At 40.3% G+C, this 112,214-nt stretch overlaps 1 long non-coding RNA gene across 2 annotated transcripts; it reads right to left on the bottom strand.

Moving 5' to 3' along the window:
- Positions 1–23,471: 23,471 nt before the first annotated feature.
- On the bottom strand, positions 23,472–96,125 carry LOC117812910. 2 transcript variants are annotated; one of them, XR_004631285.1, is made up of 9 exons: positions 95,638–96,125; positions 94,292–94,389; positions 93,523–93,562; positions 91,066–91,129; positions 86,678–86,733; positions 83,881–83,982; positions 43,157–43,219; positions 24,682–24,719; positions 23,472–24,169 (listed from the first exon to the last, which is right to left on the bottom strand). It is a non-coding gene; the product is annotated as an uncharacterized LOC117812910 (long non-coding RNA). The 2 variants fall into 2 exon arrangements; XR_004631284.1 differs by lacking the exon at positions 91,066–91,129.
- Between the last annotated feature and the right edge of the window lie 16,089 nt (positions 96,126–112,214).

Below are 112,214 nucleotides of genomic sequence, written 5' to 3'. Positions count from 1 at the left end.
AGGAGGGAGGAGGGCTGGGTATTTATTTACAATGTGTTACATGAGAAAAAAGGGCAACAGCCACTAAATTACAGGCTACAGAGCTTGCACTGTGGGTCGGAAACAAGCAGCAACCTCCAATCTCAAAATATATAGCCCATGCAGAAGTGTTATAAACTGCAGTTCTCGAGCGTCCGCTTGAGGCTGGCTGCAGAAAAAACGTAAAACACATACACACCAATTCAAAAAAGACGATCTTTTCAGCATAAATAAACATGTTTACAGCCTGGTTCAAAAACGGCTTCGTCCTGAAGAGCTCATTTCTCTCTCGGCACACACTGTACAGGGGGTGATTTTTTTTAAAACGCAGAAGATATTAAGATAACGAGTTTTTCCCATTTAAGGACATGACTGACTTGACTGACAGGCGGAACACTGCAGCAGTTGGCTAGGAGGCTCAATGCCCGCCTCTTTACCTCACACTAGCTCGACAGAAGTTAGGTAGTGTTCAGCATTTCCAATATGGCTCCCGCCGACGATTGGCTTCAAAACAGCACTCAGGAACAGATAGGTGAAGTCATGGATACTACATCTATTATTTACACAGTCTATGGTTTGAAAGTAAGTATAAGCCCAATAGGGCTGTCAACGAATATTCTAAATTCGAATATATATTCGAATATAAAAAAAAATGGAGATTCGATTGTGAAAATTAATATTCGACTGTGGAAAAAAAGCACATCGGCGGCTGCTTTGCGAGTGGGCGCACTGCATGACGGGTCAGGGACACAAATTACTGATATTTTTATCATTATGGTAGGCCTGAAATGCAGTTAAATTTTGTGTCTAAGATGTAGCTCAGGACTGTAGCTTCAGTTAATGGTTACTGTCATATTGCAATAATGCTCTACCACCCAAATCTAAACAAGCACAGACGACAGATGGTCTTGTAGTTTGTCAGTATTTTTATCTTGAGAATAGAAATAAAGTTGTATGAAGGCTGTGTCTGGTTCAACTGACAAATAACCATAAGCTTGTTTGCAAGGTGAATATCTAACCTGATCCAGTGAGTCACATTTATCTCACATTATTTGACTTCGCTGTGTGTACTTTGGCTCTGTGCATTTGTGACGTGCGCAGCTTTGGCAGCGTTTTAATTCTCCGCTCTCAGAGAGGACCTCAGAGGAAAAAGTGATGATGTGAGAAGTGAAGGTGACATTTCTCGATCAAACTGGCTGCTGGCTCTAACACACAGATGAGTCCACTTAGAGCTTCATCTGATTACACATGAGAGGTTTTAATCAGACAAACTGATCAAACAGCACAATGAGATTAAAGATCAGCTCTCAGTCCGTCATTTAAACTGGTAAATTAATTAAAACCAATGAGGAAATTAAACTCAAAATCATTGTGAATTAATAAGAATCAAAGAAGAAAACACGTCTTACAGGTCAACAGCATTTAATCATAGAGATTAATTAGATCTGTTGTAATGAATACGGGTCTCTGGGTGGACACTGGGGTTTAATTTGAAGAGATTAGATGATTAGAAAAACAGACCGCTCTCAGAGGGACCGAAGAACTCAGAATAAAACCTCTGAATTTTGAGTTGCTGCTTTGGGCATTCCGATCATACATTTGGGAAATTACAGAAGAGCACTCATTAGCTAAGATTTAAAAAGGCACATGAATTCTTAAATAAGATCACACACACACAGAGACACAGAGGACAATAAGAAAACAGCAAGGAAAAGTTACAAGCCCACACATGTACTCTACATCACAAATACTGTTGGAGTGCCAGGCATCAGCTACAACTCTTTGCCCCAAGGGATGCCAATACCAAAGATCAACATTTATTCAAGGTAAAAAAAGACCACAACATCTTCCCAGAAATCCAGAGACCAGACTCCTCTGCATGACTCGTGACAGAAAGATGGTTGTGGCTAGCGGCCAGCAACTGATCTTTCCACCAACCTTAGAAAAGACCTAGCGTACTTCATGGAGAAAGCTAGCAGAGAGCAGCTTGTTCAAATAAAATAATAAACACTCTAGTACATAATGGCGTTAGGGCGGGTGTTTGTGAATAAAGTGTTATTTGTGAGAAAAAAACATGAAAAATACTGTTCGAATAATTAATGTACTGTTGTCTAAAACATTATTGAACCCAATAGAACATCAAAAGAAGAGAGATTCAAACAACCAACGTTACATACAGTATCTCACAAAAGTGAGTACACCCCTCACACTTCTTCTAAAGATGATGCACAAGAAACCTGCAAACAATTTGCTAAAGACAGCAGACTAAGGACATGGACTACTGGAACCATGTCTTGTGGTCTGATGAGACCAAGATAAACTTATTTGGTTCAGATGGTGTCAAATGTGTGTGGTCGCAGCAACCAAGTGAGGAGTACAAAGACAAGTGTGTCTTGGCTACAGTCAGTATTAGAAATACTTTAAAGATTAACTTATGAGTTTGGTGATTGATATGAAAACCTGCATGTAGCACATGGCAGCCATCTTATCTGCTTGTGATGAATCTGTCCATCATTCCCCTCACTTTCCTCTTTCAACAAAAGGTTTAGTGTTTTTCATCTGCACCATCTCTGTGGACAAATAAAGTTCACCCATATCTTCATGAAGATAAAACATCACCTTTAAAAAGTACATAAATAGGACCTACATGGCTATATTCAAGCTTCTGTCCTTGCTGGCTGTTTATCAAATATATGAGCCTCAGTAAAATAAATGATGGTTGACAGCAGCGTCAGGTTTTAGGACTGGCACAGACAGAATTAGTTGAACTACGCTGCTGTGTTGTTTGTCTGCTCTATTCCCCTGCTCTCCGACCTTTATTTTTATGGTCACTTTTATGCTGTGAAGATAAATCAGTAGGAGCTAAAGGAGGGATAAGCCACAAAAAAGAAATCTCAACCATAAATCCCTCAGATGTTGAATAGATCTGTGTTGTAGTGTTAAGCGTCAGCTCCCAGCTGTACTGAGGATATAATACTTTATGATAACATGTCTGCAGGGGTGCTGAGCTGCAGACTTGTCCTCCTGTGAGCTGGAGAGCAGCGCTGTCATGGTCACTTTGTACATTTCACTCCCTGATAACAAAAAGACTCAAGCCAACCTGTCTGCTTTTTCTCTACAAAATATCAGCACATTTTCCAACAATGAAAAATGATACACAAAATATGAAAGGACAAGTATTAGATTAATCGCTTTCAGGCATTATCTCTCACTAATTTACACCTGAGACAAAGTTATGCTTCCCATTGAGTCCTGCAGGGATTTATTCTCACTTTTAAAGGTTATAAGCCATGACCTCTGTCTCTGTCTGTTGGAAACAGACACCCAGTGCAGTTTATACACGCAGCATTTGGCTTCACACCCAAATAAATTAAACAAGTGATTATTCATTTTATTAATGATGACAGTGATTTATAGCTCAGAGTTCATCATGCCTGGCTCATACTCTGGTTGGTGTGCATTAATTATCTGAAAAGAAATATGACCTATGTCACGTTTTTGACATAAAGAGGGGTGATTAAATATTGTGGTCAAACACATCAGCATTGCACAGATGCACTTTGTGTCATGTTTCATTATTCTGCTTGTTGAAGGGCAGCATTTTGAGTCACAACAAGACAATGGGTTCAATGTATATTATCTAAAATGCATGGTTTGAAGAGTGAATTAAGGCATGTATGACCATATTTTGCTTGTCAAGCGGCGCTAAGTGAGGCGCAGGGTGCGAAGAGGTTGGATTCAGTCTGTTGATAATTCATAGCTATGTTTTGGGTGTAACATGAATTAAACAGATTAGAGTGTCTTCTATCATCCCTTTAGACCAGCCTCAAGCCTGTACCTTAACCTTCAACCTTCCACTAGGCCCCTCATCATGCAGAAAACACACACAGGTCACTACATAATTAACGTTGATGCATGGATTGATGCTGCATTCACTGAAACAATCACATTGAATGGCAGAGATTAAAGTGACTTTCCAAATTAATAGAGACACGTACATATAAGCACGAGGACAGCATGCCCATTTCTAATACCTCTCTTCTCTGATGGCAGCAGTGCACTTCCAATGCCTCAGAGCAGGTGGACCTTGTTGACCTAATTGGGAGGGAACACACAGTACAAGAAAACATACCGCCATAACGTGAAGAAAGCAATGGCAGAGTCTGAGGGTGTGGTTCAGAAGGTGCAGATACCAGGTGAGGGGTCAGGCATCATTACATTGACTGGATGTGACATCTCAAGGAGTCTGATTCTTAATAGACTGTCAGATTGTGTGTTCTCTGACACAGGCAGACCATGCACAAAGCTTGTTTAGGGGTTACTCCAGATACACAAGTACAGTATCTCACAAAAGTAAGTACACCCCTCACATTTCTGCACATATTTAATGATATCTTTTCATGGGACAACACTGCAGAAATGACACTTTGATATAATGTAAAGTAGTTGGTGTACAGCTTGTATAACAGTATAAATTTACTGTCCCCTCCAAGTAACTCAACACACAGCCATTAATGTCTAAACAACCGGCAACAATAGTGAGTACACCACTAAGTAAAAATCTCCAAATTTGGCCCAAAGTGTCAATATTTTTGGTGGCCAACATTATTTTCTAGCACTGCCTTAACCCTCTTGGGCGTGGAGTTCACCAGAGGTTCACAGGTTGTCACTGGAATCCTCTTCCACTTCTTCATGACGACATCATGGAGCTGATGGATGTTAGAGACCTTGCGCTCCTCCACCTTCCCTTTGAGGATGCCCCACAGATGCTCAATAGGATTTAGGTCTGGAGACATGCTTGGCCACTCCATCCTTTACCCTCAGCTTCTTTAGCAAGGCAGTGGCCGTCTTGGACGTGTGTTTGGGGTCGTTATCATGTTGGAATACTGCCCTGTGACCCATTTTTTTGAAGGGAGGGGGTCATGCTCTGCTTCAGTACGTCACAGTACATGTTGGCATTCATGGTTCCCTCAATGAACTGTAGCTTCCCAGTGCCAGCAGCACTCATGCAGACCCAGACCATGACACTCCCGACCCCATGCTTGACTGTAGGCACACTTGCCTTTGTACTTCTCACCTGGTTGCCACCACACACGCTTGACATTATCTGAACCAAATAAGTTTATCTTGGTCTCATCAGACCACAAGACATGGTTCTGGTAATCCATGTCCTTAGTCTGCTGTCTTTAGCAAATTGTTTGCAGGTTTCTTGTGCATCAGCTTTAGAAGATATGTGAGGGGTGTACTCACTTTTGTGAGATACTGTATATTTGGAAAATTACTGAAAAAGTGGGTTTTCACAAACATAAATGAGGCAAATGTCACAATGTTTAACATTATTGCTATTATCACTTCAACTTATGATTTAATAAGTTAGTTGCAATTGGCAGCATAGTGATGCTCTCACCAGCTCTGCCGCCGTCGCTGGATTGCATGACAGGATGATGCTCCACTTTTCCCTATCAGAGATGGCTGGGGTCCAGTAGCTCTCACATCTGTGCTAACTGTATATTACTTCCTGACTCTCAAGACCAGCCTTAGGCAGACACTAACGTTTTTGTTTGAGCTTTAGGTAAACACAAATAATGTCACATTCAGGTTGTATTAGCTGTGAGCTGGTTCACCGACAGTCCTGCCACTGTAGGTTTTTGAATTAAACCGTAATAAACACAGTTAATGTGGTATTTATTTTTCAGAGCAAACATTTTTCATCAAGCTGAGGATGGGCTCTACAGTAGGATGTTTGTATGAGCGACTGAACAAACTAAAGCTGTTGTGACAGAAACAAAACAGTGCAGTGTCAGGACTTTAACTGTGCATTACTGTCACCTGCTGGTCGATCTCTGTGGGACAAAAAAACGAGTCAGGATAATTCTTCCTGACAGCATGGAGGCACAGAGGAGTTTGATCTTCTTCTGATGTTGAAAAGAGTTTCTGCAAATTAACCTTGTTTACATCTTCAGAATGTTGTGGTCGCTCATGTCAGCCCACAGCCTGTCACAGCTTTAATATGTTACTTAACCCTCCCTGCCGTTTTCACTGCTGTGATGTGTTGTATATTTTGTGTATGACAGACACGACACCTCAGCAGGAGTCCCAAAATAACAAAAGGAAATATTTTGTGTATGGTAATGAAGCTCAATTTATATGTGAGAAAATGCTGTCAACCTGTCAGCCCTGCTCTGTACACTGATTTTATTTAAGGTGACACTTATTATGCAGTGACTCACATCACAGGAAAACAGATTTTCTCACTTACCTGAAGTCTCAGGAGGTATTTATCCATGCAGAGAGCCGCTTCACATCAGAGTTTGGTGGTATCAAGAACATTTTCCAGAGCTATGTGGAGCATTTGTACATAGAGACTACACCTTTTGACACTGTGGCCCTGGGTCAAACTCCTACCATCAGCCCTCCATGTCATGGCCCACTCTCTTTCCTGTTTCCAGCTCTTTGTTTGCCTCTCTCTTTGTAACTCCTATCTTCAGTGAAGTCATGAAAACACCCCTCACAATAATCTGACATAAAAAAAATGCTACCACTTCAAAACAATGGAGGTGACCAAACTTTAGTTTGTAGTTCACCCCTCTGATAGCTGTTGTAACTTCTTTTGCATAATTTTTAAGATAAGATAAGATAAGATAAGATACTCCTTTATTCGTCCCACAATGGGTAAAGTCATGGAGTTACAGCAGGAAACAAAAAGGTGTACAGTACAAGAATTTCAACAAGAATATACACTGCTAAAAAAATAAAGGGAACACTTAAATAATACAATGTAACTCCAAATCAATCACACTTCTGGGATATCAACCTGTCCAGTTAGGAAGCAACACTTATTGTGAACCAATTTCACCTGCTGTTGTGCAAATGGAACAGACAACAGGTGGAAATGACAGGCAATTAGCAAGACAACCCCTATAAAGGAATGATTCTGCAGGTGGAGGCCACAGACCATTTCCCTGTCCTCATCCTTTCTGCCTGATTTTTGGTAACTTTTACATTTTACCAGTGCCCTCACCACTAGAGGTAGTATGTGGATATGTCTGCAACCCACAGAAGTTGCTCAGGTAGTGCAGCTCATCCAGGGTGGCACATCAATGCGCGCTGTGGCAAGAAGGTTTGTTGGGTCTCCCAGCACAGTGTCAAGAGCATGGAGGAGATACCAGGGGACAGGCCAGTACACCAGGAGACATGGAGGGGGCCATAGGAGGATAACAACCCAGCAGCAGGACCGCTATCTGCTCGTTTGTGCAAGGAGGAACAGGAGGAGCACTGCCAGAGCCCTACAAAATGACCTCCAGCAGGCCACTAATGGGCATGTTTCTGCTCAAACTGTGAGAAACAGACTCCATGAGGGTGCTATGAGTGCCAGACGTCCACAAGTGGGGCCTGTGCTCACAGCCCAACACCGTGCATGCCGATTGGCATTTGTCAGAGAACACAAGGATTGGCAGGTCCGCCATTGGCACCCTGTGCTCTTCACAGGTGAGAGCAGGTTCACACTGAGCACATGTGACAGACGTGACCGAGTCTGGAGACGCCGCGGAGAACGTTCTGCTGACTGCAACATTCTCCAGCATGACCGGTTTGGCGGTGGGTCAGTGATGGTTTGGAGAGGCATATCCTTGGATGGCCGCACAGACCTCTATGTGCTAGCCAGAGGTACCCTGATGGCCATTAAGTACCGGGATGAGATCCTCAGACCCATTGTAAGACCATATGCTGGTGCAGTGGGTCCTGGGTTCCTTCTGATGCATGACAATGCCCGACCTCATGAGGCTGGAGTGTGTCAGCAGTTCCTCCATGATGAAGGCATTGATGTTATGGACTGGCCTGCCTGTTCCCCAGACCTGAATCCAATAGAACACCTCTGGGTCATCAACTCGTTCAATCCACCAACAGGAGCATGCCCAGACGTTGTAGGGAGTGTATACAGGCACGTGGAGGCCGCACACACTACTGAGCCTCATTTTGAATTGTCTTGAGGAATTTCCACAGAAGTTGGATCAGCCTGTGATCTGATTTTCCACTTTTGATTTTGATTCAACTGGAATGTTTCATTAATTGAGATCTAGGATGGGTTGTTTAAGTGTTCCCTTTATTTTTTTGAGCAGTGTATAATAGAAAAAAAATGTCCATCAGAGATGACAGCTTGGCCAGAATTCTCCTGTCAGCCACCACCTCCACAGGGTCCAGGACTGAGCTTGCCTTCTTCACCAGTTAGTTCAGTCTTGCTCTCCTGCATCCTGTCTGCCCACAGCAGGTGAAATCCTTCCAATGTGGCGTTCGTGTCCGGTGTTAGCTCTGTTAGCATGATGCTACTCTGCCAGTTAACCCTCTGGTGCTGGGTTAGCTCGTCCACCTTACCGTAGATAGATCTTACATACACCATCCTTCGTATCAGCAGATAGATAATGTCTACACTTATGTTTTGATTTATGACTACTTACATGAAAGTTGTGTTTTATGCCAAATTGAGTTACAAGTTATTGGGTCGAAAAAGAAGCCAACAGCTAAGTGCCAAAAATGGCAGTACCCCAGGGGGCCACTAGAGTCCAGCTCCTAAAGTGAGTAAACTCAAAGAGAGCCCTATGCTCTTGTAATGTCCAACTTAACAGCAGGAATTAATATCTTTACAACCCATGGTTTTGGTCTTTATAGGCAACCTCTCTGGTGATAACTACTTTAGAGCATGGATATAAATAACTTTTTTTAAATTGAAGGGCTTAAAGTTTTACAAAACTACGAGTGATTAAAACTGCTGGGTCATTCGGTTTCTGAACTGAACCCCTGGAACAGGCATGTGTATACAATGCTTTACTGACCCTCTGTTTCTTGAATCTGGAATAGATGGCTTCAATCAAGTCTGTATTCCAGGCTTTTGGTGACTGATTGTAAGTTGTTATATTTGGACTCTTACTAGCAACTGTGATTCTGGCTCATTGGCGTTTTTATTGGCTTTATAAGTATTTGTGATGGATTAAGTATTGTTTGCTTATCAGAGAAGAAGAGAATGGTTCCTTTAGGTTAAATTCAGGCTGCAGCTGGATTCACAGCCTTCCACAAGCTCTCCTAGCTCTGGCCAGCTAATGAACTAGCCTTCAGCATTATCTCTGAAGTTACAAGGTGTAGTGGCAGTAGCTCAGTCTGTAGGGACCTCAGCTTTGGAACCAGTTTAAGTCCCGGTAAAGACCAAAGCAGTTGGGACTGGTAGCTGTAGACAGGCCAGCTTATTGGGCAGTTTCAAGGTACCTTTGAACCAGACACCAAGTTTACAAATGCTCTTTCAAGTGCAGCCCCTCTCTCTCATATCTCTCCATTAGTACACGCCCATAGGATCCTGTTTGTGCATGCTTGTAATGCTAGCCTATGTGGGTGTAGTATGTTCAATAACAGAGTGAAAATGTCCCTCTCAGAGGTTGATTAAGTATGTCACTTTCTTCCTCTTCTACTTCTTCTATGATGATGACTTAATGTCTACAAAGTGCCATACTTACTCTGACTTCTGCTGAACTGAAGCTACGTCCACATGCAAACAGACATTTTCAGTTTTTTTTCCCTCTCCTTTCCAAAAATAAATATCCACCTTGTGAATAGTTCCCTGTTCACATGTCAATGCATAAATGGTTGGAAGTGCCGACATAAGCATCCCATACCAGTAGGTGGTGATAATGTGTAACCAGCAGTCCGTGAAACAGCATAGAATAACGTGTGTGCATGTGTGTTGAGCGTCTTCTTGAGCAAGTAGCAATACTAAACAGTGCTCTTCAAACATTGAGAGGAACATGTTTGTGGTATTTACAAAAGGATACCTCGGATTTGGCTTTCTTTTTAAATAAAAATAAAGTTTTAAATGTTGTTGAATGATGTATATCAGGTTTCATGTGATCCGCTTTCCTTTACAAGAGACTCTTAAAGTAATAACTTTTATTATGGAAAGCTGGTGAACTATGGTTTTATTGAGGGCGGATGCTGGTCCAGCTCCCATGATATTGGTGTTATCATATCTACCACAAGATGGCGCCAGAGCTCTCTGTGGTGAAGAGGCAGCACTGCAGGTATTTCATCCAATCAGCTGAGAGTGAGGTCAGACCACGAGTACCAGACCTGAAGAAACCAAACCACAAAGATGGATATTACTGACTCATGATTATTGAGGTGTTTATAATTATTTCAAAATGAGGTTCCTTTGTAAACAGAGTGAAGTATTAGAAATATTTTCAGAGTTTTAAACTGTTTTGTGTTTCATATACAGGCCTATGTAGAGCTGTCAGTCACTGCAATGACTCCCTCTCTCTGTGTTTGATCCTAACACAGATGATAAAACGTCTCTAACACGCTGAGAACACAGCAGCTCTGTCTGCTCTGCTACAGCAGCTCTGACACAAACCTGTCCTCTCCTCATTTCCATCAGCGAGACAGAGCCGCAGTGCAACGGCTAGATCCTCCGTCTGCACTGATGGATGTGTCTGACAGGCTGCAAGGCTGTGTGTTCTGCTTGTCTCGTGTGCAGGCACCAGTGAGCGTGTGAGGGACGGAGACATCTGTATATTCAAGTTCTCTGCTCCTGCAATGTGCTGCTCAGTGTGCATGGCGAGACACGAGGAGGTGCACGCTCGCCTGGCTGCGTGGCGAGCCGTGGCCGCCATCATTGTTGTGTGAGACTGTGAAATAAAGATGAATCAATAAACAAAAGATGTATACATGTGTGTTTGCTCTGTGAACAGAGGCCTATAGGTTGTTTAGGCTACATGAGGGTTAAAGTTTATGCAACCAGCATCTCTTCATTATTTCATTTTAATGTCAGAAGCAGGATTACACAAGAGCTTATTGAAACACGCTTTCATTTCGCCTATATTTAGGACAACAGAATTGATCTCTGTGTAGAAATTCAAAGAAGAGCAGTAGCAACATTTTGGTTTCCTTCCACGCTTGACTCTCTGGGATTTAAGGCAACAAGGGATCTAGGTCCAAAAATAAGACATAAGATGCTTTCTAGGAATGGGTTCATTTTTCTCCTACAAAAAATATGAAACACTGGCTGGGTGGGAACTTTAGAAGAAAAGCCTCATGTGATCCTTAGGCAGAGTAAAGACATACTGCACATATAAATATGAACGACTTACTTTCATCTCCCCTTGTTGTAAAACAAATGAAGCCAAAATTCCAACATGGTGGCTGACATCTTGCACTGGTGACATATTTTGCAGCCAAGTCAGAGAAATTATCTCATTGGTGGAGCCATTGTATAAATGTCCCGCCCTTTCTGCTAACCAAAGCACACATTTAACTCACCAATAAAAAATTAAACATCCCCTTTCTGAACAGATTCTTGCGTTGGTTGAGGCAGTAACACCAGGTTTGTGCAATGACTTTTGTCTCACACCATCTCTACTCTGATAAAACAGCAGTTTGACTCATGTCACATTTGTTCACATGGAGGAGGCGGGCTATAGTGTTGCCAATCAGCAGGGAAAGCTCAAAAAGTTATGGCTTCATTCTTTGGGAGGAGCTTTGTGCCATGATTTTAAAACAGCTTTTGGTTAAAGACAAAAAAGAAAGCAGACATTACTACAACCTGAAATAAGCCTCTGTATAATACAAAAAATACTTGAGTGAAGATATTTAAATTATTCTTATTCATATGCGCATAATAAGCATATTTGTTTGGGTATGATGCTAGTCATGCTCACTGACATGGCCAAGAAACTGGCAAACCAAATGAAAAGACAACATTGTACATACACATGCATGCTAACGAAATACCTGTATACTAACCAGTGATTGTATAGAAATGTAGATCAGTTAAAATGTAACATCAAAACCAAGCGGCAACCTCCGGTCTAAAAATATGAGTCCAATGCGGAAGTGCTAAAAACTGCAGTTCATTGAGGATCTGCTTGAGGCTGGCTCTGGAAGTACCAGGAGTCACATACACATAATTGGGAAAAAGACGATCTTTATAGCAGAAATAAACATGTTTACAGCCTGGTACAAAAGACGAGTGCTGTCTGGATAGCTCATTTCTCGATCGGCACACACTGTACGAGGGGGGGGATTTTTTCTAATGCTGCAATTTCAAAGATATTGAGATTACGAGTCTTCAAATGAGAGGCACAGCTGACTGCGGGAACACTGTACGTAGCTGTTGGCTAGGAGGCTCAAACCCCGCCTCTTTACGTCACACTAGCTCCACAGCAGCAATAAGGCTGCCACCGATGATTGGCCTCAACAGCTGGGTGACATCACGGATCCTACGTCCATATTTTATATAGTCTATGATCAAAACATTCACAGAACTACTCTGATGGATAGTGGAGCTGTGAAAATCAACAGCACGCCCCTTACACAAATAAAAGCAAAGTGTTAGGTGCGTATAGTCCAGAGCAGAACACATTCCTCATGTTGATTTGATACAGACACTCATTGTAATGCAAAGTTCAATGCCTCTTGTGTTAGTGTGTGCTATAGTCTCTCTCCAATTCCTTCTCTATACTTAATAATTTTTAGGCTCCTGCAGCATTAAATTATTATTTGTCAACAAAGCTGTCAATCATGACATCACATCCCCACTTAATAAAAACTTAACTTGAATAAAAATGAACAGCAATGTTTTGACTTCACTTTTGTAAATTAAAATGCATCGTCAGCATGTTAGCATGCTAATACATTGGCTCACCATCATTGTAACTTTGCACTGTACATCGTTCATACTTTTTAAACAGTCTCTGTAGCAAACAAAAGAAATACTATACCTGAAAACATGCACTAATAAGCTCACAATGACACTGCTAAGAGGCTAGTGTTTCTCAGGTTGTTATCATGTTTATTATCATCCTTTAGCTCACTATCCCAATTCATCTCATTATCTAAGTAACTCATAAGCTCATTGTGATGATTAACATGGTGAAACTGATTACAACGACGAAGCTAAAATGCAGTGGATTTTTTTGTTGTTGTGTTTGCAATGTTTACCATCAGCTCACAAACTTAGTAAAGCGCTAAACATGAACTCAAATTAGCTAGTTAGCACGGAAATGGTAATTACTGCCTAAGCTATGGGTTAGGATCACAAAAGTTTCATATTTTATTTCAGCCCAGTTAATCTCTATTTTTGCCTGCATGTGATAATCATAGACTGTAAAAAAAATGGACGTCATCTTGCTCAGCTCGAAGTGAGGCCGCCGCAAAGAGTTGTTCCCCCTTGTGGCTGGCTGCAGTATAGGTCAAAAAATCTGTCTCCCCCATTCATTGGAATGGGGCTGCGGTCAAACTTTCAAAAATAAATACACGTCGCACAAATGTTTCTCACATCCGTATGCTGTGGCGATATGTAGTTATTATTTGACTGTTTTATGTTCAAGGCCTCTTTTTTTTAATAGTTTCTTTTTCGTTAGTTATTAGAGTTTAAAAAACAGGGTTTTTCTTCCAGGTTTGCTTTAATTGAGAGCTGCCGTAGACAGAAACTCCGTAGGACCTCGTGAAGGTACGCTATAGGGCAGAGCTCGCTACCGTGGAAACACACAAATGCCTGCAGACACTGGCTGCAGAAAATGTACAAGATGTCTGCGTTCTGGAACGGGATATTTTGGCTTCGAAACCATTCAATGGGAAAAGGCAGAGCAATGCTGTCCATTATATATACAGTCTATGGTGATCATGTACTGACTGCACTTATTCTAACCTATCATTGCCCTTTGATCAAATTATTACAGCAAAGTAGTTTGTTCAGGCATTTATTTTAATTTCATTTCATGTAACCATTGTTAATTTATTCTGTCTTTAATGATTTTGTATTTTTTCATCTATCATTTGAAAATGTCCGATAGCTTTTCTCTGCTTTGAATTGCCCGTGTTTCAAATGTGCTGTAATAATAAAGTAGACTTGCCTTTGTTTACATGCGATAGTCATGTGCCATGTAATCCCATGAGGTAACAATCATTCGTTTATATATTGCACAAACAGTTTTATATTAGTTTAAATAAACTCAGCCTTTTCCGTGCATGTTGTATATTTTTCTTTGCATCTGTAAGTTGATAAATAAGTGCATATGGTTCACTCAGCTAACATACACACACACAGCCCTCGTGGATTTGTAGGCTGTAAACACACACACACATACACTCTCAGCTGTACTCTGTGGCTAAGTTTATGTGTTTTCAAGCCTCATTTGCAACATTTGAGATGCTTGTGTATGTTTTTTTTCCTCAGAGTGAAATTCCCCAAGGCCCTGCACTCTCAGAGATGCAGTCAGCAGACTGTGGTAACGTGTACAAGTATGATGTTTATTTTACTCATCAGGAATCAAAGTCGTCTTTGTGCCCGACCAGGGTTGGATTCCCAGGCTTTGGAGGGGTCTCTCTTTGAGCTGCAGCGAAACGTTTACAAGCTGTGGTCAATTTGAAAACAGCTGAAAAGCTCCATCCGAAAAACAAACCGACATGATGCAAAACGCTGCAGGGAGACACCTCTGCAGATTTGAGGGAAGGGGCATTAAGTGGAAACTGTTAATCAAGAGGAAGCAGTTTAGTTTTGACTGCGGGTCATGTTTTAAAAGCTTTCTGCAAACGATACTTTTGTAAGGAGAAGATCTCAACCTCTTGTACAACAATATTCCTGTGAGTAACACAACAAAAGGCTCATGTTGTGTTCAGGTCATGTGGGAGTAACTGAGGAAATGACTTCTTGTTAAAAAGCAAAGAAGTTGAAGCGTTCACATTTGGAGCACTTTGAAGCTGTAGAGACACCGTGGCTGAACTTGTCTGTAGATTTCTCCTTCTCCTGGTAGCTTTTCCCATGTGCACTATGTTACAGAGTTCAGGTTTTACTGACAGCCAAACATAGAAATATAAACCACAAATGACAAATCCAGGGAGCTCTATACCGCTGTGCTACTTTTTTTCATGTCAGCAAAAAAGTGACTGAGGACTTGAAGATTTGTGAGTTCATGAAGGGTGAATGTATCATTTGTACTTTTTGGTTAGTGACTCCAGGATGTGGGAATGAAAATGTCAAAGTGCAATGCTCAACCTCAGTTCTCATGACCTAAAGCTCAGCTGAAAGGTGTTTTCACGTTTGGAACTCTACTGTTATTTATGCTCTTTCCCATAAGACATAAACAAAGCTTTGTTGCTGAGGAAGATTCCTCAGAAATACACGGTTTAAGTTTTTTTATAACCTGTTGTGACCCCCTCAAAAGACTAAGTTTTGGTTATATTCACCTGCTTGTTTAAAAATCATGAGCAGCATACATACAAAGAATTTATAGTTAATAATATTTTTAAGCAGATATCAGTACACTTGAATTAAGGGAGAAACAATCAATATGAATTGTGGCTGTCAAACTGTATTTTTTTAATCACGATAAATCGCTGAATTTCAGCAGTTATTCGTGATCAATCATATGTTTAATATTTCATTATTCTGCACTTCAAAACAGTTTTTAAGTCCATGTTAACATTGTAAAGCAATTCTTACCCCTTACTTGACTTGAGATTTAATTTAATGCAATGAAATTTACTTTATGATCCTGACTTTTAGATTTAGTGTTCAAATAAATGCTCTGTTACATCAGTGTGGTCTGAAACTATAGGCTTGGAGGAGACAGATTCAGAGTGATTATTCTGTGAAAGACAGGGTTTTCAAATGTATTCAGATTTAAAGACTTATGAAATTGTGTCTTCATACATTTCTGATCAATAAGAAACATTATGGTTATGTTAGCCGCTATGCTGGGCTCTACTTCTGCATAAACCAGTCCCATGTGACCAATGCTAAGATAACTAAGATAACTTGTACCACATTAAGAAATATAGTGCATGTACAAAATGTCCACTTAATGTCAATATGGTGTGCAGTTATTCCAAGATAATATTGATTACTCACAGCTGTCCAGTGATCCCCAGGTAATTCGCCAGCATTTTCACTCTTCAGGAGTTCCACTTCGGTTGCTGTCTCTGTTTCATGCAGGTCCTTATGCATGAAACTAATGTTACCCCCAATGGTTTAGGCATATGACTGGTCACAACTCGTCAACCTAAGGGCGTCTGTGACGGAGTGGCACCGTCACTAACAGCGGGCAGCGCACGCACACGCACGCACGCACTCACACACGCTTGCGCGCACACACACACACACACACACACACACACACACACACACGCACACGCACACACACACACACACACACGCACCAAACTTTTCCCGTTCCTTACAGCACTTTATTCATTCCGGTTCACGAGCCAACATCCTTCTTTCCCTTTCTTCAGAGTTTCTCAGGGTGCACACTTTGAAGCTCTAACATTGTTTAAGCATACATCGTCTTTGTGTTTGGGTTGCTGCACTTACCGGCTCAAGCTCATCAAGGTCGTGTCCGGATTGCGCAAAACCGAGCGCATGGTGCGCACCATATATGAAGGTATGGCGGCCAAAAGCTGCCACGTGACCGTGTTTAATTATTCTTTTTGTTTGTTTAAAATGTTCTGTGTTTAAATTGGGTAAGGAAAATCCCTTTGGATATCTTTATGTTATTCTTTGGATTGTATGTAAGGTTAATCGCCTTAAAATGACCTTAATGTAGGAATATAATTATTTGGAAAAAAATGTGTGATTTCCAACGCCCAGTGGGAGGGACTACACACTTTAAAAGAGGGCCAGTTTTGGTGAGTAACTTTAGTACTCAGACGAGACTGACGTATTGACAAGAACATTTGTAAATTATCTTAGTTTTTTTCACTTTTTGTAAATTTTCATTTTATTATTTTATGAGTCCCATTGAGATCAAGACCTCATTTAGCAGGGCGACCTGGCCAAGAGGTCAGCAGCACACGTCAAAATAAATAGCACAACTCAACAGCATGAGCATATGTACAGACATGTAGAAGCAATCAATAATTTAAAAGTGCAACTTATTTTCAAATAAAGTGCAATATGGGATTACAAAACAGCATTTAAAAACACTGGCACTGTTCTCGGGTCTGTCTTTCATTTAAGATGGACCCAAAGGCGTCAAATATTTTCTTCTGTTGGACTGGGGAGGCCGGCAGCCAATTAAACTATCAAACTTAATTCTTACGACTCGCCTGGGTTTTTCACACATTATTTTGAGTCTGGAAAGAGAACCCAGCGACAACGTCCCTCAAACCTGAGTCTTCTGCAGTGTTGACTGTCCTACAGTAAGTTGCCACCAATTAGGCAAGCGCGGTCGTTAACTTCTTCTCATCAGTTTCATCCACAAGTCTGTGCTGATTCCCTCGCTCTGAACAGTGCTCTACTGGCATTGTGACACAGTTGCACGCTGACATCAATCTGATTAGCTGCACCTGTTGCTCGTAGGTGGTAGCTCAAAGTTGGAGCACTTCTATGATATTTTAATTCTGTTTGACACAAAGTGCACATTACTTTTTTAAAGCAAAATGAACCATTCAACAGCACAGTGGTGTTGTCATTTTCCATCATGCAGCTGAAAGCAGGTGGACGCAGTTGTGACTTAACTATGGTGTGCAAAAGGGGAAATAAACCAGCACACAATAAAAAAGTTAAGATGTTAAATTTGGACCTTAACGGCAAACAAAGCTTTAAATCTGCGAACCCCTCGTCAGGACCGGTCCATTGATTGGTTGCACAATGACCCAATCAATTTGATGCAGAGTCTCAGCATCGTAATCTTGAAAATGCAATTTATTTTAAAACTCCTACCACTCACATCTTTCACAGTTTTCACCCCTCCTGAACTTTCAAACAATGCTAGCAGCAAGCAGGAAATATCAAATAACTGAGATAGAGTAGGAGGATCTTCTCTCCCCTCTCCAGAGTAAATCAGGTGTACAAAAATATTCTGGATTTTGGAGAAAAAACGAGTTAACAGACAGAACACATGATAAGAAAACAGTGTCATTTTGAGATGAAATAAACAGGAAACCTAATCAAAACTGGCCGCGCACCTGGAGAAGAAACATGGTATTGACCCTCATACTAATGTGAGCATTACTGTATATGTCACTGCCTGTTCAACACTTCTGCTATGAAGCAGAAGGATGTGCTCTTTTTATACGTAACAACATAGGTCAAACAGTTACCTTGGTTATGTCTCAGTTCTAACAGGACAAAAATGATTCAATGTAAAAAATGTATTGTCCATAAGACACTAAAAATGAGTGGCTCCTTGGAGGAACTCTTGTTTGTTGTTGTTGTTTTGTTCTTTTATACCTTTAACTTTAAACCATGACAAACTTTGTGATATCACTAAATATTTTATTGTGGACAAAATATTTCAACCCCCTAATTTTGCTCTACATACCTGGGATATAACATTTTAGTTATAGATCAAAGAGCTCATAAAACAGCAGTTCCAGAATTGTCCACTAGAGGCTGGCTGCAAAAGTAAGGAAACCCCTTTAACACTCATGTTTGGAACAATCATTTTTACAGCAGAAATAAACATGATTACAGCCTGGTACAAAAAACGGTTTGGTTTAATTTCTTTATTTTCAAACAGTGTATGGAGGTGAATATTTTATGACTAATCTATTCCGATGATATTTGGATTGAGAGTAATGCATAATTTAACATGATTGGCTCGTGGCTGGTTTGACCTACGACTTATACTCCTCCTTGCTGGTTCTAGATGAATGGAAAGTTAGTTTGAATTAGCATTAAACTAATGAGAACTAGTATGAAAACATGCTCACAATATGAGTGCAAACAGGCTTATGTGTTGTCATGTGTAATGTTTACAATGTTCACTGTCATCCTGTAGCTTGCTAGTAAGGCTGTTCTGTTAGTCTCAGTCCATCTTTTTGGCTAAACCTTTTAAATTAAAGCTTAACTTTGATGGAGTCCACAGTACATCTTAATATTACTGACTGTTCTACAACGCTGTATTTTGGGATAATGACCATTAGTGTAGCCAACCCAAGCTGTAAAGTGGCTGTGGCTCAGTGGTAGTCGGTTGTTTTTTGATTATACGGTTGACAGTTTGATCCCAGCTCCCATAATCCATCTGTTGAAGAGTTCTTGGGACAGACACTGTGTTCATGCTGACATAGTCAGCAGAGTGTTACTGTATGTGAATAAGATTAGCTTCCACAGCATCCTTTGCCATCAGTATGTGAAAGTGGTTTGAATGTGTGTATGTAACATGTAGTCTTAAAGCCCTTTGGTTCACTTACAACTTACCATATCAATGCACAAGCAGCCCACAGCAAAGACTGGTGTGAAACTAGTTTTAAAGGTATTTGGGATTTAAATTTGAACATCTAAGATTCAATCTGATGACAGAACTTCACTTCAAAAACTCAAAAATCAAAATCAAAATTTAGACTTCACATAGTCCGCATTCATCCAGCAAGCTTCTTGAAATAAGAATTATATTTCTTGAAATAAGAATAGTGTTTAATTCAATAAACTTAACAAGTATATTTATCTTACCCTGTTGTCAGATTTTTTTTTAAACTCTTAAGCAATTCAGGTCTTATTTTTAGCTCATACTGTCTGTGAAGGTTCTCAGTCATCCAGGTCATGGTAATCCAAAGCTCGATCCGTGAGGCAATTGGAATGGACTTTAGCTCATACTATCTTAACGTACAACCTTCATCTGGACACGTCAGGATGGGACCTGTACTGCGTCAAATAAGACATTTTAATACAAATAAGACACTTGCTTAGTTTTGAGTTTCTGCAGTGTGCATGAAAAGAAAAGGGATCAGCAAATCTTTCAAAGACACCCTCAGGAGAACAAAACTTCCAAACTTCCTTTCAGTCCCTTCACCTGTGGTTCTCCTTAGCCTGAGACTGTTTGTCCATTGCATTTTCATTTACTTTGGTGTAGTTGAGTCAACCTGCACAACTCATTACTGGGTTTAAGTCTGTATTATTATAGTGTACATCAAAAAGCTATTCCTATAGGAGATTGGTGAAAGCCTACAAAACGTTTTGAAACAGTATTTCGCATGTCAACTGTCCATCAGTTTACACTGTTATCTGGCCAATCCAGATAAACTAGTCTCTGTTAACATGTGTTCAGATACACGCCAATATGGAAACTATTACAAAAGAATATGAAATGTAGAAAATGTAATCAAAGTTGAAAAATATCACCACATTGTCTGCCTTATATCTGCCAGTTCTCTCTCGTGTCCACATCAGTTCTAAAAATCTGTAGATACATTTTTAAACAATAATCATTCTCAATGCTATGATAACAAGATGAACTATATTCTGTTATTGGACATTTATTAACTGTTTATCTTTATCAACAAATCCTAAACATTCAGGTATAATAGACATTAAGCTTTGGAGTTCATCCTTCACCCTGTGGATAGATAACATTCTTAACTCAAAGTCCACTTACCCCAGATTTAGACGCTCCTGATTTACGTCAGCAGATGAAGTTAGAGGTACCACAATGTATAAAGTATGATGCATTCCATATTTGTATTATTTATTTCAGATAGCTAACATTCTTCTGACCAATCTGTAGCTGCATTTGAAAGTCTTGAAAATAACACAGCAACATGTTGATATCATGTTGTTTTTACAATTCCACAAAATGTTAATTTTCTTTTCAAACACATAAATCAAAAACATAAATGATGGCACTGTTTTGTTTTATTTACAAATATTTAGATGCAAGAAATGAAAAAGGAATTGTCAAAAATTTAAACAAATCATCAGTTTTCACTTTACTGAACATGAAAGGTCAAAAGTGTGTTGGCTGAGCAGTAAAGTTGCTTTTAATAATAATAATAATAATAATAATAATAATAATAATAATATTTGCAGCATGCTTCCCCAACATAAAAATGTCTGTATATCTTTAAACAGATACAGTACAGTGATTTTAGCTGATCTGTGAATGCTAAATCCAATCTGGAGTGTTTTTAAAGGTGATACTGATGATAAAATGTTAATTTCTCACACTAGTCTGTGCTGACGAGTGATAATGGGTGGTGTTATAATTGGTTTGTATTTCAGAGTTAAAGCTTTTACTATCACAACTTTTCTTAACATGTATTTTAAGCAGGTGACACATAAACATGGGCTGCACAGGAAGCTTCATAATTTATAAAGAGGCGTAATAATCCTCTGTCTGAGGCACATGACTAACAGAAACATCACACTGACAAACATGTAGATCATCTCATCCAAACGCATGTCTGTCTGAAATGTTAACTCACCTCAGAGATAAAGAACAGGCCGTGTTGTCTGAGCTGAGATCATAAATTCATGGGTTTAAATCTTTGACAGCGCTCACTCTCATGAAGAGAATGAAAAATGTTGCTCCCTCTGTCATCTGAGAAGTGTGGAGTAGTTTCAGATCGTATTGCTCATCATCATCCATTGTCTCATTTTCTCTAAAAGATAGAATTCTTCAGGAAAAGCAGATCAACATTCATCATGACAGAGCAGAAAACTGTTATCACTCTAATCTAATTTTTATCTGCTAATGATCAAATGATGCACTCTGATTTATCTTGTTAGGATGAAAGGGACCAACCCTCAACTCATACTAGCTGTACAAAACACAACACCGACAAGAAAATCCACTTCCTTTAATAACTATTTTTTAAAACAGACATTTTCTGTGTGAAAAATCAATCAGCTTTTTCAGTTGTGATATTTTCAACAAAGAACAAAATTAAAGCCTGAAACTTCCTCCTGAAAAATCACTATCACAGCAGAATTAAGCTTTACCCATAAACAAATCTATAAACAGCTATGTTTTACACAAGTGTGTCTTTGTCAGTCATATGTCAATACCTTTGTGTTAAAAAATAGATTCATATAAAAATTAAAAGTAAATCAAATCCAAATTATACACTTTCATTTTCTTCTCTGAACTTTTCCTATGATCATAAAATGTTTTGGATTCAGAAAAGAGCTCACAAAAACCAGAACATTCATCATTTAGATTTGAAGATTTGACCTGATATGTGTGCAATTTTTTATTCACATCTGCATGACAATTTTGCATAAGACACTTGATACTCATAAGTCATGTTTGAAACATTTTTTACTCGTATTTCAATTTTGTTGATGTATTAATTGACACATTCGTTAAAGGAAGGGTTACTTTAGCTTCCTTAGATTTCCTCATTGTAATTGAGTAGCATTGTACTTTTTCTGAAAACTGTTAATATGACATAAAAACACTTCTTCTGCATGGCTCAAAGTTTTTTGTCAAGTGTTTAATGCCTTTACTTTTGTGAAAGTCCAAATCTAAAATAACTTAACAAGCTCAGGGCAAAAAAACTCCATTACACAGCAGATCAACAAATCCTGATTTCATCCACGCTCTGGTGTCGATGTGATGCCTCTGACCACAGAGAGACAAATAGAAACATTTAAAGAGATGAGAGATAGTTCTGGCAGATACAACAAAAGCTATAGAATATCAGACAACAGCTTTATAACACAATTAGTCACAGATAAGCACAAGGCATGTAATCCAGTTAGAACAGCTATTGTTGGCAGGACTCTGATTTTAACAACATTTATGGAATAAAATCACTGCTGTGTGTGGCACTCTGTGTGCTCACATGGAGGCTTGAATAGCGTTTTATAAGGCTGAGTCTTTATTTTGTATAAATAGATGAATCTATTAGGTGATGTCATCAAGCACCAGACGGTAACACATTAGAAATAAACTTTATGACTCCCTGTCTCGGTGTCTGCAGGTCTAATGCGGTAAGTCTGACATTTTCTGAATGTTTTATAAAGTGGACTTTATGCTACGTGTTTCTGCTGGATGATGGGAGGTGTTCAGTGTCCCGGGCTGAGCTAGGGTGCTTTGTTCCCGGTCCACGGGGTTAATGGAGCTCCGGTCTGGGTGGTGCGGGAGCAGCAGCAGCAGGTTTTTCAAGCTTTCTGTGCTGGAAAAATTAGGATGCAGCCTCTGTTGTCAGAGCCGGGGAGCTGTCTGCCACTTTCCCAGCAGCCCCTGGGCCGGTGACAGGGAGATGGATGATATCTGCAGCCTGGCCGCACTGCTCCCCCATCGCACACACAAACACAAGGAAACACACACACACACACACACACACACACACACACACACACACACACACACACACACACACACACACACACACACACACACACACACACACACACACAGCCTCTAGTTCTCTCTCACATACAAACAGAGCAAACAAAAACACACCTACACAGCCTCTTTCCTCCCTTTCTTACCCTCTCCTCATCGTATCTTCTCCTCACACATACACAAACACACACACACACACACTTAGAGAATGTATGAGTATTTGTCTAATACCTCTCGCTCTTTGTTGCCTTTGGCATCAAAACTAATATCCCACATATCGAGGGGAATGAAAACCTCACAAGTGAAAACAATGAAATGTTTTGAGGGGAAGCTGCAGGATTTCTTCTTTGTTTGCTTACATGGAATAAAACATCAGATTTCTAAATAACCAAACGCACAACACACTCAGCTTTTATTGTCTTTATTGAAAATGCAAGAGAAAAGCAGAAATAGTCTCGTCTACATCAAACATTTTTAATTACAATCAAACTTTCTGTTGATTTAAAAACAAGAAATAAAAATTAATGTTTTTTTCAAACGCTGCACAAATTGCAAAAATGTTCTTTCATGTACAAACTGTATGATCCCACAGACTCATTCCTGACGGACCTTCACTAGTTTAACTCAGCAGATAGAGATAGTTGCTTTTTGTATTGAAGTAAAAACACGTTTAACATTTTTAATGCAGATTAGAGTTTGAGCTTGAACCCTGAGAATATGTGTGCAGGATTACAGCAGTACAAAGTGCACAAGTGTTCGTATGTGTGGGGGTGTTAGGTTCTTAAAAATAGTCCCTCCCCTGTCTCTCCTCCTCCCTCCCTCCCTCCCTCTCTCCCTGTCTCTCCTCATTTTCTCCCGCCTGTTCTCATTGTCCTTACCTGCGATCCCGCGCTCCACCACGCTGCTGATGTTCCTGCAGTCGGGACCGAATCCAGCGGCTGTGTCACCTGAGCGACCGACACTGCATACTGATGAGGAGCAGAGGCGAGGGAGAGGAGGGGGTATGAGGGAAGGTTGCTTGACTCTGCTTGCAGGAAACGCCTCCTCCACTTCACTTCAATCCCCTCCCCACCTTTCTTTCTTCTTCCTCTTCCTCATCATCGCTTTGGAGGAACAGAGAGAAAAATAAGAAGGGGGGAGACTGTAAAAGGCGAAAGGATGGAGGAAAAACAAGGAGGAGAGAGGGGACAAATAAGGCGAGAAGAGGGGGGGAGGAGGGGAGAGATGTTGAGATGAGAGGGAGGGAGGGTGGTGAGGAAAGGAGAAACGAGGCCCGGGTAGGGAGCGTGGTGTTAAGGGAAACATCCATCACTGTTTTAAGTGACTGCAGTGGGACGGAGCTGAGTAAAAGGTCGTCTGGTCTCTTTCTGTGCACAGTGGGCACCTGGGCCGAGCTGAGCCGCTTCCAAATGACTCCGGGCTAATTATGTCGCGCAGGCCGTCTGTTACGGCCGGCTGACACTTTTACTGACTCACTGTGCTGCAGCAAGAGCAGGCAAGAAGCTCATACATACAAACAAACAAACACTAACCTCTACGCTGCTGAACGGATTAACAGAAAAAGACTAGATGGTACTGAAGGTTTCAGATTTACAGTAGTTATGATTTGTCTTACCTTTAAGCACGGTGAAAGATGTTTGACTGCCAGGGCTCCTAAACAAGAAGAGATAATGATAGCAATTTAGAGTGAGTGTGGGAAAATAGAGAATACAGGAGCCGTGTTCGTTCTTTCTTAAGGATAAAAAACCTGAGACTGAGAGTCAAACGTAACAGGATGTATATATGTCAGAACATTAAGGACTATCTCAGTAAAAACAGAGGAAACATTATCTGAGATTATCCGAGGGTCCAGACGTCCAGGAGCTGGGCGGATGCACTCGAGGACACACCTGAAATTTGTGGCTATTGCCTGCATCAAAGCGAGCCAGCAGAGTGTGACTAAGCTAGCTGAACGTGTGTGTGTGTGTGTGTGTGTGTGTGTGTGTGTGTGTGTGTGTGTGTGTGTGTGTGCGTGAAGAAGAAGAAACCTGCCCTTTTTTAAACTTCACGCTCATGTCACTCAGGTTCTCAGAATTCTGTCCGATTTTGCAGAACGTATTAGACGTACGGCTAAAGCTGCTATCTGCAACTATTTGCATCACCCTTAAAGATGCTGTTTAACTCAACAATTATACATCTCACTGTCAGGTCTATAAAATGTTTTTTTTAAAACATCGGAAAACTGCTCACCACAATTTTGCAGCGACCAAAGCAGTTTCCACATTAAGCCTTTTTATTCAACCAGCAGCCGAAACGGAAAGACGTTTGAACCACTGGTGACAAAGACGGTCACCAAATTCTCTCATTTAAAAGAATGAAGCAGCAAATGTTTGATTTCTTTGACTGAAAAAAGACAGAATAATTCACAGTCTAAAATATGTATGGTTAATTTTTTTCCAGTCAATAAATCGATAAATCGACGTGTGTCTTCATTAGAGTGCAGGGAGCTGTGTGTTAGTATGAAGCAGACTAAAGCTATGTCTGCTGTTGTCTATCTAGTTCAAAATCAGGACTGCTGAATGAGGGATCTCATCTTTTATTCTCATTAACATATCACTTAATAGAGTCTTATAATTAATAAAATTATGTTTTCCCTCTAATATTTTTTTCTCTTAAAGAAGGACAAATACTGCAAACGACTATAAAGTGTAATCATTTCATTTTCAGGTGCTCAGTGCAGCCTTGTTTATTCACCATGAAAACAAACATGAATGCATCATAAAGAAAAGATTGTTATCTAATGCTGGAAATGAATCAAATCAAATGAAATAATTTTCTTTCTTTTGGTTGAGAGGGTGGATGTGTGCATTTTAGGGCTGCACAATAAATCGCTATTCCATATTTACAGCATTGTGAGCCTATGCAATAAACACGTCATATATGTCTGAGTTTAACGCAACATTTTACTAGTTGGATGATCTAACTATCAGCTGCACTCTTTCAAAAATATCTCTGCAGGATGGATGTATTGCACTCAGGTAATTTTACACATGTAAAACACGAAGAGCAGCACAGCGACAGAAAAGTGTGAGTTAAAGTAAATATGCAGTTTTTTTTATTCAAACTGATAGAATATAAATTATTAATACACCTAGTTAAAATAAACTGCAGCTCTGCAGCAGCCTCAGTGTGCCAGCAGCAGAGTCAGGCTGAAGGTGTGAACTCTGACTGGGCAGAGTTACAACAGTTCAGCTGTCTGGTGGCCGAGGGGTTAAAAGCCTCTGCCTGTGGCGACAACGCTGAACCAGCTATAGGTCACATTCAAGTGCCAGCTACTGGATAGCCAACCTGCAAGACAGAAGCATAATTATCTTGGCCAGTTACAGTTCAATAACTCCATCAAGCTGCTAGCCAGATAGCAGGTTTCCCTAGCAACGCCTCCGAAGTGAATCACAGATCAGAGTGAGGGGGAGATAAGGCCGGACCCTGGGAGGACTGAGGGGGGATACTCCCTCAAATACTGTGGACAATCACACACACACACACACACACACACACACACACACAGACACACACAAAGCAGGTCTGAGATGAGTCCAGTTGGCCGTGTTGAGACCTCTGGCCTGCCGGGCGTTACTCTGCTCCCTCTGTGCTTTGTTGTTTGGTTTTCAATCATCGGCCACACTTTTCCAGACTCCTGCTCTGCGCCCACGGGCCCCGCCATGAAAATCCTCTAGTCTCAGCGCAGCTCGGCTGTCCTCTAACAGACACCTCCACCTCCCTCAGCACTTACTGTAATCTGAAAAAGTTAATGGAGTTTATCTGTCGTCGCCGCCCGGAGAATAAAAGAGAAACTTTTGTGCTGTCGATGCACGGGGATAATTACATTACGAGTGGCACCACAACTTCTACCCTTGATTGAATTAAAAACAAAATTGAATTGGCTTTATGTGCTGATATGAAGAGGGTGGGGACAGAGTGTGTAGAGTGTACATGCTTCAGAGCAGGTGCATGTGTGCAACCCAAGCATATGCAAGTGTGTGTGTGTGTGTCTGTGTGTGTGTGTGTGTTCAGGTGACTGTCTGGCCTCCTGCCGCAGTGTCTGGAAACTCAGACGTCCCCCCCCTCTGTTCCACGCTGCTCTGCTATCAGGCGTACCTGACGCTCCCCCACCACCCGACCACCACCTGCACCATCTCCCCCTCCACTCCCCCGCTGTGATAAGAGATCACTAAGCTGTTCTAACAGACAACACAACCTGACAATCAATGCAAAAAAAAAAAAAAGGGGAAAAAGGAGAGGAAAAAAAGAAAACAATCCCTGTAATTCACTAAATCCATCTGATTTCTGCGTCAGCTCGAGCTCAAATCCAAATGTGGGGGATAAATGTTAATCTGTCCTTACTACTTTTATCGGGGAGCGATGTGGCGGCGCGGCGTGTTACATGACCACCTCTGAACAATGGAGTGTAATCTCTCACACACACTCGGGTCCATCAGCTGGAGCCTTTGGTTTATCTACACCTATTCAAGCTCTGAATCAATCTTTCCAGCAGAAACTTAAGGACAAGCCGGGTGCAGCAACAACACACCGAACTCTGTTTATTTAGGAGAAAAGCAGCAAACTACACCATGCTTATTTATTAATCATATTTGAAATGCTGAAGAAATGTTTTAAGTATCCGAGCAGAAATGTTACACAGAGGCTGAATTTCTGCCTCTTATTTCACTTGTTTTTATTTTCATAAAATCATTTTTCTGCTCTCAATAAAAACAACAGTGTTTTCATTGAGAAGCATGAAAGGTTAACACTGCACCATGCTCTGTTTAACCTTGAATGACACTATTAAATTTAATGTGGCTGCATGTTATTAGATCAAGTACCAGATTTGATAAAAAAGAGCATTTCCAAAACAAGACAAATCTCAGTTTGAACAGTTCCTCTCCTCTAACACATTTTATTTTATAACCTCAGAGCATTTGTAATAAAATGAAACAGAAAGACCCTTAACTACAGTATCACTGTGTTTAATAAAACCTCAGAGACGTTATGGTGTATTAATTTGTCCTTTGTCTCGAGTTAATCATTAGCCACTTTGACAGAAAACAGCTTCCTGTTCCCCTCGTTGCTTCAGACGTGTTGCAAAGTTTAGATGAAACAGAAGATGTCTATTAAGCAGTTGCTCAACGAGGACGAGTTTGACTTTGAACAAAGTTTGTATTCCCCGTCGAGCGGAGTTACAAACTAGCCGGGAGCTGATTTTTACGGGGTGATATTTATTGGATCCTTGGCGGATTGCTCTGAGCATGCTGCTTTGTTACTGTTGGGGGAGCGGTGAGGATTTCATCAGTGGGCTCGGGTGCTGCCAGACTTTACTGCGTGTCAGACAGACCCTAATAAAACTGTCTGGCTGTTTGTGGGCACCAGCTCCGCTCTGGCTGTGCTGCGTCTGACTGCTCAGCACTTGTCGCACTGTGCTGGCTGTTTGGTATTCATGGGGCATGGCGCTCCTTCAGCTGTTGCTGGGGGCTCTGTGGCATCGGCACCGACTGATTAGTTGGCATCGGCATTGTACGCTATGAAACCAAACGGGGAGACAGGGTGAAAAAAAAACATAATTAGGGAAGAGAGCCGGGCTGGAGACTGGGAGAGAGATGGAGAGGAGGGTATTAGAGAGAAAATCAATTGTTTTGAACTGCATTCCTAATATGGGTAATTTAGCAGAAATTAGGTTTTCAGAAAAGCATGCTGCCTTGGGAAAAATTGAAAGTTTAAAATCCAGGTCAAGCTGTAATGATGAATGAAATAACACCTTTGAATAGCATAAAGGAAAATAACTATCTTTCAATAGGCCTAATTTATTGTAATTGCACATCTATAGTCATATTCATAAGAGGCCTGACCACTGTTTTCACTTCCTATTCAACGCTCAGTCTTGTCTTTTTGATGGATTACCCCGTCTGCCAGCATCACCCTCTGTCTCCAGCTTAAATATTGATTTAGACCATTAAACAATTTGGTTATGAGATCTCATGATGAAGGCTCATTTTGACAGAAATGATCAAATGATGAAAGCAACACAATTCCTGTGCAGCTGATTAAACATTTCAAAGTGTGCATATTGATTTTTTGTATCCTCTGAGGAGACTTTCTGTCCAAGTTTGAACACATTTTTAAAACACTCATCTAATGCATGTAATATTTTTCAACCATCCATTCAAACTAATTTCTCACAAACAAATAATTTCTGAATGATTGTGATAATGAGCTTGCTATAAGGGAAACATTTGGTGTTTGTGTGTGTGGACATTTGGTTTACCTCTAGTTTGTAAAAACTTTAGACACCCTGCTGAGTGATGTGTTCATTCCTAATATATTAATGAATATATATTTTGAATATTCAAACTGTCATCATTTTTTAAGACTGTTTTGAAGACGGATGATAAATGTGACAAAAAATGACGCAGTAAACAAAATGCGGACATGTGTTGAAAAGAATTGAATGAATTAGCTCCTGGCGATGGATTCAGTTAGCGAAAAACAGAACATGTTTCAAATATTCCGTTTAAAAATATGAAACATCCTCTACTGAAAATGATGCATTAGTCTCAGACTGCTCCTGTAGCGCCTTGATCAAACTGGAGTGATCAAACTCAGTGCGACTGCAGGCTAATGGAGGATCACATACATGTTGGCTGGGTCTGTGTGATGCTGAGCTGCGGTGTTGACAGAGGTTAATCAACACCGTTCTGGGGCGTGGTGGATTGGAGAGGTCGCTGTCCTGCCATTTCTGATCAGATCATGTGTTACTCGAACGGTATTCAAACAGAGACGTTGACACAATGAGAGATTACAATACTGGCTGACAGCACAGTGCAGCAGAGACGAGGGTTTCCGATTCAGAGCGATCACGAAGGCGTTCTTGATGGTTTTTTGGAAAAACAGAAATATACGGCTAGAACAAACAAGCACATTTCTGCAGACACGGCTCCACAAGGTCTGCAGTTTACGTAACTCTTTATAAATAATGTTATAGAGGAGCCGACTGAACAAGAATCCTGCAAACATTTGCTCTTTATTGTACTTCCCTTCATGTTTCAACCGCACTCTCTACATCATAGCTACAGTTTTTAAAGTAAATCGTTGGTGCTTCATTCCGACTCCACCCTTGGAACATTCGGGAAAGAGACGATTGTGCCCTCCGCCCGCGTCCCAAGAGCCTAACCCGTGATTTTTTATCAAGAGAGCTCACAAGTTAGGGTCTCAGGGAGCAGGTGAAGTACGACAGAGTCTATGGAGGAGCTGCAGTCAGCTGCAGGGCAACGAGTGGCACTGACACCTTCCCTCTCTCTCTGTCTCTCACACACACATACACACTCCGTCTCATCCTCATCCACAGACACTTAAAGTACCCAGTTTGTGCCCAAGAGCATCCAACGCCAAAAAGAGCCTATCTGCAATCAAAAAAACAAAACAGCTCTGTGCCCTGGACGGAGGAAAAGGTTACCATGTCCCTCTATTCACCCACTGCAGGGAACTTATTCTGTTCGGCTCGGTTCCTGTGCACACAAAGACATGCAAAGGAAGAAAAATGTTCAGACAAATTCAAAACAACAGACAAAAACAGCAAGAGAGCAAAGAGGAGGAAGGAAGACAAAGAGGGAAATTTGTTGAACAAATGATCTTCATAGCAGTACACAGACAGCAGCAGCAGAGGCTCAGACAGACAGACGAGCCTGCACTGGCTGCTCTGTGCTAACTAGCCTTTGTGCTGCAAGAGGAAAAGCCCCCCAGCCAAGCAGCCCCGCTCGCCTTTGTCCTAAAGAGCGTCAGCTTGATGATCAGTCTGCGTCTCTCTCTACCAGGATGGTTGGAACCGGACCTGTCTGGTGGACTGTCGGTTTGCACTGACTAATGAACCCAAAGCCACCTAGCAGCCTCAGACCCATCTCTGCACCGCAGGGCAAGCACACACACTGTTCAGTCAAATATCAAGCAGAAAAGGACAGAGGCTGCTAAGAAAACAGGTAAAACTAACTGCAACACCCTCGACGGCGGACCTTAAAACCTACCCACCAAACTCTGCCGACATGGCAGCAAGCCTGGCACGCAATAAGTTGTCAGTGTCAGAGGCAACAAGCTTCAGTCAGACATGAAACAGCTGCGATTCAACTGAGAAGAAAAAAGCTTCAGGCACACTTGGAACCAAAGAATCCAGACATTAATTGCCAAAAGAACTGCGGTGAATGTCAACATAGAAATATTAAAAACATTCCCATGTTATTTTTGCCTGTCATGTACCCAAACACACCAGCGACTGCCCCCAACCCCCCCTCTCCACCTCGTCCCCCCATCCTGCCACCCACCTCACAACTCCTCCCCCTCAGACTAAAGAGAAAAAAGCATCAGATAGATGTCTCTGGCTGTCTCCTTCTCTCTGGGGAATGCCGAGCAAAGTGGAGGCTTCCGGAAATGAACGCTCCGCGCCACCCGTCGCGTTGCCCCGCACACTCACTCCTCCGTCTGCCACCAAGTCGCCTTTTGTTATCCGCCTCCGAGCTGAGGAAGAGGAGTGAGAGAGGGAGAGGAAAAGAGAGCAGCAGCAGCAGCAGCAGAAGAAGAGGGGGAAAATGGGGGAGGAAAAAAAGTAGTTAAGAAAGAAAGGAAGGATGGAAGAAATGAAGGAAGAAAAGAAGAGAAGAAGGTGGGGAGGGGGGTGAAGCTGAGGTGTCCGCGGGAAGCTGCAGCCAGACGCAGGTCAGTGAGGTGGGACGCCTCCCCCCCTCCCCCCAGCACAGAGCTTCGCTCCATCCCAGCGCTTGCATTGTCAGCTCCATCTCAGCATCTTCACCCCCCACCACCACCACCACCACTACCGATCCTCCTCCTCCTTCTCCTCTCCTCCTCCTCCCTGCTACAGACACTGGGACATCAGCCATGTCGTGACACTGTCATCTACACCTTCTACTTTATTTCTCCACCTCTCCCTCCTTCCTGCATCTTCACAGATCCAACACGACAACGAAGAAAAAAGCCAAAAACATTTTCTTCTTTAGCTTCTGCCGCCACAATCCACGACCTCTCATTTGCCCCCCATCCCCCATTTGACCCCTCCACCCCCCCAAGCCCTGCCTCTGTAGCTTCTACTGCCCTCTACCTCCATCTCCACTCCCAGCCCCCACCCGTCCCCTCCCATCACACCAGGTCTGTACCTGTCTGCGTGTCTGGTTGTCTGTTACTCGCTGTCTGCAGCTGCTTGCCCAAAGTGAGATACTGCAGCAGGAGTCTGCAGCGACAGCCCTCGCTCTTTCTCTTTCTCTCCCTCTCTCTCTCTCCTCACACCCTCCATCCAGCCTTTGCTGGTGAACACGTTCCTCCCTGTGCTGATCAATTTCTTCTCTTTTCCAGCGGCGTGTAGACACACATGCACACTAACACACACACACATACTCACTGCAGCTAACTGCTTGGCCATGGAGGAGGATGCACTGAGCGATGTTATCACTGTCTCCCAACATGAAGGAAGCTCGTACCCTCACATGCAAACACCACCCAGCAGACAGAGCCTACATATTCATATGTTGAGTCAAAACGGAGAGCATACAGTCATCTGAGATGGGCGACACACGAACAGGGACATGCGCACACACACACAGAACTGGCAGCATCAGCAAAGGCGACAGCAAACAAACTAACACGTCCCCCCGTTAAAAACAGAGATAGTTAAAGCAGCTTCAATGAGGGAGCAAGATACTAAGTGACACACACACACATTCAAAGACTGTCACACAGACAGCCCTGTGGTCAGTGCAAGCAGGAACACAAACAGTCGCTGTCACAATATTGTGACTGAGGCTTGAAAGCAGCGAGCAGCAGCGTAAGGCACACGACCGCCCCAGTCAGAGAGAAAAACAACGGCTCCCATTGTCTTAAAGAATTCCTTTAATCTATACGGGGTTTAATTCTGACACTTTAACAAACAACGAAAGTGTTTTTTTATTCTGAACTATCTGTCCATCTAGCACCAGAGAAACACAGCAGAGGCCTTCACTTATAGGAAGCACGTAAGCATAACGTGGACTGCCGGCTTCATACTTATCATTACAGCTGCATAGACGAATCCATTAATCAATGGATCGACTGAAAGAAAGCTGATTGCCAAATATTCTGATAACCACTGAACTGTTTCACAGATTTTTTTCAAGCAGAAATGACAAGCAAGCGGCCTCAGTGTGAAGATTTGATGCTTTTGATGTCTGAAATCCAAAAAGAGTTTGGAACTGTTTGTACGGGCACATTTGAAGATGCCTTTGTGGGCTGTGGGTTAAATGTAATGAGACATTTTTACAGATTTCTGATGTTTTATAGAACAGACTAAACAATAACCAAATAATGGAGAGAGAGAGAGAGAGAGAGAGAGAGAGAGAGAGAGAGAGAGAGAGAGAGAGAGAGAGAGAGACATGCACTAAATCATGCCAAGGATGGATTCTATGACTTGTGCGATGAGGACTGTCACCTATACATACTGAGTTAAAACGGCACCCCTACCCTCTACAAATCTACCAACAAATATCATCTAATAAATATAAAACACATTTAAGCTCCACAGTTGCTCTCTGAAAGTTGAGTATTTCAAGGCTCCCTGACAATCTTACAAGGTAACGTAAACAGTAAAGGTCATGTATATTTTCTTGTTTAGTAAATAGAATGATCCTCAAATGGATATTTCCGGCAGGAATATAACTAAAAAAAACAATAAACTGTTATCCCAGGAGGTAAAAATATGCTAAATGTATTTGCCTTTTTCTCTTTCTCCTTCTGTCTGGCTGAGATCTGCCCTTGACAGCTTGTTCTAATCTCAGAGCTTAATCACCTTCAACACCCTGGATAAATTAGGGTTATGACCCTGTGTGACACAGAGGGGGCAGGGGGAGAGATCTGCAAATGTTATCATTGATTGATTATGCCCTTTAATTCAAATAGAAAACTGCAGCTTTTCACAGAAAAGAGGCTAAATCGCAAAAAATCTCACTTCATCAAAGATGGCGAATACGTTGCTAAATTTCTATCCTAGAAAAGCACACACTGATGGGACGAGTTAGCAGTCGAACAGAGATGCAGAGGTAATTCCTGCAGCCAATGTCAAAACCGTGGCCAGGTTGAAGTCTATGGGGGATGGTGGGTCGTCACAGATTGGCTCAGTGATGGCGGCGGTGACGCAGAGGCGGGGGGGAGCAGGGAGTTCGCTGTATGCTGAAGCCAGCGGGTCCAGCAGGCGGCCATATAGGTGATCAATCAGCTCCATTACAGCCGTGTCACTGCAGAGTCTGGAGCTGTCGCCGCATCCCGCCCATCACCCCTCATACACACACACAAACATCGCTTGCCTCGTTTCAAGTCTAGACTGGAAATATAACCCAAACGACGTAGTAAAGCAGAAACACAATCCAGCCGCCGTGTCAATGACACATTTTCACAGAAGCTTTGGGAATCGGGGCACATCGGTATCTTATAAGAGCTGGGATTTGCCATCGATCAGAGAATACACAACCAAGTTGTTGTGACAGAGTTGAAGCAGATTCTAATTCACTCGCTTTGAAATGTACCAAGACAGAGCTTTTCAAAGCACCCAAAAATAGGACCGACTCCATTGTGATTGGTAAGTAGCACACACAATGAGCCGAGAGACATTATGCTGCAGACACTCGCAATGAACCCGTTCACTTCTCTACTATAAAGTCAAAAATATCTCCACACAGCCCAGAGATTCATATCTGTGCCACAGATGCCAGGCAAGCATCACACAGGTATCCAAACAATGGACTTATCTCAGTCACTGAAAGCAGCACAGAATGGGAACATGGAGCAGCAGAAGCAGGAGGGGGAAGGAGGAAGAGGAAGAGGAAAAGGAGGAAGATGAGGGGGAGGAGGGGGAGGGGAGCGGGGAGGCAGGGAATATGTGATGAACAGCGCCTTGCCAGCCAGCCAGCCAGCCAGCCAGCCAGCCAGCCAACCAGCGGGACATTAATGACGATCATGTCTTGTCACACTAGCTGTCGGGCCAGTCAGCAGATCCTGCCCTTGTCCCTGCCCTTCTCCAATCAATGCCATTGATCTGTCCCAGGGGTCAAGGGGCAAGAGCGTATCAATAGGGGGAGAGTGGCTGATGCAGCAGGCGGAGAGGGGGCTGACTCCAGACAGATCAATGACACCCCCCGTCTGCCATCGCTGTGTTATGATTATTCATTTGCCATTAACCCGACCACATTAAGGGAATATGTTTCCTCAGGAAGAAATAGTGCTCCAGGCTGCTTGCTTTCATGGGGAAGTGAGATTTTATGAGTTGGGGAGCTAAAGTACTGGTGTGGCCAGAACTGACAGTGTTCTGGTCTCAGACGATTTGTTACCAAGGTCTCCACCCGTCTGTGACGTCAAGAACGGGAAGCCAATCGCAGCTGGTGGAGCGGTTACAAACACGAGCGGCCATTGGCTGATTTAACGAGTGTTTTGTGCCTGAGCATTGCTTCCTGTGACAGATGTGTACGCCTCTTGAACACCTGAGGAAGAAACTATCATAAAGTGCATTACCCATGTGTGCTAGGTTCATTCCTGTGCATACAGATCTCCAAACAAGAGCGCAGAACTTTAATCTGCAACGTGAACACAATGAGAATACTGGAGCCACCTCACTGACGAGAACAAAAAGAACCGAGTCACTGTGTGTTTCTCTTTCCTACTCCCTGATATTTCCCCTCAGCTGAAGCCTCTGATTCTTTTCCAAAGCTTTACACTCGATAGGAGACAATCATCACTTTTGGCTTTGGTAGTGAGAGACAGAAGTTAATAAATTTATGAGCAAAAAACTGAAACAATAAATTCATTGCACAGTGTTTCACTCAGATGAGTTTGAAATAATAAGAGAGGCAGATGTGGAATGCTGACATTGTGCAACAGATACTCTCTGATCCAGAATCAGTTTGTGTTTATGGTTAACTGTCCTTTTGTTCATGGAAATTTGGTGCAAAGGTGACACCGAGTCATTGCTGAGCTGCATGTCACTGCCAGCATTTTGTGCCCTACATAATTCGGACAGCATCGCCAAATTGAATCAAGAGTCTTTATTATATTAATCTCTAAAGTCAGCTGAAGAACCTTGAGACTCCTCACCAGCCAGACTTCTCAAAGGTTCTGCTACACACCACGAGAGTCTGTGCAGCTTGAACCGCCCCATCTAATCCTATAATTTATTTGTTCAACCATCCCATAAATGAAGGCCCAGCTGGAACCAATGACTTTTAGCCGTGCTGCTGGGGCAGCTGGACAGGGGAGTGCTGAGGCAGCAGGATTCTCAGCAGCGACGCTTTCCCTCCACACATCTGGAGGAACGATTTAGGTTCAGAGGTGAGGAAAGATGAGAAAATCACGGCTCTCTAGATAAACTTCAGCGAGGCACATCTTGACTTTGTATGCTATGTTAAATTTGTGAGAGCTAAGTAGAGGTTAGACTCTTTGTTTTAACTGAACTGTTAAATAAAGTATGCATGTCTGATTAAATAAAGAAGCTACTTTTGGTTCTGCCTCAGCCATCTCATATTAAGCTGATAAGCATGATTTCCCTTTGGGGTTATAATGCTATCTTTTAGGAGGAAGAGGCATTATATGAGGAAAGAATGCAAAATGTGCAATGATACCTTTCAGTGTTACACTGATGGTACGACTTGTGACGAAAAAACAAATGTTGAAGTTTGCAAATCAGCTAAAAAAATCCAAAGTATGAGCAATCTGCTGTTCAGCATGTTAAACAACGTTTCTGTGATGGAAACACTGCTGAATCCAAAACTACAACAAAGAGCAAAGTCTTTTTTTCACTTAGAGGTTTTAGTTAACCACATATTTCTCTCTCTTCTCTTCCTTCTCAGCCACAAAGCTATATAACCTTATTGCATTAACAACCATTAATCCGAAGGTATCTGACGGCTAGCTCGTCTTCATCAGATTGATTGCATGGTGTGTATGTTTGGCACGTACATTCATATACTTCTTTTTCTTCTTCATTTCCTTTGACGCAGCATTTAAGATGAGTTTACTGCCATGTTTTTATCACAATGATATTAAAAATGTGATTTATAGTCTGCAGCCTCTTTTTATAAGGAGACCCCACAATAACACCAAGAAGGACTATTGAGTGCCGGCCTCAGAGTCCCAGAGGCAAAACTGTGAAATAACGGCATTGGCGCCTGATGTGAAGTGTAACATAGATGTCGAGCAGCTGCATTGTGTTCTTGATTATTAACGGACCCTTTGATTGTTTTTTAATTTAGAAGCTAGTCAAGTTTTCTGCTCTGACTTGCTCTCCCTTGTTTTCAAGGCTACTAAAAAATCTGCGAGTTTAGAGTTTGTGGTAAACTTCTTTTTCTTCTTCTTTTTGAGATGGTGGCACACATATATAATCTGTTTATTCGTCACACTCCTGTTCCACCCTTCAGGCTCCCACATTTTACCGAGTTGATCGTGACTTTGTTTTCACAGCAGGTCCCCGATCTACCGTGGTGCCTGTGATGCAGGATGCTGACCAGAAATGAAGGCACACCTTGGGCAGCATAACAAATTGCATTTTCTTTGTCATTGCAATGTGAACATGCTGAATAAACATATCGCAAAAGACTGCTTGAACTGCAGTAAATAAGGACGACCATTTTATCTATATGTGCCATGCATTCCTACTCAATCTGCAGGTAACAGACCTATCAGATGAAGCCCGAGTTAAATGGGCCATCCGATTTGTTGGTGTTAGTTTGGTGGCCAAGTTTGGCTAGTATTGTTAAGGAAAAAGAGATGCATCGGGGAATGTGGATGAGGGCCTGTCCTTTCCCTCATTGAGGAAAATAAGAAGACTGTGGATTCAGTGAGGACAAGCTCAGGTACCGGATAAAACATGCAAACAGCACTACAGCTTTATGATTGATCACGCTACATCAAAATATTGAACAAAGTTCTTGTCATTGTTTCTTGTGTTGTGCGAGTCTGGATGCAATTTTCCCACCTTGCACAGTCCGGAAAAAAGGTTTGTGTTTCAGGAGAGGGGTTCAGAGCACCAGCTAACTGAACCATGTTGGTGTTTAGTTGAATAAGGAGGCGTAGTCTTCTGGACATTTGGGTTAGAAAATAAGAGATAAAAGGTGTTCTTAGGTTTCCAGGGATTTACCACGATCGTATTCCCTCACAGAAACCTGTTTGATGACAATGAGTGTGTTGTCGATACGAGGCTGAGCAGGAACACCAGGCTTCAGTGGAGGTGTTAGTATCACTCCATATTTAATTACTAAAGGTCTATATATAACTGCTTCCAATTAATCCCATTCAATATCTGCACTGATAGGAAACCAATAAGGGCTTTTCTAAGGCTCTTTTTTTCCATGACAATCACATCAACTGAATCTTTAGAAATCTAAAGGAACATTCGTCTTGCACAGCTTTGTGTGTGGGGTTAACATTTCTCATCATCACTGCAGACTGAACGGTCTCTTCGGCTGCTCTGTCTTTTTAAACCTTAGTTGTACACCAGAACCCGACTAGCATGACATGCTAGAGACTGATAACAATGTTAACTTTAGAGGAGACAGTTTATTTAATGGATGATTCTCTGAACCTCTGAAAAGAAAAATTGAACAACAAACATCGACTAAGTTATTTGTTTAATAATTTTGCATGGATGTGGCTTTGCAAATATATTGAAAAGAAAAAAAGAACAGTATTTGATAAACATATAACATTATGTTACAACACTGTCTACCTTGCTGTAGCACTCATATGAGGAGGACAGCACGGCGAGCAGAGTTAAAAGATTTATCAATAAATTGTTTAGTCAATTAAAACATATTCATTGTTTTGTTGTTTTAAGACAGTTTTTAAGCAGAAAATACTTTTTGACATCTACTGAACTAAAAAGAAAACACATTTTAAAACAAAAACTACATGTTGACAACATTTCTTTGTTGTCTGTGTTAAATGACCCGGAAGACAGCTTAAAATTGGGCCATGACTAACAACATAAGCTGATACTGACAGTATGGGACAGGCCTACATTACAATAAAACCGTGTCTCTATACACACAGCCATTCAGCCAAAGGTCATCTTAAAAATATCTTTATAATCTAACTAAAGAGCAAATTAAGCCTGAAAGATTACTGCGTCCGATTACACATCCAGAAACTTCAAAGTACAGCACTACATCTGCTCACTGAGAGGCCAGTGTGGAGGAAACTCCAGGCATCAAACACGCCAAGAAAGGACACAGTCCCAACCACTTGAAACTAAAGAGCTAATTGGACGGATGACAAAGGTGGTCCACTCAGCCCAGCCCTAAACACAGCGAGAGCGGCGTCATCCATCGGAACGAAAAACACAGTGTCACTATGATGAAGAGCTCCAGAAGAAACCACAGCAATATTCCCAAATCTACTCAGGCTGCATTTCAAATCCAGTAACAAACTCTGCAGGATCATGATCTGCTTGGACATTTTTCTCCCGTGTGGTGCTCTGGAGTCGTTTTACGAGTCGTGGCCTGATGCCAGACAGAGAAGAAGCATTCAGCCTGGTGGATGAGTCCACAGTAAACAGAGACTTCAGTGTCGCCCATGAAAACTTCAACCTGAAACTGGACCTCATATCACAAACGTTCATTGTATAGAACAGGGGACAATATATCAGAAGGCCAAGAGACGAGGTTTAAACATTCAGGTTTCCCACGCTGAGAGAACATTACTGAGGTCTGGGGAGGAAATCTGTAAGGTATGATAATCAAACCTGTGAATGTCTGAGAAATGTATCTAACCTCAATCATCTGCCAAAAATATGAAATATAATGTGCACATGCAAAGCACAGGGTGTGTAAGTCAGCCTGCAGAAGCAGTCAGATTTATTATGATTATTATATATCATATGTTGTGTTCATATAACCATCTGTGCATCATAATGTTTGGCACACAGGAATGATTCAGAGGTGGTTCAGCCCTATGCTGACTAAACACACCGAGGTGTAAAACCAGGCAGCAACAAGATGCTGCAACAGTTTGGAGAGCAAAGCCATCACTGAGTCAAACAGGTTACACAACATAAACACACCTCAGTGAAAGAACGTAGCTATACACAAAAAAAACATGATGGCACTTTATATTTATGTTTATTACAAGGCTGAACTATTTATACAATTAAACATTAATCACACTTAAACCTATTTTTTTTCTCCCCCTCCTACTTAACACTTGATTCAGCCCTCTGAAACCTGCTTTAAAATGTTGTCATACACCTGTTGGAGAAAGCACAGGCGGAGCAGCACATTCCCCATCATTTACAAACAGACGGTTATTTAATGTTATTTTTACAACCACTTTAACAATGCTCTCATGTTCATTTAACCTGTAGGGCCAGCCCTGTGGCAGTAACTTTTTAGATGGAAAGCTTGCCCTGCCTGTCAATCACACAACACAACACTATACACTGCAGGTGTAGCCACCGAGGTAATCGCTGCGTGGCATGGCCGCTCAATTAACAGTCGGCATACAAACACAGCGTGAGATGGCACCAGGGTGAAATGCTGCTGGAATACACACACTCAGACGCCGTCTAGCGTAACAGAGGGTCTGCCTCAATGCGGACGAAATTATCTGAGACAGCAAGTGCATGATTAGTCATGTGACACACAGACTCTGCGAGCACAGCAGTAACTTGTACGTTGTCCTTTTGCATTAATCAAAAAAAAAAAGTGGCAGTACGTTGTGTTTCACTTCCTGCGATGTGATTGCTGTACATTGGAGCATCACAGTTGGTAAAACACTTGATCATGCAGCCTAAGAACAGACCGAGTTGTCTTTGTGGATCAGAATGCAAGTGTGAGCTCCAAAACTTCCTTTCTCAATTTATTCAATAAATTAAGTTGAACTCACTTCTAAAGTCTGTCTGATAAAAATGACTTGATATCATTGAACTTAAAGAGGAAATAATGTACTGGTAATTCATTTACGCTGTGTGTTTTGGAGTTAGATGTCACCATAATGCAGCGTGGTCACTCCCACTAACCATAATGAATCAGGGCTAAAATTACAGCAATGTAACGCTAATTGAAGGTTGGGAGCGGCAGCAGGCAGTTGACCACAGTTAAAGGTCAGCTATGAAATGAGAACCTCAGTTTGGCAAAAATAACATTCATACAAAGACAGAATCACTGCAGACAGGAGTCCTGCACAGTTTTCATATTTAACTTTCATTCAAACTTCCAGACTGCTGAATAAAAGTAGATCAGATCACCTTTGGCGTCAGAGTACGCAAGCGTTGATGTGAAGAGTGTGAAGAAAGCTGTCCATATGTTGTATTCTTTCTCCTGCTGTTTGAACAAGCTTTATATTTAAGTTGGTAAAGTTATCATTGTGGCCAAAAAACACTCACTCTGCAGACGTTCCACCCACGATCATTTCTGCCTAACGCAGGTGCAAACTATAGCTACTGTATGCTTGTATTAATCACAGTTCAAATATTGAATAAATAATACTACATCATTTTTCCTCCTGGGTTTTTTCCTTTTTCTAAAATAACCAGAAATGAGTTTCAAAAAGTAGAAGAGCTATCATCCTGGCATCTGTGCAGCATTTTTTATTCACTGTGTTCACAGAAACAACAACGAACCCAGCCATGAAGAAGAGCTGTTTACTTTTCTGATGAATGAATCGCTGCATAACCAAAAATGTTCACACAAGCTTCGTATTTGGTTGTTTGTGATGCCGTGTGTGTACGCAAGTGCAGTGAAAATAAAATTGGGCCGCCAGTCTGGAAACATACTTTCTTTTTTTCTTTTAACAAAGTCATCCAGACCTGGACATGAATGAATTCAGATTCAGAGCGTAGGAAACCCAGTGCATGGAGATGATAGAAGATTGCATTCTGCATGCTGCATTTTAACAAAACAATTTGCTTCACAGACTGAAGTCATACGTGTACTCCAAGGAAAGCTAGAAGGTTGTACAGTTAACTCCCAGGATGTAATTCTAAACCATACAACCTACTACCTCAACCCGGATGCACACATTAGCAAGTTAGTTCCTCTTATCTATCTGTTAAACACAGAGCTGCTTCCTCTGACTAAAGTGACTCTTTGTCCTCTGAATCTACTCAGGGCATCATCACCGTCCTCATATTTCAGGTTGTGTAACTAAGAGATGTTGTGCTTTGTTGCGATGTCAGAGTCAGATGATTAAAGTTCCCATAAATTAAAAATGTGTTCATGTATTATTTTTTTTATCAAATGTGTCTCGGGCTTATTGTGACCTATTCATCAATATCAGGCCTAAAAATAAAAAAGGTCATGTAGCAGGTTATTTTGATATTTAGTATTTTCTGATAAATGTAGAAGCTTATCACGCCTGCAGATCTTTCTCCATCAAATGAGAGTCTTTCTAGCCAGCTAGTGATTATGGTGGATCCCTGAGATTATGATTGGATGCTCTACCATTAAAAAATATTGATTAAATCACCTATTCCTATCCACAACAGGTTCCTCGTCTACTTCCTGTTTTTAAAATAGATGAAGGAAATATGTGCTGCACAGTACCAGCTGTTTCATGGGAACTTTAATGTTTACACGTTATTCCACGTACTTTAAAAGTTACAAAGACAAGAAGAAAAAAGGGCAAGAGCCGACGTTCTCACCACGATGACAAAGACCCACAGAAGCGAGCTTGTGCTGACAGATTTGTCACAAGATCGGATCTACGGGTTTGTGCCAAATGGTTATATCCAAAGTATCAAAATAACTGGATAAAGGCTAAAAACGCAGCATTAATCAGAGCCTCTGATGATGTGATGAAGAAGTATAAGAGTGGATGTGTTTGACATGTCTCAGACAATATCACTTAGTGAGAGATGTCAATCAAACACAGTGTAGGCGTTCTCGCAAAGCCCGACTGAGACAGCGAGTCGAAAGTTATTAGAGAAAAGGATTTCAGTTGTGTTCGGCTGACGGTTACAGAAACTCCAGCAGGAACTTTTTGTTAAAATTCACCCCCCCAAAAAAAAGAAAGTTCATCAAACAGATGGAGGAAGGATTGTGAAAACTCACCCTTCATAGGAAGTGTCTCGCTCGGGGGGTTTTGCAGCTTGGGTCAGTTTTTAGTTCGCCTCTCTGAAAACAGGAAAAGAAAGTTTGTTTTGAAACTCCACACTCAATGGTATGTAACAACAGTTTTAAGTCCAGTGATTCAACAATATGGTTCCTTTATTGCTTTTTGAATTAATAGAAACACTATCATTAAGCTGCATAAGACAAAAAAGGAGAAGGTGTGATGTTGAGAAAGAAAAAAGAGCAGTATTATGTTACAAAGCATGCCAGCAACTGTTCCAACAACATCAGATCTACACGAGGGAAAAAAAACAGGCAGATTACTGTATATTCTTAAGTTGCTCTGCCTCGGTTTGGGAGCGTCACATGCCTCAGAAATCCCCAGATATGAAATTAAGTCCATAATAATAACAATCATAGCTCTGCTGTGGACTGCGATCCCAAACCAGCCCGCAGAATTGCCTTAGCAGCCCTCTTCCTGGACGACAGCAATGTGGCTGTGGTGAGAGGTTAGCAAAACTTAGCCAAGACCGCAGATCACAGGGAGCTGAGCCTGAGAGGGATGCCAGTGTAATCAAGCATGCCACGGTCGGCTACCATTAACTGTGCCAGTGCCAGAGAGACACAAACAACAGAAGATTCCTGCGGCCGCACTGCGACAAAGGACAGTCTGAAGTGAGGAGAGATTGAAAAGACACTTACCCAGATTTCTACTTCCCTGTCTGACTTATCATTTTCTCTTTCCACACTTTCTACCTGCGTGTTCGCCACGAGCAGCAAGTGTTACAACCATTTCTGTTTTTTCCTTTTTTTAAAGTAATGAGAGGAATGATGAAAAGACCGAGGGGCACTTCTAAACCGAGCTCGCTGTTACGGGTTCAGTTCAGCGATGTGCCGTCCGCCATTTTCTCCGAAACAAACAAGAACAAGAGAAGGAAAAAACGGGATAAAAAAGATTAACTGGCATCATTATTCAGAGTTTTCCCCTTTTTCTCCCTCTGTGTGTCTCTTTCTCTGTCTCTCTCTCGCTTTGCCTGGCATCATTACAAACCCTGGGCTGCAAAGATCACATGATTTCCTACCAGAAAGCCACAGCATTCCCAGTAAGTATTCTGCTGACATTGTGAAGACATCTTTTGTCTAAATCAAAACGTTAGCCTCGGCCTGCCCCCCCTCCCAAAATTTGGCACCTTCTAGGAGGAGGTGGGGGGGCAATGTGAAGGGTGGTGTTAGGAGTCATGGCAACCTGTACCTGGCAGGCTGCCCAGCACCCTGAGGTGGGGAGAAGTAGGGGCTAATATGGTGTTGAGCAGGAATGCTAAGTGCCTTCCAAAGTCAACTCTATGGGCGTGCTGGTTGCTTAAGATTTCAGCTTGGATGCCAGAATGTTTTTGACAGAGCGGTGAGAACAGACTGGACGCATGACAAACTAACTCAAACTGAAGCGTCTGATTCAAAGATATCTTCAGATGACTGAAGTCAACTTCTTCCTCTCTTCTTTTAAAGACAATGCATGTGAGCCCATTTAGAAAATACAAACAGGCGATGATTCACAATAAATTAAAGAAGTCAGTTATTGAATGCACTTTGATGGAGACATCAAACAATGGGGTGCTGAGAGATTCAAATGTTGGGTTGTTCCATAGTAAACAAATATGATACTGACAGTTTTTAAACCCTGTAAAAGCGCAGCAAGTATTCAACGCTGGAAAATTGGATTTGATTAAACAAAATACTTTAAAACTAAAATATTTGTTCCTTTTGCAGAAGAAAGCTTAGAGTTCGGTCTTTCTTGTCTTAGGGTTGCATGTGTTTGATGATGGTCGCCATCTTGCTTTCAGACATCGGGCCTCATCAACCAGCATCTTCACATATTGTTAAATTGTTCTGAAGAAGGTTTTAAGAGAAGTCTAAGGGGGGTTCATGAACCTGTTCTTACACCGCAGAAATGTATGCACTTGTGTTTTAAAAATATATGAATCCACAAATCTCATAAGTTTGAATTAGCACAGGTGTACACCCCTTTACTGCCCATATAAGGGCATGAGCCTGCAGAGCTGTGTACCCACACAGAAATCATACAGGATCCAGAGGAGAAATGGAGAGACATTGGAAATGTGCTTATTAAACTATAAACTGACTGCACACTTGACTCAACATCAAATAAAAAACAGTTCTGAAACATACCGGTAATTTGAAATGAAACTCGATACATTTCATGAAATCAGTCGTTCAGAGACATATATTATTATTTTTATCATAGCCTGTATGATTGTCTTGTGTAAGCTTGTATGCATTAGTTTAATATTTCATGTTTCATGCTTTAGGCCTGAATATCTAACCAATCAAGATGACCCTGATGGGTTTCTGATATTTAAAAAAATATTAAGAGTTTATATTCATAATTGAACATTGCAAAACTTTGCATTACTGGAAGAAATGTTGACTACTTTTAAATCATGTATTAATACATGTATTTTTTTTAAATATAAAGGTGCTAAATAGGAAGACGCAATAATCAATAACTTTGCACTGACATAGCAGAGCGATAGTTAAAATATCTCAGAGTAAGAAAATAAATAAGTAAAATAAAATGGTCCAAATAACTTAATAATAATAATAATAACAATAATAATAATAATAATAATAATAATAATAATAATAATAATAATACCTACCTAATAATAAATAGTACCTTTTGAAAATCACAATCTATAAAGTGCTTGATATTTCAATGTTAGATCATTCTGTTTTGGATCAAAATACATCACACCTTTTTTCAGGAACATTAAATATCAGATATTAAGCCAACTGTGATAATAAGACGACCCTTCAGGACTCATTCTTTTGTTTTTAAAGCAAAAAAAAAAAAAGTAACCGTCAATAATGGTTCAACAAAAACACTGAAATCATATAAAATTAAATTGACAGTTTTAAATGGAATAAAATGTGATGACAGGTCTGCTAAAGGGCATTTTCATCTATTTTTGGTGACATACTCTCACACACAATTTAAGACTTGTCATTTTCAGACATCACACTCCGTGACATCATCTTCTTGTTTAGTGTTTCTGCTCCATTCACAGCCAATTTCTGAAGAGAGGCATCAAACTCTGCCTCCGTTTGTTCACTGTGTCTCTCCATCTCTCGTCCCTCTGGCACCACAGCAGTGAGTCATGGCTGGCCTCAGTCATCAGGTAGTGGTGCTACAACTGCTTTACAGATAAGTGACGCTGTCTCTTGTTTTTTACTTAACCCCCAGTATTAGATGATCAACATTTTCTCAATGGTATTTCAAGAAAAAAAAAAAATTCTACTTCACTTAACAGCAGAATTTAAACATATTCTGGAGATATGGTGAGTTTAAAGTTACACCAATAAATGAGATCACAATAAGCAAAAAAACAAGACAGAAAAATGTTTTCCCCCATGATTGTATCTAATGCAGTGTCTAAAGGGTTAAAGGAGCCAAACCTGCATTTAAAATCAAGTTTCTCATGTATCCACAGCAGACAAACTTGTCCTTATATGCTGAATACTGTTACAGCTAAGCCAGAACTGTGGGCAAACACAATCAGGTGGTTTGTTACAATAACACAGGCATATGCCATGGACCTGTGACTCACTAAAGAGCAAGGTATCCACCAGAGACGAGATTAAAGTCTGCCCTGAGAGCCTCACCTACGCCAGCTCTCTCACTCAATTTAACACCAAACTACTGAGCATCTGCCGCACTCACACGACTCCGGACATGATTAAAGGAAAAAAAAAAGAAACTATCTGTTTGTCATAAAAGTAGGACGACGACAGAAAAGTGCTGTTTGATAATTTTGAAACTAATTATTTTTTTGTGTCTCTGTTTACAATACATCAGCTTTTAATAACCAGTGCATCCTTGATCGTTTTGTGTATACTTTAATCTAATAGCTTCAATAGATGTTTCATGCTCTTCCATCAGATTTGACCAAATCACAACCACTGAAGGCACAACGAGCATTCAAAGTGTTGAGACAGAGAGAGTGATAGCACAGTAGACTACACACATGAATCACATATGGAAAGATTTACAGTAAGCCAGAACAAGCAGCCGCTATACTTAAGGTATTCCTTGTGTATATCTGAACAGCTTTATTTCATATTTAGTGTTTATTTAGGGAGTACAGATGACGATAAGGAGGAGCTGCTGCTAGAAAAGCCAATTTGAAACAGATTGTTGTTTATGGTCTGGCATTTTGGCTGGTATAAAAAGCATAAAATATGTGCAGAGAGCGTAAATTCTTCATCAGAAATCCAAAGTATCTTGCCTGCAGCCAGTGTTGTAAGCAGCGATCGGTAGGGTGTACAGGAAAATCTGCTTAACACCTCCTTTCCCTGGTGGTCACTTTTGTTAGTTAAACTGATATTTCATGCAACGGACAATGTGTTTAGCACAAGGCGACATCCAATGCTGCATAAACAATATGCTGGTTTAATCATGTGCTGTCAATTCTTTACTGTGAAAAACAGTCAGTGCCGATCCACATATCAAAGAAGCAGAGTGACATTCTGGTAACACCATGGCGCTCTAAACTCTTAAAACAACAACATTTTACCTCGAAAAACTCAACCATTGAGCTAGCTTCATCATGTTTAATCATGGTGAAGAAGCAGCTGTCATTCTTTTATTAATCGGTATATGTTTGGGTTGTTTTGACCTTTTATCGACTTTTGTTTTCGTCTGTAAGACGCCAAAATAAAGTATAGACATGCTCATTATGTTGCATGCAACTGTGCAACTGTGCTCATGGCAGCACACCACACTTTTGCACGATGAATACTGTAGAACAGTCAACCGCCCTCTCAGACACATCCTTGCTGTCTGCAAACACATGAACTGTCATCGCATAGTTAAAATAAAGTCTTCAGATGTTTTGTGCACTGAGCTGCTCATCATTAAACCGAGTCAGCTAACACAGATCCAAAACATCCTCCTGCTGAGAGGGTCATTTCATATCCTGGAAGGCAGGAGGCCAGGGTCAAAGTTCAAATGAGAATGGGGGCGGTGGAGGACTTCCCCTTGGGGATATACCATTGCAAACCAGACAGGGGTGGAAAAATCAGACAGACCACTCAACCTGGTAATTCATACGATGGTGAAAAATCTATAGTGAGTGGGGGAGGGAGGAGAGAGGCAGACACGAAAACACACTCAATGTGCACCCATATGAAAAAGCTTCATAATTTAAGTCTGTGATTCTAACAACAACAACAACAACACACATCACTGTGATACCCAGAATGTAACGCCATTAATGGACCAAACCAACTACTCCCAGATATCACCACCACAAAGATGATGCCCAACTGCCAAAACAAGTCTTTGTTTTTTCCTTGCAAAACTGATGCCTAATGTCTAACATCACAAAAGACAACAATTAAAGACTAAATACAAACATGCTTATATCAACCATAGCATTAAAATCCCAGAGTGCAGTATGTTTCACTAGACGTTTGATCTGGGATTAAGCTCCGAATTTAATTTGAGGATTGACGGCTGAACAAAAGAGTCCTTAAGTCTAACCTTATTAAACCATCAGAGACATGTTGTCGGCCAGTCTTTACATATTATTATTAGTATTATTATTAGTATTATTATTATTATTATTATTAAAGGGATAATTCATAGAGTTTTTCAAGTGGTTGACATACAATGTTTATGCAGACTTTGCTTTCTCAACAATGCAGTGTTCTGGTTCTGCAGGGGGATAATGAAATGAAAACAAAGAAGGACAAAAAATACAGTTTTTGTCCTCTCGAACATAACGATTGAAGACCACAAAAAAAAAAAACCTGTATGTTATGTTTTCTGTTTTTTTGCTGGGAAATAAAAGATTATCCTTTCGGGACACTGAGTATTAAGTGTCTTGATGTAAATACCTTCTTTAAATTATTATGGATGACAATGCCATTCCTGTTTAAAGCAGTGATCTCTGGATTCTTATTAAGACAACAACACTGAAGAAAAAGGATTAAAATAAGCATGGTATTTTTTTTAGTACAACCTTTTCAAAAGGAGACACTCCATGCTGGATTAATTAGGAGGAGCTCACTTGAAAAAAATATAATTTTTTAAAGTCTGACACATTCAGCATGTTATCTTCACCAAAACAGGACAAACCAGCATTCAAAAGTCTGAAAAGAGAATAATCTGTGCTATTTCTTCTCCACAGGCACACCAGAGTCAGGATGTTATTTTAAGCTGAAAGCTTTTATCTCCATTAATTTAATGTTGCCTCAAGCTGCGACAGAAAACAGTCAACAGGTTAATATGCACAGAAGTTTAAACAGTTTAATGACAGACGTACTCATGCAGCCACTCCACTTCAGTGTTTGAGGATGTGTCTCGATTTGCCAAGAAGAAAATAATAATACTTTTTTGAAAAAAGAGTAAGAAAAGATTGTTTTGGATTACATCTCTGTCCCGAGGAATTATGCATATTCAGTAAAAAAATGCAGACAATGATTGACCATGATAGAGAAAGCTGAAGCTGCATACAAATGTCCCTGCAGAGAGGCTGTCTTTCTGTGCCCTCATCTGGCCTCTCTCTCTCTCTCTCTCTCTCTCCCTCTCTCTCTCTCTCTCTCTCTCTCTGTCTCTCTCTCTCTCTCTCTCTCTCTCTCTCTCTCTCTCTGTTTTAGAACACCTTTTATAAAGAATTATTTAGGAGATCATTTGTTGACACGATCACGTAGATGCAAAAGTAGAAACCAAAAAGTCAGCACATTACAGATGCTGCATTTTCTGGTACCTGCAAAATACATTTTGGAAACCTTTATGAGCCGTCTGTGTACACAAGCACAAATGTGGAGCCATCTGTGTTCAAACATCACAAAAAATTCAGATAGACTGGTGCAAAGCCAAATGTGTTTTTCATTTAGCAATATTACAAATCAGAGTTCTGCCCTCAATGTCTTAGATTTAAATCTGAGTCACTTATGCGCTCAAGTATTGACTAAATAGCTCAGGATGACAGCAATAACATGTTTGCGACTGCTAAATGAGGGTGTAATGTTGCTTTAAAAAGCTAACAGAGCTTTGCTGAGCAGCCAGTCAGGGCGATGACTTTGCCTGACCCACCTGTCTGTTGATCCTGCTGCTAGCACCAGACTAAACACTGACATTTTTACCAAGGCTTATTGGATGCAGCTGACTAACCAGCAGCCAATCAGCACACAGGGAGGGATGATGGAGGTTGAGGAGCCGGACTGTGAGAGTGGAGGGAGAGGAAAAGGTTGTGCAGAGACAACCAAACCTCTTACAAACTCCCACGAGAAAGCATGCCACAAAAAAAAAAAAAAACTGCACCAGAATGTTTTTTTCTGTCTGCGTCTTTCTGGGTCACACTCTGCATCTTAAATTAGCGGCGCTCTGTGATAACAGTATAAGAAGTTTCTGCTGGGGTATCTAATGTGGATCCATAACAATAACAAAGTAAAGGGCGTCTGTTTCTGAAAGGCACAGAATTGATAAACTGGCCTCAGACGAGGCTGCTATCAGGCTGTGCTTTTACCGTCGCTAGAGGAGATCAATACTTAATGAATTCCAAACGGCGGAGTTTCAGAAACATAAATGTATCCTACACTCGAGTGCATAAGTAACCTCTGCGGATCGATGAATATGACATTACACACAGCCAGAGGAATGCATCTTCTTAATTGACCTGAGCATTTTCAAATTAATTCAAACGACAATTAAAATGGATCGGACTGTGCGGCACCTTCGTCCTGGAATCTCTCAGAGCTTTTTTACTGTGTGCGACTAACCTCGTGACCCTGGCCTTGTGTTTTAATTACCGCTGTCTGCTATCAGGCAGCTCAGGCAATACCACAAAAAACAACAGAGGAATGAAAGGCTTAGTTTAGCATTTACATAGTGATGGAATTAGCACTAAACACTGATAAGGTAACGTTGTCCTCTAATCAAATGTAATTAAAAAGTACACAGCTGCTGTACGGAAATGTTAAGGCACCAAAGATGCTGTAAAGAGAGTTTGTTTTATAAATATGGATGCCAAAACTGGCCCTGAAAGAAACGCCTACGTGGTTACACATTCAAGGAATAGGACGTTGTTTCTTTCGAGTGCTTTAATATTATAATTTGCAGTTTTAGCAATCAGAGAGAGCAGCTTTCTAATTTGTCTTTGTGATACTGACCTGATTTCATTATGCTGATAGAACGTCATGTGAGTGGGAGTTTTTTGGAGTATTTCTGTTGACATGTAATGCTCTTTATATATTTTTTTTATATTTCATATTTTTCTGTGAACAATCTTGCATTACTGCCAACATTGTTGGTATGAGTATTTGCACTTTGACTCTTTAGCACAAATATTTCTGAAACTTTTTTTTCTGTAGGCTGAATAAAACTGAGTGAGGTCACTGTTTGGCTGTCTGCTTTTAGGAAAGATACTTATGCTGATAATAGACAATTGACATTTTCAGAAAAACAAAGCATTTAGAGGCTAAAGCAGACTAGAGTATAATTGATTTCTCTTATTTAAATATATAATAAATGAATAATAAAGATAGGAGAGGATAAACATCACACAAGTGAAGGTTAGGGCCTCATAAACACATCTCATTCAATTCACTTGACACTGGAACCAAGATTAAAACATTACTTATTCAAAAGATCTGAAGTGTTTCATTATCACAATCAAATATGATTCCAGCAAACAAACACATCCTTCATGTGGAAATCTCTCCAAAGGTTATTTGAGGAAACACTGCCGCGTTATTCCCCACATCAAACTGAAAGACTGTTTTCAGCTTCTCCCGGCTATAAGATCTCAGCGACAGGTGTGTCACTTTCAAACAAACTCAAACCATTATAAAGCACAAATAATTTTCAACAGGCTATCTCCAGAGCAGCGCCCCGTAATCGACTACATTAAGGATAACTTCTCATTTAGGAGGCAGTGCAGGCAGTTATCATAATGATACCTTTCTCTGTGCGTCCTCACCAAATGCTTCTCCAAAGATAATCCCTCTGTACAACCTCTCATTATCAAAGCAATCTCCAGACAATGGTGAGAAAGACACTGGAAACGACGTGAATTAGTGTAGGACTATGGAAATGATTGCAGATGCAAGACTTTAATTAGACTCTAGCAAAAACAATCAGACAAAATTAGGAGGGACCAGTCAATAAGTTCAACTCATATGCAAGAGGAGATGAATTAATATTTGATGATTTTTAAATGGCTATTTGAGCACAGATGCCTTTCACTCACAGTAGGATACTTGATGATGGAAAGAGTCCACAGCTCATATTGTGGTTAATAAAACAGGTGACTTGCAGGTAAATCAGCAGGTGCATCAGCTCTGCCTTCCAATGAAAACAGCCATTAGCTTGTAATTGACTTACTAAGCACCATCTGAGTGGGTCCTGAAACATGCTCTGAATTTATAAGACATCCACAGAGCCTCATACAGATTTCACGGAGGTCAAACAACAACTTAAACCACAATATTAACTTTTTTACTTTTCCTTGGAGAAGTCGGTTGGGTTCTTCCAAAACATAATAACTCTGATTTATCAATGACAAAAAACATTGTTGTATATTCTTTGACATTCTGGAATAATGCTGACAAGAGCTCAAATTACAAGTTGATTACTTTGTATTATCATGAAGGAATCCCTTTGAATCTGTGAGAGTATGCTTTATTAAGGAGAGTACTACCTGAATCTTGGAACAGAAATGCATGGGATCAATTGTCTTCTGTTTCCTTTGCCTTTTGCATCCACAGATATTTTCATATGTGAATAATTTGATCAGACACCACAGTGGAAAGATTTGATCAGAGACCACAAAGTGGAAATCAAACCATAAACTAGTCGGGACAATCTAACTGTCAGGGTTGACAAGAAGTTGAAAACTGTGCTCAAGTTTTTGCTCTATGCAGTCTGCTTGATTCCAAACTGTGAGTCGTTTTTAAAAGTATGTAACAAAAAAAAAAAACATGCTGGAAGGCCACACAATTTGGCTCCAAGAAGCTGAGGTCTTGGACTTGAAACACATGCAATGTCAATTAATCTTGAAAGCAATGATGTTGTTAATCTCTAATAATTAAGACATTAAATTCTGTCAGCTTTAATAAATTGTGGATGAAAAGTGACATCCAGCACAGGTTTTAACTGGTAGCATTAACAGAAGCTAACCACTGTGATTAGAGATTTGATGTTACAATTATAGTCTGAGTTAAGAATGTGATTAAACATCCTCACCCTCGCTAATCGACACCAGAGTAACCAGTTGGTTAAACAGGTTAATATTTTTATCACTGTAGGCCAGAAGTGGGTCATAAGCTGTGTCTTTAGCGCAGCAACACGCCACTAGCTGGAGTTGTCGCTCCAGTTGATGATGACTGGTGAGTGTATCATAGCACGGACCAGTTTGGCATCGTATTGATTTAGAAAATGGAGATAAAGTTGTATGAAAGCTGTGTCTGAATAACTCATCTGAAGCAATGTGCAACCAGCAATGGGCGTTACTGTTAGTCTGCAGAAGAACTCACAACCTGTCGAGAGCAATACACACAGACTTCGTCATCCGTGTTTAGCCGTATTTAATGAATTGTGCAAAAAAAAAAAAAAAAAAATCTTACCATTAGACTAGTTGGCTAGTTGGATGGTCAAAATTACAATTTCTGTTTTTAAACAACTAGCAAATTAGCCACTTTGGAACATCGCTAATCTGAGTCACAGCGCACACAATTATTATGCATTCATTCATTTCATAACATTACAAATGTATAAATCACATGAGCATTCTTTAGAAATGTTAGGGCCTCATGAAGAAAAGGATTAACTCACTAACTCACAAAGCACGCACAAAGGGTTAAGTGCTCTCCATAATGTGTTGCCGAGGTAAATGGCATCACTATGCGCAGTTGATGTTTGCATACATTTAAATTAACATTTTTTACGGCAGACTGTTCAGACGGTCGATCTGTTGTCTTGATTGTTCTTAGTGTACTCAAAATGCTCCAACACATCCAACTTCACACGGTCTTTGGTGGATACAAAACTTTGCTGCTTGGTCCCTCTGCCATAGTAAAGCTAATGTAGCGTAGCCTCGTGTCTCCTGATAAGCACGCCACATTAAGCAGGTGGACCAGAGGTGTCACTTTGCTTTCGTCCCGTGCAGGCTGTTACAAACATGATGTACGGGGCCCTTTTTGAGAGTGACAACAGAAACACAGTTTAGAAGACCCTGGGCAATTAAATAAGATGGACATTTTAAAACACAGTTTAAAGGGAACCAGTTAATCGCTGGATCCCCCACTCCAGACACCAGTCCAGATGTAGGAGACAAGACTGCCAACCACCAGAGAGGTGGTTCTGTGGTTGTTACATTGTTGGAATCTACAATGGTAAGTTGACCTTGGAAAAATTTGCTTTGGTAAAAAGAAGTACATGGTCCGAAAAGTTGGTTATCTTCATCCATCCCACGCCATCTTTTTCATAGAGGATATTTTACTAGTTTAGTTTTGGTCAGTGTGGTATTCATATGTTAAAACTCTACAGAGAGAGATGAATGTATTTTCTAGCATACAAAAGGTACTGCAGAAGAAGACTTGTAACTGAGCCTTAGTTCAGCCTTTATACAAGCATTATCAGATTACATTTTATTTATTTTTCCTTAAATTCTATTACATTTTAAGATTGATCCACAACCTGAATCTGAACAAGCACAGAAATGTAGAATAATCCTGTGGTTACTGACCTTATTTGCTTTACTTTCTCTTTGAATCAAACCACAGACACAGACAGACATGCTGCAAACATCAGTGAACTGACATCTGTGTAACTCTGTATCATGTAGTGGATTTATTGTGCTAGGCTTCTGTGATCTCTAGCAGACAACCAGATCCATATGACACATGTAAGACCAACATACTGTATGGAACTGTAGATATGCGAGACAGATCAGGGCTTATGGCATGAAATCACATGCAGCTGGAGGAGACAATAAGGTCAGACATCCATACATTATTCTAAAGTTCATGTTCAATCTCTCAGAATTAAACTATTTGTCTTAAATCATCATTCCTCTAGTCAGCTTATACCAAAGCATGAAATATCCTTGCATGGCCAGAAGGTGTGTTTGAGTGTAAGAACTGAGATGATGCTCTTCAGCTGACAACATGTGGCTGCTTCCTGCCCACAGCCATGTCTCCTCACAGAGCACATGTCAGTCAGTGGTGAGAGCAGGCAGAGGAGCGGACGGGACAGAGTGGGATTATAAGGCAGCCTGGTGTTTCCACTGGGGTCTCCCTGCTGGGCGACATGGTCCCAGCTCCCTTTGTCTGCTGTTAACCCGTTAAATCCCATGGAAGGGCCCATTCACAAAGTGTCACACACTCGGGGGGGCATTTTGTGAGGAATAATGATCTTAAAGGGGTTACACAGCGTTGCCACTGATTCCAACCACCCCCTTCCCATCGCCCCCCCACACACACATTCATTTGTTTCACGGGGTGTTTGCGGATTCAGTGATTGTCCACTGTTGTCTACGTTCACAAACACTTTGAAGACTTTCTAAAGGAGGATGTCCCAGTGAAGTCAATCCACACCAACACGGTCATTGTTCAACAGACTCCTCCAACAAGCCTGGACACTAACAGGGAGGACAGACAATGTGACTGTGACAAACTGAAATCCTTCAATGGATGCAAGGAACTTTTAGGATAAATGCATGGAAGTATGAACATTCAACCATGTTATAATGTACTGCATTAAGTTCTGACAACAACTGAGCTGGATTTTTTTCCAAATATGTTTTTTACTAAATGAAGTCACCATTGCTTCTTTTGTCTTGGTCACATTTAGTTTTCTTTTAAATCATGTACCTTGAGTTTTTTTTAATAAACAGTCTTAGCTAATGGAAGAAGCAATGGCTTGCAGTGGTAGAGTGGGGGAGACACTTCATTTTACCTAAGCTTAACCAGTGTTTTTAACTTTATCACAATGAGTTTATTTAATAAGAGGAGATCATTTAAGGATCATTTGACTTCCATTAAAGGCTCTTGATCTACAATCACTATGGGACGATATTTTAAGCTAAGCAAAAGAAATGAGAAGTGCTAACATCATGATCTGAAACTCTGCTTTAAATATAATTTTTCCAAAATTTTGGGTTTGAAATATGTCAATTTTTCTTAATTTCATATTTCCAATTAACAGGAAATGTTTCAGTTTTTAAGTAATTTTAGATTTCACCATCTAAAGAACATAATGTCATGAAATGATTCAGAAGGTCTAGAGATATCTCTGTACAAAAGGGAAAAGGTCAAAAACCAACACTGGTTTAAATCCAATGAGTCCTCATGCAACACCACATTAAAAACAGACATGACTCTATAGTGGAATCACTGCATGGGTTCAAAATCCCATCCAAAAGCATTGTCTGTAAACAGTTCATTGCTGCATCCAGAAATGCATGTTTAAATTGAAGCATGCTAAGAGGAAACCATGTATTTAGATGATCCATAAAGCTGAAAATGTCCTTTGGTCTACAGAATCAAAATCTGACATTATTTCTAGAAATCATATATTGTGCATCCTTCTGTCTGACGAGTAAAGGGACCATCTGGGCAGTGTTTAAAAGCCAGCATCAATGATGGTATGGGGATGCATAAGTACCCATGGAATGGGAAATTTACACATATGTGGAATCACCATTAGCGCTGGACAATATACAGGTTTTAGAGCGACATCATGCTGCCATCCAGATAATATATTTTCAGGGAAGACCTTACATATTTCCCAAACCACGTTCTACACATATTACAACAGCATGGCTCTGTAGTGGAAGAGTCCTGGTGCTGAACTGGCCTGTCTGCAGTCCCAACTTGTCACCCATTGAAAACATTTTATGCATCATGAAACGAAAAATACATCCAAGTCAAGCCTAAAATGTTGAGCAACCGCGACCTCAGAAACAGGTCTCCTCGGTTCACAACAATGCATTGTTGTGAAAGAAGAGGTGATACTAGACAAGGGAAACATGTCCCTATACCAGCTTTTTTGAAAATGTGTTGCTGGTATCAAATTTAAAATGAGAATAAAACAATAACATTTTTGAATTCAACATTTGATATGTTGTCTTTGTGCTATCTTCAATTTAATGTAGGCTTTATGTCATTTCCAAACCAGCAATGTTTGTTTTATTAACATTTTTTCCACAGTATCCAAATTGTTTAGTTATTAAGGTTGTATGTTTTGAAGGGTTTTAGCAGTTGGTAAAATAGTACATCATTTTTATAAATGTGGTTACATTATGATGGATATTCACATATTGTATGAGGATGTAAAACTTTTATTTGCGCTGGGAGCACATTGGTATAAAGAATTGAAGCAGTATGGATAATACAATTGTATTCTCTCATGTGCTGTTGTTAAGCATTCTTTTTAGCTGACTACATCTTAAGTGTGTGTGTGTGTGTGTGTGTGTGTGAGTGGTGTGTGTGTGGGTGTGTGTGGTGTGTGTGTGTGTGTGTGTGTGTGTGTGTGTGGTGTGTGTGTGTGTGTGTGTGTGTGTGTTAAAGGCAGAGATAGAGAGCACACTTGCGGAAGGTGTTACGGGTTCCTTAGAGAAAGTGTAATTCTACTGCAGTAATGCCCTCCATGATTAATGATGTGGCCTCCGAAACCAAACCATTGAGCCAATGGCAAATTACCACTATAAAAATAAACCATGATGTGAATAGGCCAGCGAGGCCAGGGCACAAAATGTCTCTTAGTGTGTGTGTATATATATATCAGTGTATGAGCGAGGAGGGAGCGAGCTCTAAGTAACCCAATTAGTGTTCGTCCACTGTCAAAGAGCAGCTCCATCTACATCGGTGTTACAGAGCTCTGAAGTCAGAGATAAAAATGTGTTTTGTCGGCATTTCTGAGATGAGCTCACACGCACAATTAGAAGGGAAAAGGGAGAAAGTTGGAAATCATCTCTCTTTGAATGAAGTCCTTATCCAGTCTGAGTAACGCCTTTTGAGCATAAAAGGAAAAGAAACAACGTGGTCTTAATTCTTGTTGACACTGTCCCATCATCACCGCTCTTGTCGGGATGTGGTGCAAATGAATATCGAATGTCCAACCGGATGACCTAATCCTCATGGCACAAGTCATTCTTAGAAACAAGGCGGCCTGGATTTAATCTAACGAGCAAACCTACCACTAAACTGCTCCATGCAAAAATTCCTGAAGGGTCTCTTGAGCTCTGCAGAGTCAAGATCACATTCTTGTCAAACCCTGAATACACCGCTCTGCGCATAACCACATTTGATAGTTCTCCACAGCCCCCTCCACCTAACAACACACACAGACACACACACACACACACACACACAGACACACACACCACACACACACACACACACACCACTCCTCAATGGAGAGCACTTGACTCGTACCCAATTGAACTCTTATGCACTCTACTTGTATGAACGATAATGCCTTTTGCAGCCAAACTGCAGTGGAGTATTTCACTGAGAGCACAGCGCTCAAAGTAGCAGCAATCAGGCATTCTTGTGGTTTTGAATCAACATTTGGAGACGCCTGGGCTGCTGTCAAAAACATGACAACTATGCAATCATTTACCAGTGAACGACGATAATTTCAAAAATTAATTTGCTGTATTTTCCACAATGTTCCTGCTGAGGATAAATCAAAAAGAATAGAAAGACAAATCTTTTTTTTCTTTTATTTTTAAAGGAGAAGACTGAGTGGGTAAGTGAAAATTAACTGGATAGTTCTGTCCTTAATTAATCTCGAACAGACGTGAACTAATATTTTCAGATGAGTAAATTTGATAGGTTTCTTTAAATAAAGACTTAAAGATTAAATCAAACAGAATACTGAACTGACAGAAGGCGATGATGTTTGACGTAAAGACTTCAGTTCTCCTTTGGCTGAAATCTGCACTCAGATCACAACGAGGGGAATCCTGAATGATGAATAAAGAGCTACCTGTCTGGACGTCATGCTACACTGATCATCATCCCCCTTATGACAGTGATTTTTGTTGTTTATTTTCATCTGTATTATAAAATTGACTTTCACACTTGTCAGCACACACTTAAGTGGCGTCTTCATAAATTCCAACATCCACACGCTACATGAGATGAACAAAACCAAACGTTTCAGCGCCACTAATTCATCCAACTTTATTGCACGTTCAAACAGATAATTAATGACCTATTATATGCACGGTCTCGTGGTTTCTTATAAGTATGAATTAGAAGTGTGCACACATCTTTGCATCAATCAGATGAAAGCCTGACAAACGTGCCCCCATTCTTTTATAACAATAAATCAAAGCTAGCACAGGGCCGTCTCCATGAGACTGCTAGATAATCAAAGCAGAGGGAGAGATGGCCAAACATCATGTCTAATGGCCCACAAACTGAGGATCAACTGTTTCCAATTAGGATTACAAAGACACATGCAAAAGATAGAATGAACCCATCCACCCTGACTCCCTGAGCACACGCTGAAAAACTAATATTTTACAACGGCATGTTTTTCCTTTATGAAAAAAGTTCAGCAGTAAATCATTTTAAACCGATCTCCCTTTGCCTTCTTTTTTCTTCTAGAATAAGAAACATTCAATTCTGGCCCCTCGTACATTGATGTCCACGTTTAGTTTTCTTTTCTTGCTTTTTTCTTTGCTGCTCAGTCCGGTCACATCAGCTCCCTGAGCAGGTTGAAGTCAGCCAAAGACTTTCCCACGGTCTGAGAGCAAATCCAACGCCCCGAGCCCTTCCTGAGGGCCGGCCATCTGTCCGCTCTGTTTGGAGTGTGTTAGGGGGTAAAGCGTCAGCTGCATGACCAAATTCAACGTTCCAACACACCCCTCCTTCATGAAGAAAAGCCCAAAGCATCCATTCAGCTGGACACACACTACACACACACACCCGTGCACACAGCTTGTGCCCAAACACAAACAAATCAACACAAACAGTCAGATGTGACTCCTCACATTCTGAAGATTTGCAATCAAAGCTCTCTCACACAATCTGTTTTAGTCACAATAAAGCACAGTGATCTGCTCGAGATGCTTATAAAAACAGACATTTTTACCAGTTGATATTTTTCTGCACATTCAAAACAATAAATGTTAAAGAATAAATAGCTGTGAAATGTAAACAGAGAATTCCCTCCTTTATCATTTTTAAAGTCCTTTTTAGGGACGGATCCTCATTAAGACAAACGCTGCCTCTTAACAAAAGAGTTCAGCATAAAACCTTGACCTTTGCTCTCTGAGAGGATAAATCATCTGTGCCTCTGACTTCCACACAAAGATACAATTTCAGCACAAAAGCAGCTCAAAATGTAGACCACGCAAATTTCAGAAACATTCTGGCTCAATGAGGAAAAACATCTTACTTTGAATTAGGATTTGCCACGATCATGTGACGCATTTCTTTCTTTCTCGAGCACATGCTGCCACCCCCATCCCAAAGCGTCCCCCCTGCTCTTTTTTCCCTCCTCAAACTGACGTGCTATCATTTTATTTCCCCTCTCAAAGAGCGACTCTGCCGCTGGTGGATATGGTCCTCGCCCCGGCCTGACGCATTTTTAAAATGCGTGACATTGCCTCTGTGGGAGCATGAGAACGGAGCTTCCTCAATAGTTGGGTCCCCATACCCGGCCCGTAACCATGGAAGCAGATGCCTGCCCTCCCGGCCCTCCTTACCTCCTGTCGATCGCAGGCTGTGAGCTGCTTCGGCAGTGAAAAGAGGCTGTGCCTGCCTTTCTCCTCGCTCTGACCGAACTTGCCCCGCTCCTCAAAAGGAGCCATTGAACAGGTCACTGGTCTAGACTTGTTTGCACGGTCCAGGGAGCAGCTTGATGTAACCCTTGCTCTCCTCTCTCTCTCTTTCTCTCTCTGCCTGCCACACCAGCCGCCCAGCGACTGCAGACTGTGGAGGGGTGGCGGGGGGGACATCGGAGACGTGGATTTGAAAAGGAGCCCGTCCGATTTTGCCATTGTGCCTTTTCATTCATCGATCGAATGAATATCGAACCTTCTGTCCCTGCGTGTGTGAAACGGATAGCTTAGCAAGCATTTTTTTTCTCCCTCTCTGCTCTCAGGTCGTGATGTGGGCCCGGAGCTGAGATTTATTTTCTTACTAATTATAAGAATGTGATTTTATTCCAAAAATTATGTCTCTTTGAAATTCATGCTAAGTTTAATCTTGAGGTTGGCTGTTACTTTGGTTCTGTTTGATGGTAGAAATAAGGTCAGGTTCGATTCATCTTTCCTCACTGATCACTGAACAATCTGATGTTTGATTTCAGAAATGCTGTTTAGTGATTTCATTCATTTCTACATGTGAGCAAATAATCTGAAATCATGTCATGGAGCAAACAAACAACAACACAATCTTTGTAAGGTTGTAATAAATTAAAAAAATCACTGACACATTAGGTGTGAACAATTATAGGCTACATTTTTAATTTCTGATATAAATAAGCTACTTTAACTCTATTTAAAACAACATAACTGAGCCTTGAAAAATATCTGAACTATGGGACATAAAAGAGCAAAATGGAAAAAGAAGCTTAAAACAAAAGCTGCTCTTTAGAGCTGAAATCCTCTTTAAAATGTTTTTTTCCAATTTTCTCTTTTTTTCTTTGGCATCGTTTGATTTTTTAATATCAAGAGAATTACAAGGAATCCAAGAATGTATGTAATCTTACCCAGGGAGTGTTTGAGTTCACACAACATGACAAATTACCATAATTATAATTTCAAGTCAAAATAAAATGAATGTGTCGAGTCCTCGACAACAATAACTTAAATATGATCCTAATTTCAGGGCATCTAAATTCTATTTGTTTACATTATTAACGTAAAGTGTGTGTGTGTTTATGTATTGACCTCTGCAGTAAATGGTTATGGGTGAGTGTGTGTGCATTTGTCAGGGCGAGGGATAGAGAGAGAGGAGAGAGAGGAGGCAGGCGAGAGCTTCGATGACAGCTTCAGTAAAAGGTGAGACGATCAATGCACACATATCAATATTGTCAATCAGGGATGAGGACGTGGATAAGGTGACTATTTATTCAAGCTCATTCATAAAGAAAAACTTGTTTTGTTGTTTAATTGAAGTAAATTTAAGGATTTAAATCCCATGACTTTGTCTTTGATGTTGATACTTGTGAAGAAGCAAATAAGTTAAAATAAATCCCTGGTGTTTAAATGATTCATCTTTTTAATTTCAAATTTAATAGAAGAATTTTAAAATATTTAGTTTATAGCGGCTAGTGAGGCCTACCTTTATGATCCTGTTGATTTTTAGAAAAACATTAACACATAAATATATATAATCTTAAAATACAGCACATAATCAAATTAGGCAAACATTATTGTAACAATTTAAAAATACTCCTGAGAACCAAATTAATGCAGAGCCTGCGAAGAGGAGCAGTTGTAGCCTCCATGCTCCATGTGACAAGTTGCTATGCAGGGGCCACTGTGAGGGGGCAGGAGGGGGAACAAACGGGGCAGAAAATGAGCAAATTCAAAGGCAGAGGAAGGAAAGCAAAAGAACCAGTGAAGTAAGGAGGCAAAGGCATTGTGTTTGCACCACAATCAAGGCTGCTCCCACAGCAAGCACCAGGACGGTCTGCGAAAATATTCCCTCCATCACAAGTCACATCCAAACCGCATAAAACCAAAGACCTTCAACGGGAAGGCCGCGCTGGTTTAAGGAAACGCAACAATAAAGGCTGTCATTAAACAGACCAAGAAGAAATGTTGAGAATAAGCTGCAGCATCTTCTTTTATAATCTTGCAATATTTCATTATAGTCTGTTATTTTATCATGGGAATTTAGAAAGTGTATGATCTGTGATACAAATCTCCAGAAACATTAAAAAGTCTGAAAATGTAGCTCTTAAAAATGTCTGATGGCTTCTCTATCAGGCATAATTTACAATATAGACATGTAACACAGCTTTAAAAATCGTAACATTGCGCCTGTAATTAATTGGCAACAAAAAATAAAATAAAAATAAAATAATCTAAAGAATAAAATCTACAGAAAATGTAATTTTTTTACAAGTATTTCACAAAATAAAAAAAATAGCATCTCTATTTCAAGGAGAAAAACGCAGGTACGAAAAAGGATGAAATTCACGGCCCATAAAAATAAGGCAGAACGTTTTTCATCCTTTCTGTTGAGAAAAGAAAACAGAGCTATGATATACTAACAACAGAGTGTGTGTTGGAAATGGAGCTGGCTGATTTCAGCACGAACAATGGTGGAGATGGGGGGCCTGTGGGGTGTGAGGGGGTGAGGAGGGGTGAGGGGACGTCTCGACTGAACCATCAAACAACACAGCGACAGGGACGGGCCGGCCAAATCTGCCACAGAGACACACTCAGCCGTCCAGGCTCATATTACACACCAGCACGAGCCGTATTTTACACAGAGATACAATATTTACACTTCACACACATACAGTGATAAAACGCATTAACACCGGGGATATCATTCAAGAGGACACTTTTCTATACCCGTAGTAAACGTGTGTAAGTGAAATCATTTTCAGGCTAGATGCATTTTCAAATTTCAAATTGTAGATTTACATTTGTTTTGGAATAGAAGATGGTTGGACGACGAAAGGAAACACAATTCTATTTCTTCATTATCTGCAGAGAATCACAGATCTGCTTTTTGTCTGACTCTAAAAACACATTTTGGTTGTAACTGAAAAACTGGATGAGGATAAATCTGTAAGAAATCAACTATTCCTCTGTACCTCTCACACAACACACGCAGAGTGACACACACCTTGACTGCAGCTCAGGCAGATGTTCCCTGGGACACACAGCGTCCCATCATCACCATCATCCTGCCTGGAAACAGAGGCAGCCGAATGCCAAGTGCAGTTCCATCCACCTCGTCTGCTCGCACCACCGCAAAGACATGAGCCAGTGTCAGCGGCACACATGCATCATTACGAGGCAGTGAAGCTGACCAAATACAAGGGAGCATTTGCAAGGGATGAGAAAGCCAGCTCCCCTCAACTCTGAACTGATCCTGTCCCGCTTTCCTGAATGCAGATTGGGCAGACAGCAGAGCGTGTGACTACAGCAGCTTACACGAGACAAATCTGCACAGCTAGCATTCGTTTTAATGTTTGAGAAGACACAGACAAGCTTGATTACTGTCTGTCAGTCAGCACTTACATTCCTGCAATTATTTATATCTCCTGCACTTTAAACTTAACTTATTAAAAGGTATATATATCTTCTTGATGGCAGAGATATTACAAGCCTCTCAAACTGCATTTATACCATCATGAGACACTAAATCTGCCCTGAAATCCAAACTAATGAAATTCCTTAAGGTTGTCTCGGTGATGGACTGCATCTATTTGCACGGTAAAACTCAGGAAGCATTACGGCTTGAGTGAAAAATTCCTGTACTAAATTAAGAATTACACAAAACACTGAAATGTGCTAAGGCATTAAAACTCCTTTGCAGTCTTTACAAATGATTCCTTTGTGTCGCTTGTCCAGGAGGAGCCTCAACCCTTACGCCAGGCTGAAATAGAATTTTTAATAAAAAGGCAAAAGTCAACCAAGTCCACCCACACTCCAGCTCCTGAGCTGACCTAACTTGGACACCATAAGTCATGATCTGTTGTCCTTTCTCAGAGAGACAAAGGCCTGTGTGTCCCTCCCTGAGGTCAAGCCTATAGGCTGCAGTACAAAGCACAGAGGAGCATCGTAATCTCCAAACACCCCCCTGGAGTCCACCCTTGCTTAACATCAACACTACTTACAGACCCAAAACATCTTTACTATATTTTTGGTCTGTCATATTGAAAATCCTCATATTTAAAACAAAAAAAAGCTTTTGAAGATGACAACTTAATTAAAAAGTTCATTTTCAATAAACTTCAGAAAGGTAAACATTCTCTGGATGAGCACCTGCTCTCATTTGTGAGATGAAACACGTTGTAGATCACAGACAGCGTGAAGGAAAGGCACTTCCTGTATTTGCCACAGCGACTGTCAGCAGAGTCAAACATTAAGCTCTGGAAGGTGCTTTGGAAGGTGAATTGGAACAAAAGCCCCTCGCCATAACCAGCACTCAAAGCACGCTTTAATTAGGTGTAGAGCAACAAATCCTCCCCATTGAGCGGCCGGACACTTGTGGTGTTGGAGTGGAGTGTATCGTCGGTGAAAGACTGCTAGTCATAACACTAAAGGAGTGTCCCCCCCACCCCCCACCCCCATCACAAAGACACACACTGGTTCACTAATGCCTGTGTGTTAACAAGCCCATCGTCTGCTTCTCTAACTCATTGTCTCCTGAATGGGTGCTAATGGAGAGACAAAAAAAAAAACACACCACACACCAAAACACACCACACACACACACACACACACAACACACACAAACACACAACACACCACACACACACACCACACACACACACACACTCTGAGGCCCTCCTGCAATGTGCTGCTCTTTTTATAGACTCAGACTGAACACTTGTGCCTATAAGTTGAGGGATGACATACCACAGTTTAGCCTGTCAGAATTTATGCCTGCACTAAATATCAGCATAAAATCTGACACCATGAAATAAATAACATCAAAGATTTAAATGAGTGAAATTAATATAAAACTAATACTATAGAGGCTAATTTAATTTAAGAGAGTCGAACAATTGTGGAAGAAAATTAAGGGAAAACAAGTGCTGAGATCAATTATTTTGTATTGTCACAAAATGAAAACTACAAAATAATTATAAAAAAAATACTGTTCAAATTCAGAAAAGGCTTATTTATTATTATTTATTATATTATTATTATATTTATTATTATTATTATATTATCATCATCATTATTATCGTTGTTGTTTATTAAATATTATATTATGTTTGTTGTACATGTGAAGCAAGTCCTTTAACCTTTGTGAAACTAACAGAAAACTGTTTTTTTTTAACTCTCTAATCTAAAACATATTTTTTAATTGAAGAAATATTATATCAACGTGCTCTTCAGATCATATTGGTTAAAAAAAAGAACAACAACAAATAAAAACAAAAAGAAATGAAGCAATCAACTTTATAATTGTGAGGCTGTTCTGCTCACCGGAATCATAATTATTTTGCAGTGTTTGTTTTGTGATAAAATATTAAATACATTTTTATCTTTCTGTTTACATAATCTAATCTTGTATTTAATTTAGTTAAATGTTTGAATGAGTCAAATGGCTGAGATAATTTTCTGAAGGCTAAAAAAAAAAAACAGAACTAATTTGCTCCTAAATTAATTAAAACTCTACGGGAGCACTTTTTCAAACTGTCTACATGGATAAAAGACAAAGTTACTCAGACGGTCAAATATGGGTGGTGGGCTCTAATCCTGAAGGACAAAACCAGCATATCCACCGAGACAAATCTTGTTTGATGGATCCCTGCTGCTAGATCCAACCGCAGCAGTCCGGTCTGGGAGGCCCATTGTGTCAGAGACGCTCGGGAAGGAAACACACTCAGAGTTTATTAGAAACGGGACTCCTCAAATACAATATTAATTCACGGACAGCACGGTCAAAGCAAATTATCTTAATCCTACCGAGGCCTGTGCATTCTCAGTGGGGAGCCGTAATTTTAATAATCTATGTCGGTATTCAGATAAGACAAAAATGTTCATACTTTTTTCAGAACGCTGATTTTTTTTTCTTCAATTTTTTCATTCTGAGTTTTTTTTATCTCTGTAGCATTCAGAATAAATTTTAGAGCGTCCTTAATGATGCTCTTCTTTTCTCCACAGTTGTAAAAAACACAGCAACAAAATAAAGTCCTTGTCACAATAAACTGTAATCTGCAGCTCTCTGTGCATGTATTTAAAGCATTTAATTATTCTTGAATATACATATTATTTAACTCATCTAAAAAACAAAAGGCATGAATCTAATAGACAAAGTTTTGCTGCCAAGGGTGCCATCGTCTGGTTTTGGAAGGTTTGGGTGGGTGAAAGAGTAAAGTGAGGGTTAATAAAATAAAGAAACGATTTGAAGTAAAAAAGAAAAGCGTCTCTCTGGGATTTAGCATGGCTGTCTGTGTGCGTGTGTTAGACACAGACAGCGGCAGAGAATAAGACAGTGTTCAGCGTTCTCGAGTCCTCTACTGTATCTAATTGTGGAGTGCAATTATGAGCATCTGCTTTTCTCATCTTTGGTGTATGTGTATGCATGCGACACTCCCACGCGTGTGTGCTGCAGCTGAAAATGTCCTCGGCTCTCCTCTCTCTGTGGTGTGAGGGCAGAGGCCGGGCAGTGCCTTTAAGCCGGCTCAGGGTCAGCCAAACACTGGCAGCTATTCATGACCAGATCAAGTTGATGTGAGATTCTGTCCCTCCTCTGCCCCACATTTCCATATGAATGTGGAATATGCTAAGGAAAAAAACAAGCAGGATCCTTGTCCCGGGGAGCCACCGGGTGAGAAAAAACACACATTTGCAGGGGGAGTCTACATCCTCCCCCCACGGCAAATAACAGAAATATTGGCATCATAAGCACATTTAGATGGAATAATAAAAAACAGCTTCAACACAAACTCTCTATCTCCTCCTCACACACGCTCAAACAGAGCCAAGGTCGACTCTGCTGTCAGCCCAGCAGCTTATGAATCAAAACATGATCGCATACACATATTTAGAAATTGCTTTATCATGAGCCACACACACACACACACACACCACACCACACACACACACACACACACACACACACACCACACAAACACACCCACAACACACACACACACACCCAACACAACACACACACACACCACACACACACACACACACACACACACACACACACACACACACAGAAGAGAGACCATGCAGGCTACATCCCAGTCACTCTGTATAAAGGGTTTAAGCAGACAAAGGGTTTGTCCTGAAAGACAAACAGCAGGAAGCACGGAAACAGCAATGAACGTGATGCAAGAGACCTACGAATCGAGCAACCCAAAGAAGCATGTTGGAGAAACAGCGGCGGATCGAGAGATCATGAGAGCAAAAAATTAACAATAGCACAGATCTGCATACCCTGGACGTCCTGTATCCTCCCTCCTCTACCTGACAGGCCCAGACTGAAGCCCGGTGGCATCAAACCCCCGCCATCACGTGTGTATACGTGTGTTTCAGGCATACGTAGGCCCTCTTGATACACACAGACACAATGTCACGCGCTCCTATTGTTCCGCTCCATGGTTTGGCCACAGACAAACCCCAGTCTGGTCTAGCTGCTAAAAGGTGGGCTCAAACCCAGAGTGATGAGGCCATCTATTACCAGGAGGGTGAGGGGAGGGGAGACAGAGACCCCGAAAAATAGGGGGAAGCTCAGACATTTCGGTTTGTAACTGACGATGAGCAGCGAGGCGTCCTCGACACGAACGGGTACAACTAACACCTTTTCATATTTAAGGATTTTAATGAGTGAATTGCAGTTTTTGAAGATATCAAATTATAGTTTTCATTCAGACATAAAGAAAGTGATGTACCGGAGGATAACAATTGGTTTCTACCATATATAAGAATATGTTTGACCATTTTCAAATGACCATAAATATCCCCCAGGTGAACTGAGTACATGAACAGGAACATGGTGAGGAAAATAAAAGTGAAGTAACCGAGGGATATACAATAACTGATGAGATATCACATAAATCATTTTGCATTAAACATAAAAGGTTTTTCTTTGTTTTTTGCTTCCTCAATTTTTTTAAATATTAAGATTCTTTTTTGACATTAACCAGTGAAAATAGTATTAAATGAAACCCTGCATTTATAAAAGGATGTTGAAATAATAGAAAAACAAGCAGCTTACATCAGACACATTCTCCGGTTAAATCTCTTCTGATCAGCTGTTTTTAATCCTCCTACATTTTGATTCCCTTTCTTTCACTTGAGAAACTAACAGCATGTATTGCACTGTATAAGCACTTCAACTATATTGTATGCATTTTATTGTACTCTATAATTTTAATCTTAATTGATATCATTTCAAAGCTCCTAGTTTTTAAATGTCATTCTTATCTCTCTTCCCCCCCCATGTAGCATTTAGAATTGCTGCTGTTTAAAATGTGCTCTATGCAACAAAGTTTCCTGGCCACGTGTGCTCAACCTTTATTTTGACTAATCAGCAGAAGGACATTTCAGTTTTACAACATCAGTTCTTATTCAAAGACATGTGCTTGTTTGGTTTGGAAAGATCTGTTGTTGTTTTTTTACTCCTTTCTTCTTCAGAGAAGTTCAGCATTGCAATAAGAATTCAAGTCGGATATATATCGGCCTTCAAGGCAATAACGTCACCAAACTAGAGCATTTCAAAAGGATAGATAATTGATTTTACACTCAGTTGATGTAAGCATGTGATCAGTTAAAGGAGTACGGACATGAAATATCTAAAAATCTAAAAGGAGAACAGCATAAGGATCCACTCTTGTATAAAAAGTAGTTCCCACTGAGGGAAATGTGTTTTAGTCAGTACTTATTACCAACAATGTGTGTTTAAAATTATTATTTGTGAATGCTTTGTTAAACAAATCTGTTCTCCTCATGTCATGAGCAGCATGCATTGTTGGCGGTGGTGCAGTCTTCATAAACAAAGCATTACAAACTAACCGCTCGCTATGTGCAACAACATTGCAGAGTAACTTAATTACAACCATCCCATGTGCATTTAACTGCATTAAAATAAATTAAGTGAGCAAGATTCAGCCCAAGTTCCCTGGCAGATTTCTCTCGTTCCCTGACTTTGTCCTCTGTGGGGAGTAACACCGGGCTTCAGTTCACCACTGTCGGGATCTCAAGCACGACTACTCCAAAATATCTGTCACAGCTAATCACCGGGGCTCAGCCACATGTGTATGTACATGTTTTTATTTAGGAGGAGCCAATCAGAGAGCAGGATTTTCCCTCCTGTGGTCTCTCCCTGTAAGACACAGGTGATACTTGTTAGGACCGTCACTGTGAGCCTCCACCAGAAGATTTCCACTAAACACGACATGGTATATAACAAAGTTTGGCTGTGCAGCCAGAAAGTATCCAGCTCATTATTTTGCTGTGTTAAATCAGCTGTGAAAACGTTCCACTGTGTGATGTTTCAGTGACCCTGACACAGTTTAAAAAACAGATTTAGCTTTCTGTGATATTACCACAGTGATTTATTTTGCAGACGTTGCCTGGTCTGGTTACCATCAGCCCCAGCGCCAGCCACCTGTACAGCTGCCCTCCTGTATTTACATTGTGATAATCACAAAGGGGAATCTCGACCAGATTGTGCTTTATCTACAAAGAGAGCTCACTCCCGTCCGGATCAAAAAGTTACGAGAGACTCAAACAGATTAAAAACAGGAATGTTGGTGCAAGATTTCAAACCGTCCTGTCAAAACAGAATCAAAGAGGAAAACAGAAACTCAGAGGCAAAGAGTGTGGGTTTTTGTGGCAGCAGAGACAAGAAAGAAGATTTTATCCTGCTTTTTGCACAGTGTCCTACTGGGCTGTTCTGGTCTGACTGAGTCATAGTGTGCGACCCTCTCCAGCAGCACGCCGGCCTCTGCCAGCTACACAAACAGTGAGAGGAACATGACATCACCCCTCTATCATCCACTCGATACACTGGAGGCTTACAGTTCAGCAGGTTCAAATGCTGCATGCAGATGGAGGCTAATGTTAACTCACTGAAGCAAGAGACCCTCACTTCAGTACCGCTGTGGCTCAGGAGGTAAAGTGGGGTTGGCAGTTTGATCCCTGGCCTCTAGTAAGCAATTTCAAGTGTCCTTGAGCTAGACTCTGAATGAAGGAAAGAGAGTGATGTAATGAAGTTTGTTCGTTTTTTGTTTTTTTTAAGTAAAGCTTGTGAGGATACAGTCCAATTACAATTATTCCGCGATCACAGCTGTCTCTTTTAAACTTTCCCCGATGTACTGGCCTACTTTAAAGACATCTCCATCCAACATAAGTATGGCCCGTCTGATATATCAGTTTGTTAATGTTAACAGCGAAAAAATATAACAACAACAAATTTACCCATACGCATTTAAAGCTCCTGTGAGGAACTTTCTGCTCAAGTTGATTTTGGTGCCCCCTGTAGGCAAAATTATGCCTCATATATCTATGCTTATCTTGTCCTGTACACGTGTAGATCATGGTTTCAAATGAAGAAGCTCATCCTGCTGTCTTCTGTCAGTCAGAATTTTTGCTCATCATGAATATTTGCTGTGGAAAAGGTATAAAAGGGTTTTGCTCTGTTTTTGAACAGAGCTTGATGACTGACTAATGCAGGGTTCAGAGACTGATACAATTTGGATTTTAATTTACTGATTACCCATGTGATGAGCGACATAGTAGCATGACTGTGCAAGGTACTTTTAGGAAATTTGCATTTTGCATGATATGGTCTGTAAAAAAATGTATACTGTCATAAATGACCATGTTAGCTGATTCTAATATTAATTGAATACATATCTGAAGAACATCAGCTGACAGACGTATGGGTCGATTAATTAAGTACACTAAACTGCCACAAGAGAGAGGCAGGCGAATGCTGGATGTTGGTCTAAGGTGGATTCAGTCTCTCTGGGCATAAAGCTCTGCAGGCATGTGGAGGATGTTTTTCCTAACTGTACCCACGTAGTAAGCAGAGCAGCCTCAGCAGGAGTAAACAGAGAAGCAAATCTCTCTCCCCACTGGGCGGCCCACCAGGCAGGACACATCAATTCCCCTCTTGCAATCACCACGTCTACATACAAGCGGATTTCATTACACCCCCGCGACATCACACCCTTCAGCAGCTAACATGCGGAAATGATTTTTGGATTTTGTCTCTGTTTAATAAATACAAATACTCCCGATTTGACAAGAGCAAACAAGTGTATGGCTCTTTTAAAAATAGGTCAGAGACAAAATGAAGTGTTATTATCGCAACATAAACTGTCATGACCCTGTGGTACATTTTTCAATTTACCTATAACATTAAAAACTGCAGTTCCTGACAGGAAAATAAAACCTTGTCCAACTGGTGCAAAGTGAAGGCTAGTGGAGAGATGAAAGGGAACAAGAGAGAAAAAAAAACAATAGTTCACCATGTGGCCCACAATCTATTCATTGCTCCCGTTTAATTTCTTTTGGGTGCATAATCCTTTCAGTTTCAATAGCAAATTTAACAGTCCCCAAGGCCTTAGCACCAGACTGGTCAATACAAAACCAGACAACTAATTACTGAGCGCACCACACTCTCCCCCACCCACCTCCTCCTCCCCTTCTCTCCTTCGTTCCTCCCTCTCTCCAGCAGCTGTGGGGTTCATGTACACAAGAGCAGCAGTCAGGCAGTATTAGGTTTCCACTTCCCAGATCTCCCTTAAAAGCCTGTCCCATAATGGCCCTTCAGTCACACAAACACGCATAGGGTTTCAAACAAAAAAAGCACACACAGTTGGACCTGCACATGTGAATATATAGATTCACTTGAGTCATTTTAAAGAGTCTTCAAATAGAGTTTGTTTCTGTCTTTTCTCTTTTCGTTTTCCTCGTGTGATTTCCCTCCTTTGTTACAGAATACTTAATTTGCTTTGATTGCATTGTCTCCTGGTGGCTCACCCACCTGAAAGTAAATTGCATGTTTACTGCGGGACTACAACATAAATGTTCATAATGTGTTGCAGTTAAGCACAAGCTTTAAGAGCGTGTAATTACCATGTAATTGATGACTTGTTTTCAAGTGATAAATTAGAGCACAACTTGACAGGCTGTTAAGCTAATAAAAATGCTAAAAGCTGACCTGCATGTGAGCTATAAAGTGGCTGCAATGAGCAGCAAGGAGATCAATTACTTTATCGAATGAAAATTAATTAGCCGTCAAATATTTTGATTTGAAAGTCCCTTTTCAACAAAACCATATACAGTTGATGTTTCACGCCTTTCCAGAGTCAGGACTGACGTTCTTTGTTTTACATGAATGTGATCTGAATATATTTTGACCTATTGATCAAACAGAAACAAGTCAATTGAATTACTGCTTATTCATGTATTTATACATTAATTCATTTATTTATTTCATATTTTTTGCTGTTAAATTACTGTTAACCTCCTCATTAACTCAGGCTGCTACCAGCTACGAGGCTGGACCACTTTATTTTATCTATCTACTGTTTTTAGAGTTACAAGCTCTTGAAGAGACATAATCTAATCCAAAGCATTAACTATTTATTCAAAGATATTGACTAATTTAATTATAACATTACTGTAACCCTAGTGATGAGTATCTCTGGGATCTATTTAGCAAGAAAATTTACAAAGGTCATATCTAATACAGTTCATGCGGATTACTTATTCATAAAATCATCCATACTCAATCAAAAAATGTCCTGGTAGAAACCAGATTCTTTTCTTAAAAACAACCCTTTGATTCTGAACAGAGAGCATGCATGATTGTGTTTTGGGTGATTTTCAGTCCGAGGTGGCTGCATATGGCGTATGAACCCTGGGCTGACCCTCTGACATATGGTGCTTGTGGTGTTTTCAGTATAGATGAGAAAGAACGTATCCCCTGCTTCCCATGAGTAAATACTCCGGCTGTAACAATGATAACATGGTCATGATAGCATGCTCAGAGCTAATGCAGCCCCATGTTGTGTGGTGTTGTGACTGCTGTCCCGTGCTCTACAGCCTCTCTCTATAAACAGACGCACTCTCCAGGCTTTGATCATGACCCAACGCACACACTAACCCAGCACAGCCCCTAATTTGCTGATGGGTTTAAAAAAGTCCCTCAGTTAAGATCACTTCCCTCAGATAATGGGAAGAGTTACCCCCCCTGTGACCTGAGTGGAGCGTCCTTTGTCTCACTGCTAATGTTTGCCTTAGCCCATTGTGTCTGCATTATCCTGCACCTCCACCCCTTCTCACAGCACAGCTTTGACGCGACACCACACTGGACTGCCCCTCAAAGAGGAAATACTGAATGTATGGCAGCCATTTTCCTGTTTGCCCCTGAGTTCTTTTTGCCCCCTCCCCCCCAAACACCCTTCCTATGTATGTCCGAGCACTGAGATGGTAAAGAAGCTGAGCTGCTTAAAATAACGCAAAGAGAAAGAAACACCAGGCAAGACATACAAACACAAAAACACACAGGCATACAACTGACTCCACAAAGAGGTCCAGCCCCCATTGCTCTCAACCAAGAAGGACAAGCTCCTGTCAGCTCAGAGACAAGCAGACAAATTGCCTTCAGATCTCCTGACCCAGGAAACAGGCAACTCTCCATAATGAAGTGCTCTATGATTAATGTTTGATAAATATTGTCCATTTATAGTTATAATATTTATTCAAATAAGTGTTTGATTTATAACTTATCCCATTTGTACAATAAATTCAAGCATAAACTTGAAGCATGAAAAAGCTCAATGATCAGCTCAACTCAGGGACAGCACAGCAGAGTTTTCTGATACTAATACAGTATCACCAGTACTTCAAGCCCTGTATGCTAACATCCCTTGGAACAGAAGCTTTAAATACTGCACAAATAGCCATTTACATTACAGATAGTTCCCTTGTAAATGTTGTTTTATTCATGTGCCAAGTGACTCTCGCTACACTATTGTAGTTCAATCCAATCCATTTTATTTATATAGCACATTTTAAAAACAACAAGGTTACCAAAGTGCTGCACAACAAATATCAACAGTGGAAATAAATAATCGTGAAATTTAAAATACAGTACCATTAAAGGACAACAGAGACCAACACAAACTCTCATGATGTATAAAAGCCAGGGAGGAAAACTGAGTTTTAAGACGTGATTAAAAGTATCCAGGGTGGGGGCCATTTTGACTTGGGTGGGTAGCTCGTTCCACAGTTTAGGAGCTACCACTGAAACAGCTCGATCACCTCTTGGTTTTTGTCGGCTTTTTAGCACGACAAGAGCATCTGATCAGCAGACCTCAGGCTCTGGAGGGGGCGTAGATGTTTATGAGGTTTAGAGATGTACTGAGGTGCCAGACCATTTAGTGACTTACAAAAAAACATTCAAATCTTAAATGAATCCTAAAATGGACAGGGAGCCAGTGGAGGGATGTGAGAACAGGGCTGATATGCTCATTCTGTAGTTATAGTTAGATATCATGGGATACATTACCTGCTCTGAAACAAAACTAAATCAATCGTGGCAAAACATGGTGAAAGCATTTTGGTGCATAGAACTGCACGCTAGCTGAAGCCACTCACATCTATGAAGGCATTTCCAAGGTGGTATCACATCCAAACAACTGTATCTAAATATTGCTACACCAGGGGTTAAATGTGCCTGCTAATGCCAACCATTGTTAGTAGAAGTAAAGAAAAACTGATTTGAGGGCAATCCAATGTGATGATAGCAAACATCAACACTAAGCGCTGATGGAAAATGACATTAGAAACCACACCTGAATAAAAACAAACAGTCTTTGTCTGTGATTCTGCAGACAAAGCACGTCCAAGAGGCTGTTAGCAGTTGCTGCTAATGTTTAGCTTCACCTGTTTTCCAGGTCAGGATATTTAAACGGTTAGCAAAATTGAACAACCCCCAAATCAAAAATCTGTAAAAAGAACAGAATAGGGGCCCTGTGTCCACCAGCTGCTGTTTTTTGTATTAGCACTGCCTATTGATTGCTAGAGACACAAAACCAATGCAATTCAACATCTTAAGTACTAAAATGCCTTTAGCATCATTTCACTCAATGTTACTCACCCTTGACAACCAATCAATATCAAGAAGGGGGGGACTGTCTCATCAACTTTGTCACGAATCAAAGATGGAGGAGAAACAACAAGATTCATATTTTCGAGGTATTATTTCCGCTGCTGCTAACACCAATTTTCTATTTTCTGTGCATATTTGACTTGAATAGATATATATATATTAACTTGACAGTCAGAGCAGTGCTGTGAGACAACTTAGAAATCTATCAACAGTGATCGCAAGTGCTCTGAAATGATGTCACAGGCCTGCAAGCATGAAAACCCCATCACTGAGCACAGCCTGAACACAGTTTAACTCAGAAAATCACGTGTTCACTGACGGTTTCTGGACGACACAAAAGAAAAGAAAAAATCTGACTGACTGCTTTATTTTTTTTGCTTTCTCTGCATTATGTATCAGTAGATTTGTAAATGTCAGAATGGGTATCAGGAATGAGAAATTATCTAAATCCATCAACAGATGTTTAGTTGTCTTTAGATAAGTGGAGGAGGTTTAAAAATGTAGGCCTTTTCATGAGCCCTTTCTTCCTTTTGGATCACCTCTGTTTTTCTTTTCCCCTCTTTTCTTTGTGTCAGGTCAGAAAGCTGGATAAGAAATGGATCAGGGGTAAAGTGACACAGGTCTCCATCACAGACATGACATCACCTCCTCTATAACCAACCCATTGGGGGCCATTTGTGCCAGAATTCAATGCTGTGTGTGTTCCTGCTTGTGTATATCTCTGCATCTTTGTAAAATCTTTTTCATATGACTTCAAGTTCAGAGACCAGAATAATGTTCTACTTTACTTATTCATATGGTAATAATTGGATTTTGCTTAAACTGTAGCTTTGGGTATTAACCTATTATAGAAAACAATAAACAGTTAACATCGTGTTATTTTCCTCTGGAAAGACTTGGCTCCAGTCATTAATAATTCAATAAAGAGCTGACTTATGATGCGTATCATCTGTCTTCATTATAGTAGTGTTGAATGACATCTTGTATCCATCTGTCCTTGATACCATTAATCAAAATGAGTCATGCTTATGAATAAAGTTTGAGTTCTTTCCAAGACTCTACGGGATCTCTTGGAACACTCACTGATTTGAGGTGTTGATGCACATCTTCATACACACACACACACAAAACAAACCTGCACATTCACCAGCGTCTCTCGTGTTCCTCCAGTTAAAATTATGTTTAATGTTAATGGCGTTGGTTTGCTCTGAGGAAGTCCTGTTAACAGCTGTTGGTTGTCACAATATGATCTTACCTCATCAAAAAGAGATTACTGTAGCTACAATTTTGATATTAGTTCTAGCCTGTCAGTGGCCTAAAACAAGCATGTTAGTAACAAACACTGATTTGGGCAGGTTGCTGTGAAAGCTGACTTTTCTCCCGTAGTAGTCTGTTTAATGGCTGCAGACTAAAGCAATCTGCTACAGCAATTACCAAACTTTTTGTACCCACTGCAGTACAATTACCTACTTTTACATCATGTAAGGTTACCTTAATACTAATTGTGTGTGCCACAAACTACTTTAATTACTCACCTTCCTACTTCCTTTCCATTATCTCATCCACATGCACGTCCACACAACAGCAGCATGTCCCACCCCGCCTCCTGCTGTTTCTCCCCCTCTGGGGTGTGTCTGATCTTTCCACAATATTCATCAGCAGTGATAAACTCTTTGAACTCTATCACTCAATATAAGATTACCACTACTGGGGATCTGCGCTCCGACGAGACTTGTTAATGACGTAGCTTTTTTTCGAATGATCCCAAACTAAGAGAGGAGAATTACATAAGCAGAAACCAGCTGCACATAAGTATTAAAACAGTACAAGAAGGTTCATATTTAATATGAGATGTCAGACCTCAATCAGTACATGAACAGGGCAAACATATTAAGGACATCTCTCCCTGTGGCACATGCAGCAGAGCATTTGTCAGGTGCACCATTCTAGGTCCACAGGGTGCACAGCAAGGAGAGATCATCATTGACAGCAATCTCATATGGATCAAAAATGTTTAAAGCAAACACACTTTTGTCGTGTGACCTACCTATTATCTATGTGTGAAAACACTGCATCTCCCATATAAAATAGAGAGGCTAGATAAAAAATCCCCTTTAAATCTAAGTTGATGTGACTCAGATCTCACCACGGTACAGTCTCTAGAAAGCCACTGCGCACAGACAAATGAATGTCACTTGACATCTAAAATCAAGTTGCAGCAGAGTAACATGGAGTTTCCACATTAAGTGGGTCAACCCAGTTGAGGGCCCCTACATGACTTACTCACAGACCTCCTGTACACACTAAGAACCCTCTCAGCACACAAAGAGGCTTCATCCTGGGTGAGAAAGAGAGAGCCAGAGCACTGCTCAGAACTCGAGGATGTTCACAGCAGAAGCTTGTAAAAGTTTTAACAAGTCAAGGGATAAAAAGCTGAAGCTCCTGAGCAGGAAAAAGAGGGTACAGCAAGGAGACCAAAGATTTCTGTATCTGAAAATCTGAGCAAAACTATTTTCCATTTAACAGCTGTGACAGTTTTACATTATTAAAGGGGGAAAATTATCAGGACAAGAAAAGTTCAACCAGTCACAAAATTCATTAGAGCAGAGTTCATTCATGTGCCTGGGTCAGTTTGCAAGGAGAAGAATCCTCAAGAAATGTGATGATGTGATTTCTTGATCTGCAGTCTTACAGCACAGAGTTACTGTCAATTATACTAATCACAAAACATAAGTTCAACTTTGAACAGAACCATGTTAATAAACTAAGACTAATGGTTGTCATGTACAACTGCAAATATAAATTCAATGGTCAGCTGAAAGAAAATTAAGGCTGAAATGCAATCCATTAAGAGAATTATTGATTTTCAATTAAAAGGTCAGATATTTTTAGATTTCAGATTCTTAATTGTGATAATTTTTCTGCTTGTTTTGTCATCTCAAAAATAAAAAGTCTCTGAGTTTAGATCTGTTGGTTTGTTCTAAGTGTCAATTTGGGAAATCACAAAGTACATTTCTGCAACTTTTGAACAATTGAGCAATAATCTTTTGAATGTTTCAGTGCATAAATCAATCATGGAAATAATAGTTAGCTGCATCTGAATTCATTTGTAGCATGACACACATCAGTCAATGCTTCTTCTGCCTCTGCAAAGACGAGGGACTCTCATAACCACCTAAACATGAGCTTGACCTCCAGCATTGTGTTGGGAGCACGAAGCTTTGTGCACAAGGTTTTCAGTTTAAAATAATTTACAACTGGCCAAGTTTAACCAACAAGTTGAAGAGGCCTTTCAAAGAACAGCTCCTGATTTCTTGGCCTCTGGGGTCATGAACTCCTTACATGAACAGCTGCTTTGTTGGAGCACATATTGTCATAACTACTCTCATCATATTCCTTCCTGGAGCTGCACAGATTCACAGTCACACACTGTGTGCCCTCATTAGTCAGCAAAACTCAACTAGAGGCAGATCCCTTCATCCACTCCCAAGAGTCTGACTTGTCTGACAGTGGCCTAGTTTCTGTGAAGAACTGAGGTGTATCTCTTAAAGTAATCTCACATTTACTTTACATTCACTGCAGACAATGCTTTTAAAACTGAAAGATTAAGGTTACTATTTATATGTTACTTGTGTAAAAGGGAAAAAAGGGTGTTTCTACCTGAAAACTTGGCACAAAGTGTGATGAGCAAATCAGAAGAGGGCAACAGGGTTGTCACTTATTGCATTTACATGCACTTCAGTAATTTGATCAAAACCTGAGTAAGGTAATACTGAGATTATTGTCATACAAACATCTTAACTAAGTTATCTTACTTGCATTAAGGTTGAAATCTGAGTAAGCAAAACTCAATTTACAGAGATGGATACTCATCCATCTTTCAAATGACTCGCAGCATGTAAACACCATACAGCCTGCTTTCTGTCAGCGGTTTTCTCCATGTGCCGTACAGAGAGTGAACCAGATGTGGAGCAGTAAGCTAAGAGAAAGAGCCACCAAACGGCCATGGGGAAGAAAAGTGGATTCATAGGTGATAGTATGGTTTTCAGTTTGGGAGTAGGGGAGAACGGGGTTGGTTGTCACACTTTTTACTGTTTTGATGGTTGCTCATCATCAAAACATCTTTCAACAGTCATTCCTACATTAAATTGAAGCTTAAGGTGTTGGCTTGAAATGTGTATCCCTCTCATTTTCCAACTCATTGTAACAAAGAGACAATTAATTATCAAAGACACTCTGACACATTGTGACAACCAACCCCATCACAGGATGGTTGTCACACACTATGGGGATGGTTGTCACACACTATGGGGATGGTTGTCACACACTATGGGGTTGGTTGTCACAATGGTATTTCAATGGGAAAATCTTTTAAAAAGGCAAGAAGGCAGAACTAAATTTGAAAGTTGAATTGCACTGACAAGTGATAGGCCTACATAACGTAATGCATTTTAACATAAAATGAGCAAGGAACATGAACAGGAATCACATCTTTAGGCAGCCTATATAACAACATAAAGAACAAAACAAATAGGCCTAACAATAATGGCCTACTCAACTAGGCTACATGCAGTGACTGTCTGAGTTACAGTGATGGCAAATGTAGGGTCTGCACACTCCAACTCATTTCACCATGCATGATTTTGCCAACATAGGGGTTGGTTGTTACATGTGACAACCAACCCCAAAGAGGATGTGACGATCAACCCCAACTGGAATTTTTGGCTAGCATCAAGGCTAACAACCATCTACCAACTAGTTAGCTAGCTAATAAAAATCTAAACTATAGCTTTCCCCTCACACTTTGTAAGGGTAACACTTGTTTTGTTCTAAACCCATCGTTTAAAAGCCTAGAAGAAAAATACTGAGGAGCTGAATATTTATAATTTGACATGAAAAACACAAAAAGTCCTCTCACCTCAAGTTCAGCTGTCTTACTCCAAAGAAGACTATGTAGGTGAGCTCTGATCCTGATTCTGGAAATGTCCATACCCCAATTTGAGTGACAGTGCCCTCTGGTAGCGAGATATAATGAGTGTGCCAACCAACCCGTGTGACAACCAACCCCATTCTCCCCTACCTCTACACCTGACACAGGTCACAGTCAGGCTCTGTCTTTAAATCACCACAAAAGTGTTACAATGATCTTTTAAATGATAGTTTTCCATATCTGAATAATCGTCTTTTTTTTTTTTTTTTTGGGATCAACTATCAAACACCTCCTGTATATCTGCATCCACTTTACGGTCATTGTAAATATTTAATAAATCATACAGTGGCACATTTAACCTGCTCTCTAAAAACAGTCCTTGGAATGAAAATGAAAAAGGTAAATCATGTGTTTTCTCACCGGGTTGAGTGGCAGAAAGGAAACCACCACCTACTTCCTGCAGTGGTCAGATCCTGCCTGCTCTCTCAAAGTCTCTGTTTCTATCCTGAATGGCACCTCTGTCATTCACATGGCAGCAGCAGCAGCCTAACAACTAATAAATCACCTCTACTAAGTGAGCTTTTCCTTTCACTGCTTGCAACAACTGGGCTAATTTATAACCAGAGGGGCACGAGGGAGAGGCTAAAATTGGCTGCAGAGGTCAGGCAGGTTACCTGACAACGTGTCTCTACCTGGCATACATTACAAAAAAACACATGCACTATTAGAGCAGTATAAAGGTGGAAAAAACACCATCCAGATTCATATAGGACAATTATTTCCATGAATTCAGTCAAGTATGTATGCCGTATGATTTTAGGCAAATACAGTGTATGATTATATGTCTAACTTTAATGATTAAACATTATATCAATTCAGATGCTCCAAAAACCTTCAGAATTACTTGACATAAAATACTTAAAATGTCCCCAAACTATTCACACTGAAAACTCTGAAAACCGGAAAGTCTTTCAGAGCTCATTTTAAATTTCTAGAATTGTTCAGTGTTGAAAGAAATTATTTGACATTTCGAAAATAGGCTCCTCAAAAATGTAAAGTCCACAAATCCAGTTTTTTACTTCTCGGTGCTGAGCAGGCAATTTGCGTGTTTATACAGTGTCAAGGCTGAAGCGGAGGCAGCAAGCAGCTCCACGCAGAGTAAAAGTTTTGACAGTAACTTCACGAGTTCTCAGAGAAGTTGTGCTGCGCTGCTTCATTATTATACTGTGACCCACATGCCCAAAATAGAGAACTAGATCCTGCAGCCGACAGTCTGTGTATTAATAAAAGAGTAGTACCAAGTCTGAAGCCTCTCAGCGTACAGTAAGTTAAAAGACATTAAATTAAGAAAATGTTTTGATCAGACTTGTTTCAAATGTTTTCATCACTTTTCAAAAACCCACTTTAATACCTCCTCTCACAGGTCGGGTTGAGGCTCTTTATTCCTGTGTTACTGAGATGGTTAATGAACGGAGGGAGTGAGGGAGACACAGAGTGAGTCAGTCAGAGAGACGGCTTCTGATTTCTTCAAAGAGATGAGGGAGTGAGGTCAAAATCCCTGAACTGCCAATGAACCATCAGAGTGAGGCACATAAATCTCAGCTCTGCACTTCAATAGACTCCCAAAATGACTTCACTCACTCACTCACTCACTCAGCTCGGCTCGTACACACACACCAGTTCATTTGTGCTTCAAATATGTTTGACTCTAACGTGAAAAAATAGGTCGTAGTGTTACAGAGGGAGTACCTGGAACTTGTAAGAGTTGTCGCCAATTTAACAAATGCATGTTCGTTTAAATGTGTTGATTTTTCTCAAAACATTTGACTTCTTGTTTGATGAGAGGTTGATTAATTAAACATGTGATTTCAAATGTTTAATCACTAGAAATAATCTGCAGACCAAGTTCAACACATGAAAGTAAAAACATTATAAACACATTATTAATTCTCTGATGAAAAAGTTTGGTTACTAATTTATAATAACTCACAATAACTTCTCAGTGCTATAAAATCTACCAAAAATAATGAGTTCAAAATCTATCTCAGGATGGCTTTAATAGGTGTATGCATGTCCGGTGTGCAGGAAGTATCCATTACATTTATTATGTTAGGGAGTTAGTCAGTCAGCCTGGAGTCATGCATTACTTTGTACTGGAAGCCACATGGCCAAAGATGTAATGAAAATAGTCAGTCCTCTTTAAAACATCACGACCCACATAATCTGGATTTATGAACCACTGTGAGATCTGTGACACTGAATTATCAAATTTAATTTCTGTTGGATTTCATTTGATCAGGTTAGAAAGCCTTCTTGAGATGTCGTTTTATGCCTTTATGATTTATTTCTGCAAAATAAATGACTGTGAATTATATTTTGAAACACAAGAATAGCAAAACCGTTTTGTAAGATGGTCAGGGTGTGCCAAAGGTCGAAGAACTGGACAAAACCAAGACTTAACATGATCATAAAAAAGACACACTAAAAAGAAACTACTCAATTTCATCAGCTGAATAAAAAACGTCCCAACATCCACCTGAAACGAGCAGCAGCTTCCAGGCACATGTTCGGAGTGACATCGTCCAACTCCAGAAAGTTTTCAGAGCCATTGTGCTGCTTCTGCCAAGTGCCATTCTCTTTGACCCCTACGAATTCCCTTCCCCCAGCCGGCCTCCGCTCCATCTCCCCTCTCGCTCTACCTTGACCCTCAAAACCCCGCAAACCGGCACAAACTCAAACACACAAAGCCCGTTAAAAATTAAGCAGAACAATAAAACATGAACTTGAACTCTTTAGAAGGATGTAGAAGTAAAATATGGCTACGTTTTTATGCTCACAACAACAATAAAAACTCAAAATAGGTAACTGTGAATCAAAAGAGACGAGGAATCGAACACGCTGCAGGCTTGAGAAGACTATGAGTACAAAACTTCAAGAAAGTGCATAAAGAGAAAAAGGGGGACCAACTCACCACAAAGATCCCGATATCCGAGCCCAAGAATGACAGATTCCTCTCATGTCTATCTCCGATCCACTTCCATTTTTCTGAGCTCCCATATGGCACCCCCCACCCCTTCGAGAGGCAGAGAGAGTGCGACAGAGGGAGAGCCAAACACACAAGGAGAGAGAGAGAGGGAGAGGGAGAGGGAGAGAGAGAGAGAGAGAGATAGGGGGGCATTAGTCCCAGTGTGGAGATGGAGGGGAGCGTTGCAGCTGTGCACCCCCGTCAGTATCTCCCCCAAATCCAGTCCTCTCCTCCTCCATGTGTGTCTGCAGCACCGCGGAAAAACGCAACGGAAACAAAGTGATCCTCTTACACAGCCCAGAGAAAGAGAGAGAGGGAGAGGGAGAGGGAGAGAGATAAACAGGGAGTGAGTGAGGGAAGGAGAAACAGAGAGGGAGAGAGAGAGAGAGAAAGAGACATAGAGCGAGAACGACAGGAAAGAAAACAAGTGGGCTACTTAGAAGGCCGAGGCAGCAGGTTCAAGTTTTTTAGCGTTTCCTTTGCTGCGTCGTAGGAACTCTGCCGGCCGAGTGGGAGGGAACAAGCGGGAGTTTCTAGGAAGCAAAGGAAAAGAGTGCATAATACCTTCCAGCTTCTTTCTCGCCCCACTTCTCCCTCCCTCTCTCTCTCTATCACTCTTTCTCTCTCTCTCTCCCTCTCTCTCTCTCTCTCTCTCTCTCTCTCTCTCTCTCTCTCTGTAATAAGCCTGGCTACAACAACCCCCTCCTCCGGGCGCTGGAATGCAAGGCAAGAGTTTCAAGAGGCCCAGTTAGACAACGCACAGAGTCTCTGCACCTTGACCCCTGGGTCAGCCACAGTGTGTACATGTGTGTGTGTCTATGTGTGTGTTAGAGTGTGTGTTTGCTGGAGGGGCAGGGGAGCTTTAGTTGTGTCTGTGTATGCTTAAAATTGAGGGGCCAGCTTTGCCTCACCAGATCACATAACAGAGCCCGGACAGCCACTTGACAGAGATAATGCTGTCGGACATTTACACGGCTGCAGAGAATCGCACTGAAAGTAATTCTGTGACGTGGGCACAATAGCTGCCTTCAAGCTGTCTCAAACTGACCCTCATTCTTCTTATCATTTAATCATTTTTTTCTTTTTTTTTCTTTCTCTTTTTCTTTTTGTTGTTTTAGGTCATCAGAGATGTGAGGCTTGTCAAATCAGATGCTGATTCACTGAACTAAAATATATGTTTGTATGTGGGTCACAATACTTGAGGCTCAGAGTTGTTTCAGTGTTTGCCAAATTACAGAAGCATGCCCAATCACAATCATTTATGACAACAAAGACATCGTGAATGAGAAGACTGATAACACAGAGGGGAGTCACAGCTAACTGTGTCTTCAGACTGGGGCTGGTTGATAAGCCATGTTGAGAGGGGAGCACAGATACATTTTGAATTGTTAATGATTACAAACTTCTGATGTTTGTATGCATCATGTATTGTGATTTACTCAGCAGAGAGCGCCAAAACAGCTTGTAAGTCTTGTTTTTTGCCTGCTTGTAACGTACACGATAGAGTAGTTGTCTTCTATAAGGAAAAAAATAAAAGTGAGTATGATCTTTGTTTAAAAAAAGACAGCATTGAGGAAAAAGAGGGAAACATGGTGATTATTAGAGGGTCCCAGGTGGCTGCTCAGCTAGCATCTTGCTCTCTGGACATCATGTGTCCACTAAAGGGTGCTTGAGAAAAATATGTGAAGGTAAATTTGTTATATTAGGCATTTTATCAATTTTAATGACTTCCTACTTTAGAGAAGAGGAAAACTTCAGATCATTGGACTCAAATGAAACTCCTAAACGAACTATGGTTAACTGCAGCTCTGCTCCAACCCTCCAATAGTATCAGAGAAACACTGATACTGATATTCATATTTTTAAAATGTGTTAAAGGTGTGAAAAAAATAACTTAAATTGTTTTAAAGCCAGACAACTTCAGCACAAGTTGAATAATTATGATCAATGTAACTATTTAACTTACTGGTCAGGGTACCCTTCAAACACACAGCATTATAAAATAATGAATGTCATTATAATACTTTTGCCGAAACACCAAGCCCGACTGTACTTTTGATAAAGCATTAAACACTGCAGATGTAAGACGCCATGAAAAAAATATATTCTCAATGGGCTCCGATTTACTTCAGATATTCTTTGAGACCCAGACAGATCCTAAGAAACCGCGCTTTCAGACATTCTTCCTTTCTTTTCTTCAGATTTCAGTTTACTGGCTGTATAACGTACGCAGCCAGACTGGGTTTTGTTTGGGCTCTCTGCAAAAAAAAAAAAAAAAAGAAAAAGAAAGTATTTAAAATCCTCCAATCAGGCAGGTTTGCGTCATTTGAATCAGAGAAGCTGGTACTGTCTGCCAGTCAGAGCTCGGTTTATTGTGGCTGTTCTGCATGTAAAAACCTATTCTTCAAATTCATTCAAGTGTCCCAGCTAATACGGGTCCCTCCTGCCCTCACTCTCTCCGTCTCCGTCTGCTTCTCGCTCTTTCTTTCACTTCTTCACACACACACAGAGACTCCTCAGAATACACCTTACAGAAAACACATTTCACATACTGAGGTGAAAAGGGCACATTCACTATTCATTAATAAAGATTTAATAGTCTGAATTCCTTTGTCTTTTACTAAAATATCATTTTCTTTTGCAAGTGTGAGTTGCTGAAATATTTCACATCCTCTGCAACAGAAAACAAAACCTCCCTCTCATGTACAGCTCAGTTATGTGACAGTCAAAAGCAAAGACTCACCGGCTGAAAATTCATCCTGCTGCCACAGCTACCAGAGCAGTCCTGACAGTAACATCCTGTCAGAGGAAAAATATACATTATGCACCCACTTCCAGGACCCATCTGTGCTTATATCATGAAGTGATGTATAATGAGGCTATAGACCCCACATAAAAGGAGACACCTAACCCAATTGGACTCTTGAACGCTTGCATAACACCTAATTCCCATATATTAGCATTTCTAATTCATCTTGCATAACGCAGTGAGGGAGATGTTGTTTTGCTGAAAGAATTAGAACAAAACTTTAAATTAAATATTAGGAGCTGCTTTCAGGAGGTGTAACTTCTCATGAAACAGTCTCTGGTATCGGTGCATCTAAAAAAGCAGAGTAGGCCATCACAAGAACAAAATACATAATTCTTAATGACTTAAATCACTGCCACTGGGTTGAATTTCGAAAAAGTGATTCATAACGCCTAAACTGAAAGAACCTTTGTTTATGTTTTTACCTACAAGGTTCATGATAAGTTGTTCATTGGTCAGCTGGAAAGAAGTTAATACTTGTATGTATGTACAGAAGAGGACTTGTTACACTATTCTATCTTAAAGGTGTGCCAAAATGGATACAAAAATAAGTCCCCCTCTGCTTCTTCTAACATAAAAAATTGTATTTTTTCAGTCTGTGAATTGTGCATACGGGACTTTGAATTGTGTTGGTGCCATCTATTTTGTGATTTAATAACATCTATTTTAGAACATATATTAATATACTAAATTTTTTTAAACATTTGCAGGTCCTTTATTTGAAGAGCAATAGGTAATAGCAAAACTAAATCATTAAAAAGTGAAGTTATTTGAAGTTTGGGATTTACTTCATTGACAGAGCACAGATACAGCGCCTCAGTTTGTGCAAATCTGAAGATCCCATTTATAAGTCTGAAGCATAACTGTGAGCGTATTACTTTTCCAATCTGGTAAATCTCCCAGACGAGCCTTTCAAAGTTCAATTAGAAACCATGTCTGTACCAACAGCTGGCTCAAGTAAAGTGGAAAACCTCAGGGTTCAATCTCGGGCCTCCTTCTGTCCTGACTTTAGCTGCTTCTTCTGGGTTACTTTATGAACAAAAGCATGAGTTTTTCCAGTATTGTGCTGCTGACAGACACTTCTATTCACCTTTAACCCAAACTGGCAGCCATGAACCACAGACAATGAATGAATGGTCAGATTCTTATACTTACATTACACAAGAACAAAGCTCTCCATGCTTTGTTCATAGAAGGGTTGTGGAATGTTTAGGATGGATGGAAACATCTTTGGAAATATGTTTTCTTGTTACTTAGCAAATTTTAGAAATCAGAATCTAATGGAAAACTGCTTTTACTGTAAATTAAATTATAAACTCATTTGAAGCTGATGCACAATAAGTTTGTTTTCAACAAGCCGTTCTGTTTTAAAAAATATAACTCTTCTGATCAAATACAGCAGCTTGAAGGTGGACTAACAATATATGACACTGTAGTAACCCTTCTAGAATTATTTCTAGACAATGATCTCTTTTGATATGCCAAGGAAGTCAGCTGACGTGGCACCAAGAGAGTAGAAGTCCACTCAGGAAAACAGATGGATCAGACAAACATGTTACTTTCAGACTATGGCCTTGTTTTGTCATGAATGGCCCCTTCGAAAACAGAAAATCCACATTCACAATGTCTGGGAAATGATTTGCATGCACAAGGAGCCGCAAAAACAACTGAAAATGCTGCGGTATGCATGCCAGACCAATAGCTGTTGGTATAACTTTGCAATGAAACACCACCGAAGAACACCACATGCCTTGGCATAGAACTTTAACAGAGCGGTGACTACAAACAAACAAGAAAACAATGGGGAACGCAGCACACACAGCTGAAAAAGAGGCATCAAAAACCTCAGTGGAGTCAGTAGTACAAACACAGGTCTGTAACCCACCATTCTTGCAGCGAATGAGGCTATGAGATCTCAGTTTTCAGAGGATTCCCATATTGCTATTTTACACACTGACAGAGGTGATGATTCCAAAAAGATTAAATTATGGAACCTGGTTTCAAAAGTTTGAGTTTTTAGCTACCCAAAATGCTGCTTCAGTGGAAAGGAATGGACAAAACGCAACACTAGTATACCATTTTCTATAAATTCGCAATAAGATCACACTCACCTTTTCCAGACTAAACTGTTACACCTTTACTTTATGCCTCTGTGTAATTTGAAACACACAGAGGCACAATGGTGGATCATAGTTCCACTGAGCCGACAGCAAATAAGTTTCAGAGTCATAACAGTGACATAATAGAATAACTGTAAATGTCTGCAGGATAAAATGGTGCTGCGTCTAGTGCTTCTGCAGCACTGTAATGTGGTGCAATATCACGCACTGGGACGGCAACATTGAAAACATTTTTCCAACCAGACGAAGATGCAACACACAGTGCGGAAATACTAATTCAAAGTTGCAGTTCCTTTACAGCAGAATTAAATATCTTGAAAGCTGGTGCAAAAAATGGTTTAGGTCTGTAGCTTTTCTTGTTTTGTTTTCAAAGCTGTACATAGGGGAAGGTTTTGATGCGTTTTAGACAAGCGGCAAACTCTGGTCTAAAAATATGAGTCCAATGCGGAAGTGTTAAAAGCTGCAGTTCATCGAGGATCCGCTTGGGGCTGGCTCTGGAAGTACCGGAAGTCACATACACATGAATGGGAAAAAGACGATCTTTGCAGCAGAAATAAACATGTTTACAGCCTGGAACAAAAGACGAGTGTAGTCTGGATAGCTCATTTCTTGATCAGCTCTCACTGTGGGGGGGATTTTTTCCTAACACAGCAATTTCAAAGATATTGAGATTACTAGTCTTCCAATGAGAGGCACAGCTGACTGCGGGAAGACTGTAGCTGTTGGCTAGGGGGCTCAAACTCCGCCTCTTTACATCACACTGGCTCCACAGCAGCAATATGGCTGCCGCCGACAATTTGCCTCAAACAGCGCTTCAGAAACAGATGGGTGACGCCACGGATACTACGTCCATATTTTATACAGTCTATGGTTTTAGATAAAGATAAAAAGAGTTCTGCATGATTAGGGGCGTGGCTGATTTGACATATAGTTGGGGATGTTCTGTTTATCTGCCTTAGCAATATGGCCACCATCATCTTTGGGCTTCTCTTGGCACCCCTTCAGAAACCAATGGGTGATGATGTCACTGAGACTTCGCCCATATTTTATGCAGTCTGTGAACAATGCATATCTTATTTAGTTAACTAGGGCTTTGCATTTGCAGATATGACTCTAGAGTGCTGCCCTGATTGGCATAATTTGAAAAGTTAGACCACTGACCAAGTTGCACTACATGATAAGATGGTAGACAGCCTCAACTCATACTATTCCTGTTGTTACTATATTACCTTCACAAATAAGCTGTTCAAAACTAATCCAAAATGAAGGTCACTTTTCAATCTAAAACTTTAATATAGCAGCTCAACAAAGCTCACGTGTGAAACATCAAGTGAGTATTTTGCAGTGTAAAGTTTAAGGTGTGATACAGCAGTCATCCCCTTTAAGAGTGTTTGGGGGTTAAAAACCATTCAGAAATACAATCAGTGATACCTACTGTAAAAGCGTATTCATAGGGAGCTAGTTTGATGAGATATAGTTTGACATATCTGTGTACAATGTATGTTTGCAGACAATGAAAAAAATAGGAACAGAAATTCTTAATTAGGTAAAATGTTATTTAACGTGTCTCTGTCACACATTTAGAGTAAATTTATCAGCAGTTACATTTTTGCATCTTTTGTTCTTTGTCCTGTACCTTTAACTTTCTTCTCGAAACTAACTTTTATTCCTTGGCTTTTAACCCAGAATGAGAGACATGTGGTTACTGCTATTTTATTGACTTTGCTTTATTCGTTTAGTGTTTCACTGATTCTTAGGTTTTATGTGATTGTGTGTTTTATTTGTTATATATTTTTTCCTTAATATTACTGTTTGTCAAAATATGTTATACAAACGAAGTGGAGTGGAGTGAAGAAAAGGTTCAAATGTCTTTTCATTATCTGAGTAAATCAAAAATATAACTGATTGATAACTTATAAACTCCTCAACATGCATGTGGGCATTGGTCTCAAAAGTCCAGCATGAGTCAGATTACAGATCCATCGCCTGCTTTCTACTAACGTGGCTAACAGGATTAAGAAATCTGATTATTTCTATATTCTGATATAGTGATACAAAATGTGTCAATGTATTTATTAATCCATACTTATTATTTCACAGCACATTTCATATACAGCTTCTGTAATCATTTATATTTAGTGTCACAGGACAAAAGTTTTAAAAGCTTAACTGTGATGGGAGTCATACAGAGAAGTACCTCACCTCTCTAGTTGAAGTTCAAGATGTTTTTGAACCATGTCCTGGAGTTAAATCTCGGTCTGCGAGCCTTAAAGAGGGACAAGCTTCAGCTCTACATGATCAACCAAATAACTTAACTTTAAAGGGTTGAGTTAGCAAGTACAGTGCAGTGAGGTTTCTGCAGTGGTCCATGCACATTTGCTGCGTACTGTTGTTCTTCCTTCTCTTATTCTTCTATTAACACTGCATGCAGCTGAGACGCATCTCAAGCCTGCTGCTGCCCTCCACAGGTGACAGACTGAAACACCTTTTTAGGGGTTTGACAGTGGGAGTCTGGTGATGCATGTTTATGCATCAGTTTAAGTTGAGAGTATTTTCTCCTACCAATCTTTTACATAAATATAAGTAGTCATAAATAGCCTCCAGTTCTCATGACTCTTAAAGAATTAAGGTAGGTATATGACATATGATTCTACCTTTTTATCAGAAGACATTTTAAGAATTGCTGCATTGCTTGATGTCTCCTGCAGCCTTATTAGATTCAGTTAGAGCTGTTTGATTTTTAGTATTTTTCTATCATTAAATGTTTTTAGTATTTTTAGAAATATTTATATGACTCCTGATTCGTGACACCACCACTTTCAGGTTTCACAGCAGGTTACAGATCACTGACTTTGGACCGCCTTCCTCCTCTTTTTACGGGAGCATTATCTCTCTTTCTCTCCCTCTCTCACACACACACACACACACACACACATACACACACACACACACACCACACACACACACACACACACACACACACACACAAACACACACAAACACACAAACATGCAAACACACACAGCATCACTATAGGAAAGTTTCTGAAGTTGTGAAGACATGATAAGCAGACTCTGTCCTCCTACTGACTGAGTGTGTGTGACAGCATAAAAGTTCTCTAAAGTCTCAGCTGTGGATATTATCTGTTAGGTTGTTAACATGTGAAGTGTTGGAGCCTTACGAATTGATAAACTGGAAAAACGGTGCCTTTTATTCCAGAAGTTCACCATGAAAGTGAAAGTGTTAACCTATAAATATAACCCCATTATGAGCCATGATGATACCATCTCTGTGGGTTTTACAAAGAAAGTTCCTTCTTATACTGGTGACTATTTGGATTGATATATCTCAAACCAATAAAGGCATTTTCACCACGTCCCTGACTGTGTGTCTGAAGTCTGCCCAGAGGCTTTCCTCCTCTCTACAGAGAATAACTGGCTCCTGGAGGAGGCTGATAGGACGTAAAGACACTCAACTGTGTTGAATACTTATAAACAACCTTTGTGTTCAGACTGTATAATGCAGGTGTTCACTCATCTCCACAGGTCTTGGGTGTTAAGCAGGTGCTGGATGATTAAGTCTTTTTCACCTCTGGCTAACACTGAAGTCTTTCAGCTGAAACTTAATGTGAAGAGGCTGAAAGATCAGTTCATGCAAAAATTGCTTTATGAGACTTGTAAGGCATTTTGCCCATTGAAGCTTGTTAAAATTCCCAATACTTGGATACTTTTCAACACCACATGCTTTAAATGATACAATCTGTTATTTTTATGATCCATAGTTTTGAAAAGCAACAATGCTTATGAAGAAAAAACAGATCTACTGTCACATTTTTGACCCAAAGCAAAAGAAGGAGAGAGAGAGAGAGAGAGAGAGAGAGAGAGAGAGAGAGAGAGAGAGAGAGAGAGAGAGAGAGATGCTGAAAGTACCTTTAGGTACCTTTATCAGTCCTGACCGCTGCACTGTTGACAGTGAGCTTTACAGCACTGCACAAAAATAAACGCTATTAAAATGAACACATTAGAAGAGCACACTCTCTGCAGACACACAGTTCTTCTAGATTGATTGTTAATATTTTATCTTTGATGACTATTACCAGTGTGTCAAATATTTGTCTGTGTTTATCTGTACCAGCACTGTGTGCAGTTTGAAAATGAAATACAATATATTATTTACCATATCTATACTGGGTGACCAGGAGGGCTGTTGTGTTAAATAGGTTTTGATATCATTTGATTTACTCGCATCATATCAAAGCTAAAGATCCTGGTTTTGTGACCACTCCAAACCAAAGTTCATGACTGAACATCAACCAAAATCTTAGTCATGTTGAGAGTTAATGGGCTTTTTCATTACAATCATTCAAGGATGAATATCTTAATTTTCTTAATTTAAAACGAAAATAAGCACGATAAAGTAACATTAAAGATTTTAGCCAATGATATTGTTACTAAAATCAGACTGACCTCTAATTATCTGTAAATAAGGTGCACTTTGTTTGTTGAAATGATATTGTTATGCTTTGTACTATTGTTTGGATATTGTGTATATGTTTTTATACCATGTAATTGAGATCTTAAGCTACCAAAGGTTAAGAACCAGTTTGTAAGCATGTTTAAAATAACTGAATTATGATCCAGCAGCATGCGCTTCACTTACCAATATCCCCGACATCACACTGTGTTCCTTTCCTTACAGACTGGGAAAGAAAGGTAGGACAAATTTAGACAAACAGGACCATCATGTGCATGTCTTTATCTTGATTTCTAGCTCCTCACTTACCTGATTTATTGGCCTATCTATAAGTTACTGTTTTTTGAAAATCTGTTTTCAGCATGCATCACTATGAGCAATGTTAATGTCTTTAAGGGTTCAATTTTAAAGAGGGAAACAAATCTGCCAAATGCAAATTCAATGGGCAACAATTTAGATTAAGTGTGGCCCAGTTAGTGGCTAAATAAAGGTCACTAACCACAAACCATGCAGGCAAGAGTTTTCTACAGACTGGTGTTTTGCTTTTGTCACTTCATTTATTGTTTAACCTATAAGCATGAGCATATACAGTTAAAACAGTCATAACCCTGTAGTTGTAACACTTTATAATTCCATTCATTCATCCATCCATCCAACCATCTGTTCGGTTGAATAAATAACCATGGATGTTAAATAAATCTGTGGCTGCCTCAGCGTTGAACTTCAGCCATCTGCAGAAGTTTTCCAGAGACTTTGCAGTGCTTGGGTGTATTAATGATGGGCCTGCTTCTGAGCGTGGCCAAGACCAGGGAGACAGTGGCTGGAGAAGGATGGCTTCTCTGGGTGTTGCCATAGTGGAGGAGTGTAAGTATCTGGGTGACAACACTGACAACAGACTGAACTGGTAGACCAGCATCCAGACTATATAAGAAGAGGATGAACTGAGTGTACTTACAGAGGAAACTGAGATCCTTTGACATGTGCAGCAAGATGTTGGAGCTCTTCTATGAGCAGTGTAGTATACTTCTCTGAAGTGTACTGGACGAGCAGCAGCTAGAGATGTAAGCAGGACATAACAGACTGATTAAAAGACCCACACTCTGTGTAATTGGCTGCGAGCTGGACTCATTTACAGTGGTGGTGATAGTGAGGAGGAGGATGTGAAGAAAATGTTATGCATTCTAGATAATCCTGACCACCCTCTCCACCACCTGCTGGTTAGACAGTGAGCACTTTCTCCAACAGAGTAGAGTAGTACTGATGTGAGAGATACAAAAAGCTCAGTTACTCCTGCAATAATGTGAACATGATTCATCTTTGCACATTTGATAACACTTGATAGTGAATTTTGCAGATCTGTACCTCTGTAAACAGTACTTGCAGTTAAGATTGCTGGCCTTTGCATACCTTCAGCTACTTTGCTATCAGTCAAAGTTGGACACACCTTCTCATTCAATGGTTTTTATTTATTTTGATTATTTTCGACATTGTAGATTGATACTGAAGTCATCAGAACTATGAAATAATCTGATTTTGCCATAATATGGATTATAACAGTAGTCAAGTAGGGCTATCCATTGTGTGCTAACCCTACCTCGAACAACACAACTGATGGTCTCAAATGTTAAGAAGGCAAGTCATTCTGCAAATGAACTCTTGACAAGGCTCATGTTAATTAGAAACCATCCAGGAGACCACTTCATGAAGCAGACTGAGAGAATACCAAGAGTGTGCAAAGCTGTCATGAAGGAAAAAGGGGGCTACTTTACAGAATCTAAAATATACAACATATTCTGGTTTGTTTAACACTTTTTTGTTAATTAAATAATTCCATATATGTTCTTTCATAGTTTTGATGTCTTCAGTGTTATTCTACAGTGTTTCTAATAATTAAAATAAATACAAAACCTGAATGAGAAGGTGTTTCCAAACATTTGACTGGTAGTGTATATTTTAAATTTTTTTACATTTGCCTGATTTGTGTTTGTTTTTTCTGTTGTGCATCTTTTGTATTTCTGTCTTTTTTTGGGTATTTGGGATTAATTACTGTGAATTTATTTTTCTAGTGCTTGATTTCCTCAGGAAACCCGCTGCCATAACACAGTTTACCATCCATCCATCCATCCATCCATCCATCCATCCATCCATCCATCCATCCATCCACATAAAAAGTATGATATGAGAGAGGGCTGTCCTACTTTCTGTTAGAAAAGTCTTTCACATATACCTAAATGTTTGTCAGAGTTCGGAGAAATACAAAAATGTGACATTAAATGCCAGCAGCTTCTTATCTCTACTCACCTAGAGTTTTCCTCTGTTGTTTCAATGTATGGGATGTCACCTACACAGTAGGCACAGAGAGGATCCCCATGTTTTCAGGCGGATTAATCTGGGTCGCCTTTTTACGTTTCAGGAGTATTTTGACGTCAATTTGCTATAACCGAAAAAATTGTTTCACAGCTTATTCCTGCAGATGTGATCATCTTTGATCACTGTAGGTTCATTTTATGTCAAATTAAGATCATTCAGTGATGATTTTCATGGTTAACGGGCCAGCTGATAAAATAACCTTTGACTAGACTTATTAGCCAAGACACAAATTAATGAATTATAATTTTCATCAATTAACCAATGGAAACTAAAAATATGTTGCCTTGTGACATGCCTTGAAAGGAATTAAGCAAGATTACGTCGAGAAAAGCGTTGAAACTTCGTGTATATGTTGTCAATTTGTCACAGGTAGCATCTATCAAAGAGTCGTGCTCGGGCGGACCAGAGAGCCTGACCGAAAGAGGTACCATCGCACAGTAACACCACTACTTGTAACTGCAGGAAAACGCAATGGATTATGGGAGACTTTAGGGGGGAATATAAAATTAAATTGAAACTTGAAATAAACTTTGTTATAAATGTCGTAATTACTTCATAATATCGAAATAATGTCCATTCATCTTTTAAAAACACACTGTTTCATTCCAAAGTGCTAGATCTAGAATTTAAAGGTGTATAGCCTACATCAGAACTTATTAAAGAAGCAATAATATCAACCTAAAAAGCTTGAAGGATTTGTGTAGACCTAGAGCCCCTCTGAATGGAATACATTTAATAATTTATAATCAATAAGTGTTGGATAAAGATAGTTATAAAGTAATTTGAAGAGTTCATTTGCAAAAACAGATAACTCAGTTTTTTCAATTTTCAAAAAACATTTCTTTTTGATATAGATTCCCAATAAAGTTACATTGTCAAGATATCTCTGATTAGTAAAGTCATTTTAACTTAGTCAAAGCCACCAAACCTCAGTTGATTGATCATACCAAAAGCTAGTATTAGAAAAAAATGTGTTTTTTGAAACATTTTCTAAATATTTCAAAACTGTTTTTGCAAGTAAACTCTTCATATATATATAACCTTACTATTTTTCATGCTCCTTTAAGAGTCACAAACTATAGTTTGTGATTATTCCCCAACACCCAAGAATGAAGAAAGATAGGGATAGATGGGCAGCAAGATTCAACACATCACCGGGGTTATCAAGTGGGCACGTTGTTTCACTCGGACCTGGACCCCTTTGGGAAGCTCAACAGTTAGCTCTGGCCTCCCGAAAACAGCCCTTGGCTGTTTCCGAAACGGCCTGCTACATACTACTTACTAATGTAGTAGGCAGTAGGTATTGCCTACTACATACTGCATTTGAATTTAGTATGTAGTATGACTGTTCTGTTCGATCTGTCATGCAGCATGCTGAGCCAGACTTCGCTGGATTTCCGGTTTCGGAAAGTGGAAGTAAACAACGGCGAAGCCGATAAATAAAATGCTTATTTAGCATCCATTTATGATTTAAAAAGTTAGGAAGTGGTTTATATGTAATTTGATAACTTTCACAGCACCCAAAACGGATTCCTCCCGTCAAAAAATGAGGAAAAAGAAAAAGCAGAACGAGCGCTGTGCATTATGGGAAACTTACGCGAGGCAGACTGGTCCGATGCATACTGAGATATTTTCCCGAATCAGTAGACATCCGGGGAGTTTTGGCATACTGCAGATTTTGCTCTTGTTCACATACTACTTACTACATGCTGAATTTTGGACACATCAGTACGTACTGCTAGTATAGTAGGCGATTTCGGAAACAGCCTTTGTCCATGCTTGCTCTCACTGTCCATCACCATGAAGAAGAAGAGAGGGAAAAAAAAGAGAAAAGTATTTCTGGACTTATGTAAGACTCATTTTATTGAACAAATGTCCAACATTTTGAAGATGTAAGGTTCAATAAATCATTTAAGTCTTATCAAAAAAAATACTTCTTATCATGTTTGTTGTTTCATTGTTTCATTTTAGTATAATTTCTTTGTGGTTGCTTCTGTGTCTTTTGATTGTAGTTTCTTAAGAAAGGTGAGGTCATTTGTATAAGCCTGGAGGCTTCCTGACCTCTCCTGACACACCCTTCTTATTTCTCATTACAATCAGATTTGATGTAGTTGCATATTTCTGCATACAGTATAAATGAATAAAAGTTAAAGCAAAGAAGTTGTTGTATTCAGAGGCTTGGCTGAAGAATATTCTGGTATTGTTCTTAATTATGTGATCTTTCATGGCTCCATCTTGTCTGTTCCCAGTGATAAATTGTCTAAGCAGGATGATGTCAGTATCCATAATGTAAAGTATTAGGTTATGGCAGCAACAGCAATTACTAAGGTGGTACAGACATCCATGCAGACAGGTCTGATTATGGTGGGCACCATGGCAGCAGGATGTTCTAAATTCATGATTGATTGACTGGAAGTCATGCCTCAAGCTGAACTTCAAGTGTTAGATTGTATTATTGTCATGTCATCACTGTACTGAGTTCATGATATGATCTTGACAGTAGATTGAATTTCAGTATTGGTGGTATTGGCTGTTATATGAATGTAGACCAGAGCGTTGTCAGTGAGAAGAGAGAGCTAGCTGTGCAATGTGCTATTTTAGTTTGTTCAGCATTAAGGGGAACTAAAATCTTACTTTATCTCACAAATTCACTTACACAGCTTTGCTTTTTCAAGATATTTGGAAAATCTTGCAGCAATGTCTGCCAGGCTGCAGGAATACGAGTCCCTGACCTCTGATCAAACACGCAAACATTTAAGAAATGTGTACTTCGATTTCAGTGAAACCTTTTCTGTGCAACATGATGGTTAACAGCCTGAGCACTTAGGCGCTTCCAAAACATTGTCCATGGTGAAAACAATCGTTTAAAAGCCACTATAATTAATCCATGTTGGCTTGGCCGCTATCTCGGCCCACATCAGTCATACAGACAACTTCTTCACTGCCTCTGCCAACGTCAAGTTTGCTGTCACATGCATTAGTCAAACTGTTGATATAAAGAAAGGTTTTCTGAGGACAACCTCATAAATACCTTTAACACCGCTTACCGCTGCTCCTGCCAAACAGCCAGAGGCCTCTAAATAAAACGCGATATGCCAAGTGAGCTGGCAGGAGGAACAATGCTCGCAGTGAGTTCCTCCGTGATCTGGGCCACGAGGAGGGGCAAATTAAAGACGAGAGCTGTGAGCTGAAAGGGCTTAAGGTAATGATTCATGGCCTTGGGTTTCAGTGAATGTTTCTTCATATATTAAATGCATCAGACCGTTTTTCTTCATTGACTGGGGGCCAGCACTCTCTTTTTGCTGATTGTGACTTTGCCTAAATAGGAAATTGAATGCTGAACGTCTGGAGTGCTCTAGTTTCCTTCTCTTCGTGTTCATGACTTCATTTCTTATTGGCTGCTTCTGAAAGAAAGGTATTCAATAGCACTTAGAAGTTACCTCATCAACACCAATTACAGACTTGTTGAAAAGGATTAACCAGTGGCACCGATGTATTTTAGTGCACAGATAAAGCTATGCTGAAAGAGTTAAGAAGTATCATCACTACAGAAAGTTATCTGAAGATGTTTGACCTGCCGAGTATAGATCCCTGGGGTTATTTGAATTTTTCTTCTTCCAGACCTTTTATGACTGTTTCCTGTTTCTCTTTTAGTTTGTGCTTTTAAAATACCAATGTGTTTAGGTTTCTCTAGAGTAAGAGACCGTGATGTGCCTATTTCTTAAATTGACAGAACCTCTCACTGAGTCCATGTTTTTTCTCAGGCCTTATACAAAGTTACACAAACTATCAGGACCAGGGTTTAAAGCTATCGACTGTATATCAAAGTTGATGGAGCCCTGGTTTTAAAAGTATGTGGAAGTGTTTATTTGCTAGCAGGGGGAGACTTCACTTATTGATTCAGAGAATTGAGAAATGAGCATACTTCTCACCTGATTTATAACCCCAGTAAATATTTTCCTTGTGAGTTCATGGTCTAATTAAGACCATGAACTCACAAGGAATTAGAGCCCGTAACAAAATACCAGTTTTTACAGAGAAAATTACGACCTGGTTTAAACACTGTTTTTGGCATGTAGCGGATCTATTTATTGGTTACCATTACAGGAAGAGAATTCAGTTTAACATGTCCATTTAGATTTAATCAAGGCTAAGAGTTATAAATAGATCTTCATAATTCAATGCATGGCAGACAGGTTTGCATCGTGTAGCCTGTCTCAGCTACACATCTTTGCTTGTTTTAGGTTGATCAAAACTTAGGTTGTGTTAGCACTTCCAATATGGTGACCGCCTCTCCATTAATCAATGGGTGACATCACAGAGACTACGTCCATGTTTTGTACAATCAAAGGCTCTATGTAGAGTAGCATAGGTGATAACAAAGGGTATGCTTTGAGGTGTGGCTCCCTGTGATTGACAAGTTACCAAGGTGACCTGTTAACCAGCAAAGACAGGAAGGTCTGTCCACACTCAACTAAAGTAGATTTTTCTACTTTCCTCCAAATTCCAAAATGATGATGTCCAGCATGCCAAACTGGATGCTTCGGACTAAAAGTTCACAGTCATGAGCTTTGAGTGAAGTCACAGTTGCCCCACCAGCTTCTTTCAAACCCTCCCTGTATAAACCAACATTTTTAACAAAGTTAAACTTTGATGTTGATTCTTAAAGTTTTCCAACCATATTAATCATTGATTCAGGGTGATACATCAATTAAATGATCACTGAATCACTGCGTCATTAAAGCTGTTTATAAGAGTGAGAGGGGCGTTCTGTCAGCCTTTTCCAGTCAGATTGTACATTTACATACACATTCATACACAGTTAGATTGTTTGCAGTATGCAAATAAACAGTAATTATCCTGATAATGGTTATTTTTCAGGAGGACATGATTAGTAAACTAAAATGCTTCATTAATGGTTATATTTTGTATTTTTTTCTATTGTTTTATGTTAAATATATCGTCAGGGTTAAAAAGATAGCTTCTACTGATACAAAAATAAAACACAATTTAAGGAGTCGGAGTTCAGTTCCAGATTTCTATTGGAGCCTCCTGCGTTTCTCTTTACTCACCTTCATGCCTTATTATTGGTTTTAGCCGCTCTCATCAACAAGCTCATTTACTGATCTATTTTTAATAACAGACCTCGTTAAGCTGGCAGGCAAGAGTGTCCCTGCTGTCATCCTCTGTCTACTCTCTATCTTCAGGTTGTTTGCATGTGTCCTGAAAGTGTCACTCTATTACAAGTCTCTGCATTATTGATACACGAAATGTATCAGTATATGTTCATTACCGGTCAAAAGAAGAGCTGGAGCAGGTATAGGAGTATTGACTGTATGTAAAGATGGATGGTGTGTCTCCACCTCCCCCTGTCTTTCAAAGGTGAGGTCAAGTTACTCCATGCATCAGGCACTGACACCTTGAACTGAAGATGGTTTGAAGCCAAAGTCTTTTTCATATGGCCAGTTCAAGGTGTGGTATTTATGCTCTGTGATGTCTAGCCAAGTCGTGTCACCAGCATCAGAAGTGGTGACAGAGGCGTTGAAGTTGTGAGACTGGATCAGGAACGGGCAGGGCAGGAAAGTGCTGTGTGCGCTTGGCTGAAGCCCCCACTGTGTGTCTGAAATCACTCACTAAGACACCAATACTACACATTAGCTGGATCAGTATAAAAGGTGTGACCACAGAAGAGCTTTAGTCTGCACCATAGAGATTGGCTGGTGAAGCATTGGTGCAGATGCTCCACCCTCTAGTCCAACAAAAACACCTATTTAACATTTTGGCCAGTGGTACAGATCCCTCGGGTCAGTGCAGCCCACAGCAGAACAGATTGTGCCAGTATGTTGGTACAAACACTGACTGTATATCAACATGGACAGCGTGCCTCTGTTTCCTCCCATTGTGAGATGTGAAGCCAAAATACTGCCTTGTTAGGCGCTGACATGTTGCTCTAGTGGAGGCGAGGCAGCCGGGGGACTGACGTCACATCCCTTCATCTAACTTAAACTCATTTAACTTACTGATAACAGATCAGAGCTCCCTCAGGTGGGTCCAGTCCACACAGAACAGATTCTTGTGTTGATATGAAGCCGACACTACTTTTTATAGAAAGTTCAATGACTCTTGTGTTTGTGTTTGCTGTGTTTTCTCTCCATGCAGCAGCCACACTTGTCAACAGCACAGCATAAGTCAGTATGATAAGAACATAATATAATGACAGAAACCATGTTTGAAGTTTGATGTTTAATTTTACAGTTTGACCAGTGTCACATAAATGAGGCGGGGTTTAAAACCTATACTGCTGCCAGTCAGAAGTCAGCTCCAAATATTTTGGATATGTGCAGATATATATGTGGTTAAGACTCCGGTTTTAATGTTCAACGACACAAACACACTCAAAAATAAAGTTGGGTGACAGAATTAGCTAAGGGGCCACCAAGCAGAAAGTTAGCATTGGCAACTCTCTGAAACTCAAGGAGACCACACCCTCACTATGCATTATAAAAATGATAAAAATGATAATAATAAAAAAAAAATAAAAAATAAAAAAATATATATAATAATAATAATAATAATAATAATAATAATAATAATAATAATAATAATAATAACAATAATAATAATAATTTTATTTGTAGAGCACTAGGTTACAAAGTGCTTTACATGGGCAGCAAAATAAAACAGGCAGATCATAAAAACACACAAGTCAAGATGAAGAAATAACACATATTTTAAAGACATAAAATTCCCCTAAAAGAACTCTAAAGGAACAAAATTATGTTAAAATATATTTCTTAAGACAGTTAAAATAAAATAAAGTCAAACAAAATTCAGATAAAATCCAGGAAGGCGCTGCAATAAAAGTATGTTTTTAGTATTTAAAAGAGCTCAATGACTCAGCAGACCTGATCTCCTCAGGCAGATGGTTCCAGAGTGTCGGACCCCTCAATGTCGGAACCATGACTGACTCATTACTTAAAGAATGAGTCAATATGGACTGTTGTGTTATATACAGATTTACCTATGCAGGTAATGAACAATTAAATGAGCTACAGCGACCAAAGTAATTTTAAAGAAGGCCTGATATGGATTGTGTCACTTTTGGAGCAAGCCTCAAGTGGCAACTTGAGGAACTGCAGGTCTTTTGCACTAATGAGTGAAGCCCCAGAGGTTGCTGCTTGGGACTGACATGCTTGAGAAGTTCAACAAGGCATAAAAATGTGTTTATAAGAAGCAAAAGTGACAGAAACCAGCCTCGTTTTGAGGTTGGAGTTAACTCAAATTTAAAAGTGCTAACAGTCTGCAGCCTACTGCCTGCAGCCAGATGCTGATTTCCCCGGCAACAGAGCCAACAGCAGCAACACAGCCAGTCCCATGAGAAAAGATTAATGCTCAACATCACTCATTACAGCAAGATGGTGATTAGTGCTGCCCTCGCTGATGGCCTAAAGAAGCATATCTCAGCAGTTTGGTGGCAGCTGCTGGGCTTCGGTAATGACGCAGTCACGCAGTCACCTCACCTTTTGTTTGTCCACCAGAGGAAGTCTTGTTTGGCCCGACTGCGTCTCCATGGATTTTGCACCTTTAAAACCCCTCCTCCCTCTCCTCACCTCAGACCCCTCTCCCACCAGCTTTCTCATCACATCCCGGTGTGAGGTGTTAGCCACTGTGGAGCACCAGCTGCTGGAACAGAGCCCAGACGACATTTTTCTCCCTGCGCAACTTTTATCTGAGCATAAAACACCGTCCAACAAGAGCAGAACTCTCAGGAAGCACCATTAACTGCTGAGTGAGCGGGCAGCAATTCACCCTCAGCTATTCTCAAACCTGACTATAAAAGAGGTGCTTGTTAATTGATATTCGGTTGAAGGGGGATTAAAGAGCCACATGACCAAAGATGTTAAATATGTGTTCAGACTGGTTCCCGAGAAGAATGCCCTCTGCTGCTCTCTATTCGTGCAGCGGCTGCAGATTGTGAGTGTTGAACTCAGAGCAGTCTGAGCTCTGAATCAGCCTCTCCAGCTGCAGAAGAATAAGCTCCCACCGCACACCTTATTCTCTTCCCATTTCTGAAGAATGAATGCTTCAGCATGCACTAAATGCTGACTCCACTGAAAGCAGAGCTATTTAACTTTGGAGGAGGAGAAAAGATTGTGTAACATTTATGAGCAGTAAATTTGGAACCATGCACTGTTTTTTCTGCCATCTATTGGCTTCAAATGCTTCATTGGCTGTCACTTCAAAGATCACTGCAGTAGCACTGTGGAGGGGGAGAGGCAGGGGACAAGGAGGAGGTGGGCGTGATGCTACCTGCCTGGTGTTATAGCGTGGGAAGTAAAGCTGTTAGATACAGCTCATTTATTCAAACTTTATGGACATGCAATAACTCAAAACATGTAAAAAGACAGCATGTAATTGTTAAATGTAAAAACAAGGAGATTGGAATCAAAATAATGAGTGTGGTCTTTGGTACAAAACATTTCCTACAATCCCCCACCCCACCCTTCACCCTGGATAACGTCACTTGACAAATATAGTATAGGCATGCTTATAATAACAGCAGATGATGAGTTTAAATCTAATCATGATATGTTGTGTAAGAGTTTTGGGGTGATTTGGACTTTTGAATTTAAATGATCACATGATTTTCATCCTGTTTTACTTCATGTATGTCTTCTTTTACTCGGCTCTTTGTTACTTTTAACCTCCCTCACTGTTTTCTCTTGTGTTTCTCATCCTGTCTTCTCGTCTCTGTTGGTGACTGTTCATCCGATAGTCACATATTTAAAGTTTTGTGCTTCCCAAATAAGTTAACCCTCCTGTTATGTTCGTTTCTCTAGAACAGCAATAATGTTCCTGAGTCAATTTGACCCGGGGCATATTCAATTATCCAAAAGTGTCAGAACCCCCAAAAAAATCCCTATATACATTTTTCTAAATCTAACTTTTGACTCCATTACTAACCATTTAAATCAAGATTTAGTCCATTGGTGTTCTTTAATTCTCACAGATCATGGTTCAATGAGGATAACTCACTCATCTTTCATTCAAGTTAATGTTAAAACTGTTTTTAATGTACATTGGCAAGTCCTAAATATAAATACAATAGTTTTACATGACTTTGTTTTTTTTGTTTTTTTTTGTTTTTTTACATTTTTTATTTCTTATGAAGTGATGTTGATAAATTAACACAACACCTCTTCTGTCACATACTGCCCACATTTTTATGCTGCATTTAGCTGGTTTGGAAGGCATGTATTGCCTAAAATAGACTTTTAAAAGGGTCAGTTTTACCCGCAACATAACAGGAGGGTTAAAAGTAACATCTATGTTGTATACTGATTAAGAATGCTAACGAAAAGTCCGATTTTTGCCATGGTGTCAACAGGCAGAGTTGAAATGTGTCAAAGTCCTTTGATTTGATGGGATTTGTCTGCCGAAGCACCGGAGACCACCTACACACCAATTCAAAAAAAGATCTTTACAGTAAAAATGAACATGTTTACAGCCTGGTACAAAAAACTGTTTTGGTCTGAATAGTTAATTTCCCTATTGGCACACACCGTTTTTGATTTCCAACATTAACAAATGAACATCAGTTACCTGGACTTCTCTCTGCACGTCAATATGATTACAGTCAGTCTTCTGGAGTCTCTGACTGGAGCTGTATTTATAGCAACGTTGGGCTGTCAAGAAATAACAGACTGTTGCTTGAAAGCGTCGACCAATCAGCATCAAGATTCAGATTCAGATTCAGACAACTTTATTAATCCCAAGAAGGGCAATTAATTTATAGCTTACCATACAACATTTAACATCTACAACACATCCATCATATATACATGCTGCAAGTCACAAGTCAAGCACTGGGTCTGTACATGGGACCAGAGGGTCTGTGGAGGACAGCAATAAGTTAATGTAATAAACAAATAACAGTATGATACGACAACAATTAAAAGACAATATAATCTCTTGTCATGCCAATGTTATTTGAAATGACTACAAAGACTGCCGTCTGAGTTTAAAAGCCTGATAGCAGACGGGATAAAAGAGTTTGAATACTGATTAGTTCTCCTCACGGGTTCATAAAACAGCGAGCTGAAGGCATCAGTACAAATTGGCCAATAATGTTTTTCGCTTTCTTCAGCACCTGGTTCTCCCAGAGGGAACACAAGTATCTCTGTTTAATTCCTGTAATCTTGGAGCAAACTTTTAAAATGCTCTGCAGGCTGTTCTTCTCTTTGATGGGTAAGCCCTCGAACCCGCAGATAAAAGAAAATGTTAAAAGGCTTTCAATAACAGAACAATAAAAGTTACTTAAAATCCTCTTACTGACATTAAAAGAGTTCAGCTTCCTCAGCAGGTAAATCCTTTGCTGGCATCTTTTGACAATAGACACTATGTTGACATCGAACTTCAATTTGGAATCAAACACAGTTCCAAGATATTTGTACGACTCGACAGTCTGCACATCTTCCCCATGAATGACACTAACTTTGTGTACAGTATTGTGTCTAAAATCAATTATCATATCCTTTGTTTTGGATACATGAAGGTCAAGGTAGCTGACATCACACCATGTTACAACGTCAAATAAGGCAGGACCATGGTCAGACTCTGAACCATGGAGCAGTGACAAGACTACAGTGTCATCTGAAAACTTCACAAGGAACCTGTTCTCATCCAAGGACCTGCAGCTGTCGGTGTACATGATAAACAGCAATGGTGACAGCACACAACCTTGAGGTGAACCTGTGTTAGATATGTTTTCGACATATGTCCATGCAGAAGGACCTGTTGGACTCTCCCAGTGAGAAAGTATTTGACCGCCGTGTAATAAGTCATGAAAACAGCTCCTGAACCGTGATGTCAGAGTCAAAAGGCTGAAATGTAGTTCTACATCTGATCAAACTCTGGCTTAAATGAAGAACAAAGTGAAAGAACCATTTCTAATCGACTGACGCACTCTATAAATATATTTTTAAAAGCCTGTATTTGAACTCAAACTCTTGTAACTACATCTAAAAGTAACCAGAGCTGTAGGCGGGGAGAACAGTTGTAAGACTGTTTGTGGTGTTTCATGGCAAATTACAGGCAGCTCTATAAGTAACAATGTATATTCACACATGTACATAACTTTCGGTCATTTATGTTAACGCACACATGGGAAAATCATTAAATATATATAATAAGAAATACATGGCAGCAGTCTCAGCTGTTTTTCCGCTCCAACAACTGCAGGTCATTATTTGAGTCTGTGGGGTTTAAATTTGGATGCGGTTGGAAAAACAGTTGAAACCACTAATTAAGGCCGTCCGTCAGTATCATGGAGTGTATAAACTGCTGCTGTGTCTACTCTGTAATCATCACACAACCTGGCTTCATGCCCCACTGCAACTCAATAGAAATAATGAGCAAAATTAGGGGATGCCCCTGCCAATAATGATAATTAATGCACCATAAGAGGTCTGCTCTGATAGGTCCATCAAAAGACCAACACAAAGGTGGTTACACACACAAACACACAAAGAGCGGTGCCATGGTATCTTTAAAAGGAGTTTAAAATGAGGACAACGCACACTGCCACGTGCAGTAAGTGTCTCCCACTTGTTGGTCGAAGGGTTAAATACTCATAAACAGAGATGTAGGTGGATCATGTGAAGGTAGACAGCTGTGAGACTGTATCAGGTGTCACAGAGAGGGTAGATGCTCTAACAGGGAAGGATCTGTGTGGAGAAGAGTACTTCAGTCTGATGTCAGTATGTTTGCCAAAAGAAAGCAAACAGGTACGAGTCAGGAGAACAAATATTAGATCGACCTGCAAAGCTGATGTTTCATTAGTTTACATTTCTACTGAACGTCAGGAACTGGTGTAGGTATTTAATTAGAGAAGACAGGATGAATGTGCTGCCTTTTTACAAGTAGGAAATATTGACAGTTTAACTGCTGCACATTGAGATTTTCCAAACCTTCGACAGTGGAAATGCAAATAATTCCAAACCAAACTGAACTGGATTGTTTGCTTTATGCTTGGTTATACTCAAACTCAGTCATAAATGTGTCAGTCCCTTTCATTAATTTTATTTTACATCTACACTTCTTACTTTTAAGATTGAGATTTACACAAAGAAAAATACAATGATTTTATTAGATGTGACACAGTGTTAGGCTGCACGGTGGTGCAGTGGGTAGCGCTGTTGCCTCACAGCTAGAAGGTTCCTAGTTTGAATCCCCGGCCGGGCAGGTGCCTTTCTGTGTGGAGTTTGCATGTTCTCCCCGTGCATGCGTGGGTTCTCTCCGGGTTCTCCGGCTTCCTCCCACAATCCAAAATCATGCTCAGGTTGATTGATCACTCTAAATTGCGTGTAGGTGTGAGTGTGTGCATGAATGGTTGTCTGTCTCTCTGTGTTAGCCCTGTGATGGGTTGGCGACCTGTCCAGGGTGTACCCTGCCTTCCGCCCGAAGCCAGCTGGGATAGGCTCCAGCCCCCCGTGACCCCTAACAGGATAAGCGGTCAAGATAATGGATGGATGGATGGACACAGTGTTGATGAAAGAGTTTTTCCTCACTTTTGGCTCATCTAATGGAAGCTTTTTGACCAATTAAAATCTGATTTGGTTGTAAGCAGCTGTAGTGAGACACATTTAATTCCTTCCTTCAGGAAGATCTGTGAGGAACTTTGTGTTGTTTTGTGTCAGGAACCACCGCCGCATGGTTTGTGTCAGACTCACTGCATGCTTCAGAAACAAGTGAAAAATCATTATGAGCGATTAATTTGACCTTCAAAAGAAGTCACATGAGTTTTTATGTTGAGAAGCATGACCTGCACACCCACAGGACAAGATCAGCAAGGAGATAACATTACCAACTCGGTCGAGACCAATGGCTGCCTGACATGAGTCTGGTTCTGCTTGAGGTTTCTGCCTGTTAAAAGGAAGTTTTTCCTTGTCAGTGTAAACAGCTACATAATGCGAGGTATAATGGTCATGATGGATAAAGATGAGATAAGGCTGATCCTGTCTTGGCGTTGGGTCTCTGTTGATGATTTAACATAGAGCATGATCTAGACCTGCTATGTTTGTAAAAGCGTCTTCAGATAACGTATGTTGTGATTTGGCGCTAAACAAATAAACAACATGAGCCAGACTTGTCAATATAAGTGTTTGAAGTCTTTGCTCCACTGTTTTATGTTTTTGTTGAACAGCTCTTGAGCAGCAGCATTGCTCCACCACTCAAACCACTCTCAGCCAATGACGTGACAGGTCTGTGGCTCAAACTGTGGCTCTCTGATTAAAAAGGCCACAGCAGACAGACATGGCTGTAACAGACAGGCTGTCAGCTGAGACGCTAACGCTGCTACAGAGAGACGTGAAGGAATGCTCAAGTTTTTGTAACCTGCCAATAGAGGATCATCTGAGGCCAGAGACAAATGCTACAGACCGTCAGAGTTTGTCAGATGGCCTGTCGGAGAGTGAACTGAGTGTGCGTGAAAGTTTGGACTCTGATTTGACATTCTTTAGAAGTTTTCTGGCTAACTTTTCTTGTGTTGGGTGACTTGTTTTTTAATAAGGGGGTCTCTAATGTAAAATAAACCCCAACACACATTCCACAATCTTAAAGGAAATATGTCTCCTGTGTTACATTACACAAATAAAGAACACAGTGTATCACAGCTTGTTGTGTATGGGGCTGCATCTGCAGAATAATAATAATAACAATAACTGATATTTATATAGTGCCTTTCAAGAAACCCAAGGTCGCTTCACAGGGTCAGGTAGGGGGTCTGGGGGGTAGGTGGGGATATCTAATGGGGAAAGGCCTTGAAGAAAGGTGCGTTTTGATTGCTCTCTTAAAAGTGTCCAGGGTTGGGGCGCTGCAGATGTCGGGAGGGAGAGAGTTCCACAGAGTGGGGACTACCACACTGAATGCTCTGTCCCCGAAGGTCCGCAGCTTAGTCCAGGGAATGGAGAGGAGACCCAGGTCCAAAGACCTTAGGTTCCGGGATGGAGTGTGTTGGTGGAGGAGGTCAGCCAGGTATTGGGGGGCGAGGGCATGAAGGGATTTGTAGGTGAGGAGGAGGAGCTTTTAGGTGATGCAGACTGGTCAAGGGGCCAATGCCGACCCCTGTCCACCACTGAAAGCATCAACAACTGGCATGTTAGCACCAGTACTGGACCATTGAGCAACTAACAGAACAATGAGTGTTGGTCTCCAAATTCTCCAGATCTCAATCCAAGTGAGCATCTGTGGGATGAGCTGGACAACAAAGTCTGCTCTATGGAACCCTCACCTCACAACCTCCAGGACTTGAAGGATCTGCCAGATACATTGGTGCTTGGTTCCAGATACCACCCAGAGGAAAATACATTTAGAAAAGAGATCTCAAAAGTGTTTCATTTATGTCTCCTAGACAACAATGAGACTATAGCTTATGTCTCCTGTTTCTCATTCTTGCCTCCAGAAAAAAGTTGCAAAAGGTCTCAGCTTAGTCTCCCTTTCAGTTCCAAAGGAGATCTCATCAAAATCTGAAATGATTCTCAGGTATTTCTCAAGTTTTGTGACTCCTTTTGAGCTCAGGTGGAGCAATCAGGGAGCTCTCTCACAAAAATCAATCTAACCTCATCCATTTGTTTTTATCAGATTAAGTTTTTGCGTCTCACATTGAGCTCAGACCAAGCAAAGAAAGGGCCTGAGCTCATCTTTTCATGAACATTTATTGGTGACCTGCAAAATAAAAATTTCATTGTAATTGTCCACAAACTTACATTTCTCAACCAAAAATTTGAACCACTTGCAAGATCGGCTACTTAGATGTCTATATGATATATATAGGCAAACTTGTTGCTGATTGTCTGTTTGCTTTTGTAGGTTATATAAAAGCATCAATATTAATGTCTGTTTTATAGTCACTGAAAAACATTGACTTGCTTGATAAGCAGCTGTTTTAATAAAGAAAGTATTTTGAATGGCATTTTAAGTTGTCAGTTTTTATTATAGATTTTTTTGCATGTTCTTTATGTAGGCTAGGATTTGTAGTGCTGTTTAATATTAGTGGATTGTCTCCCTATGTCTCATTATTGTCTCCTTTGGGGATGAAAATGAGCCATTAATGAGATATCTGCTTTAAGTCTCAAATAAGACTCATGTTGCTTAAGTCTCAGCTATTTCTCCTAGTGAATTTTAGGAGAAACTAATGAGAAACGAATGAGAAAAATTTGAAACTTGAATGAAGCTGAAATGAGAATCTGAATTTTGTCTCCCAAGACGTAGAAGAGAAAGCCTTGAGCAGTTAAATTTTGCTCTGGGCACAGCTCACCTTCAGAGGTCTGATGCGGTCCATGTTTGGTTCGGTCAGGGCTGTTATGGTCCTGACCTGAGGAGAGGGAGGCCTACACAATATTACACTGCATGAATTGTGTTGAAGGGACATTGTGTTAAATGTGGAGTTACAATGGGATATAAAAGTTTTTTTTATTTTTCAAAGTCTGTCTTATTCCTCTTGTTTCTCCCTTTTTATTTCCCTAATTTATGGCATATATACTTTACATCTCATATCTTGAAAAATATTAAAAACCCTCCAAAACATTTTACTCAATATGCAGAACAACCGTATAACATTACCTCAATGTTAAAATTTTTTATGACAAAACATTTTTGGGAACAAAAAAGCTCCCTGCCTTCCTCATCTTGCTCTTGTTTGTAGTTATCTGTGCGCCCGGAAATTAATGTTAGTCCAGGAAATTAGTCCAAAAATTCAAAGCAGCTTTTTTCTACTATTTGATTAATTATTTGGCCACATGCTGTTCGCTCTGGAGTCAGTGTGCCCAGCTCAATCAAAGTGATTCTAATAAGCTGCATGAGCTTAGCTGAAGAGCAGAATACACAGGTTAGAGGCCGCTGTGAAATCTCTAGTTTCATTCATACAGTTCATCGGGTCCATTCAGTTACTTTATTAAAAGAGCCACATATGAAAGTTGAGCTACAGGGTCAGACGGTTATATTTCAAAACAGCACTGACCTGATTAGACTTCCAAAGGTGCTGTGGTATCTGGCACCAACATTTACACAGCAGATCCTTGAATTCCTGGAAGTTGTGAAGTGGGGCCTCCATGGATCAGACTTGGTTCTCCAGCACATCCTGCAGATGCTCAACTGGATTGAGTCAAGTCAACACCTTGAACTCGTCGTGTTCCTCCAGGCCACCTTCTTCTAATGCTTAGATCTGATACTCATGTTCCCATTGAAGGCACTCTTGGCAGTGGACAGGAGTCAGCATGGGCACTCTGACTGGTCTGCCACTGCAAACACATCACACAGTGATGCTCTATGTTCTGATGCCTAACTATCAGAACCAGCATGATCTTTTTTCAGCAGTTTGAGCTTCAGTAGCTCTTCAGTTGGATCAGACCACATGGGCCAGTCTTTGCCCTCCACAAACATTACTTAACATTAGTTAGCATTCACTAAGTTCAAGTTTCTCAATTCAAACAGATAGTTCAAGTGTTGAC

The sequence above is a fragment of the Notolabrus celidotus genome, chromosome 5, assembly GCF_009762535.1.
Source record: "Notolabrus celidotus isolate fNotCel1 chromosome 5, fNotCel1.pri, whole genome shotgun sequence".
NCBI classification, from domain to species: domain Eukaryota; kingdom Metazoa; phylum Chordata; class Actinopteri; order Labriformes; family Labridae; genus Notolabrus; species Notolabrus celidotus.
Note: the sequence above shows the minus strand (reverse complement) of the source record. Positions and strands in the feature narration are given on the sequence as shown.